Below are 120,481 nucleotides of genomic sequence, written 5' to 3' on the forward strand. Positions count from 1 at the left end.
CAGTCTGGCCTCAGTGTCAGCGTGGCCCAGGTCTGTCCCTGAGCAGCAGTTCTGTCCCTGTGTCTCTAACCAGAGGCCCTGGGCAGCCTCGCTCAGGCCCAGGGAGATGCCGCTCCAATTGCTGGGACCTGGACCCTGACCCTCCCTCCTGGGTTCTGGTTCTATCACTGCCGCCCACCCCCAAGCCCAGGCCAGACCCCTAGTTGGTCTCTGCAGCTGCCCCCACAAGCCCCAGGAGCTGGGGTGCCCAGCTGAGGCTGCAGCAAGGGGGGCCAGGGGCTGTCCCACAGGAGGACCACACACCCCTTCTTCCCACCCGACTGACCAACGCGAGCCAGCCCTGGCATTGAGCTTCCTGCAGGGGACTCGTGCGGGGAACAGGGATGAAGCCAGTGTTCAGGCTGGAGCCCACCACAGGGACAACTCCTGCCCGCCTGGAAGGAGGTGAGCAGAGAGGAGCTGATGGCAGCCCACGTGGTCGCCAGCAAGGCCCATGGGGCTGCCCCCGGGACCAGGAGCCTCTGCCCACAACTGTGGTCTCCGGGCAGCTCTGGGAAGGCTGGGCTAGGGAAGGAGGTGTGAGCCGTCGGGTGCCCAGGGCACCGGGCAGGTTTAGACAGGGAAGCCCCAGGGCACGGGCGGAGGAGGTGAGGAGGGTTTGTGAGCCCCCCAGGGGGGAGGACCTGCAGCCAGTGGGACCTCAGTCCCTGAAGGAAGCGCAAGTTCTGGTGAGGGGAGAAGGGGTACTGTGATGGGAGCCCGAGGTGTCTGGAGGCCTCTGGGGGGCCAAGCGAGAGCTGGGAGGGTCTGCTCCCCTGGCCCCCGGGCCAGCCTCCAGGTGGCAGGCTGGGCCAGCAGGACAGGGCCGGCCACCTGGTGGACTCTCCCAGGTCGGCTCCGCCCGGCCCTCTGCCCACCGCCCGCAGGCCCGTCCTCTCGCCCCGCCCAGCCCCTGCAGACAGTTTGTGGTGCAAGTGGACTTCCTACTCAAAGGTTAGGTCTGTTAGCCCTGTTTTGAAATAATGAGGATCTTTTATAAACTTGGAAGAAAAGGACCGGAGCAGATGAGGTTGGCACCTGGGGGACACAACTGAGGTCCTGCAGGCCTGGAGGGGCCCAGGGTGCCCGAGCCGATGGGGGCTGTCACGTGACCCGGGGCCCGGGTCCCTCCCCCCACCCGCCCCCGCCCCTGCGGGCCTCACAGTACAGCGTCCCTGCCCCCCACAGATGTGCCCCCAGGACACCTGCCCACTATTTCCTCAAGATCCCAGTTTTGGTAAAGGGGAAATTTGAAAATGTTTTTCATATTCACAAACTGTTATCCGTTTTCAAAATTGAAGGGTTTTATACTTTTGTTTCTCTTTGTCATAATGCTTGCTCTTTCCTCATTTCTTGATTTTTTTCCACCTGTACCTGATTTTCGTTATTTTGCTCGGCCCGCTTTGTCATGTAAGCAAACCAAACGACTAAAGAGTTAAAAAAAACTTCAAAGTCACTGCTAGTAATAGTTCATATTTTTATTGTTTAAACTGATTTTATTGGGGTTTTTTTTTACCAAAAGAAAAAAAGCCATGCATGGTCAAGAAAGCAATACCTGGAAGAGGGATGCAGAAGAGTAAGCTGACCAATGGCCTCCATCCTGCCAAGCTGCGGGCACCTACAGCACCCCCTGGGCCCCCAGATGGCTCCAGCACACACGCACAGGTGCACACTCGCGCACACACATCCGGTCACGTGTCTGTGAGCAGCAGCTTCGCAAGCATCTGCAGGGCTCGTCTCCAGGCCTGCTGACCAGCCAGCAGGCGTCAGTTACTCCAGCCCAGCCCATCAGATGCTCAGACTCTTCCAGACCTCCGCTACTCCAGCAGCTCAAAGCAAGGTTAACTGGTTGGAAGTGACTAGATATCAAAGTGTGAAGAGTTCTTTTGGGGATATTTTGAAAGGAGGAGACCTGTTTCAAGACACAAGGCACTGGAATCTGTCCTGCCAGGCACCAAAGAGGAAAACCGGAGGCTGGGGAAGATTAACTCTCAAATAAATCATTATTTTAGCAAAATTGGCACCTTTGACGACATCTAATCTGATAAAATTGCTTTGGCCCCAATGGCAAGAGCAGGGACTGGGCAGGAAGCAGAGGGCACCCAGGGAGGAGAGTGGAGGCCAGGGAGACTGGTCGGAGCCGGGCGCGTGGGATGGGAGGGTCAGAGGGGACAGGGGCTCCAGCAGGGAGGAGGGCACATCCCAGGGCGGGTGAGGGCGGCAGGCCAGGCCAGGCCGGCACCCAGGACGGCTCAGCTGCCGCCCTGCCACACCCCCGTCCCAGTCCACAGCCCCAAGATCAGGGGCTGCAGGGGGACGGCAGGGACAGGACCTCCCGGAAGGGGTTTTCCCCGAGACCCTTCTGCGCTGCAGGGACCTCACAGGCAAACTCAGCCCTGCAGAGACCCCCAGGCGCCCCAGACACTGGCCCCAGCAGGAGGCCGAAGGTCCCCGTGAAATTGTAAGTGTGGTTGGTGACCGAGGTCTGGAAACTGGACGAGGCCTCAAGTGTGAAGCTGTCTGACTGCCCGCAGCTCCTGTATCTGTCCTGACCCCGGGTCTGAGATCGGTGTGGGCGGCCCCAACGCCCTCCGGAGGAGGGGTGAGCAGAGGAGCCTGGACCCAGCTTCTTCCTGAGAACACTGCCTCTGCCCTGCTCCTCACGCCTGCAGAGCCGGCTCGGGGCTGGGCTCAGCCGTGCCCCCGGCAGACCCTTGGCTGCCCCACCCGTGGTCAGCCCGGCTGGCCTCCACGGAAGGGGAGCCAGGATGCCGCCTCGCCCGAACGTGTGCTGGTGTCTGCTCCCCACCAGGCGCTGCAGGGGAGCCCCCGGGCCTGTTGAACCCCAACCCTGCGTAGAGGGACCAGGTGCCTCCGGGGCCTTTGTGCGTGTCCAGCCTGCCCCTGTGGGTGTGCAGCCTGGGCCTCCTGGCAGTGGACGCAGGCTGGCTTACAGCTCGGGGTCGTGGGTCTGGAACTGTGTCTGGAGGGCAGAGAGCAGGTGTGTTCTTGCCTCCAGACTGTCTCTAGCAAATCTGTTTTCACAATTTGCGAGGGAAGCTCAAACAGGCTGGGGTGCAGCTGCAGGTCCCCGCTGCCTCTGGGGTGCACCGCAGGGCGTGGACCTTCCAGAGGGGCCTTCCCACGTGGCCATGCTCAAGGAGTGCTCCCACACCCCTCACATGTTGCCGAGAGCCTGGTCACCACGGCTGTCCGGTTGATGGGCTAACCCAAGACCTCAGGAAGAAGGCTGTGTCCTGGAAGAGGGGGCTGTGCGCTCAGGAGGAAGTGGGGAGTGGGGAGGCAGACTGAGATGGGGAGGCTGACCCCAGGGGCCCCAGTGCAGTTGCAGCTCATCAAGGATCGCTGTGCAGCTAAGGGCAAGCCCGCCCTGCCCGCTGCTTCCCCGACACCAGCCAGGAACCCCCGGCGGCAAAACCAGTGGGGGATCCTCAGGCTCTGGCTGTCCCCCTCGTCCCCAGCAGCCTCTGAACTGTTCTTCCTCCAAGAACATCCTCCAGGCAAACGGCGCCTTGGGAGCCCCCAGCACGGCGGGGGCTGAGCTCACCCCCCACCCCACATCCCACGGCGGCTCCAGGACTCGCTCCTGGAGTGAGAGTCTGGGTTCCGGGAGGGTCTGAAGCTGTGAAGGAGGAAAGCAGATGTGATTTGAGAGAAGGGAGGAAATGAAAAATGGGGTGAGTTGGGGATTGCCAGAAAGGAAAAGAGAAACCGGCTGTGTTTGTGACACTGAAGCGCTGTCTGCTCCGAGTATCCACCACTCACCCTTCCTCTTCCTTCAAGCATCTTCTCAGGGACCCTTCTGATGGGCCTGAAGGATGCAGGCAGGTGAGGGGGACTGAGAGCCCCGGGGGTGGGGAGGACTGGCCCCGCTGCCAGCATGGGGCACTCAGAGAGGCGGGCAGCGTCCTGGACTCTGCCAGGCAGCAGCCCCACATCCAGGCTGACCGCAGCCTGTGGGACCCGAGGTCATGGGGATCCTGTACCCCTGTACACGCTGAAGCCCTGTACGGGAACCCTGTACCCCAGGATGCACTGAAGCCCTGTAGGGGTGTGCGTGCGTGGACACGGACCCCACAAGGCTCTCAGCGTGAAACCCCCAAGGCTACCCAGGGGTCACTGGTGGCCAGCAGGAGGTTGCCCCGGGCGTGGCCTGGCTCTCCGGGGGCTCTGAGAGCCTTCGGGAGAGGAAGAGCAGCCACAGGAACATGGTGCGTTTGCTTTTATTCTCAGACTCAGCTTGACCTCAGGGCAGAGTGAGTTTGTTGACGTAAATCTTTGTTAGAAATGTTCTGCACAAATTCAAACTGACGCTGTTGGGGGAGATTGTTGGTTGCCATGGCAACCGGAGAGTGGGTTTTTGCTCAGCTCAGTGGATTTGAGCACACGGTCGGCCGTGCATCTGGCCTCGGGGGCCAGCCCAGAAGCGCCACCAACGCCACCCCCATCCCGCGCTTGGCCCCAACGCCGTGTCCAGGAAGCCGGCAGCCTGAGGCTCCCTGCAGCGCTCACCCTGGAGGCCGGTCCGGCCTGAAACTCCATGTCCCTAGGCCCAACTCAGGCCCAGGGAGGTGGGGTGGGGCATGGTCTCAATCTGACCCCTACCCCCGCTGACCTGTGAACCCATCCACCCTGTGGCTGTCTGGAGCAGCAGCAGCAGCAGGCTGTCTCCTGGCTTCACACAAGCAGGTACCTGACGTCCTCTGGCCATGGGGCCAGGGCCCCAGCCCTCCCGCCCACCTGCCCTCCACCCCGTGCCAGCACCCCCATGGAGAGCTGTGGTCACCCCTTCATTGGAAGTGACTTTCTCTCCAGGGGGGCTGGATAAAGGGCTGAGGGGCTGCCGGAAGGGTGTCGGGGCTGCCCACCCTGTTGGCAACTGGAAGATCTTCCTGCTGGGGAGTCCTGAGCTCACAGAATGTGCCAGACATGCGCCTTCGTGAAGGGAGGCAAAGGCGCAGTGCTGTGAGTCGGCCCGGAGCCCACTGCACTGGAGACTCTTGCTTTCCTGCGAAGAAACCATGCAGGTTTCAGGAGTGAGTGCTCGGTGCCAGCGGGAGGCCTGAGCAGGTGCATGTCTGCTCGGAAGACAGCCTTGGTGCATCAGAAACTGGAAGGGCCCAAGAGTCCGCCAAGCCTGGCTCACGGTCAGATGCAAACTCCAGGAAGCATCGGCTCCACTCACGGACCGCAGAGACACTCAGGGCACGGAGGGGACCTGAGGTGGACCCAGCCCAGCTGCCTGAGGCCCCGTCATAAAGCTCGCCCTCATGACCCATCCTCAGGGGGCCCTCTGGGTCCTCTGAGCGGAGGCCACCATGTCAGGGAGAGGGCATGAGGCTGCCGTGGCTGCTGCGGGCACGGCGCTGGCTCTGTGCTCTGAGCTGGGCCAGCATGGAGCCCGGCCGCTGGGCTGGGGGGGTCACTGGGCTCGTGACCCTCTGTGGGCAGCCTGGGGGCCAGAGCACCGGTAGCCCAAGCCTGAGGAGGGATGGCAGGGAGCTCAGCTCCCCGACCCTCACTAAGCCTAAAGCCTGCAGACGCTGCTCCCAGGGTGGCCTCATCCGGAGGGGCCCCCTGCCCTCACCCAAGCTGACGCTGGGGTTCAGAGCTGGCTGCACTGCGTCCAGGCCCCAAGTGCAGGGTCAGGATGTTAGCAACCAGCCAGGCCCATCTGCCCAAAGAGCCCCCAGAGCACTCCGTGCATCCCCCTGCACCCCTGGGGAGCCTGAGCTCGACCAGCCTTTGCCTTGAAGCCCACGGGCCCTGGCTGGGGCTGAGGCCTGGGCTCAGAGGGGTTCCTCCAGGCTGCCCCCCGCCCTCTGCATCCCTCCAGCACCATCCAGAAGCGACCTCTGCTTCTGCACCCCCTGCTCCGAGGGCGGGGCGGGTCTCCACACTGCGCCCAGGGCGCAAGGACAGAGGGTCATCCCCGGGGCCTCCTCCTAGTGCCCCGCCGGCCTCCTGGACGCCTGGCCCGTGACCTTTCAGTCATCTCGGGGCTGGGGACCCAGCGGCAGTAGCAAGCTGACCTGGGTCCACCTGTTTCCCTTCCCGGCACAGCCTGTGGGTGGAGTTGCAGGTAGACACATGCCCCATGGGGTCCACCTCAACTTGGGGGGATCTGCTCAGAACATCCCTCCAATCCAGGGTGGTCTTCCCACCACCCCCCGTCCCCTTTGTCCAAGACCACCAACCGGGCCTGGGGACCTCCGCTGTGCCCTCCAGCGCCTGCGGGAGCCGCCCCAGGACGCTAGGTGGGCCGGGCATGGGCAGGAGGGTCTCCAGTCAGCGCTGACAGCACCCATTGGGCGGCCGGATGACCCCTCACCCTTCGGGGGTCTCTGTCCCTCAGCTGAAGCTCAGGACCCGTGACGGAGGGGCAGCGGGAACAGCAGGCACCCTGGGGACAGAAGCGCTGGGGATGCACTCAGAGATCCCTGTGACCCTGCCCCCACCTGCTCAGCTTTCTTCTGGGAGCCCTGTCACCAGCTCTAGCTCCGGGCAGGGTCTGGGACCCTGGACTGGGCAGGGGTCTGGGGTCGGGGTCGGGGGCTCTTTCTGCACAGCTGAGGCCCGTCGACAGGGCAGGACCACCTGCTGACTCACGCTGGGATGCACTGTGGGCTCACCCCGCTGTGGCCATCTTTGGATTTGAGAATATTTTAATAGGAGAACTGTGAAAACTCCTCCGAAATCAATTTCCTTGTTCCTATTTGTGTTCCCAGAGCCCTAGAGGGACAGGGGCGTCCTGCCAGAATAACACAGAGCTCCCACCACTACCCCGCCTCCCCCAGGGGGGTGTTTTGATGGGAGCTGTCCTTCTGTTGGCAGCGGCGGCGAAACCGCCGGGTGTCTCTTTAAATCGGCTCTGCGGAGCCTGGGCCGGCGGGCTGGCTGGGAAGAACCATCGCCGCTGCCGCAGGGAGCCGCCGCGCGCGTCAGCGCCTCCCCCGTCCCCATGGTTACGGCTCAGCCTCCGACCGGCCCGTCCCCGGCCGTCGCCCGCCCGCGGGGGCAGGCGCAGCGGCCGCCGGCGATCATCGCGCGGAGTTCGGGAAGCCGCCTGCCGAGAAGGGCGGCCAGCGTGCGCTCCTGGCTCCGGCTCACCCCCGGCAGGCCGGGCCGGCCGGGCTGCGGTCTTGCAATCTGTTGATAACTCCACTCTCCAGCCGGCGCGCTGCCCCTGGGATGGACCGCGGCTCCCCAGACCCGGGAACGCGCCCCGCCTCTCCGCCAGCGGGAAGCACAGGACTGCGGCCACTCCGGTTCTTTTCGGCAAAATAGGTGAGAAGTTGGGCTGCGTTTCTCCAGGGTCCGCGCCGCAGGTGCCCCCGCCACAAGGAGGCAGGGGGACACGGCTGTGGGGGGGCCAGGTCGGAGCCTTCGGCCGCAGCGTCCACTCCCCAGGCCGTCCCCGGGGCATCAGCACCTGCCAGGGGCAGGCTGTGCCTGCTCTTGCAAATGCAGATTCTGAACAACTTTGGGTTCCGCTGACGGAACCCAGCCACCAGGGAAACCGGGCTGTTTGGGGAGATGCCGGCCGCATCCAGGCAGCAGAGGCTTCGCCGGCCGGGGTCTGGCTGCTCGAGGGGGATGGTTGGAGCCTCTTGGCTGAGCTGATAGACATGCTGTACGTGACTCCTGCAGCCTGAGAGTGGACTGACAGTCCTGTGCTGGATGGCGAGCAGAGGCCAATTCTTAAATATGGAGAAGGAAGCGCTCCCGGGGGCACCATCCCTCCAAGGCCCCTGAGGCCCTGGGTCGTCCTCGAGCCTCTGCCTGACCCAGACGCCCAGATCCGGACACTCCAACAGGCTGGCTGGGGCGAGAGAAACCAGAGCGGGGCAGACTCCGGGGGGCGCTGCTGCTGCTGCGCGGAGCGGGGGGCTGCCCAGGGGAGCGGGCATGCGGGATGCGGGGAGGACTCCCGCCACCCGGCCTTCCCTGTCTCCACAGAAGGGGGCGGCCGCTGCCCCCGCACCCACCCTATCGCCGCGGTCGCCCGGGGCTCGACCCCGCGGCCCCTGCGGGGGAGCTTGACCTTCCGGACGGCCATGGAGGCTGGCGGGGAGCAGGGAGCGACATAGGCGGCCGGGCCATTCCACCCCTGCTCACACTTCAGTAACTTCGCTGCGCCCATGGTGAGTACAGGCGGCGGGGCTCAGCACCGCCCCCTCCCCCGGGAAGCGAGCTGCTGCGAGCTCCGCTGGGCGGGGGGCGCCGGCGGGGCCCGGGGGCGGGGCCGGGCGGGCCGCGGGCTGCTGCTCCGCGGCGGCTCACGGAGATCATACTAATTAGCGGCCTGCTGCAATGTTGAATCACTGAGTCAGGCGAGGCGGCGGCCTGCCCCGGCCTTGCCCGCCACCTGTGAAAACCTCTCTGACCCCAAGCTTGGGGGCCCCCGGGGATCGCTGGGGTCCTGCCCTCTCCTGGCCCCAGGCCCTGCGCTCCGCCCTCCCTCCCACCGCAGCCCTTCCCATCGGAAAGTTGGCAAACGCAAGGCAGGGGACGTGGGTGGGCTTCAGCGGCAAGGAGGCCCCTCTCCAGCACAGGGGGCGCGGCTGTCGTGCGGGGGCGCAGCCAGCGTGCGGGGGCTCGGCCTGCAGGCCCAGGGCACTTCCCTGCGGTGGCAGCCGGTTTGGATTCCAGTAAAGGACACACTGTGCCCGCTTGAGATGGGCAGCGGCCGCACGTGCAGAGAATGCCAATGGCCAAGGATGGCACCCCCACGGCCAGGGCTCGGACCCCAAGTCAGGGCTGAGGATGCAGACCAGAGCCTCCACAAGCGGGGGCTGTCCTTGTTCCCTCCCTTCCTGTTTGATCTGAAATGTCCAAACAAGAGCGATGCCTTTTGTTGAAGGTCAGCTTCATCTCGAGGGCTCAGAAGCAGGGAGCGGGCAGCACCTGCCTCTCAAGCGTCTGGCGGCGTGCGCCCCGGGGCCCCCAGCCGGGCCCCCAGCTCTAAGCCAGGCACCTGTTGCCCTGTGGGTGCGCCCCGACATGGCCGTGTTTGAAGCCCCGCCTCCTCCAGTTCAGACCCTCATTCACAGTCTGGGTCCCGTCCTCGGCAGACACAGGCTGGACTGAGCTGCCTGGGGGTGGGGTAGCTCTGCCCCTGGGGCCCCACAGCTGCCGGTCCAGGGGCCCCAGCATCAGGCCCATCTTCACCTTCGTCTCTGACCCTCTCTGACCCGTCAAACTCCTTCTTCGCCGTGAGTCCATCCACACCCTGCCCCCAGCTCCCACCCATGCCACGTGGGCCAGTCTGCGATGGGAGGAGAGCTGGGGCGCCCTTGTCCAGAGAGCTCGGACCTAGTGGCTCGCTGGTTCCAGTCCTAAGAAGTCACATTCACACTGGGGAGCGTTTCTGAAAGGAGCGGCTGCACCCAAGCCTAAGCCTGCGGGTCTGGCGCAAGCATGTTCCCACACGTGTTTGGGAGCCCGTGGGGCAGCTGCTCGAGGGCCCTGGGGGCCGTGGGGAGGAAAGCCGGCTGGCTGGTGGCTCTGGCCCCATGCCCAGGCTGCCCCCTCCAGCCACCTGCTCAGCCCTGGCCCCGGCGGTTGGCTGCCCCGACTCCAGGCCCTGAGTGAGGCTGTGGCCGCGTCTGAACCTCGCTGAGCCCTGAGCGTCTGTAGGCAGGCCTGCTGGAGCCTGTGCCACCTTCTGAGCAAGCTTCCTGTGTGCCCTCGGGGCTGACGGGACGGCAGACACCCCTGGGGGCGGGGGGCCTGCACCCTGCAGCCCGGCCTCCTCGGCCAAGCTGGGCCCCGTTGCCCGCCCTCAGGGCCCTGACCCTCGTCCCGGGGCTAACAGCATCCACCTGCACTGCTGCTCCTGCGATGGCCCCGTCCACACTCCCCTTCGAGCAGCCCCGTGATCCTCACAGTCACCTCTGAGGACAAGGTCTACCAGGGAACAAAGTGACGTGTCTGGAAGGGGAGTGAAGACCGTCCCGGCTGGGTGCTCTGTCCTCCCTGCGTGCGGCGTCTGGCAGTCCCACAGGCATGGCTCTCCGGCCACACCTGTCGCCAGGGACTGGCTAGGTGGCAGGGCTAGCGCATGTGCTTCCCACAGCCCCATGGCTTCACGCGTGGTCGGAGGGTGAGCTCACTGACCCTGGGGCCCGAGCACCTCGGGGACCTGCTCAGCGGCGGCGCCTGGGCTGGCCCAAGGAAAGCCCAGCGCAGCCCCGCTGGCTCTGAGCAGGGTTGACCTTCGCTGGGTCCCACGGGGCCAGGACAGGGTGAGAGGACCCCCAAGGCCAGATACCACTCTGGGGCCCCAATCCACACAGGAGCACCCACATGCCCCCAAGAAGGACAGAAGTAAAACCCCAGAGAGACCAGCAGGGCAGGGGCCAGGAAGCCAGAGCCGAGGAGCAATGGGAGGTAGGGGGCCCCCAGGGTGTCCAGGGGCTCCATCTGGGCCAGGGGGACCCAGCCAGACCTGAGGGGCTCGGGCCCTGGCTCAGCTGACCCGCCTGCCACACCTGCAGCTCCCCAGAGCGCCAGTGGGTCCGTCCTGCCTGCCGTGTCCCCTTAGGGCCAATATATCACCTTCCAACAGCTTAGGCACCTGCCTGCGTCTCAGTGTGTCGCCCCCCGCTGCTTCCCCGTGGTGGGGACCGTTTCACACACGTGACCTCAGTCCGGAAGGAAGCCCGTGGTAGTTCTCAGTGTGTTTTCTTCAGAGTTCCTCGTCGTGCAGCCAGCCCGCACACCCTCAAAAGCTGACGCCACACACCCCTGAGCGTCTCCCCGTCAGGATGGCGTGTGCCCCGAACGAGCAGATGCCTGCCCTTGTGCAGCTGCCCTCCCGGACTCCCTTGGGGAGGAGGGACAGGTCGGCAGAGGAGGGGCCCCAGGGCCCACAGGATTGTCTGGGCTGGGACAACGCCAGGTTCCAGCTGCCCACGGGCCCAGCCTGGACGTCTGAGTGCACAGGATGGACGCCCAGAGACAGTCTGACCCGCAGCCCGGAGAGGCCACTTCACCTCGTGTGATCAGACGGGCGACGCCTGAGCTGGCGGCTTCCTCCTGTCTTCTTATCTTTCTCCACATCCTGGTGTGTGACTGCGGAACGTACCAGAGAGGACACAGCGAAGAAAATCACAGGAAGAGGGAAATGAAAGGGAAATGCGAGCCAGACCACAGGGACAGCTGCCCCAGGACCACCGCTCAGAGCCTGCGGGTGCCACGGGGCAGCGGAGCCCAGGGCCTCAGGACAAGACACAGCCCACCGTGGCCTTGGCACACCCCACTGACACACCCTGCCGTGGCCTCGACTGGCCGTCCTGTGGGCAAAGATGTGAGTGGGATGGTGAGCCCTGGCCCCGCAGCTGGGGCAGGCCCTGCCTCGTCCGTGCGAAGGCCGGGGTTGCTTCGCCTCCCTTCCTCCCTGGGTTCTCTGGATATCTCTTGGCCCGGAGGCCCACGCTCCATCCTTGGTCACTGGTCCCAGCACACGGCTGCCCCACAGCCTCCGCGGGCCTTTCCCATCGGGTGCCATCTGACCAGGTGCTGGACCATCATAAGGGTTTTGCTGGTGGAATGCCTGCAGAGTGGATTCTTCCGAGAGGCACTTGTACATGAGTGAACTTTAAAATATAAAATGTATCGCCATTTGCATTACCTAGTTTGAATTTTAAATGTCACCTCTAAAAATGTAGAAAGCACTGTTGACAAGTCTGATTTGGAGAAGGAAACGGAAACAGGAGGCCAAGTGGAATCGAATCTCTGTCTCTCCCGAAGCATATTCTGTGGGTGCCACTGCTGGCGGCTGAAGACCTCCCACCACCACACAAGGCCTCAACCTGGGCCTGCGGATGGAAAGGAGGTGTTGCGAAGGCAGGGTGACCCCGGGGCTGCTCCACGGCCGCATGGGCGTCGTGCCCAGGAAACGCCTTTTTGTCCAGAACCGATGCTCCCAGATGGTTTCCTGCTGCAGGAGAAGCACTCCCGGCTCTTCCTAGGCACAGCAGAAAGGGGTCTCCCCGTGTGGACAGAACCTGGCAGCTCGCATGCGCTGGAGGGCAGCTCTCCACCACGGGTTCAGGCCCTGCACAGGCTCCCCCTTCGCAGCCCAGCTGGGCCAGCGTTCCACAGACGCAGTCGTCAGGCCACCTCATGGACACTGCACCCAGAAGCACACGCTTGCTTTGCTCAACCGCCCCCGCCCCCGTGTCCCTGACCCCCCAGACAAGAGTCGGAGGTCTGACCTCCGTCTTGAGGGGTAATGACGGTGCCCGGAGAAGGTGGGGAAGCAACTTGTGAGCCCCGGGGAGGCTGGCCCCACCTGGGCCCTTCAGCTCCGGGCAAGGCCTTGAGGGCGTGAGTCCCGACTGGGTCCCTGGGAGAGCCGGCCAAGCCGGACCTGCAGCGGCTCTCGCGTGTGGATGTGGAACCAGAAATAGAGAGAGCCGGCCAAGCCGGACCTGCGGCGGCTCTCGCGTGTGGATGTGGAACCAGAAACAGAGGCCCCGGTGTGCCTCCGTGATGAGTCAGGTGGCCTCAGCCCGTGAGGACGTCACCGGAGGGGCAAACCCTCATCTCCTGTGATGCACAGGCCCGGGGACACCTCTAGAGCCCCGTCAGACCTGAATCCACACCGTCACAGCCGAGGACTCTAGGAAGAAAAGAACTTTTGGTATCAGGACTTGACCGAGAAGACCTGTCTTTCCTCGACGTTTGTGGTGAGCGGTGTCTGGCAGGAGGCCAGCGCCCATGGAGCCTGGCAGGTGCAGAAACACCGCGGGACTCCTGGGCACCAGACCCCTTCCCACCCTCGCCTGCCGGAGACGCTCAGAGTTCCAGATGCGCGGGGCCCCAGGGGCGGGCTGCCAGCGGGAGCCCAATGCCCCGAAAGTGAGACCCCAGCGCTGGCATCCGCCCCGCCGCCCCCTCGTGAGGCATCTGCTCTCCACCGGGAGCCTGTCCTGCCTTGTCGGGAGGCCCTGTCCCCGGGGTGCAGACTCCTGGCCACAGGACAGGCCCAACGGCCTCCATGCCTTCGGAAGCGGCTCCTTGGGGTGTGGCCCAAGTCCTGCCAGGGTCTAACCGCAGCCCCTCAGGGCACCACCTTCCCGGTACTGGAACGGGGTCCCCAGGACACACAGCCAGCTCCCCTGTCATCCTGAGGCCCGTGTCCCCCTCCTGCCTCTCCCCCGAGCCCGGCCCGCGTCCTGCTGAGACCATGTGTGTCAGACAGGGGCCCTCGGGGCCTGTGGACGGTCAGGACTGGGGCTGGCGGACAGCGCGTGTCCGGCCTGGGGTCTGCAAGCAGCACGGCGCCTTCCCGGCTGCCCACTCACTCTGGGACGGGCACTGTTCCTGCATCACTCGTCCGCTGGGCCCCCGGGCAGCCAGACGCCGAGGTCACCTTGGCATCCAGGTCATGGAGTGCCTGTTCCCAGGGACCGGATTCCCTCCGCCGTTGTCCTCACCCAAGTCTGCATCAGAGCAAAGTCAGGGAGCAGGGGCCAGGCTGGGCCCGGAGTGGCGTCTCTGAGCTCGCCCCGGGCCGGCCAGGCCGCGTGTCCTCTGGGCTAAGAAACGTCCATTGGGAGACAAGCAGCCAGTTTCCTGCCTCCTGCTGTGGACAGGCCCAGGTGTTCTCGGGGTGCCCCTCCGTCCCCCGCCGCTGCCGCCTGGAGGCGCCATCAGCCGCCTCTGCTGCCCACTCGGCCAGGGGCAGGTGCCTCAGCATGGACACTGTGGTCTGGGGAGCAGAGCAGAGCCCAACCCTGAGCACCAGCCCTGCATGCACAGCCAGGGCAGCTCAGGCGGTCTCACAAGGTCACTGGACCACACGCTGCAGGCCCAGCCTGGCCCGCAGTGTGCCCTCCAGAGCCAGCATGTCCCCTGGGGCTGCGCCAGCAGAGCAACGGGTTCGGGGCATGGAGCACGGACCCCGCCCTTGACCTGGGCAGTGGGGACCAGAGTGCCCACTCCACGGGCAGAGGCTTTCCCCAGGGGGCCGTGGCAAAGCCCCAGGAGCAGGAGGCTCAAACCACAGCCCAGGAGGCTGGTGTCCCGGGGCCACTCCTCGCCTTGTAGACGCCCCCACTCCCCAATGCCACTGCGGCCTCTCCTGCTGTTCCCCTTCTCACAAAGGCTCTGGCCCCTTCGGGTCAGGGCTGCCCTGGGACTGTGTCTGACCTGAGCCGGTCCCTGAAACCCAGCACCCCTGGACTGTGGGGACGCCGCCCACAGCAGGGCTCTCGTGTGACTCGCAGTGGAGGCGGGACACCGCAGGGGTCTGGGGCGGCTCCACACCGGGCAGGACCACCGAGCCTCGGCACAGACTCTCCTGGGAGACCTTCCCGGCAGCATGTCAACGGGTGTGTGGCCCACTGAGGGACCTGGGGGCAACCCGACAGGAGCCTCCCGGGGCGGTGCCATCAGACAGGCACATCTGACGGCAGCGGGCTCCAGGCAACCCGCGCCCCCGGGACGGAGGGAGGCTGGCGGGCCGACCCCCAGCCCAGCAGGGCGCTGCCCCTGGGGAGGCGGCCATCGGAGCCCACGGGGACACCTGCAGCTGAGCAGAGTGCTGGGCACCTCTGCCCTGAGCGCTCCCCTGGTTGGGGGCCCTGCCCCTGCCCCAGACGTTCCCAGCAAGTCTCCTCCTGGTGCAGGAACCGCCTCCGGGACCTTGCAGGGCGGACGCAGGTCCTGGGAGAGCCCGGCCATGCTGGTCACGTGTGTACTCCATGTCCTTTCCAGGATCTGAGGACTGTCCTCTCCCTGCCCCCGTCCCCAGGGGAGTTCCTGCACCCTGTGGTGTACGCCTGCACGGCTGTCATGCTGCTCTGTCTGCTGGCCTCCGCCGCCACCTACGTCGTCCACCAGAGGTGAGGCCCCCACCCCGTCCTCGTGTAGAAAGGAGTCCCCGGAAGGTGCCTCACAGGCCCGGGTGGCCCTGGTGGCCGCGGGTGGCTGAGTGCTGGGGTCGGACGTCCCAGGCCTCACGTTCTCATCCCGTCGGGTGACACGTATTCTTCCTCCAAGGGCCCCGACAGCCTGCACCCCAAGGAGGTCAGAGTAGCCGCACAACCCTCGGAGCAACCCTGCCCTGGGCTGGCCATCCATAGGGGAGTCCAGTGGGTTCTCTATATCCCTCAAAGATGACCTGGGAAATGTGAGGAGGAGTCCCGGCCACCATCAGGGTCCAGACCATGGGCAGAGCCATGGGCAGAGCCCAGACCACAGTCATAAATGTGGTCGGGGAGAAGCTTGGGCACATCGCGGGCCAGGGCCAGAGGTAGAGGCCTGAGTGTGACCGAGGCCGCAGAGAAGCTGTGGTCGCAGTCCCAGCTGCAGGCACAGGCTGAGAAGCCTAGCGTGGGCACTTCCGGGCTGGCCCTGGGCGTGGACTCCACCCCAAGCAGCGTCCTCTGCGGCAGTCACGGCTGTGGGGTCGTCAGTCAGCCACAGCCTTCTCCCAAGGTGCAGACTCCCATCAGACACGAAGAACCCCGCCCGGGGAATGAGGAAGCCAGACCGGCTCCCACACACACAGCTTCCCCCGTGACCTCGGACAAGTCTTGAGGTCCCAGGACCTCTAGATCCTCGTTTGTCTGACGACCGGAGACGTCCAGGCCCAGCATCCCAGGGTGACTTTACGCCAAGCACCCGAGGCCACAAGCTAGAGTGGACGGCAAGTCCGTCCATCTGCCCCCGGCCTGGTCTCCCTGGCGTGCTGTTCCCAGCCCGTCCCCATCAGCCCGTGGCTTCCAGCCTGGTCCTGTGGGACAGAGCGCGGCCTGTGCAGCCGCGGCCGCCCCTCGCCCCGCCCCGGGAGCCGGCTGCTAACCGCGCTCTCGCCCCGCAGCGCCATCCGGATCAGCCGCCCGGGCCGGCACACCCTCCTGAACGTCTGTCTCCACACGGCCCTGACCTGCTCCGCCTTCGCGGGCGGCATCAACCGTACCAGGTTCCCGACCCTGTGCCAGGCGGTGAGTCTGTCTTCACCTGCTGCCAGGTCTGAAGTGTTTACCGACTCTCCGGCCAAGGGGGAGATTTGTGATGATCGTCTCGAGTGTGAAATAACACGCGAGCATTTATTTGTCCAGGGGCTTCTCTCGATGGGGACTCTTCAGCACCCAGCGCGTCTGTATCAGAGTTTCTCCCCCGTGTGAGTCTGACCAATCTGCTCAGCGCCTGATCACGTTATTTAGTTTATTTTCCAATTGGACCAGTTTTCTCCAAGCCCCTGGTGACATGTTAACGAGACAGTCAATTTCCAACAAACTGGCTGGTCACAGAAGTAGGGACTCGACCTGCTTCTTCTGCAAATGGGTGGGCAGGAGTTCAGGGGCCGGGCCTGTTCCCTCAGCCCAGGTAAGAGTCCCGGCCCCGAGGTCTCAGCTCCTCACCAGGGAGACAGCGCCCTCACTGCTGGGTCGCCAGGCGTTGGGGGCGCCCACCCCTACGTGGCACACAGTGGTCTCACACTGACTGAGAGGTCTGGCCCTCTTGGGTGAGCAAGGGCCTTTGGGAGAAGAAGTCTTGGGGGGTCTTCTTCCACCCCATGGCCCCGCCTGGCATTTCTTAGAAGGAGGGGAAAGGGGCTTCCTTGGTGGTTCAGTGGGTGAGACTCCCCAAAGCTTCCACTGCAGAGGTTGTGGGTTTGATCCCTGGCTGGGAAATGATCCCACAAACCTCGCAGTGAAGCCAAAATAGAAAGGGAGGCATTGAGGCACCCCCTGGCCCTGACAGAGCCGGAGAGGTCCCTCCATCAGCCGCGAGTCAAGGACAAACGCCCAGGGTCTACTCAGCTGGACATCAAGGCCCCTCTGCTCTCTGCCCCCAGCCCCTCACCAGCCCACCTACACCTGGCCTCGGCTCAGCCTGGCGGACAGTCCCCTCCAGGCCGGCAGACACCTCTCGCACTTATCAGGGGCAGGTGGGGGCTTCCCCATGGACCACAGGGCATCTCACCAAGGACTCACTTGGTGGGTGTCCATCTGCCAGGACCACATGGAGAAAGTGTCCCGGCCAGCACTCACCACGACCTCACAGACTCCCCTTGTGGCCTTAATTCTGTGAATTCAACAAAAGTATGTTGACAGCCATGGGGGCTGCTTCAGCCCAATTCCCTGGCTCCTGTGTGTGCCCACTGACCTCAGCTCCTCCATCCACATGAACTGACCTATCCTGCGCCAACGGCAGCTGCTGGCAACTCCTGGGCATCAGAGGGCAAGAGTCTGCTCCCACTGGGCAGGGGTGCCTTGGGGGGAAATGGCTGTGAGCTCCTGCCCCCACACGCTCCCCCTTGCAAACAAGGTGCCGGGCCCATGCGGCAGGATGTAGGGGCCTGGTTTCCAGCTCCCCCAGGCTCCTGAGCACAGAAGAGAGGTCAGCTTTCCACAAATGCATGTGGATGCCAACCATCCCACCAGGAATCCAACTCTGCACCTGTTCCTGGTTCCTGGCAGAAAAGTCACCAGCACATCCCTGACCCACACGTGGGGCAGACACGCTCCTGGAGGTCTCTCAATAGTGCAGAAACACCCCTGGGGGAGCCCCGGGAAATCCAGTTTGCCATCCGCCTCTGACTACCTGCTGAGATGTGGAGCCGTCTGGAAGCAGTAAAATGGACTGTTACCTTTATGTCCACATTTGCACCGTCGCCGCATGTGCGGGGACCCTGTGGGGGGAGCCCTGGGACCTGGGGCCGCTGCCCCCAGCACCTCCGGTCATCACGACCCCTACAGCCCTGGGAGCCCGGCCGGGAGCCCCAACCTGGAAACTGTCCCCAAGCCTCCTGCCCAGAGGCTTGGGGGCCAGGCGTCCCTGTGGCAGCCAAAGCCAGGCCAGCAGGCTGGACCCCTGAGTGTGTCATGGGCGGGGGGCAGACGGGCCTGGAAGGCCTCAGAAGTCCTGCTGGTCACCTCGTGGTGACAACCTCCCCTCAGCTCTGAGTCCACGCTTCCAGAAGGAACTGCGGCTTCACTCGCTCACTTGAAGACGAGCATCTGCCCAGGCGTGGGGCAGAGAGGACAAGATTCCAGCGGAAGGCCCGCCGCACACAGGCCAGGCTCACCGGGAGGAATGGTCAGGGAGGGAACAGGTGCGGGTCCAGGAGGCCGTGACTGTGGACCCCACACTTGCCGGAGGAGAGGGCCCCCGGGGCACAGCTCAGAGCAGGGTGGATTGGAAGGTGTGACGCTCACTGTCCAGTGTCAAGCTGACCGGCCCTGGTGCCCATTCGGTCAAACGTCCTTCTGGGGTGCCTGTGAGGATGCTTCTGCGTGAAATGAATGTTCAAGCGGCGGCCCAAGGAGAGCGGACTGTCCTCCCAACATCAGCTTTGTCCGTCCCTGAGAGCCAGCACTGGACAGACATCTGAGCAGAAGAGCCCCGAGTCTCCTTGGCGGGGACTTCCCGCCTGCGGACCTGCTCAGACTGAACCTGCACAGCTGGCCGTCCTGCCGGCTGCAGACTCTGGGCGCCCAGCCGCCCCCGTCACAGGGGACGATTCATCAGGGCCAGTGCGGTTTTGCCCTGGCCCACCGTGCCCAACCCTAGCTCACCACCACCTGGGCTCAACAGCGGCGCCCACAGCCAGCAGCGCCCCCACCCCGGCGGGCGTCAAAGGGAAACGCGCCCCAGGGCCATGACGGGCGCTCGGGCCCAGAGCTGGGGGCTGGAGAGGAGAGGTGGTCGGTGTGGGACCAGAGCCGCGCGCGCGGAGTCTGCGACGCCACGCACACCGGCGGCTCCGCGGCCCCGCGGAAGCCGGGCACGGCCGGGGCGGCTCAAGGGCCGTGTGGACGCCAGCATGACAGCCCTGCGGCGACCGCTGCACGGGCCCACCCGAGGCTGGCGTCTGGGAGGTCCCGCTGCTTCGGCTTCCCGTCGCCCACAGGCCGGCCCGGGGAAGGCCCCACCCCGAGGGCGCGCCTCACCTCCGGCTCCTCTTGGCCGGGCCACGGGGGTCGCGGGCTGCGGCTCCCAGGCACGCGGCCCAGGCCGGGCAGGGAGAAGGCCTGGACGCTCCCCCGCGCGAGCCGCGACTGAAAAACAGCCCCACCCGTCCTTCCCGGGCTTTCTCACAGGCTGAAGCTGAACTCTGCATGTGATTAATTGTTACAACGGTGCGATGTTACCTTTGTTTAGAGAGTCTCTGTGCTCCTTAAACACTGACGTCCCTACAATCACAACCGTATTTTACCTGTCATCACAAAACGTCAGGTCATTACTTCAAAGGTAGCCTCATTCTATAGAACTGGATGGCGATGATGGGGTGTGGAATGAACGCCCAATTAGCTAAAGCAGAGCCACCATGGCCATCTGGGCTGTTTCCACAGTAACGAGCGACTCCAACAGGCAAGGAGTGAACTTCAGCCTCTGATCCCCGAGGCATAGCATCCCGAAGACCCCCGCGCCTCCACCCCTCCCCTCTGGTGGACTCTGCGGGAGCTGAGCCCCGCTGACCACACGGCCACATGGCCCCCGTGCAGAGGAGTCTCCCCGCTAGGACCGGGGAGCGGGGGATAGGGAAGGGGAGGGGGAGTGAAGGGGCAGGGGGAGGGAGGGGAGGGGACGGGGAGGGGCGGGGCTTGCCCACAGCTCCCTGTGGGGGCCGAGCTGGCTCAGGGTCCCAGTCACCCACGCATCTTCCCTGAGCTGAGTCCCTGTGAAGCGCACTGTCTGCTCCGAGGACCCCAGGGCCCCTGCCCGGCCCACTTCCTGTTCCTGTTGAGCTGTTTCCTGAGGATGTGGGAGGGGGCAGCAGGAAGGGGTGCGGGCTCAGATTTGAGGAAGGGGCGCCGGGGGAGAGGGTGAAGGTCAGGGCTCAGACTCGGGGCAGGGGCGCTGGCAGGCGGGCTCTCACTGGCTCTCCCCCCAGGTGGGCGTCGTGCTGCACTACTCCACGCTCTCCACCCTGCTGTGGATCGGGGTGACCGCCAGGAACATTTACAAGCAGGTGACCAAGAAGGCCCCGCTGTGCCCAGGGGCAGGCCAGCCGCCGTACCCCAAGCAGCCCCTGCTCAGGTACCGAGCGCGTCTGACCCCCAGCCCTGGGCCTCCTGGGGGTTCTCGGCAAGCTGGCCACAGGGAAGCCTGGGCCCAAGGGTGATCGAAGGCCCAGGTGGCCGGGGCAGGGGGGGACCTGGGCAAGGGGGGCGGGGGCAGGGTCGGCACCCAGGTGTGGGGTTCGTGCCCTCTGGTGCCGCCGAGTCAGTGCGGGGAGGCCAGGGTGGGCAGGCGTGGACACGGCTCTGTGCTGGGCCAGGCCCCTGGTCTTGGCTTTGGTTTATTCACGGGTCTCGGTGAGCAGAGAGGGAACCTGACCTCAAGGTGACCGCGCAGCCTGGCTGCGGATTTGAATGGGGCCCCTGCTATAGCTGGTCATCCCCGTTTCCTCCTCAGACAGGGAGGGTTCGGGTGGACGTGGTAGGACCAGGCCTGGGACCAGTGGGACCCCCAGACCTCCTCCCAGAACGCTGCCTGGGATGCCCTGGGAGCATCCTATCTAGGGCATCAGGAGTGCCTCTCAGGAGACGCCATGGCGCGATCTCAGCTCCTTAGGACAAGGGCAGGCCTGCCCCCCACGCAGCCGTCCACGGCAATCCACGCTTCGCCTCTGCCCTCCGATTTCCTGAACCAACACTGAATCCCAATCGGCCGTCGGCAGGAGCCGGACCCAGATCAGGCCTGCGTGGCCAGAGCCTGGGAGCCTGCTGCCCAGTGCCGTCACCTGGCCCACCTCCAGGCCATCACCCGAGCTCAGAGAGCCTCGGATGCCCTGGTAACCGCCACGAGGTGCTCAGCCCGCTAGGGGCTGCCTGAGCTCCTGAGCTGGACGGTGCTGGGTGTTTGGGGCCCTGGCCTGGGATCCCGGGCACGGCCGCACCCAGGTGGTCCCGTGAGGGGCAGCGGTTCCTGGGGTCATGGCCCGTGCGGGGCGGGGGTGGGGGATGCGTGGGGCCCAGCCTCCCCAGAGCGGGCTCCGCGCTTGAGAGGCCACTGGCCTGTCCTCGTGAACACCCGCCCGGCAGAGGCGTCCAGTGAAGCAGATAAAAACGCTGCTATTTAAGTGAGATTTGTGACCCCAGCCCCCACCCCCGTTCCCGACACTCTCTGGTTTTCACGTGAAGCAGACACGTTGCCATGTGGCAACCAGGGCTGGTGGCTTCTGCTGCAGCTTGGGCCAGGGAAGCGAGATTCTTCATCTTGTCTCCTGCCAGGGAGGCCCCCGGGTTTAAAAATCACTCTCGAAATGTGTTTCCGTTTCCGGAGCTGAAACTGATTGCAGAGCTGCCTGGTGGTTTGAAGGATGGGGTGGAGCAAGCTGTGGTTTTATGCAGTGGCTTCCAAATGCACGTGATCCTGCAGGCCCTCTGGGCTCTGTGTCCTGGGGGCAGGGGCCCAGCCCAGCTGCACGGTCACACCCGCAGCTCACTCCCCGCAGTGCCTCCTGGGGACCGCTGCTGCCCACCCGCCCGCGTCTGCTGCCCTTGGGACAAGAAGCCTGGTGCTGAAGGCCGCCCACCCAGTGCAGTGGCCCCGAGGGTCCCCTGGTCACCGGCACACACCCCCACGGGTGTGGATGTCAGAGTGGGGCAATCTGCTTCAGACTTGCCTGCCACCCTGCCCAGCCGCTCTCTCTGGCCCAGCCTGGCCCGGGGCTGGCAGCAGGTGCCACGGGCCTGGACCTTCTCCAGAGAACAGAGGCTGACGGTGGAGACCTCGGAGACCAGGAGGAACTGTCGGGGGCTGGGGACACTCCCTCCAGGGCCGCTGGGGCTTGAACTCTGCCCTGGAGCCTCTGCCCTCCTCGCTTCCACCCAGAAGCATCCTTGTCAGGGGGCTTTCCCACCACACCGCCAGGGGCATCGCTTCACTGCATCCTGATCCCCCAGGACAGGAAAGTCACCTGTGCTTCACCAACAGCAGCAAAGATTTAGCTCCTGGGACCTCCCGGGAGGAGTGTGCTGCAGGGCCCCTTGCAGACAGAACACGCTGCATCCTGCTGGGCCTCGGGGAAGGCCCCGCAGCTGGGCAGAGCCCCGAGTCCTCCCAACTCAGCTTCGCAGCTTTCTGATGAGAACTAAAAACATTTGTGAAATCCCACACTAACATTACACTTCCCTGGTGGCTCAGATGGTAAAGTGTCTGCCTGCAGTGCGGGAGACCTGCGTTTGATTCCTGGGTCAGGAAGATCCCCTGGAGAAGGAAATGGCTACCCACTCCAGTATTCTGGCCTGGAAAATTTCACGGACAGAGGAGCCTGGGGGTCTACAGTCCATGGGATCGCAAAGAGTCGGACACGACTGAGCAACTTCACTGGTTCACACTAACATTAAAATAGTTTTCTCCATTTCCGCACAAACGGCCATTGGACTCTGGGGAGAGATTGCACTGAATCTGGAGAGCACGCGAAGAAGTGTTAGCACTGTAACATTACTCGGTTGCGTTCAGTCGCCCAGTCGTGTCCGCCTCTCCGCGACCCCATGGACTGCAGCACGCCAGGCCTCCCTGTCCCTCACCAGCTCCCGGAGTTCATTCAAACTCACGTCCATCGAGTCGGTGATGCCATCCAGCCATCTCATTCTCTGTCGTCCCCTTCTCCTCCCGCCCCCAGTCCCTCCCAGCATCAGAGTCTTTTCCAGTGAGTCAACTCGTCGCATGAGGTGGCCAAAGTATTGCAGTTTCAGCTTTAGCGTCAGTCCTTCCAATGAACATCCAGGATTGATCTCCTTTAGAATGGACTGGTTGGATCTCCTTGCAGTCCAAGGGACTCTCAAGAGTCTTCTCCAACACCACAGTTCAAAAGCATCGATTCTTCGGCGATCAGCTTTCTTCACAGTCCAACTCTCACATCCATACATGACCACGGGAAAAACCATAGCCTTGACTAGACAGACCTTTGTTGGCAAAGTAATGTCTCTGCTTTTTATTAGACTATCTAGGTTGGTCATAACTTTCCTTCCAAGGAGTAAGCGTCTTAATTTCATGGCTTCAATCAGCATCCGCAGTGATTTTAGAGCCCCCAAAGTCTGTGTAGGTTAGTCATTAGCTTTTCTTCCAAGGAGCAAGCATCTTTGAATTTCATGGCTGCAGTCACCATCTGCAGTGATTTTGGAGCCCCCAAAATAAAGTCTGTCACTGTTTCCATTGTTTCCCCATCTATTTGCCATGAAATGATGGGACCAGATGCCTTGATCTTAGTTTTTTGAATGCTGAGTTTTAAGTCAGATTTTCTCACTCTCCTCTTTCACTTTCATCAAGAGGCTCTTTAGTTCTTCTTCACTTTCTGTCCTTAGGGTGGTATCATCTGCGTATCTGAGGTTATTGATATTTCTCCTGGCAATCTTAATTCCAGATTGTGCTTCATCCAACCTAACATTCCTCATGATTTACTCTGCATATAAGTTAAATAAGCAGGTGACAATATATAGCCTTGACGTACTCCTTTCCCTATTTGGAACCAGTCCGTTGTTCCATGTCCAGTTCTAACTGTTGCTCCTTGACCTGCGTACAGATTTCTCAGGAGGCAGGTCAGGTGGTCTGGTATTCCCATCTCTTGAAGAATTTCCACAGTTTGTTGTGATCTACACAGTCAAAGGCTTTGGCGTAATCAATAAAGCAGAAGTAGATGTTTTTCTGGAACTCTCTAGCTTTTTCTGTGATCCAACAGATGTTAACATTACTGACAGTCTCCAACCCGTAAAATACAGGGCGTCTCTCCATTCAAGGAGGTCTTTCATTCCTCCTGGGAATGTTGACAGTTTGCAGTGGACACATCTTGTGCTTCATGGTTAAATTATTTCCTTGGTATTTTTATGCTGTTATAAATGGGATTGTTTCTTTAATTTTGTATTCAGGCTGTTCATTGCTTATATGTGTGTGTTAGTCACTCAGTCGTGTCTGACTCTTTGCAACCCCATGGACTGTACCCTGCTAGATTCCTCTGTCCATGGGATTCTCCAGGCAAGAATACTGGAGTGGGTTGCCATGCCCTCCTCCAGGGGATCTTCCTGACCAGGAACTGAACCTGGATCTCCTTCACTGCAGACAGATTGTTTTACCATCTGAGCCACCAGGGAAGCCCCCTTGTGCACAGAAATACCACTGACTGTTTGCTGGTCTGTGTCCTGCGATGCGGCTGATACTGCTTGCCAGCGCCGGCAACTTGCAGTCGGTCCTTTGGGGTCACGCATACACACGGTTTCCTCTCCACGTCGGGAGTTTTACTGCTTCGTGTTCAGCCTGGACGTTCTTCTTTCTCTTCTTGCCTCATTGCCCTGGCGAGGACGTGCAGGACGGCATTGGCTCTTTCTCTTTTTCTCTTAGTCTGGCCAACAGTTGGCCAATTCTGTTAAACTTTTTAAAGGACTAACTTTGACTTCATTGACTTTCTCTGTTTTTGTTTTTTTTTTCTTTTTTGAAATCGGGGACTTTGTTGAGCACATACTCATCAGGCTCTCTGCCAGGGGGCTGGTGAGGGCTTTACAGTTATTTGGCAGTTTGTTTAGAACAGAAACTGTGTCTGACATAAAATAAGTTTGATAAGATCTCACAGTTTACAAAGTGCTTTCACACACTTCAGAGGGAAGATGACTTTCTATTTTACAAAATAAGGACCTGGGGGCACAAGGAGATTTCAGGGCTGAACCAGTGCGTACATGCATCAGCAGCGAACTAATGATCGCCTCGTTGCGCTTATCTCTGCTCTACTCTCTCTTAGTCCTTTCCTTCTGAAGATTCGAATTCAGTTCGCTCTTTTTTTTCCTGGTTCTTTGCCGTATCAAGTCAGATTCCCAATTTGAGATCTGTCTGTTCTGACTGTCGAACCTATGGCGTGACTTTCCCCTGGGCACTGCTGTTGCTGACCCAGAGGTCTGTGTGCTGTGGGCTTACTTCATTCACCGCGAGTCTTTTCTTCCACCTGCTGATTATTTATGAGTGTGCTGTTTCCCCCAGATCATCAGGCTTTCAGCAGGAGGTGGTAGAGGGAGGGGGTGTCTGCTCTAGAGCCGAGCTGAGAACCTTAGAGACAGCCGAGCCGGGAAGCTCTGCCTGAGTGGAGGGCCGTGTGGCTGAGGGTGAGACCCTGATACCAGGGGTGGGAATGAGCCACTTCATCCCTCCCGTGTTTAGAAAGCTCCGAGGGCAAGGCCGGGGCTCACTGAGGGTTGGGGCCAGGGCAGGCGGCCCTGTAGGCTCTGCTGTGGGCGTGGGGCCGAGTCAGCATCTGCTTTCTCTGTGGTGGACGGGGCAGCAGGGTGAGTGGGCATGGCCCCGGGGGGCCTCCAGGAAGCATCTCAGTTCGGGCCCCGGGCCTCCCAGGGGTCACCAGGCAGAGTCGAGGCCCTCGTGGGTCCCTGACGGCTGTGACCTGAGTCTGAGTTGGGTTCCTGGCCTGTCAGTCCCAGCCCAGGGCTTTCTTCTGGGGCATCACTACCTGGGATGAAGAGGTGCCGCCCTCAGCCTTGGGGGTCGGGCCTTGCCTCTGCTCCTGCGCGGGGGGCTCTCTGCTCTCCTGCCCGGGGGCACGTCAGCAGCCTCCGCAGCTCATCCAAGGGAGGCCTCGCTGTGTCCCCCGCAGGACCTGGGGGCTGCCCTGCCCCTGTGTCCTCAGACCTGGGCTCGCGACTCCTTCTCATTAAACGTGGAAACCACGACCCAGAGATGGCGGCAAGTCAGTAAATACTGTTTAGTTGGGCCTGGAGGGCGCGATGTCCACGCTGACCTGAGCTGCTGGCGGCAGAAAGCAGGCTGACTGACTGTGTTCTGACGTGAGGCCCAGAGGCGGCGCCGTCGTCTCGGGACCCCCAGGCCCCCCCATCCCAGGACTCAGCACACAGGTGGTGGCTGTGTGGCTGTGGACCCGAGGCTCAGCTGTTGTCCCAGGACACCCGGGTTCCCCCGATCCCAGTGCTCAGCATAGAGGTGACGGCTGGCTCCGCAAGAGGACCTCCAGGGGCCGCAGGTGGAGGAGACCCTCAGGCTGAATCTGGGACAGTCTGTGCGGGCTCGCAAGGAGGGGCGGGGGTCCCAGGAGTGCAGACGCCGGGTGCAGGGTCGGCACAGCCCGGGAGGGAACGCAGACGTGCTCACGAGGGGGCCGTGCGGGCACACGGGACACGGTCCCGGGCTCGGCCCGCACGCGGGGGCCTGGTGGGACAGGGACGCACTCGAGGGCATCGCGCAGGGAACTTGTGAAACTTGATCTGAGACTAACCGAGCGGCAGGAACCAGCGGCAGACGGAGCCGGGACCAGCATCCTGGGCCACGAGGCCCATCTCCTGCAGTGTCCTCACACAGCGCCAGGGGCGAGGAGGCTCTCCGCGGTCTCTGGAAAAGTGCTTCCCGAGGGCTCCACCCTACAACCAAGACCCCTTCCCGAGACTGCCATCTCGAGGGGAGAGTTCAACAGGGGAACCCGGGCCCAGGGACTCCACGGAAACCTCAGCATCAAACAGCTTCTGGCAGTGACTGCTCTGACGTTCTGGGCTAATTCAGCTCCAGGCAATTATATCCTGATTTTGCAATCTGTTCTGCCCTTTCTGATAAAGTGCCCCTAAGTAGTTTCCTATCACTTAAGGTCAGCGGGTGGCTTTCTTATCTGAAAAGTCTACTTGGTGGTGCCCACAGCCTGGGTGGTGGGCGCGCACACAGCTGAGAGCACTGGTTTGTCCACTGGTCCACGGGCAGTCGGCCCCGACTCTGGACGGCCCTGCCCAGGGGAAGGAGGGGCTCCCTTTGCCCGGGACCCCTTCTCAGGGCAGAGGCTGAAGCCAGCTTGGGGCTTGGGATGTGCTCGACCCAGCGCCGGGCTCGGTGGAGCCACATGGGAGCAGAGGGCTCGGGGCTCAGGGCTGAGCAGGACCCTGTGGGGCCACAGCTGCGACCCTGGCCCGGCTCACAGGCCTGGCCCAGAAACACGGGGGCTTTTGTCAGCTGAACGCGAGCGGACGGCCTCGCGTGCTGGGACCCCAAGAATCAGGACACATCGTGCTGCTGGGTTTCTATGCCTCCTGGTCTCCACAGGAGACCACTCTGGTGTTCACACTCCCGTGTTCTTACCTGGGAAGTCCCACAGACAGAGGAGCCTGGCGGGCTACGTTCCCAAGAGTCAGTTGGACACAACGGAGCGACTAAATCAGCACCACGTTCTGAACAGAAGCCTGTCCTGGGGCACCTTCATGGCGTGGTCGGGGCTCGGGCAGGTGTCCTCCACTCCCCACACAGCCCCGGGCCTTCATCCACCAGCTCTTCTCCAGGCATCAAGTTCCTGAGGGTTTCACCTTCCTCTGTCCACCACCGGTCAGTGCAAGCTGGACGTGAGGGTCTGCGTCTCAGGCACGTTGGTGGCTCTCAAAGCTGCACACTCAGGCGATGGACGTGGATGGCTCTTTCACCCAAGCTGAAATCACTGACCCGATCTCAGGTTTCGAAGTCCTGACCAACACCAGGAGTGCTAACTGGACCCAGAGGGGGGCTGCCCCTCCGACAGACCCCGGGGCTGAAGGCCTGCGCCCGGGGAAGGTTCATAGGTCATTCTCATCTGGCCTCCAGCTGCTGGCCGGCTGCCCTGGGCTGCTCCAGGTCTCCAGCCCACCCCTCCCCCAGGTGCAGTCCCCCTTCCTCGAGGATACGGGGGGCCCAGGAGCAGTGACCCCTCCGTTCATGTCAGCGGATCTCATCCACAGAGACCCAGGCTCCACAAGGGCATGGACCAGCCGGTGTCTGTCAGGTGATGGCAGCTCCTCAGGCCATCAGGGGCGGGCCTGCCTGGCCTGGACAGTGGACAGAGCGTCCAGCAGGGCCTGGGGACCTTCCTCACAACCTGACGTGGCTTCTCCTCCCGGGTCCTTGCTGCGGGCATCTTCCCCTGCTGGTCCCTTCCGGTCGCTGAGCCGTGGTGGGAGAATCTGGCCTCTGCAGTCCTCTGTCCTCTCCGGCCCCTCGGACACTCAGGGAAGCGTGGGCCCCGTGACCTGGAAAGAGGGCCTGCCCAGCTCAGCTGACATGAGACAGGCACCTGGGTGGTTTCTGGGATTGCAAAGTCAGGTTTCCCAGGGGCCCTAAACTCAGAACGCGGGGTCGGTAAACAGATGCCCCACTTGAACACTGAAGCTGGAGCAGACAGAGCCCGTGGATCAGAGTCCGAAAACCCTGAGGTCACTGTGTGCCGAACAGTTGCTGGAGCCCCTCTGCGAGGCCTCCAGGACAGCTGGGACTCGTGGAGCCGGCCGGACACCCACAGGGACTCCCTGGTGGCCACCACGCAGGGCCCAGGGGCCTCAGCAGGGACAATACCCTCCACCTGGGCCTTGCGCCCACCAGGGCTCCCTGTCCTGGGAGCTGGTGTACTCTGACTGCACGTGGGCTCCAGTCAGCAACCAGGGGAGCATGCAGAGCAGGTCCCAGACCCTGAAGACAGGACAGAGGATGGGCAGGTGCCTGGGCGGGTGGGCAGGCAGCAGGGTCAGCCGGGGTCAGAGCTGCCAGAACCTTCACCCTCCAGCTCGGAGGCACCCCAGGCTCAGGGGGAAGGCTGGCCCTTCCTCTTTTTTTTCAAACCTTTTTTTTTTTTGAGAAATAGAACATCTATACCCCCCAAAAGCCTAAAACATCAATGCAGGTTTATGAAACAGTCCTGTGCCTTTCAAAGGAAGAAACAGGAGCCTCCTCTGCAGGAAACTCGGCCATGCCCCAGCCCCATCCTGACTCATGACTTTTATCGCCTTTTTTTATAGTTTTACCACCCAAATTTGTCTGCACTGATTTTGAGCCATATACACATGGACTCACTCATTTTATATTTTTATCAGGTTTATTTCACTGCCCAGCGTGCTTTCCAGACCCGTGTCTGAAACTGTGTCACCATCTGGCCGCGTGATGTGGATGAGTGGCCAGCCACTGTAGTCACGCTGCTCCTGGTGTGGGGGAGGGGGAGTCTGTGACCCCACCATCCCCCCAGCTCTTGCTCATCTTTCCTGGGAGCGGGGGCTCTTGGGCCCCATCTGCGCTCCCCGCTGAGCACCCAGCTTCCTCCCGGCCCCCGCTGGGCTGTCTGTCCATCTGTCCGTCCTTCTGCTGCTATAGGACCAGGTAGGCGCGTCCCCCGCATCACCTGCGCGGGTGTCTTTCCTCCTCCCCCAGCCGGAAGCAGGAGCCTGGGCACCAACGCTGCTCCCCTTACAGACCCACCCTTCTCAATGACACGCCTCGAAGGTTCAGCTCTGTGATTCCACTTACAATTCCGTGCTTTCTGCTGGGACGTGGCTTTCTGGGTAGTGTGAGCTTGGGGACCAGGTTAGTTTCCTGCTCCTACTGGAACAAATTAAAACGACATGAATTTATCGTCGGGGGCTCCCAGGGGCACTGGTGGTTAAGAACCCTCCTACCAACACAGGAGAAGTAAGAGACCCGGGTTTGACCCCTGGTCAGGAAGATGCCCTGGAGGAGGGCACGGCAACCCACCCCAGTATTCTTGCCTGGAGAATCCCATGGACAGAGGAGCCTGGCGGGCTGCAGTCCGTGAGGTCTCAGATTCTGACACGATGGAGCGACTTAGCAGCAGGCAAATTTATCATACACAGGCCTGGCGCTGTAATCCGAAACCAGCCCACAAGCTAACCCAGGCCCTTGCGGAGCCCCCAGGGTTGACCAGGGCTTCCAAGCTCCCGCTTCTTGCAGCGGCCGCCCAGGCACTGGGGTCACGACCTCACTGGAGCGGCCGTATGGGGTCCGCTGGGGGTGGGAGCTGACGCTGAGCAGGAGGGTCCACGGGGGCGCCGGGGGCCGGGCAGGGCTCCGGACGGGCTCGCACCGGCCCGGGCGCCCAGCGGCCGCCGCGCGGACAACGCCCCGGGCCGCCAGCGCCCTCTGCCGGCCGCGGCCCCGCAGGTGCTGGACGCGGAGCCGAACGGCAGGAGAAGCGCGAGGCTCCCTGCACGGGGAGAGGCGCTGGGCTGCAGGGGCCCGACCAGGGGCGGCGGAGAGGCCGTGAGAGCCCACCTGCAGGGCTCCAGGGTGAGGGCACAGTCTGGCCCAGGCGGCAGCCCCTCCCAGGGGGCTGCGGAGACTGTCTGCCTTGGGGGAAAGGGGCCGGAGCCCGCCCAGCACTCCGGACCCCCACTGGGCTGGGTCTCCTCCTGGGCCGGCTGGGGGACCCATCTGGACCCATGGTCAGTGCCAGGGAAGGGAGAGGAGGGCTCACCGACCTGCCCAAGGTGAGGCCGGCAGTGGGGTCTCCTGGTGAGCTGTCCCTGGGTGGCTGGGGGCCTCTGAGGGGCTCTGGGCCCTGGGCCCGCTGCGGGTTGCAGACTTGAGCAGAGGCCCCTTGCACGCTTGCCACATCCCCTCACCACGTGCTGAAGGAGCCCAGGGCCTCTCTCCGTGGACGTGTCAGCGTGGTGGGCCCAGAGGGGCATGGGGGGATGGGGGGCGGGGGGTAGCAGGGGTCTAGTAGGCAGGTCCCCTTGCTGTGCACCGGAGACTGACTCCCCTGAGGTTTCCCCACACCCTGAGGCCTCACAGCCATTGTCTCTGGAGCTCTATCTGGCCTGGCGTGGCCCCTGTGGGAGCTGAGCTGGAGCCCCAGAGGCTGTTGGCTGCACCCGAGAGGTCTGCAGAGGCCCCTCCTTTGCGCAGCCCCGCCCGGCGGGGTCAACCCCGGCGTCCGGCCCCCAGGTGGCCCCTCGCTCACCCGGGCCCCACTGGCCTGCAGCAGATCCTGTGAATCCGGCCTGTTCAGGGCCCGTCGCTGCCCTTTTCCTTCCCTCCAGGCTGGTCTCACGGCCCGTGCTCACGCCCAGGGCCCCAGAGAAGGCCCTCGGAGCTCATGGCCAGAGGAGCCTGGGCCAGAGTGGGCCCTGCCCCACCACGGCGCCTTCAGCTGCAGACGGCGGCTGCCCTGTAGGAGCGCAGACGGTGCGCAGACAGTCATGCCAGATGGGCAGTGGTTTGGGGGGCACTGAGCTACAGCGAGAAGGGGTGAGGCTGTATCTGGAGCTGAGGTCCACGGTTCAGTGGGAGGGCCCATGCCCGGGAGAGGGACAGGGGACATCCAGGTGGGAGCAGGCCCGGAGGGGCTACAGACAATGGGGGGAGCCCTGCCCAGGCCGGGGCTGGGGGCTCATCTCCCGTCACTGCTTGTCACCAGGCCGAAAGTGCCGCCTACACAGGCCCCTGCCAGGCGGTCTCTCTTCTTGTGAGGAGCCCCAGCCTCACCCCAGGAAGGGAGGCCCCTGGCGGAGGGGGCGCTCAGCTGCCGTCTCCACGGGAGACCCCTCGCCAGCCTGACGGGGCGGAGCTGAGCAACCCTGCCAGCTGTCAGCCTTCCCTCCCGTCCGGATGCTGGGCCTCACGGCCGTCCCTGCAGTCAGGGGGTGACCCACTGCCTGTTTTTCAGATAGCCCGGGCCCTTCATGTTTCCATATAAGTTTTACTTTATTAATTTATTTTTTATCTTATTGTATTTTTGGCTCCAGAGGGTCTTCGCCACTGTGCACGCGGCCTTTCCCTCGCTGTGGCGGGCGGGGCTGCTCCCTAGGTGCGGTGCGGTAGCCTCTTGTTGCGGGGCGTGAGCTCCAGGCGGGCGGGCTCAGCCGCGTGTGAGGGCTTCTTTGCTCCGCAGCACACGGGATCGTCCCAGACCAGGGACTGAACCTGTGTCCCCTGCATTGACAGGCAGACTCTTACCCACTAGACCACCGGGGAAGCCCCCATATAAATTTTCAATGTAGAAAAAAGGGCCTCCAGGGTTTCAACCTGATGTCACTGCAAACAGCACTTTTGTCTCCCTGTGCTTTCCCCATGCAGTGTACCAAGCGTGACTGATCCCTGTGATAAGCTGGTGACTGATCTCTGAGCGACAAGCTGGCGGCCGTCTAGACTCGCTCCTTATTCCCAGCAGTTGTGTTTTTCAGGGAACCAGTCAGGGCACCTGCAAACGGAAGGGCATTGACTGCGTTCTCACTGGTACCTTTGCTTCTCTGCTGCCTCGTCACGGCGCCGGCATCCAGGAGATGCTCAGAGGGACCAGAGGCACCGTCACCCTGCCCCTGCCTGAACCTGGGGGACCTTCACCACCTCACCCTCCAGGGACACACTGGCTTCTTGTTGTTCAGTCACTAAGTCACGTCCAACTCTGTGACCCCATGGACTGTAGCCCGCCAGGCTCCTCTCTGTCCATGGGATTCTCCAGGCAAGAATACAGGAGTGGGTAGCCATGCCCTTCTCCAGGGGATCTTCCTGACCCAGGGATCGAACCTGGGTCTCCCTCATTGCAGATTCTTTACCATCTGAGCCACCAGGAAAGCCCGGAGTTTGCTCAAACTTATGTCCATTGTCTGAGCAAACTCCAGGAAATAGTGAAGGACAGGTAAGCCTGGAATGCAGCAGTCCAAGAGGCTGCAGAGTCAGACAGGACTCAGTGACTGAACAGCAGCGTGTCCCTCGAGTCGGTGATGCCATCCAACCCTCTCATCCTCTGCCACCCTCTTCTCCGCCTGCCCTCAACCTTTCCCAGCATCAGGGTCTTTTCCAGTGAGTCAGTTCTTCGCATCAGGGGCCAGAGTACTGGAGCTTCAGCTTCAGCACCAGTCCATAAGAGTCGGACACAACCGAGCGACCTCACTGTCACTTCCAATGAGTATCCAGGGTTGATTTCCTCTGGGATCGACTGTTTGATCTCCCCGCAGTCCAAGGGACTCTCAAGAGTATTCTCCAACACCACAGTTGGGACCAGATGCCATGATCTTAGTTTTTTGCATTGAGTTTTAAGCCAACTTTTTCACCCTCTTCTTTCATCCTCATCAAGAGGCTGTTTCGTGCCTCTTCGCTTTCTGCCATTAGAGTGGTATTATCTGCATATCTTAGGTTGTGGATATTTTCCCTGCAATCTTGACTCTAGCTTGTGCTTCTTCCAGCCCTGCATTTTGCATGACATGTGCTGCATGTAAGTTAAATTAGCAGGGTGACAATGTATAGCTTTGACATACTGTTTTCCAAATTTTGAACCAGTGTTTTGTTCCCTGTCCAGTTCTAACTGTTGAAGCCTAGCTTGAAGGATTTTGAGCGTAATCTTGCTAACATATGGAATGAGTGCAATTGTACAGTACTTTGAACATCCTTTTGGAGAAGGAAATGGCAACTCACTCCAGGACTCTTGCCTAGAAAATTTCATGGATGGAGGGGCCTCATAGGCTACAGTCCATGGGGTCACAAAGAGTTGGACACGACTGAGTGACTTCACTTTCACTTTGAACATCCTTTCGCATTGCCTTTGTTTGGGAATGGGATGCAAATACCTTTTTCAGTCCTGTGTCCACTGCTGAGTTTTCCAAATTTGCTGGCATAGTGAGTGCAGCACTTTCACAGCAGCATCTTTCAGGATTTGAAATAGCTCAGTTGGAATTCCATCACCTCCATTGGCTTTGTTTGTAGTGATGCTTCCTAGGACCCACTTGATGTCACACTCCAAGATGCCTGGCTCTAGATGAGTGATCACACCATCGCGGTTATCCGGGTCATTAAGACCTTTCTTGTACAGTTCTTTGGTGTATTCTTGCCACCTCTTCTTAGTATCTTCTGCTTCTGTTAGGTCCTTGCTTTTTCTGTCCTTTATTGAGCCCGTCTTTGCATGAAATGTTCCCTTGGTGTCTCTAATTTTCTTGAAGAGATCTCTAGACTTTCCCATTCTGCTGTTTTCCTCTATTTCTTTGCACTGATCACTTACGAAGGCTTTCTTGTCTCTCCTTGCTGTTCTCTGGAACTCTGCGTTCAGCTGGATGCATCTTTCCCTTCCTCCCTTGCCTTTCACTTCTCTTCTTTTCTCAGCTGTTTGTAAAGCCTCCTCAGACAACCACTTTACCTTCTTGAGTTTCTTTTTCTTTGGGGTGATTTTGGTCACCGCCTTTTGTTCAATGTCACGAACCTCCGTCCAGAGTTCATCAGGCACTCTATCTATCAGATCTAGTCCCTTAAATCTATTTCTCACTTCCACTGTATAGTCATAAGGGATTTGATTTAGGTCATACCCGAATGCTCTAGGGGTTTTCCCTACTTTCTTCAATTTAAGTCTGACTTTGGCAATAAGGAGTTCATGATCTGAGCCACAGTCAGCTCCCAGTCTTGTTTCTACTGACTGTATAGAGCTTTTCTATCTTCAGCTGCAAAGAATATAATCTGATTTTGGTGTTGACCATCTGGTGATGTCCATGTGTAGAATCTTCTCTTGTGTTGTTGGAAGAGGGTGTTTGCTATGACCAGTGCGTTCTCTTGACAAAACTCTATTAGCCTTTGCCCTGCTTCATTCCATGCTCCAAGGCCAAATTTGCCTGTTACTCCAGGTGTTTCTTGACTTCCTACTTTTGCATTCCAGTCCCCTATAATGAAAAGGACATCTTTTTTTGGGTGTTAGTTCTAAAAGGTCTTGTAGGTCTTCATAGAACCGTTCAACTTCGGCTTCTTCAGCGTTACTGGTTGGGGCATAGGCCTGGATTACTGTAATGTTGAATGGTTTGCCTTGGAAACGAACAGAGATCATTCTGTTGTTTTTGAGATTGCATCCAAGTCCTGCATTTCGGACTCTTTTGTTGACCATGATGGCTACTCCATTTCTTCTGAGGGATTCCTGCCCACAGTGCCTGCTAACTCACTTCAGTGTGTCCGGCTCTTTGTGACCCTATGGACTGTAGCCCACCAGGCTCCTCTGGCCATGGGATTCTCCAGGCAAGGATAGTGGAGTGGGTCGCCATCTCCTCCTCCAGGGGATCTTCCCCGCCCAGGGGTCAAACCCACATCTCTTGTATCTCCTGCACTGACAGGCGGGTTCCTTACCACTAGTGCCACCTGGGAGCCCCACAAGAGTGGTCGTCTGGACTAAACTCACCCGTTCTCGCCCATTTTAGCTCACTGATTCCTAAGATGTCGATGTTCACTCGTGCCATCTCCTGCTTGACCACATCCAGCTGACCCTGATTTTTGACACCGGCTGCACACACACATATCCATTCTCCCCCAGACTCCTCTCCCACCCAGGCTGCCACGTCACAGTGAGCAGAGTCCCCTGTGCTATACAGTAGTTTCTTGTTGCACCTTTTTTTTTGTTTTCTTTTTCATTTATTTTTGCCCCTGTTTTTGTCATCTCCTTCCTCCTGGTTACTCTGAGTTCACTTTGCTCTTTTATTTTTCTGCCCTGTTGAGATAGAATCTTTGGCCATTGAACTTTAAGCCTTTCTTTTTTTCTCATGGAAGTATTCACAGCTACAAGTGTCCCTCTAAGCCTAGCTTTACATGCATCCCAGAAATATTATACTGAATTTTCTTTCTCACTTTGGTTAAAATATTTTCCAGATTTCCTTATAATTTCCTCTTTCATCCATGAATTATTTAGAAGTATATCATTTCATTTTTCAGATAAGCGTGGTTTTCCTAGTTATCTTATTGCTATTAATTTCTAATTTAGTCTCATTTTGATCTCAGAGAATATACTTTGTATGATTTAAATGCTTTTAAACTTATCAACACTTGTTTTATGAAGCATCGTATCATCTGCGATGATTAATAGATCGTGTGCACTTGAAAAGAATTCGTACTGTGCAATTATTGGGTGTGATTTTCTAGAAAGAATATTAGGGAAACATGATTAATGTTATTGTTCAGATCTTCTATTTATTAACTTTTTGCCTGCTTGTTCCATCATTTGCTAAGAGAGGGAAGTTCAAAACACCAGCTATGATTTTGGAATTATTTCTCCCTTTGATTATTTCTGTCCCTTTTTGCTTCGCATATTTTGAATCTTCCCTCTGGCCCCCCATCTACAGTTTAAACGTCTTCCTACGAACTAACACGGATATCATTATGAAATGCCTCTCTTTCTTTCTTTTCTGGAAGTTTATTTTGTCCTGTTTTAACGCAGCCACTCTGGCCTCTTAGATTCAGTTTGTGTGGATAGCTTTATCCATCCATTAATTTTCAACGACTCTGTATCGTTTTATTTAAAATGTTTTCTCCTATTGTAGGTAGCATATAACAGGGTCTTGCTTTTTTGCTGTTATTGACGTATTCTGATGATCTCTGCCTTTGAACTGAAATGCTAATCCATTAAAATTTAGTGGCATTTTTATTTTGGCTCCATTTTTCTCTTTGTTTTCTGTTTTTACTTTTTTCTCTCTTTTTTCTTCTATTCCTTTTTCATTTTCTTCTTTTGAGTTATTTTAATATTTCATTTTAATTTATCTATTAATTTTTTGCTTATTTACTTTTCATGGCTGCTTTAGGGATTAAAATCCTCAACCTTTTCACATCGGTTTAGTTTGAAAGCCACACTATTCCATGTGAAAACCATTAGAATTAGAAACTTTGCGACCCTGTGCCCCCGACTCTCTCTCTGCTACAGAAGTCATCAGTGTTGCCCCATATATACTGTAAACTCCACAAGTGAAAATGAAAGAGAAGTTGCTCAGTCGTGCCCAACTCTTTGCCATCCCATGGGCTGTAGCCTGCCAGGCTCCTCTGTGCATGGGGTTTTCCAGGCAAGAATACTGGAGTGGGTTGCCATTTCCTCCTCCAAGGGATCTTCCCCACCCAGGGACTGAACCCGGGTCTCCAGCATTGCAGCAGACGCTTTACCATCTGAGCCACCAGGGAAGTCCTGCAAACTGCACAGGGCAGTGTTAAAGTCTTTCTTTAAATGGCAGTATATATTTCAAAGAAACTAAGAGGAAACAATGTTTCAGTGCTTCTTATGGCCTTCATTCCCCCAAGTTTCTGTTTGTGCAGTATGCCTTCAGCCTGGAAGCTTCCATCTGGCATTTCTTGAAGTGCAGGTCAGCTGACAAGGACCCTTCTGGGCTTCGTCTTTGTTGGGGATGTGTTTTCCTTTGCCCTTCCTTCTGAAGTAAACTTCTGGGGGCGCAGAGGCCCCGGCAGTCACCGGGGTAACCACGTGCAGGTCTCCCAGCTCTCGCCTGTGGACTCGGAATCGTTCGGGTCACTGGGGGCCTGTTGCCATCGCAGTGACGTAGGTGCTTGTGGCATCCTGAGAATGACATCCTCTTGTGGGGGTCGTCCCGCGCTGGCCCCCCAGGCTCCCCCAAGGCTGCCCCCTGTGCGTGTGTGACAGCCACGTGCTTGTGGCCAGGCGCCCCGCTCACGCCCCCTGGATCCCACGTTGGGCAGCACCCTAGGGTGGAGCTGTTGGCCGAGGCCCCGCGGACGGGAGAGTCAGCTCCGTCTGGGGGTCGAGCGGACCCCAACTCGGATGAGTCCCTGCCCCTTCTGGAGAGTCAGACGCCAGAACCTGCGCCAGGCCGCGGAAGACTCAGCTGCCAGGCTCAAGGAACTGCGGCTCCCAGCGCTTTCCCCCAGGCGTCCGGCCGGTCACTGACACCGCCAGCAGGTGTGGCCTGGGCCCCCGGCGGAGGGCGACTCGGCGGGCCCCTGCTGAGAGCGTCCAGCGCCGCCCGGCCACACCTGCGCCCGAGGGGGGCGGCTGAGCAGGCGCCCGCCACAGCGCCCGGCCGTCCCCTGGGGTGCGCGGCCCGCCCCGTCCACCACGGCCACCCCGCCCAGGGCCTTCACGACGTTCTGTTCTTGCTGAACCAGGGCGCCGCCCGCCCGCCCCCAGACACACGCGGGCCCGGCCGGGGTCATCTCTGTGCGGGCAGAGGCGAGGGGAGGACACGTGGACGGGGAGTGTGGGAGCAGCGGGGGGCGGGGGGCGGGGGGGAGGGGAGCGGGGAATGGGGGCGTGGGGGAGGGGTGGGGTGGGGGAGGGGGAGGGGCGTGGGTGGGGAGGCCACACGGGGGCGTGGGGGAGGGGCGTGGGAGGGGAGGTGACACGGGGGCGTGGGGGAGGGGCGTGGGGAGGGCCGTGGGTGGGGGAGGGCCGTGGGGGTCGGGGGGAGGGGCGCGGGGAGGCCAGTCCGGCCGGACACCGGCAGCAGCTCTTGGTCAGGCCGGGCTGCTGCCGCACGGGCAGCAGACAGCAGGGCCTCCCCCTGCCTTGCCCGCGGGCGGCGCAGGGAGCGGGGCTACCCGGGGCTCGGAGGCCCCGAGGGCAGTGAACACCGCCCCCCGCAGGTTCTACCTCGTGGGCGGCGGGGCCCCTCTGGTCATCTGCGGCGTCACGGCCGCCACGAACATCAGGAACTACGGGATGGAGGCCGAGGACGCGGCCTAGTGAGTACCGGGGCCCCGCCCCCGCTCGGGCCAGTTTGGCCGCACAGGGCGGGCCTGGTGGGGCGCCAAGGACCCCGAGCACCGCACAGCACCGCAGAGCACCGCAGAGCCGCCCCTCCCCGCCCCCGCCCGCCCCCCCAGCGCCCCCGGCCCGGCTGAGGCCCCTCTGGCTGGGGGGCAGGGTGGGGCCCTTCGCCTCCATGGCCCTGCAGCGTGGGGCCGCCTGCCAGCTCCACCCAGAGGTGACCTCTGTGGGTCGAAGGCTGTGGGGCTGGTCCCCTGGGCTGCCCCAGCAGTCCCTCCGCCTTCCTCGGCAGAGCTTCCTGGGGGGCCAGCACGCCTGGACCCCCACGCTCCTCCCACAGCTGCCCTGAGGGGCAAAGCCCCACGTCCTGCTCTCGGGGGCCCAGCACCTCCTGGGCCCTTCCTGGGGCCCCACTCTGCCCTACCTGCTCCCTGAGCCCCAGCCCAGCCACACTGTCTCAGGTTAGGTGTGTCCTTATCACGTGACCACAGGAAGGCAGTGAGCCCTACTCTGACCCAGCAGGCTGCCGGAGCGACCCCTTGCTGACCGCCCTCTCCCCTGCAGCTGCTGGATGGCCTGGGAGCCCAGCCTGGGCGCCTTCTACGGGCCAGTGGCCTTCATCACCCTGGTCACCTGCGTGTACTTCCTTGGCACCTATGTCCAGCTGCGGCGCCACCCGGAGCGCAGGTACGAGCTCAGGGAGCGGACGGAGGAGCAGCAGCGGCTGGCAGGCCCCGAGGGCGGCCCAGGGACCCCGGGGGGCACACCACCCGCCCCCAATGGCCTGGCTGCCTCGCTGCTGCAGAACGAGCACTCTTTCAAGGCCCAGCTGCGGGCTGCCGCCTTCACGCTCTTCCTGTTTGTGGCCACGTGGACCTTTGGGGCACTGGCCGTGTCACAGGGCCACTTCCTGGACATGGTTTTCAGCTGCCTGTACGGCGCCTTCTGCGTGACCCTGGGGCTCTTTGTGCTCATCCACCACTGCGCCAAGCGTGACGACGTGTGGCACTGCTGGTGGTCCTGCTGCCCCGCCCGCCAGGACCCTCACCCTGTGAAGCTCAGCACCCGCCCTGCCCTCGATGCCAACGGGGATGCGCTGGGCCACGTGGGCTGCCTTCAGGACTCGCCGTGTCCTGGCAAGGCACTGGGCTTCGGCCACCCATCCGCCAGCCACTGCAAGATGACCAACCTGCAGGCCACCCAAGGCCACGTCAGCTGCTTGTCGCCAGCCACGCCCTGCTGTGCCCAGATGCACTGCCAGCACCTCATGGAGGACGCAGCCCACGTGCACGAGGGGGACGCCTTTGAGCACGACCCTCACCCGCACACGTGCGTCCAGGGCAGAACTAAGCCACACTACTTCAGCCGGCACCGGGCAGCCACAGCCGAGCAGGAGTATGCCTACCACATCCCGTCCAGCCTGGACGGCAGCCCGCACAGCTCGCGCTCAGAAAGCCTGCCCAGCTCCCTCGAGGGCCCCGTGGGCCCGCACGCGCTGGCCTGCTGTGCCCAGGGCGACCCCTTCCCCTTGATCAGCCAGCCCGAAGGCGGCGCCCCCAGCCCCGTGCTCTACAGCTGTCCGCCGCGGCCTGGCAGGGAGGCGGCCCGCGGCCCAGCACGCCTGGAGATGCTCCGCCGGACACAGTCGCTGCCCTTCGGTAGCCCCAGCCAGAACGGGCTGCTCAAGGGCGACACGCGAGATGCCGCCCCCTTCGGCTCGGACAGCACAGGCAACATCCGCACGGGGCCCTGGAGGAATGAGACGTCAGTGTAGCAGGCGGGGCTCCGTCCCCGTCACCCCTGCGGCCGGGTCTGCCCCAGAGCAGAGCTCTCTGTCCCTGCAGTGGGCAGGGGTCGCCGCTCAATCCAGCCTTGGCAGACCCCCCACCCACCCCTGCCTGGGAAGGACGTGAGAGGGAAGGTGCTCTGGGCCATGGCTGCTCCCACGGAGCCCACGGAGCCCGTGCTCAGGCGCTCCACCTTTCAGAGTCACCTGCTTCCAGCCCACAGTGCCCCGTCCCCAGCAGCCAGGTGGAGGACACGCCCTGCGAGCCCGCGTGCACCCGTCGCCCCCCTGCTGCCTCGATGGCCCTGGACGCGGCAGGAGGCACCACCGACGTCTCCCAGTGTCTCACGTGTCCGTTCTGTTAAGGTTTGTTCTTAGAGGCAGGCAGCCTGCCTGTCGGTCCACAGCATCAGAGGACTCAGCCCGCTCCTTGGCCCAGGCCGGCTCTGTGTTCACCCCGGGCCCCTGGGCAGCTGCCTCATTCTGGGGACCCTCAGCCTTCCCCGGGGCCAGCAGGGCCTCTGAGGGGTCTGTGCCCTGGAAATGCCCACCACACGTCCTCTAACATCCACTCAACTTCTGAAGCCGGGCGCCGTTGGGACTGGGGCCTGCCCACCATGGCGTTTGGGAACAATAAAGTCCCTGCCACAGAGAGAGAGGGTCTGGCATTTCCATGAACATCTGGGCGCAAAGCCCCGACTCAGAGGACACGCGAAGTCCTGCAACAGCAGCCACATGTCCCACGGGAGGGGCCTGGGTCCCTGCAGAGGCAGAAGCCCAGACAGCCCGAGGGGGAGCGTGTGCGCCTGTGCAGCCTGGGCTCCCTCCCCCGGGTCTGTGCCTGTGCACACCCACACCCGCACCCACGTGTGTGCACTGCCACATACACGCACACACCACACGCGTGCACAGTACACCGTGGGCACACACATGCAGCATGTGTGTCACAGGCGCTGCACACAGCATACATCACACACCGCCTGTGTGCACACGTTGCTGCACAGCCAGGCACACACGTGTTTTCCAGGCCCCCCGAGCGCCAGGCTTTCCTTGCCCTATGCAGCCTCATCACCAGGCCTTGTCAGCATCTGCGTGGAGGGTACAGGGGGCTCCAGGAGGACCAGATCCTTCCCCACACCCGCAGGGGAGGCTACAGGGGGATTTGGGGGTGCGGGGGGCTACAGGGGGATTCGGGGGTGCAGGGGGCTCCAGGAGGACCAGATCCTTCCCCACACCCGCAGGGGAGGCTACAGGGGGATTTGGGGGTGCGGGGGGCTACAGAGGGATTCGGGGGTGCAGGGGGCTCCAGGAGGACCAGATCCTTCCCCACACCCACAGGGGAGGCTACAGGGGGATTTGGGGGTGTGGGGGGGCTACAGGGGGATTTGGGGGTGCGGGGGGCTCCAGGAGGACCAGATCCTTCCCCACACCCGCAGCGGTTAGCTAGCCTATGGTCCCGGGCGCGTTAGCTAGTATGTCAGCACAGGAGCCTCGATTCCCGGGATTCTTGTAACCCTAACAGTGACCTTGTAACAGACCGTGGTGTCCAGTACCTGCATCCTCACAAGACAGCCAGACAAGCTACCCATGACTGCCGCGGGGTGGCTTTCGTCTCCACCCCCCAGCCTGCTCGCCTGCCCCTGGCCCAAGTGACCAGCGCCCCAGGTCAGCACCAAGCACTCACCACAGATGCAGAGCCATAGACAAAGCTCTGTGCGTCCTTGTTGGTGCTTTGTGAGGCTGGTTCATAAATCTGCAAGCCTCTCTATCCCTCAAGGGGCAGGCCCCTCGGTGCCTGGCTCAGAGCAGGCCAGGGAGCCACGAGGCTGCCCGCAGTCCCTCCAGAAGGCATCCCCCGCCCTCCTGCCCCGCCGCCCCTGGCAGAGCAGAGAGCGGCTCATCCCTAAGGCCAAAGAGACTGGATGGGAGCCAGTAAACCCAGTGGGTGGGCGTGCGCGCGGGTGTACGTATGTGCGTGCCCGTCACAGAGGATGTGTGCAGCGCCCTTGCCCTGGCTTGGCCGCTGTCTAACTGCCCCTCAGGGGGCTCTGACAATGTCAGCCGCCCTCTCCCCAGCGTCGCAGTCCACCCCCAGCATCAACGTCCACCCCAGTGTGAAGGTCCGTCCCGAGTGTCTGCTATTGGGGAGCCAGCTGCCGGGGGCCCAGGAAGCCTTCGCCCGCAGACATGGCCAGCCCTGCCGACTGCAGGGAGCACTGGTGCTCAGTAAGAGATCCCTGCTGACCCCCCAACTTTTCCAGAAACCCCTGAGCCACCTCTGAACATTCCAGGCCCAGGAGCTCCTCGGGATCTGCTGGCGTCGGCACAGCCAGGCCTGCGGGAGGGGCGGGGCCAGGATCTGGGCTGACGGGCTCTATGAGAGAGACCATCGAGGGGAGTCTCAGACCCCAGGACCCCCAACCTGGGACAGAGTCAGCTCAGAGGACAGAGCGCCAGCTGTTGGGTCGGGGGGAGCCCAGGAGTGGCCTCGGGGGTCGGGTCATGGGGCCTGGGTTGAGGCTGCAACGGCAGCCATCAGGCTGGGCCATCGTGCTGGGCTCCAGTGGGGCAGCAGGGGCAGTTGCAGGGACCGCAGCTTCGGGAGGCCTGTCCTCTGCCAGGCCAGGTGCCCCCAGGCCCCAGGGCCCTGGGCAGGGGTACAGCCAGCGGCGGGAAGGGGGCCACAGCACCCTGGAGAGAACCCAGAGCCCCACAGCCCCACCACCAGCCCCAGGGACACTGGCAGGCCTCAGGGCTCAGGGACGCCAGCAGCCAGACACGGGCCAACTGGCCAAGACCTGCTTGAGTCCCGCCAGGCGGTGTGCATGCCCCTCCCAGGCCTCCTGGCCACACCCAGCCTGCACACCCGGTTCTTCTCTGGGCCAAGCTTTCAGCAGCAGCTTTCCCCACCAGCGATCATCAGGTATCTGGGGCCATAAAGTTGCCTGTCGGATCCACCTGCTAAGAGTGTTCTAGGGTCTACAGGCCAGGGAGGGGCGCCTGCCGGAGGCCTGGTCTGTGGCCCCAGAAGCTGGGACAGGACGCAGTGAGAGGACACAGGCGCAATGCCATGCGCTCATGCCAGCGCGGGGTGGACGGCACAGCCCGGGGGCACTGGGGAGGCCAGGGGTGCAGAAAGGCCCCATGTGGGAGGTCATGTTGCTGAGAGACAGCTTCACCACACAGCTGCTACACCGACAGCCTGGGCCAAGGTCAGCAAACGCGGCGTGGAGACCCTGCTCACACCCCCAGGAGGCCACGGTCTGCACACGTGGGCGTGGAGACCCTGCTCACACTCCCAGGAGGGCAAGGTCTGTACACGCGGGCGTGGAGACCCTGCTCACACCCCCAGAGGCCACGGTCTGCACACGCGGGCGTGGAGACCCTGCTCACACCACCAGAGGCCAAGGTCAGCACACGCGGGCGTGGAGACCCTGCTCACACCCCCAGAGGCCACGGTCTGCACACGCGGGCGTGGAGACCCTGCTCACACCACCAGAGGCCACGGTCTGCACACGTGGGCGTGGAGACCCTGCTCACACCCCCAGCGGCCACGGTCTGCACACGCGGGCGTGGAGACCCTGCTCACACCCCCAGAGGCCACAGTCTGCACACGCAGGCGTGGAGACCCTGCTCACACCGCCAGAGGCCAAGGTCAGCACACGCAGCGTGGAGACCCTGCTCACACCCCCAGAGGCCAAGGTCAGCACACATGGGCGTGGAGACCCTGCTCACACCCCCAGGAGGCCACGGTCTGCACACGCGGGTGTGGAGACCCTGCTCACACCCCCAGAGGCCACGGTCTGCACACACAGGCGTGGAGACCCTGCTCACACCCCCGGGAGGCCCGGCGCGGCCGGGACTCGGCTAGAGAGCAGTGGGCTCCGTGTGGCCTGTCTACACAGTCACCACTGGATCCTGGATGAGCACTGGGAGCCTGCAAAGGCGGGAGGGCCCTCTCGGCTGATCAGACGCTGACCTCCTCTGGGGAGCAGGCAGGAATATCAGCAGGGTTGGGGAGGCCTGGGGACCAAAGCAGCGGGCACAGGGCTTGAGGGGCCAGTGGCGCCGGGAGCCCAGAGCCCAAGGAGGGGTGGTGAGAAGGTGGGGCCAGGAGCCCAGGGCCCAGGGGGCAAGATGGGGGGGACCGAGAGGGTGGGGCCAGTGAGGAGCACAAGCCAGAAGCAGCCAGCTCCTGGGGGTCCAGGTGAGCAGATGCTCACTCAGCGCAAGATTTCAGTCAGTCAGTTCAGTCGCTCAGTCGTGTCGGACTCTCCGCGACCCCATGAATCACAGCACGCCAGGCCTCCCTGTCCATAACCACTCAGCGCAAGATTTCAGAGGCCCGCAAACTCAAGTCATCAAGACGAGTAAGGTTGTGATACAATGTTTCAAAAAAAAAAATGATGCAAAAATTCACGATAACCAGCATCAAAATCTTAAATGGAGTCAGAATCGGTGTTGCTGGTGGGCCCCAGTGTGGGCGTCGGGGAAGCCTTGCTGACACACGGCTCAGAGGACAGTCCACGCCAGCATCCACCAGGTCCTCCCCAGACAGTGACCGACGCTGCCACAGGAAGAGGGACAGAACCGCCCGGAACCGAAAGAGAGACGGCCCGAGTCAGGCGCAGCGGACGGAGCGCGGACGGACACGCAGAATCAACCTGCTTACGCAGCAAGGCCGCCGCACCCCGCGAGCTGGAGACACTCGAGCTAGAAAACAGGAAACACCGGGGGGCGAGGGGCCAGAAGTGTGCACTGCACTCCGCGGCTTACAAAGGGCAGGGGGGCGCCCTGGGGGAGCAGGGGCCACGCGGGTGTGCGGCCCCTTCCAGCCCCTCAGCTTGCGGGCCCAGCACCCGCCGCGCAGCAGACACGGGGCTCACAAACGACGGGGCCCTCCGGACGCCCCGCCCCTCCGGACGCCCCGCCCCTCCGGACGCCCCGCCCCTCATGACGCCCCGCCCCTCCGGACGGGTCAGGGGCTCCCTTTCCTCCCTGAGTCCTCCTCCACCTCCACTCAGGACCCACCGGAGGAAGCGCCCCCAGGCTTCACTCGGGACGCTTCCCACCTCCACCAGGGCCCACCCCCGTCTCCACCCGCAGACTCCACGCCCCGCCAAACCCGACACGTGGGCCAGGAGCCCTTCACGCGCCACCTGTCAAACGCCCGCATCAAGCCCAGGCAGCAGGCTCAGAGAAGTCAAGCGACTTCCAGCATCACACAGCATCTGCCACCCGCTCCCCCAGAGGCTCCAGGGCGTCAGCTCAGACAGCACGCTCGCCCGGCCCCACCTGCGGGGCCAGGGTGGTCGATCCGCCGGGGACCCTCTTGTGTTCACGCGGCAAGCCCGCGGCAGGCTCAGCCCACTGCCCACTGCCCGCTGCCCAGTGCCCACATCTGTTTCCTGCTTGGTCCGTGTCCTCAGAGCTCCAGAGCGGGTGGGGGGCTCTGGGACCCCAGTGATCTCCAGGTGGACTGAGACCCCGGAGGGGCAGGAGAGGGGCCTGGGGGCCACGTTCGCAGGAGGATGTCACGGGCGCCTCCTGGACCAGGGAAGTGGCACTGATGGATGGGTGGGGATTTCCAAGTGCGGACTTCTTCAAGGCCTCAGACAGAACTCCTGGGATGAAGCCGACAGGCAGGAAGCAGTCCTCTCGTTTCTTACAAAGGCTCCAGAAACTGAGGCAGTGAGTACAAATGCCTGGAAGGTGCACCTTCTGGAATGTTCACAAACATGTGGAGTTCTCTCCATGAGCTGCAAAACATCCTGCACAGAAAGTGTTGGCCTTGGGTTCCAGGGGAGGGTGACCCCCCCAGAGATGCATCACGAGAGGAGGGTCACGGCCAGCAGGCCGAGCGAGCCCCACCCGGGGAGGACCCAACCAGGGTTTGAGTGAACATGATGGAACTGAACCACTGGGAAAAAGGAAAAGCCAGTCCATGAGCCGGATGGTGGGAAGCACTGACCAGTGGCGGGGACCCCTGAGATGGCCCAGGAGCCCGGCCCAAGTCCCCGGCTGCGTGGGAACCTCCACAGCCACGCCCTGGGGAGACCCTGAGGAGGGAAGCTGAGAGCAGACAGGGCAGCCTCGAAAGGCAGGAACTTGGGTGGAGTTTGGAGCAAAGGGGAGACAGACCCCGGGCGATTCCTGTGCCCTGCCTCCCACCATGGCCCTGACAGCCGTTGAGTTCAGTATGTGCAGAAATAGACAAAGAGTGAAAAACATAACTGTGTATCTGAGTCTCAACATTTTTTTTTTTTTGAGAAATGTACCACATTGAAGTGAATGAAATGGAGCCTCTGCCATTTCTCAGGAAATGTGAGACATCAACACCCATCCAGGAAAGACGGCGGTGTTGACGGCGGTATTCCAGCGTCTTGCTCACGGAGACCCACAGCATAAAGTCAATTCTGCGGCTCACGTGGGGAAAATAGCCAATGAGCTCCATGTCTTGGCAACATCTTGTTTAAACTGGGTTTAACTGAGTTTATTCTATAATTTTGTTTTTAATGATCAACATTTGCTTATGATGGATCAGTGTTAGTCTAGGGGCGAAGAAAGTCTCAGCTGGGCCTGCCCGTGGAGCCTGTGGGATGAAGGGACCCCTTCCTGTTATTAACACAAAGGGGTTAGGCTTAGGCAAAGAAACAGAGAGCCTGCAGAGAATCCAGAGCATTGCGGGGTGGGGTGGAAAGATGCCCCACCCACGGGTGGCAAGCTGACTCCGCACTTGAAGGGTCCCAGTTCAGCAGCAAGAGGCCCCAGGCCACTGGCCACTGGCCAGCAGGGAAGCAGCAGAACCTGACCCTGAGGGCCAAGCCCCTGCTGTCCTCGGCAGGAGCCACTCACAGACAGCCTGCAGGTCCCGGTCATTCAACCCTCAGCCAGGGCAGCAGCCACCCAGCGCGGGGAGGGCTTGCAGGAAGGCAGGCTGGAGGCCCCCAACACCCGGGCCTGTCCCATGAACCAGCGGGAAGATCTACCTGGCCAGCCGGTGGGAACACCATCTCTGTCTAGCAGTGGCACAGTCAGGACCCTCACCAGCCCCCAGCCTGGGGGCACAGATGTCCCTGGGGCCGGGCCCTGCAGCAGGTGGTCACACAGGGGGAAGGCTGCTTTCTGCAGCAGTGCCAGCAGAAACACAGACGCGCGGCCCGCTCAGCGGTCAAGAAAGGCCTTGTCATTAGATAAAAGTCCTCCCAAAAAGCTTGACTATGTGTGGTGATCATTTTGCAACATTCAAATATAAAATAACCATGCTACACACCCGAAAGTCACATGATGTTATAGGTAATTACCTCAATTAAAAACATTTAAACCTTGTCTTGCTAAAACGTTGTTGAGAGAAAAGTTATAGCTTTAAATAAATTACAGAAGAGGAAAAAGCTGGACTTCTGGTGGCCCAGTGGTGAAGAATCCTCCTACCCGTGCAGGGAGACACAGGTTTGCTCCCTGGTCTGGGAAGCTTGCACACGCCCCAGGGAAGCTAAGCCCGGGCACCACAGCTACTGAGCCTGTGCTCTAGAGCCTGGAGCCTCAACGCCTGAAGCCCGTGCGCCCTAGAGCCGGTGCTCTGAAGGAAGAGAAGCCCCCACAGGGGGAACGCCCGGCACAACCAGAGAGCAGCCCCACTGACCGCAGTAGAGGAAGCCCAGGCGGCAACAAAGACCCAAACAGCCAAAATAACAGCAAATAAAACTTTCCCCCAAGTGAGTTAAATGCAGTAATGAAGGTAAGAGATGTTGATTAAATATATATAGACTTAGTATGATCAGCACTGCCTGGCAAATCTGATCAAGACAAAATAAAGCAACAAATGCCAGGAATTGAGGGAGGCGTTGTGACAGACCCCAGAGATGCTAAAAAGATAAAGAGGAGGTGACATCGGCAACATAACGCCAGGAAGTCTGAAGCGCCCGATGGAAGGACGACTCCCCAGGAAAGCACCACCTAACAAGACTGACCTGTGAAAACAGAAACAGCTTTAAGACTTGTACAACCATTATCAAAGAAATGCAAAAAAGCAAAATGGCTGTCTGAGGAGGCCTTACAAACAGCTGTGAAAAGAAGAGAAGCGAAAAGCAAAGGAGAAAAGGAAAGATATAAGCATCTGAATGCAGAGTTCCAAAGAATAGCAAGGAGAGATCAGAAAGACTTCCTCAGTGATCAGTGCAAAGAAATAGAGGAAAACAACAGAATGGGAAAGACTAGAGATCTCTTCAAGAAAATCAGAGATTCCAAGGGAACATTTCATGCAAAGATGGGCTCGATAAAGGACAGAAATGGTATGGACCTAACAGAAGCAGAAGATATTAAGAAGAGGTGGCAAAAATACACAGAAGAACTGTACAAAAAAGATCTTCATGACGAAGATAATCACGATGGTGTGATCACTCACCTAGAGCCAGACATCCTAGAAGGCGAAGTCAAGTGGGCCTTAGGAAGCATCACTACTAACAAAGCTAGTGGAGGTGAAGGAATTCCAGTTGAGCTATTTCAAATCCTGAAAGATGATGCTGTGAAAGTGCTGCACTCAACATGCCAGCAAACTTGGGAAACTCAGCAGTGGCCACAGGACTGGAAAAGGTCAGTCTTCATTCCAATCCCAAAGAAAGGCAATGCCAAAGAATGCTCAAACTACCGCACAGTTGCACTCATCTCACACGCTAGTAAAGTCGTGCTCAAAATTCTCCAAGCCAGGCTTCAGCAATACGTGAACCGTGAACTTTCAGATGTACAAGCAGGTTTTAGAAAAGGCAGAGGCACCAGAGACCAAATTGCCAATATCCGCTGGATCATCGAAAAAGCAAGAGAGTTCCAGAAAAACATCTATTTCTGCTTTATTGACTATGCCAAAGCATTTGACTGTGTGGCTCACAATAAACTGTGGAAAATTCTGAAAGAGATGGGAATACCAGAACACCTGACCTGCCTCTTGAGAAATCTGTATGCAGGTCAGGAAGCAACAGTTAGAACTGGACATGGAACAACAGACTGGTTCCAAATAGAAAAAGGAGTACGTCAAGGCTGTATATTGTCACCCTGCTTATTTAACTTATATGCAGAGTACATCATGAGAAACGCTGGGTTGGATGAAGCACAATCTGGAATCAAGATTGCCAGGAGAAATATCAAGAACCTCAGATATGCAGACACCACCCTTTTAGCAGAAAGAGAAGAAGAACTAAAGATCTTCTTGATGAAAGTGAAAGAGGAAAATGAAAAAGTTGGCTTAAAACTCAACATTCAGAAAACTAAGATCGTAACATCTGATCCCATCAATTCATGGCAAATAGATGGGGAAACAGTGGCTGACTTTATTTTTTGGGAAGCTCCAAAATCACTGCAGAAGTGACTGTGGCCATGAAATTAAAAGACGCTTACTCCTTGGAAGAAAATTATGACCAATCTTGATAGTATATTCAAAAGCAGAGACACTTTGCCAACAAAGGTCCATCTAGTCGGGGCTATGGTTTTTCCTAGTAGTCATGTATGGATGTGAGAGTTGGACTATAAAGAAAGTTGAGTGCCGAAGAATTGATGCTTTTGAACTGTGGTTTTGGAGAAGACCCTTGAGAGTCCCATGAACTGCAAGGAGATCCAACCAGTCCATCCTAAAGGAGATCAGTCCTAAGTGTTCATTAGAAGGACTGATGTTGAAGCTGAAACTCCAATACTTTGGCCACCTGATGTGAAGAACTAACTCATTAGAAAAGACCCTGATGCTGGGAAAGGTTGAGGGCAGGAGGAGAAGGGGACAACAGAGGATGAGATGGTTGGATGGCATCACCGATTCACAGTGGACACGAGTTTGAGTGAACTCCAGGAGTTGGTGATGGACAGGGATCTGGCGTGCTGCAGTCCATGGGGTTGCAAAGAGTCGGACACGACTGAGAGACTGAACTGAACTGAACCATTGAAGAACTGAATCTATCATTTAAAACTTTCCCGTTAAAGAAAAGTCTCAGGTCCAGATAGTCGGATGGCTTCACAGAGAATTCCACTAAACATTTAAGGAAGAAATCGTGTGAATTTTACAGAAACCTTCCAGAAAATAGAAAAAGGAGAAGCACATCCCAATTGTTTTGTGAGGTGAGCATAACCTTGATGTGAGGGCATCATGGGAAAAACAGATCAATGGCGAGTGAGAATAAATGCAAAAATCCCCACAAAAATATCGGCCACGGGGATGAAGGACGTCTGCAAGAGGACGTCTGCAAGACAGGATGTGTCAGGGTGGGGGGCTGCTCCCGGGGCACAGAACTAGCCTGACTGAGACACGAACACTTAACGGGATGAAGGAGGCCAAACCGTCACCTTCACAGACGCAGAAAACACAGTCGGTAAGACTCAACATCCGTTTTCGATTTTAAGAGGTTTGGCAGGGACTTGCCTGGTGGTCTAGTGGTTAGGGATCCAGCTCTAATGCAGGGGACGTGGGTTCAGTCCCTGGTGAGGGAACTAAGATCCCACCTGCTGCCGGGCAACTAAGCCCCCATGCTGCAACAAGAAGCCCACCCACTGCAGTGAAGATTCAACCCAGCCGAAAAATGTTTTTCTTTAAAAAATAATAATAAGTGTGCCTGTTGAGTCGCTTCAGTCATGTCTGACTCTTTGCGACCCCATGGACTGTAGCCCACCAGGCTCCTCTGTCTGTGGGATGCTCAAGGCAAGAACACTGGGGTGGGTCGCCACGCCCTCCTCCAGGGTCTCCCAGCCCAGGAATCAGACCCGCATCTCTCACATCTTCTGCATTGGCAGGAGGGTTCTTTATCACCAGGGCCACCTCAGAAGCCCCCTTTAAACAAACAAACAAAACAGAGCCTTTGCCAAATTAGCCATAAAAGTGAACTTCATTAACCTGTAAAAATCTACAGCAAAACTATGCTTGACCGTGATGAAGTGAAGCCCAACTGCTCACCTTGGGAACTCAGCCCAGAAGACCGTCTTGCCAAGCCTGCTCAGTGCTCAGTGGTCCTGCGGTCCCAGGGTGGAAGGCATGGTGATGATAGAAACCGAGAAGCTGAGCTGACTCCCAGGGGCGTGATCGCCACAGGAAGCCCAGGTCGGTCCCGACCAGAACGACTCAGTAGGGCTGGCACACTGCTGGACACAAGGTCACGGGCAAGAGCCAACCTGACCCCGGTGGGCCAGCGCTTCACAGGAAACAACAGTTTTACAAAGACAGCAATTTACAACGGTACCAGAATACATCCAACAGTCATGAGAAATCCAGTAGAGAAAACGCAAGTCCTCCCAATGAAAACTACGAAATAGAAATGAGAGACGGGAAGGGGGCCTGATTCCACAGGGAGGTGCCCATGGTGGGCGCTGGGACACCTGCTGCCCCTCCGTCCTGGGGACGTGCAGACTGCAGCCAGACCCCAACAGGACGGCTCTGCTGGGAGCCACTCTCACGGGCCAGACATTGAGACGCTCAGGAGGAAAAGGAGGGGTGGGGGCAGAGTCAGAGCAGGGGGACTTCCCACGGGCGCTTCTGCCAGGCTGACCACAGACCGCTGGACACACTCACACTCGCACACGCTCAGAGTCTTTCCCGCAGACGGAGGCTGGGCACATGCGTGGACTCAAGCGCCAGCGTCATCGCTGACCCGGCCAAAACGGGTGCACATTGGTTGCACAGTTCGAGCAGCATGTGTCCCAGCCGACACCCCAGACCTAGGACGGCCCAGACGTCCGCCAGCGGTGGTTTCGTGTATTTAACACAACTCGGTAACGAGATTCCTGCTCCCAGAATAACTCTGAGGGAGAGAATCCAGACAAAAAAAGAAAATGCGCACAGTGTGATTCCACTTATACAGATTACCAAAAAAGAAAAAAATGAGCAAAACTAAATTATGTGTTTAACAACATACGCTTAGTGGTGAAATTCTATGGAAAAAAGAGCAGGAAGCTCCTCTGCAAGGCGGGACGGCGGCTGCCATGGGCTCTCAGGGGTGGACGGGGGTGAGGGCGTCGCTGCTGTTCCTCCTGATACCTCGGGGGGGACCTCAGTCCGTGGACAGTTGACCGTAGTTTTCCTGCAGCCCCTTCTCTAGCGCCCCCAGGACCTGCCCTCCGCGGGCAGTGGCTCCCTCTCACACGGAACCTGCTCCCCCACAGCATGCTGGCGGCTTCATCTGTGTCCCAGCAGAAGGCAGCTCACTGCCAACACCTGGTGCAGAGCAGGTGTCCACGCCGGAACCAAGGGGCTCCGAGGCGGCCCAAAACACTCCAGCCCAGCTGTGAGCTCTGGGGCCAAGACTTCCCCTGGGTGTTCATGGGGGCAGCAAAGACCCACAGCGGGAGGGGAAGGGGACATCTACGGTCAGAGTTAAAGGGACAGCTGATTTAGCGTCAGAATCGTACAGCTTTGGGGAGGAAAGAGTGTGTCAGAGACACAGTTTTCTGACCAGGGTTCCCCATCACTCTGCCCACCTCCAGCAGGCACCCTGCTGGCTCCATCCATAAAGGGACCCCAGGCTCCCGCAAGCTCCCCAGCTGTGAGAAATTGCATCTGGGGTCTTCGAATGCTCCCAATCAGGAATGTTGCAGCTCGGCTCAGCTAGACGGGGGACCATTGTGGACAGAGACCTCACCCTGTCCCCCAGCACCGGCCTGTGGCCTCTGGGAAGGGCAAGGCGCTCGGCTGCAGGCGTGGGCAGCATGTGCCCTGAGATGCGAGCCCTCGAGCCTGGCCGCGCCATCTCCTGGGAAGCGTAACTCAGATGCATGTCTGTGTGACTGCAAGGGCATTCACCATCCGTGAGTGAAAGGAAGTGGTTTGGGTCTCTGCGGGGTCCGCCACACTGGTCACATCAACAGAGTCCACGTGCGGGGAACCAGAGCTGGAAGGAGCCGGGCACAGGTCCCCACAGACAGAACCTGCAGGACGGGCTTCCCCCCAGGGGGCAGGGGTGCGCAGACCTCTGAGGAGAGTGCCATGGGGCTGGGGTCCTGGGGGAGCTGGAATCAGGACCAGCCCTGCCCCAGGGAAGAGCAGTGGAGGGGGCCTCCTCCTGCTCGCCAGGTCCTCACCCGCCAAACGGAGGCCAGCGGCGCAGGGACAAAGTGACAGGCATGCAGTGATGGCCACCGAGTGACAGCCCAGCCCCGGCGCCCGGGCAGGAGCCGGTCGGCCGCCGAGGTCCTCGTGTGCGTGTCTCCATCTCGGGAATAACACCATAAAATGAGTCTTATGGTCACTGAAAACAAAAATGTTTAAAATTTTTATCTAATAAGTATTCAATTTATCAAAACTTACATGCATTTTGTTGAGAAGTATTATGGAAAACCTACGGAAATTTTCAAGCATAAAAATACACCACAGTAGGATAAAATTCTGGCCAGAGTTAGACGACTGTAATGAGTTTGAGCAAAGTGTTATGACGGGAATGCCTGACTATTGAAGAAAAACGTGTTTATGAGGTTTTTTACATTTTTTTTTTCTAACTGATTGATAGTGGGTATCAAAACCATTTTGGTTTTTAGCTCCTTGGGTACATTTACATGAATGACTAACAGCTTTATTGCAAAATGTCAATATTTATACAACAGAAATTACATTCTTTGCAATGATTTACATTTATTTTTTGAAAGCCACGGATGTCAATTTCAAATGTACAAGCGGTGTGACAGCTCTTCAAGATTCTTTCTGGGAAAACAGGAGCCAAGGCTTTGAAAACCCACCCTCAGTGCCCCCTTCTACCCCTACCCTGCACTCAGAGGAACCGCGCACGGAAGCCAGGAGAGACAGGCTCTGAAGAACAGGCGGGGTCCACACGTGACGAAGGCCAAGCCTCGCGCGGAGCTTAGCCCCCCGGTCACTGAGCTGGAGGGAGCCGGGGGAGGCCCGAGGCTGGGCACCCGGGGAGGGCGCTCAGTCCAGGGCCTGCTTGGAGGCCAACGGAGGGTCTTGGAGGAGATGAGGGTGCAGCAGAGCGAGTCGGGGGGTCAGAGGGATGAGGAGGTAGGGCCCTCCAGGTCGTGGCCTTGGCCATGGAGCTAGGAAGCCTCTGCAGGATTCTGGTGACACCAAGGGCCCCCAGGAAGTGGGCTGCTCACCAAGCGAGTGCTGGAGACGCCTCAGTCAGGGTGAGGGGTCCCTTCCTGCAGTCTGCTCGAGAGGGCTCGGGCCTGTCTGGGGCTGACCTTAACTCTGCGTGGGCCCAGCTCTGCCTGGAGATCCATGTCCCACCTGTGCCGTCCCATCGGCTCTGGGGAGGCCGAGAGGCCCAATCTGGAAGCCCTCTCTCTCAAGAGCAACGTCGCGGTCACGTAACCACACTGACAAGCACCCACCACACCAGGACACAGGGGCCACACCCTTCCTGGGAGCAAAGCCTGCCGTAAGCATGGGCAAGTGTGCAAACGCACAGTGAGACTCACAGAACACCCAGCATAAGTGTCTGGTCACTCCATTGAACAACGAAGACCAGTGACCACAACTCTCCAGGAGAAGAAGAAAGGCCAGTGCGGCCCCTGCCAGGAGCGTCTGGCCCAGATCCCCAGTCCCCGGTCCCCTCCCCACTGGGCCAGGGCCTGGTCCCTGCCTGACCAAGGAGATGGGTGATGCCCGCTGAGCACCTGTCGGCTGCAACAGCCAGAGCCGACTCAGCCAGCATCTACAGCCTGCGTGCTCTGTATTTTAACCAGATTGGGTGCCCCTCTTCCCAAAGCAGACAACGCCATTAGACCCAGAAGCACCCACAGTGAGACGGCTCCTTCAGTTAGGGGGTGGTCTTTGCCCCCAGACCCTGGGCCTGGCAGCCCGGAGACCCGAGAACCAGGTGACAGAGTCGGCACACAGCCCAAGGCTCCCAGAGGGCACGGAGGCCAGCTGGCGGGCCAGGGTGTCAAGGCCACACGCCGGCTTCAGCAGCCCTTCGACACCAGCCCTGGACAGGGAGGCGGCAGCCCCCAACCACGCAGTACAGCTCTGCAGACACAGGGTCCACGCCAGGCCGCAGCTGGAGCCCTGGAGCAGGGCTCCTCCTTCTGAGACGCCGGGCAGTGCCCGCCCACAGCCCAGACATGCCGGCAGCTGCTCTCAGCGCCCAGACAGCCGGAGCCCTTTCTGCTTCAGGTGCCTGGGGTGCGCTGCATAAGGTGAGGCTGCCCGGAGCCCCGGCCACCAGCCTGAGGCCTCACTGTCCCCGGCTTCTCCCCTGACCTGAGTGCCCCGCTGGGATCACATCGCAGGCCCCGAGGCCCCGAGCCCTGAGCCAGGATGGAATCCGTCCCCCGCATCCTGGGACTCTGCAGGGCTCACCACAAGTCTGCTTCTTCACACAGCAGTGTTTACAGAGCGACCGCTGTGCGCCCCGCCAGGCTGTGAGGGTGTGGCTGGCCTGGCCACAGTGCCCACTCTCCTGTGGGAGCTCTGGCCCACTGCTCCACCTGGGGGGGGAACCAGCCATGCCCATACAGGTTGGTGAGACCACCATGCCCCCTCCTGTGGAAAAGGGGGGTGCTGTGCTGTCTGGATCTCTGCTGGGGGGGTCGGTGGTGGGGGCCTGGATCTTCACACCCCAGGGAGAGAAGCGCCCTGGATTTTTGCAGGGCTGGGGTCAGAATGTCCTGCTCTTTGCCCAGCCACAGATCCCAGCTTGGGGCAAGGCTGGCCCTGGTGCGGAGGAAACTGGCCCACAGAACCTAAGGGGGCGGTGAAGGGTCAGCCCGGAAGCCGCCAAATTGAGGGAGGGGTTGTCTGTTCCGTTTTCCTTTCCACAGCCGGCTGGCAACGTTGGGATGGGGCTCCAAGTGTTTGTTCTGAGTGTCACCCATCGGGCTAACTGAAGAAGCCCGCCGGCCAGAGCGCAGCTGCTCACGCGGGTGCCCTCCCGGTCTCCTCCCGACCCGCGCTCCTGCCGTCCCCCCGGCGCCCCTCTCCCCGGGCTCCCCCCACCCACCCCGGGAGCCTCTGCAGCCGCCAACCCCCGCCCCCCGGGGACTGCGGCAGCCCCGCCCTCGGCCGGTGGGGGCGGGAGCGGGGTACCCGCGGAAGGTGGGGTACCCGCTTGCCAGCCTCCTCGGGGTGGACCACGGCCCCCGCTCCGTGTGCCCAGGTGGGCGCAGACCCCGCGGCAGCCTGCGACGCACCGCTCAGGAACACCCGCCCCGCCGCCGCACGGCGCCCGCCGCGCACAGACCTCCAGCGCCCCCAGCACAGCCCCCGGAAACGGCTAACATCCCGAGGGACAAAATCCCCCGAAGGCCCCAGAGGCGGCCCTCCGAGTGCCCTGGTCCGGCGCCCAGGCGTCCCCACCCCCGCCCTGCTCGGGAGTCACTGCGGCAGCGCGCGGGCGGGGCGCGGGGGCGGCGGGGCGGGGGCGCGGGCGCGTTGCCATGGCGGCCCGGCGCGCGTAGCCGGCCGGGAGCGCGGAGCCGGCCCGGAGCGCAGGGCCAGCCCCGGAGCGCAGAACCGGCCCGGCGCGCGGAGCCAGGCCCGGAGCGCGGAACCGGCCCGGAGCGCGGAACCGGCCAAGAGCGCGGAGCCAGGCCCGGAGCGCGGAGCCGGCCCGGAGCGCGGAACCGGCCCGGCGCGCGGAACCGGCCCGGCGCCCGGAGCCAGGCCCGGAGCGCGGAGCCGGCCCGGAGCGCGGAGCCGGCCAGGAGCGCGGAGCCAGGCCCGGAGCTCGGAGCCGGCCCGGAGCGCGGAGCCGGCCCGGAGCGCGGAACCGGCCAGGCGCGCGGAGCCAGCCCCGGAGCGCAGAACCAGCCCGGCGCGCGGAGCCAGCCGGCGGCCGGGGAGCCGGGGCCGCGGGCGGCGAGGCCAGGGTAGGAGGGGCGCCGGCCGTGCGGACCTCGGGCGGCGAGGACGCGGCGGCTCCGGGGGCGGCGCGCCCAAGGATGCAGACCATGGACCGGGCCGCGGCGGCTTTTTATGAGGAGGACAGCAAGGACCTGGACTTCTACGACTTCGAACCGCTCCCCACTCTGCCAGAAGACGAGGTGAGTCCCCGCCCCACGGCGGGACTCCCACCACCCCCACCGAGGGGTTCGCGGAGAGACCCCCAAGCCCCCGGCCCCCGCGGCCAGGTCCCGGCCGCAGGGGACCCCGCAGCTGTTCTCACCGCCCCCTCCCCACCGGACAGCAGCTGTGGGCCGTTGGTGGGGACGTCGGCGCCCTGCAGGGGTGGGCCCGGGGTTACAGATGTTGGGGGGCTGAGCGCGGGTGCTTTGGCCCCAGGCCCAGCCCGGTGCTCGCCCTCGCCGCGGTCCTAGGAGGTGAGCGGGGACTCCGGGCAGAGAGTCCAGTCAGGCCTGTTTGGGAGTTGGTGGTGTGGGGGTGGGGGCCCTGTGACTGACGACCGACTCCGGGCCTTCAGTCAGGAGCCCAAGTCCTGAGCCCCCAACCGGGCTCCCCGGGGCCGGAGGCTCTGTCCTGTGGGGCTTCTGGCCACTGACCCAGCCCAAGTGCCTCTAGAGCCAGTTTGCCTGCAACCCCGTCGGAGAAGCTGCCCCTGGGCCTGGGTCCGTCAGGTAGCTCTGTAGGTCAGGGTCGGATGGAGACCCTGTGCGTGGCCCTTGAACAGGCCAGTCCTGGCCACGGGAGAGGTGGCCGCTGGATAGCTCAGCTGCTCCCCAGGCTTTGGGGTCTTTGCAGAGCCCCGGTCCCAGCACATGCCCATCTGTGGGGTCTGCAGACAGACCCACCCGCCCTCCTGAACTAGAGGGTCACAGAAACCATCACTGTAGTCCCTGGGGCCCTTGCCCCCAGCTGGTCCCTGCCCACGTCCTTAGCCAAGCTGGTTCTGAGGACAGAGGGGCTCATGCCCTAGAAACAGTCCTTCAGAGTCTGCGGAGGGGGTAGTGCCCGGGGTGGGGGAGGGTGCTGCCTCCCCACCCTACCCCCACGCGCCGTGGCCTGGATTTGGTGAGAGAGAGGGCTGCGGAGGGAACCGCAGGGAATAAATAACTGTGGGTATCTCCATGGCTTTATGGAGGAGTGAAGGGCGCTCCCGACACACAGCCTGCAGATGCTCCTGGAGGGCAGGTTCCTAAAGTGTCTGCTGGAAACCTCACGTCCCCAGAATCACCCTCTGAGGCAGACGCGGGACGTGGTTCTCCACACGGCCTCTCTGCACCGACCGCCCCACGCCTCTAGGGCCTCCTCTGAGCCTGACACACCGAGCTGTGACGGGTGCCCAGTAAACAGGGCAGGCAGAGCAGGGTTTGGACCCAAAGCCTCCACCCTGAGCCCACCGTCTGTCCCACTGAGGAGCCCTGATGCCCTCTGATAGCCGTAGCAGCGCCTTGGGGATGGAGCAGCCCCCGCTGAGCCCGGTGCATGGGGCCGGGGCCCCCGCCCCCGCCATCCGTGGCCGTGACCTCCAGGTGTCGTGGGAGGCTGCGGTGGTAGTCTGTCCAGCAAGGAAGTCAGGACAACTGGCCCCTCTCGCCGCAGCCTCTCCTGATGCGAGGCACTGCCCTGGGCGTGTTCTGAACCCAGAGGTCTGTCCCTGGGGCTCCAGCTGAGGTCCTGTCCCTGCTCCAGATTCCGGTGCCTGCACACAGTGGGTGTGGTCAGTGTTAAAGGCTTTAAGTCCCGTCAGGGACGTGGGACTGCCCGCGACAGCACTTTGCCATCAGGTTGATTCCCCAAGGCCATCCTGTGTGAGATGGAGGGCCAGGCTGCAGGAGCCCCAGAGGGAACCGTGGGCGGGACACGGGCAGCTTCTGACGGGGACTGTACATGGCGCAGGAGACGCGGGTGTTCACTGCTTACATAGCTCACTGTATAAGCTGAGTCCCATGAGCCGGAGCCCCCAGCAGGAGCCTCTGGATGGTCCCTCCCCAGCTGTGCCCACGGACAGAATTCACATTGCTGGTGAACATGTGTGGAAACGTTTGACCTCATTACACTCGGGACATGAGATGTACTGCCGTGACTGCCTCCCCCAGCACCAGGCTGGCGAGAGCCAGACCGCCCTCCCTGCGGGGTGGGCGGCGTGGAGCAGACCGACCTCTTTGGAAAACAGTTAGGGGTCTGGTAGTGGGGTGTGGGTGCCCCCCGCCATCCCAGCAACTTCACTCTGGGACCTGATCTGGGGATGCATGGGCGACATGTGGGCATGAGAACTCAGGGCCGGCACCGCCCAGCAAGGTCCTGGCCCCCCGGGCCCTGGCCACCAGCAGGCAGCACCCCCACACTGGCACCCGTAAAGGCCAGAGCAGAGCAGGCAGAGCTGTCCGGGAGGGGCAGATGTCAGCCACAGGCGGCAGGCAGCCCTGGTCTTCAGGGGCCTTCGGGGGGCAGGGTCTCCCAGTCCCAAGGCTCCCCTGAGGGAGTGTTCTTACTGCCCCCCCAAGTCCAGCAAGACATCTGTCTCCCTGGCGCCTGTGGGCTGGGAGCTGGGCTGGGCCGGGGGGTCTGCAGGCAGAGGGGCAGTGTTTGAAACATGCAGAATGGCCCGTGGAGGGGTCCCATGGCCCAGGCAGCCTGGCCCATGTCCCGCCCCAGAGAGACAGACGCTTCCGCTGGCCAGCACCTCGCTTAACCGGCTGGCGGCAGGAGACCCCCGTCTGGGACCCAGCGTGACAACGGGGCTGCCCGGGAAGGCTGCATCCCCCACCTCCCCTGCTCTCCTCCCAGCCGGGACAGACACTGAGCCTCTGCCCACACGGCTGCCAGAGTCTGCCCATGTCTACCCATGCTCTAACTGCCCTGGGAGGCCCACCCACAGACCTAGCCCGTGGCCCACCAGGCAGCATCCTGCTGGGCAGTGCTGAGGGGTGGGGTGCGAGCCCCGGCTGGGTTCTGGAGAACCTTCTGGACCTGCCCAGAAGGTTGGGTCTATACCCAGAACTTGGAGCCAGTGACCACTGGCCGCGGTGTCTGGATCTGGCCATGTGGGCAGTGGCAGGATGGAAGTGACCCCGCCTGCCACAGCCCTGGTGGGTCCCGGGCGCCCGGAGGCAGGGGGAACTCAGCTGTCCGCCGGAGCCTCACCGGCTTGTCTATTCCTAACATGTCGCTGTCCCCTGCCCCCACCGCCCACAAACATCTGCCTCAGCTGTGAAGCCCCTGCCAGCCTCCAAGTCCTGTCGCCTCGGGTGTGAACGGGGGCCTGCTTGGCACAAGGCTCAGGGTCCACAGGGTCCCGAGCTGCCCCTCAGGGAAGAGCCTCGGCTCCCGTCTAGCAGGTGGGAGTTCAAGCGGGGCTGGTAGCCTGAAGGCCCTGCACAGGCAACGTGGCCTGGCCCCTCGGGCCTTGTCTGGGCCCACTGGTCAAGTCAGCTTGGCACCCGCCTGGCCTCCCTGAGCCCCAGATCCAGGCAAGGAAGGGTCCCTTCTCCTGCCTGGGCCTGAGTAGGGTGGACCAGAGGGGCAGGTCTCAGAGGAAGGCATGGGCCCAGGGTCCGGGGTCCGTTGTCATGTGGCAGGACCTTCCCTGGGTGTGCCGGAACCTGCTTCAGCTGAATCCTGCCTCCCGCTGCAGTAGTGGGGTTTCGGGGGGTCTGAGACCATCTTGCCTGGTGGGGCGGACTCCGCTGAATGGAAGCACTGACTAGCGGCTCTTGGGCATCACCCCACAGAGCCACACAGAAACCCTGCAGGGGCTCCCCCATCCGTGGGTGCAGGGCTCCGGCTTTCCTGAGGGTCTCTCTCAACCAGAGAATTGTCCACTGGGTAGGGCAGCAGAGGCCTGGCCCTGGGTCAGGAGCCATGGGCCTACCCTGGGCGCCTTCTCCTGGCAGCAGGTCTGTCTGTGTAAGCAGGCAGGCCTGATGCCCGCGTGGCCACGGCCAGTGAGAGTCAGCGAGGCCGCTGCAGTGGCACCGACTCAGATGCGTCCTCCTTACAGCCAAGCCCATGGGGCCCTCGGGCTGCGGACTGTGTGTGTCTGTGTGCATGTACATGGGCCTCTTGGTATGCGGGCGTGCGACTCTGTGCACACAGTGCCCAGTACCTCTTTAACCAGGCCCCGCGGCACCCCCAGGCGCCTCGGGCTCTGAGTCCTCAGGGTCCTGGGGGACAGGCCCTGCGCGAGATGAACGTGGATGACCTCTTACGGGAGAACCGGATGCAGCCGGCAGGTTCAGAAGCCAAGGTTTTGGATTCACTGTCTGCTGCCCCGGTCTGACCGCGTGCTCCACTCTTTGCTCAGGATTCTCCTTTTAAGACGTCCGTCCACCCTCCCGCAGGGTCAACACACTTCCGGAGCTTGGCCCGGGCCCCTCCATCCCGGCTCTGGGAGCTGTGAGCCCTGGGGCTGCCTTATCTTCACCCATCTTAACGCCACACCCAACAGAAAGAGCAGGGCAGGCCCAAGAAGATGGCACCGAGCCCCTTCCTGAGCTGAGAAGGACGTGGACGGTGGGAGAAACCAAGTCACCTGACCGGACCCGCCCCATCCACCTCCGTCCCCCAGCGCTGCACGCACACACTGCCACCCAGCCTACTGTTCCTCCCTTTAAACTCTTCATCTCTTTGGTTATGGCTCGGGACCCCATGCAGGGAAGGGGAGAAGTTTACAGGCAGGAGGCAGAGGCTCCTTTCAGGACCTGAGCTCAGCTACACCTGAGAACACTCTGCGCACTAGGGCAGGGGCAGTGGAGGCTGGACGCAGAAGCTTGATAAGGACAGGAAGCTGGGGACCTCTCTTCTGTACCACCCCCCTCACCCCTACTCTCCAACCCCGCTCACCCTACTCACCCCTACTCTCCAACCCTGCTCACCCCCCTCACCCCTGCTCTTCAACCCCGCTCACCCCACTCACCCCTGCTCCCCACCCCTCTCACCCCTACTTTCCAACCCCACTCACCCCAACTCCCCACCCCCACTCACCCCTTCTCCCCACCCTTACTCTCCACCCCACTCACTCCACTCACCCCTACTCCCCACCCCCACTCACCCCTACTCTTCACCCTCAATCACCCCTACTCCCCACCCTTACTCTTCATTCCACTTACTCCACTCACCCCTACTCCCCACCCCCACTCACCCCTACTCTCTACCCCCAATCACCCCTACTCCCCACCCCACTCACCCCTCCTTCTCACCCCCACTCACTCCATTCTCCACTTCCACTCTGAGGCTGGGTGTCCAGGCCCTTTCCTGACCACTGCCCGCATGCTTCCCCGTCAGCTCCCAGTCTGGCTCCCTCTGTGCCCCGTCCCCTCTTTAGGTGGGTGATGTGTGAACATACAGACACACAGGGCTGATCAGGGCCTGGAAACAATGGCCTGGAAAAGGGCGGTGAGGTACAGGTTGTCCGAAATGTGTGCACCTGTGTACTGTGAGCGCCTGCTGATGAATATGCTCGTGCAGATGTGACTTGCGTGGCCATGTGGGCACAAGTGTGTGGATGTGCAGGTTTTGCATGCCTGTGCCTCTGATGACTAAGTAAACGTGTGAGAGTTGTGTGCGTGTATGGGGACAGCAGGTGGGTGTGCGTGCACATACGCACGGCAGTGTGTTAGTGTGCTGTGTGCACACAAGTGCATGTGTGGGTGGCAGGGCCACAGCTGAGTCAGATCCAGACGTGGGGGCGGCCGTGGGGTCTCGTCCCCAGGCCTCCGCCCCTCCGCAGGCGCCCAGGGCTCAGCCCAGGCTGTCTCGGCAGGAGAACGTGTCCCTGGCCGACATCCTCTCTCTGCGGGACAGCGGCCTGAGCGAGCAGGAGGCCTGGGCCGTGTGCCTGGAGTGCAGCCTGGCGATGCGGAGCGTTGCCCACTCGGCCATCTTCCAGACCCTGTGCATCACGCCCGACACGCTGGCCTTCAACACCAGCGGGAACGTGTGTTTCATGGAGCAGCTCAGCGGTGAGGCCCGCACGGCGAATGCGGCCGTAATGAGGCCCGCGGGGATGCGGCCCCCGCCCGGGGCGCCATGATCTGGAGCTGGGTTTCCACAGCAACCTATCTGGCCCTGGGTGAGGGGAGGCCGAGGACTGGGCCCCACTGGAGGGTGGTCCTGGCTGGGCCCCAGGTGCATGCAGCTCCCCCATCCAGGAAGAGCCTAGCGGCCCGTCTCACCTGACATGTGTTGGGGGGTCACCGTGTGAGTGGCACCTTCTCTTCCCTCCCCAGATGACCCTGAGGGAGCTTTTGTGCCCCCAGAGTTCGATGTGACGGGGAACACCTTTGAGGTAAGTGGCAGCAAGGAGGCCGGCACATGGGCCCCTCCACGAGTGCCGGGAGTCCCCTCCGAGGGGCTGCGTGGGGCACTCACCCTGCCGCTAGGCTCCAGCGGCAGCATGCTTCTGGCTGTCGGCTCCTCACTGCGCGCCTGGCATGTTGTCTGAGTGTGAACTGACTATATTTAAGATGTTAAAAGCACCTAAAATTACCAGTGGTGGCTGGCAGGAGTCACAGCTCCCCTGAAGGACTGGCGGGGCCACTCGTGGGAAGCTTGTGGCCTGGAGAACCCCCCAAGAGTGTGAGCCGCAGCCACACCAGGAACACTCGGGTCAAGGTCACCGAGGCCACCAGGCCTTGCCCAGCAAGGTGAACCCCTGGGTGCCCCCAGTGCAGTGAGGCAGGCAGAGACCTAGAGGAGGGAGGGCCCACCTGTGCCATTCAGCTTCCTGAAAAGAGCCTCCTGCTGCATCTCAGCCCCTGGAACTTCCTTTTCTGCACTGGCATCACGTCCTTCGCTGGGGCGGGGGGAGGCAGGCCTGCTGGGGTCGGTGCTGCTCTGCGTGGCCTCAGAGCGTCCAGCACGACCTCCCAGCCCGGTCACTGCAGAGCTGGGAGGGCCCGGGGGCATGCTCCCCCTGCTCGGAGAGACCAGCACCTACAGGCCCGCCTCCCCGGGTGACCCCAGATGATGGTCCTGTAGGGGGGGTGGGGCCTGGCAGGCCCATCTGTCTCCAGTTGTTCTGCTTTTCTCCCCGTATTTTCCTCTGTTTTGTCAGGATTGCAGATGTCGTGTTCACTGTGGAACGTGACATCTCACTTCCTTGAGGCAGCAGTTCTCAGACTCTTTGGTTCTTGGAACCCTTACCCTAGAAATCAAGTCTCCAGAGAGCTTTGTGTGAGTCACACCTGCCAGTGCTCACTGTGTCACGGATAAAATGGAGAAATGCAGGAAAAGCCCAGCTACTAACTCATTTAACAGTAACGATCATAAGCCCATTCCACGTTCACACGTGTAACGCACTTTCATGAAAAGTAGCAGTATTTTCCCCACAAAAGTGGCGAGGACAGTGGCATCGTTCACCTGTTTGTAACCCTCCTGAAGGCCTGGCTCTCAACACGGCGTCTGCAGCCAGTCTGCCGTGCCCGCGCCCGGCCCACGGCCCTGGGAGCCCCTGCAGCCTTCCACTGTGAAGCTGTGTGGTCTCTGGAACCATGCTTTGAGAAAAACTGCCTGAAGGCATCCTCTGATGAAAAGAACAGAAAGTCTATCGGTCCTTCTTTTTTTAGAAACTTTTTCCTGGCTTTATTTATTTATTGCACTGAGTCTTCGTTGCTTTGTGCGGGCTTTCTCACCGCAGTGGCTTCTCTCATTGCTGCGCACAGGCTCTGGGCGCGCGGGCTCGTCACCGCGGCTTGCAGGTCCAGGCGAGTGCGGGCTTGGTCACTGCCGGGCCCTGCGACATGCAGGCTCAGTCACCACGGCTTGCAGGCCCGGCAAGTGCGGGCTCGGTCACTGCCGGGCCCTGCGACGTGCAGGCTCAGTCACCGCGGCTTGCAGGCCCGGCAAGTGCGGGCTCGGTCGCTGCCAGGCCCTGCGACGTGCAGGCTCAGTCACCGCGGCTTGCAGGTCCAGGGGAGTGCGGGCTCGGTCGCTGCCAGGCCCTGCGACGTGCAGGCTCAGTCACCACGGCTTGCAGGTCCAGGGGAGTGCGGGCTCGGTCGCTGCCAGGCCCTGCGACGTGCAGGCTTGGTCGCTGTGGCTCCGGCCGCAGAGCTCGAGCTCAGCAGTGGCAGTGCAGCAGCATAGTCTATCTTCGGCAAGTGGAGTCTTCCCAGCGCAGGGGTCAGACCCATGTCCCCTGCATTGGCAGGTGGATTCTTAGCCACTCTACCACCAAGGGAGCCCTGTCATTTATAATATAGTCAAATTATTGGTGGTGTTGAGTTAAAAAAATGCACAATGTGAGACTTGCGAGTTACGTTTCCTTTGGGGCAAGATGAGACGACAGTCCTGCTGCTGCTGCTGCTGCTGAGTCACCTCAGTCGTGTCCGACTCTGCGTGACCCCATAGATGGCAGCCCACCAGGCTCCCCCGTCCCCAGGATTCTCCAGGCAAGAACACTGGAGTGGGTTGCCATTTCCTTCTCCAATGTGTCAAAGTGAAAAGTGAAAGTGAAGTCGCTCAGTCGTGTCCGACTAGTAGCGACTCCATGGACTGTAGCCCACCAGGCTCCTCTGTCCATGCGATTTTCCAGGCAAGAGTACTGGAGTGGCTTGCCATTGCCTTCTCCGTCCAGCAGACAGCATTTCAGACATGTCTGAGAAAGTGCTCCAGAGGGGCGGGGGGAGGTCAGTGTGTATGTGATTTGGTGAAGGGGAAGTGGCGTGGGTGCGTGCTCAACCATTCAGTCGTGTCCGACTCTGTGACCCCGTGGACCGGGTCCCCAGGCTCCTCTGTCCGTGGGATTGTCCAGGCAGGAATACCGGAGCGGGTAGTCATTTCCTCCTCCAGGGGATCTTCCTGACTCAGGGATGGAACCTGTGTCTCGTGCGTTTCCTGCGTTGACAGGTAGATTCTTTAGCACTGCACCACCTGTGTGCAGTCAAGCTCCTATTTTTTCTTTCATCTTTTAGATGTTATTATTTGTTTACGTCTTCATCGGCTGTGCAGGCTTTCCACGAGTTGTGACCAGCAGGAGCTACTCTCACTGCAGCCTGCGGGCCCCTCACTGCAGTGTCTTCTCCTGCTGTGGAGCTCGGGCTCCAGGCCCGCGGGCTCAGCGGTCGTCGCCCGCAGGCCCCAGTGCTCAGGCCCCGTAGTCGCGGCTCACGGGCTTTGTTGCTCCACCGGCTGTGCGCTCTTCTTGAACCGGGGATCGAATTCGTGTCTCCTGCATCAGCAGGCAGGTTCTTCACCACTGAGCCACCAGGGAAGCCCAAACACATATCCTTGCAGAAGGTTTCTGCCGGTCACAGGGAGCAGACGTCACCATGCGGGATCTCAGTGCTCTTCTGGAAACGAGGAGATGCAGAAACGGGGCGCATACAGTTGGGTCCTGACGGCATCTGTCTGCCTGAAGAGCTGTCCCGCCCCCTTCCCCAGAGCGGAGGGCCTCAGTCCTGCTCTCCACCGCGAGCTCCTTTCAGGAGTGTTGAGGGTCGGCAGCTGCAGCAGCGCCTGGCCTGGCCCTCGCAGAGGCGGACGGCAGGTGCCAGTCTGTGGGCGACAGTGCTTTCTCTCACTGTTTGTGGTCTGTTTCGTTTTTTGCCTCAAGAAACCTTTCCCACCTCAAGGTCCCGCAGATACTTGCTGGCATTTTCTACCAAGAGTTTTAAAGGTTTTGTTGGTCACATTTAATCTACCCGAGGTGGATTTTTTTATGTAATGTGAGCCAAGGATCCAAGTTCATCCTTTTCTGTGTAGAAAAGGGTCTTTCCAGCTGTTTTTTGGCTCGCCTTGGGCACCCTCCAGCTAAGCCACACACACCCCAGTCCAGACAAAAGTAGGTCTACTTCCCAGACCTCTGCTCTAGTCCAGGGGGGTCTGTACCCTGCATTTATCAGCAATCCCGGCTCCACGAGGAGCCCAGTGTCTCACGGGGGAAGGGCTCACTCCCTGTTCCTTTCAGAAGCGTCCTGGCTGCTCTGAAGTCTGCCTTCTTCCACGGAAGGCTTGGATTTGGTGTCAGCTTCCGTGAGCAGCTCTGCTGGCGTGTGACTAGACTGGCTCAGTCTGCGCCTCAGTTTGGGGAGAACTCACACCCGTGCAGTTTGTGGTCTCCTCTGGAAACACGTTATTCCTCCTTATTTACTGTCTCAGTAACAGTTTAAAGCCTCTCCTGTGTTTTACTTGAATGTCCTTTACTAGATTATTCTCAGGCACGAGATGTTTCTGATTCTATGTAAACGGACGGTCATCTTTGTAATCACATTGTCATGCTTTTCTTGTCAAGTCTACAGAAATGCAGTTCATGTTAACATCTTAATCTTGTATCAGCCCTTGTGGTAAATTATTTGATTACTTCTGATAACTTTCTATTTAACTGATCAAAGTGTTAGTCGCTCAGTCATGTCTGACTCTTTGCGACCCCATGGACTGCAGCACACCAGGTTCCTCTCTCCATGGGATTCTCCAGGCAAGAATACTGGAGTGGGTAGCCATTCTCTTCTCCAGGGGATCTTCCTGATCCAGGTATCAAACCTGTGTCTCCTGCATTGCAGGTAGATTCTTTACAGTGAGCCCTCAGGGAAGCTTCCCAGGTGACTCAGTGGTAAAAAACCTGCCTGCAGCTGATCAAGTCACCAGCAGAAGGTGGCAGGCTGTGTTGCTGTCCAAAGCTTTGGTGCTACGTCCGCCGCCCCACGTGTCCCGGGTGGGCTGGGGCGGGGGTGAGCAGGTCAGTGATTGTCCGCCATCCTGAGAGCACCTCCCACCTTCCCAGCAGGAAGGCTTCTGCCTGAGGCCCCTGCTGTGCAGAGGCATCGTGTTCTATTGTGCAATGCTTCTGCAGCTTTTGAAATGATTATTAAGATGTCAGTATCTCCCAATTTATTTTCTAACATTAAGTCAACCTTTCTTACTTAGAAATAGCTAAACGGGCAGCATCCTGTGTTTGCTTCATCCGTTGCGTTTGATCGCCCGACGCCTCTTTGCATCTCTGCGTGTTTTCGTGAGTGGCTGGTGGCTTTCCCTCCTGTTGCTGTTTCTGACTGTGTTGCCATCAGGAGTATCTGTGTCGTGTGCAAACGCCCCCGCTTCCTTTGCCGTGTTACAGCTTACGTAAGAATGGAGTGGTCTGGTCCTTGAAAGTCTGGTCAGACTTACTTGGGAAGCCATCTGTTTCCTTGGAGCAAAGAGTTTTAATTGCAGCTCAATTTTTAATAATTATAGGACTTACCTGTTTTGAATTTCTTAATGACTCAGCTTTTGATAAACCACGTATTTCTAAAAATTTACCCATTTTTACCTGTGTTTTTAAAGTTGCAGGGGAGATCCTTTCTTAATCAATGCCTACTGTAGGTGCCCCTTCCACTCCTTGGATGATTTATTTGTGCCTTCTCTTGCTAGTCTTGCGGGAAGGAGTACATCCCTTCTATAGCCTTTATTCTGTTAGTTTTGTCAACAGAAATAATAACAATCCATAACAGAAATGCAGAGACTGCTCTTTCAGCCAAACAGAGGACTGCAGCCTGGAAGACACAAGAGTCAAGAATTACTTGCATTGTGTCCTCAGGATACAAAATGTGGAAGCTTTTAAAGGCAAAACCCACAAAATTACTTAAGTTGTCTGTCAAGAATTAGGGGTTGGAGCTGCAGGAAGGAAGGGTGCTGGTTAAGCAGGATTTGTTGGGGTCTGAAATGGCTGCATAGTCACAGGGGGAAGTTCGAGACCTCAGGTCACAGGTCGCAGCTGCTGGCAGATACTGTTTGGAGGATGGCTGGGGGTGTCCCTGAGTCTGATAGCACCCCGAAACTCAAGTTCTCAGGGATGCAGGAGCGTGTCTGAACCCTCAGCCCCCTGGATCCACCCCGGATGTCTGAACCACAGCGACTCCATTCTGATTTTTAAAGGCATCCTCTTCTCTAATGGTTAAAACATCATACGATGTGTGGTCAGCAGGCCATAAATCAAGGTGCTGTAGATGAATGGATAATGAAGATGCAAGGATGTCCCTGCGGTCCAGTGGTTAAGACTCAGCACTTGCACTGCTGTGGCCTGGGTTCATCCCTGGTTTGGGAACAGAGACCCTGCAAGCCTCATGGCGTGGCCAAAAAAGAGAAGAAAGTGATGTGGTGTGTATGTACAACAGAATACTACCCAGTCATGAAAAAGAATGAAATACCGTCCTTTGCAGGAACATGGATGGACCCAGAGATGATCATACGAGGTGAAGTCAGACAGAGAAAGACAAAGATCGTATGGTAGCACTTACATCTGGGATATAAAATGTGACACAAATGAACCTATCTATAAAACAGAAACGGGCTCATAGCCACAGAGATCAGACTTGTGGTTACCAAAAGGAAGGGAAAGATTGGCAGCTGGGGTTAGTGGATGCAAACTGTTACATATAAGATGGTAAACAACACGGCCCCACTGCACAGCACAGGGAACCGCAGTCAATACCCTGTGATAAACCACAATGGAAAGAAGTGTTTGAAGTATATATATATATATATGAGTCACTGTGCTGTACAGCAGAAGTTAACACATTATTAATCAATTGTACTTCAATAAAATAAACTGTTTCAGAACACAGGCTTCTCTGGTCAGCACGAAGTTCAAGCCAAATCATGTCTGAGCCAGAGCGACTTCCGCTGCAGGGAAGCTTCTCCCATCGGCGCTCCAGCGAGCCCCGCTTGTGCCCTGTGGCGTGTCCCGTCCTGTCTGCTCCCCTAGCAGCTCTGCGCTTCTGTCTCAGTCTCCTTCTTCTTGTGCTTGTTTCAAGTTAATGAGTCTTCCTAACTTGAGTCGGCGCTCAGCTCGTTAGTCTGAGCTTTTCTTCTTTCCTAACATTAGGGTCAATGCCTAAAGCTAAGACTTTCCATCCAAACATGAGTTTTGCCTCATAGCATTTTCAGTATCATTCACTTCTAAGTGTTATGGCCAGGGATCAAACCCACGTCCCTTACATCACAAGGCAGATTCTTTAACCACTGCACCATCAGGGAAGCTCCTGATTGTCTTATTTCTTTTTTAGATATTTCATTGTTAAAGTATAAAAATGGAACGGATTTATGTATGCTGATTTTGTATCCTGAAACGTTACTGCATTTGTTGATTAGTTCTAGAAGTTTTTTGATGGAATCTAAGATTTTCCATCGGGAGTTGGTGATGGACAGGGAGGCCTGGCGTGCTGTGATGGGGTCGCGGAGAGTCGGACACGACTGAGCGACTGAACTGAACGGAACTGAAGATTTTCCGCATGTAAGATCACAACACGCACAGAAACAATTTTATCTCTTCCCTTCTCGTTCGGATGCCTTTTATTTCGTTTTCCTGCCTAATCGCCCTGGCTATCAACAGCTTCCAGTGTGTTGAGAAGGAATTGTGAGATGGGCGTCCTTGTCTTGTTCTGAACTTAGGGGTCGGCATCTCACCACTGGGTGTGATGTTAGCCGTGAGCTGGTCGTGCGTGGCCTTGCACATTCCTTCCATACCCAACTTACTGCTCTTATCATGAGAAGATGCTGGATTTTCCCAAATGTTTTTTCTGCTTCTGTTGAGATGATCATATTATTTTAACTTTTATTCTATTAATATGGTGAATTACATTTATTGATTTGCCTATGTTGAACCATCTTTGCATCCCAGGGACAAATTCCAGTTGACCATGGCATATGATCTTTTAATGTACTTTTGAATTTAGTTTGCTAATATTTTGTTAAGGATTTTTACATTTGTATTCATCAGGGATGTTGGTCTGTAGTTTTCTTGTATTGCCTTATCTAACTTTGATGCCAGGGTAACGCTGGCCTCATAAAATGAGTCTGGGAGTGTTCCCTCTCATTTGATTTTTTGGAAGAATTTGAGAAGGATAGGCATTAATTCTTCTCTAAATAAATGTTTGGTAAAAAGTCACCAGTGAAGTCATGTAGTCCTGGGCTTTTCTTTGTTGTGAGGTTCTGACTTCCGGTTCGAGCTCCTTGTTAGTAACAGTTCGGTTTATTTCTTCATGATTCAGTCTTAGTCCAGTGTATGTTTCTCGGAATGTATCCATTTTTTCTTCCTAGGTTATCCACTTTGGTGTATACATAGTGGTCTCTTAAGATCCTTTGTTTCTATGGCATCAGTTGTAAAATCTCCTCTCTCTTTTCTGATTTTACTTGAGTCCTCTCTTGTTTCCCTAGTCAGTCTAACTAAGGGGTCCACCACCAAGCCAGAGGCATGTCTGCCTCTCACCTGATGAACAGGTGGGCACAACCCCTGCCAGGTCCCCTGGCAAATGTTGCCGGATCCCACAGCTCCCACAGGGGAACTTTTGTCCACAGATGGATCAAAGTGCTGCTGACGATACAGTCTAGAGACAGCCATCCTGCCCATACCCAAGTGTTTTACCTTGTATGACGCTGGTTCTCCCAAATGCTGCAGCAGCAGTGCTGTTACACGAAAACCCCAACCATTCTGGCTTTTTTTTTTTTTCATGGGAATGGTGGAACTTTATATATAAACTTGACAAATGTGAAAATAATCTACCCGGGGGCGGGGGGAGGTGGAGAGCAGTTTGTCCTCCAGGTGCGAAGGTGCACTCTGAAGCTACCTCATTAAAAGCGCAGAGTCTGGACAGAGGGAGACAGCACGAGGAGGGGAGGCCAGAGCGCAGGCGCTGGGGAGCGAGGGCCGCGCCTCTTCCGCTGCGCGGGAGGTGGCTCTCCACCCGGAGACAAACCCCCTCCCTGCAGTGCCCAGCAAAAAGACATGTCCCAGATGGGTCAGAGCTCGATGCTTCACAGTTACAAAAGTATTGGAAAAACGCAGAAGTAAGCAGTATTTATCGTCCTGGGCTGGGGAACGTCCTCCAAGGAAGCCAATAAAAAGGAATGATCTCCCTCATGAGCGAAGCTCCGTAGCAGCTGGCCATGACCCGGAACGGCAGCCCCACTTGTAGGGCCTGAGCCTTCGTGAACGTGGCGTGGTTGCATGAAGGCGTCCACGTGAGGGCGGTCACAGCAGATTTCACCAGTGAAACAGTAGAATTTTTGAATGTCAAAGACACATGAACAAAGTTAAAAGATAAGTGACAGAGAGAACACACACGTGACACAGAGACCAAGATCAGCCCCTTCATGTGAAAAGGGAAAGTGTTCCTCAGTCGTGTCTGACTCTTTGCGACCCAGTGGACCGTAGCCCGCCAGGCTCCTCTGTGCATGGGATTCTCCAGGCAAGAATACTGGAGTGGGTTGCCATGCCCTTCGCCAGGGGATCTTCCCGACCCAGGGATCAAACACGCGTCTTTTGTGTCTCCTGCATTGGGAGGCAGATTCTTTACCATCTGAGCCACCAGGAATGCACCCAAAACAGGCAACAGCTCAGCAGAGAATTAGCAAAGTCCATGAGTGGGCATAAAGAGGAAAAGTTAGGGCAGGAATAGAGATGTCTTGGGGGTGGGGGGTGAGGCGGGGAGCTGCCCTGGAAAGATCAGGGGTGCTCCTGACCCAGAAGGGCAACACCACGTGTCCCGGTGCTGTGCGCCGACCTGCGAGACCGCGACCACGTGGCCCCGCCCCCACGGCCCCGCACACGCCCCGCCCACAGCCTCACGGCCACGGGCCCGCCCCCATGGCTCCGCCCACGGGCTCCATGCCCCGCCCATGGCCCACATGGCCCCGCCCACAGCCTCACGGCCACGGCCCCGCCCCACGGCCCCACCCACGCCCCGCCCATAGCCTCACGGCCACGGGCCCGCCCCCATGGCTCCGCCCACGGGCTCCATGCCCCGCCCATGGCCCACATGGCCCCGCCCACAGCCTCACGGCCGCAGCCCCGCCCATAGCCTCACGGCCACGGGCCTGCCCCACCACGCTCCCGCCCCAGGTCCGGCCCACACGGCCCCACCCCCGGCCCCAGCGGGTCTTTGGTGCTGCAGGCTCACATCTACTCTCTGGGGGCCACGCTGAAGGCGGCCCTTGACTACGTGCCTGAGCCCGAGCCCCAGCCCAGGCTGAGCCAGGAGCTGGAGGCGCTGCTGGGCCAGATGCAGGCGGAGGACCCCGGGGACCGGCCCGACCTCCAGGTAAGCTCGCAGGCCTGCTCCGCTTCACCCCAGGAGAAACCCTGAGCCCTGCGCGCCCCCGGCCCGCGTGCCCCCGCTCGCACACCCAGCAAGCACGCGGGGCCGTCACCACCCGGTCATCCGGGCTCCTGACTTTTCACTCTGCACTTGGGCGATGAAGGGTGCGCCCTGTAAGGGTCACGGGCGGGACATAATCCGCGGGTTTCCTTGAGCGCCCCCAGCCCGGGCGCATGACCCCAGAGCCTGGGAGGCTTAGCGGGCGGGGGCGGGGGTGGGCGTCGCGCCGGGGCGGGGGTGCGGGCTGAGCGCCGGCCCGCCGCAGAGCGTCATCGCGCTGTGCGAGGAGAAGATGCAGCTCACGCCGTCCTGCCGCGTGTGCCGGAGCCTGTCGGCCGCCGGGAGGAAGGTGCTCTCCATCGAGTCCTTCGGGGCATTCCAAGGTAAGCACACCCGCCAGCGGGCCAGCACGCGTGCCCAGGCACTACCGCACATGCAGCCATGTACATGTGGGTGTGCACGTCAGCACCAGCGTACTCACCGTGGAAGCACCCACACTCATGCACACGTATCCAAACAGATCACATGTGCCCCCCCCCCGTACACACAGAAACACATTTATGTGGGAACTCGGACACACCTACTTAGACCACTCAGACAGCAGGCACACACGCCGTGCACGCCCACAAACTCACACGCGCACACATACACATACCCAATCAGAGATGAGAGGCAGGTCATCTGGGAAGTGGGTGCCCAGGACCCCTCACCCGTGTCCTGCTCTGTGGGCCTTGGAGCCAGCGCCGTCCTCTGTCGGCCACCCAGTTCCTGCCACACTGTTGCTGAGGCATCTGGGATTTTCACAGCTGTGGGGTGTAATCTCGAGTGGCACTTTGAACTAGTGCCAGCGTCTGCTCTGAGCTGTGCGCGAAGGACGGAACCTGGGAGGGCCCTGGGGGAGGCAGAGCCTCTGGGGTGGCAGGGCCCCTCTCCCAGCCAAGCAGCAGCTTTTCCCACCAAGTCTGCGTTCGCAGCGCTGCAGTGGCACCGGGCCCGCTGGCGGTTCTAACAGGGGGGAGGCTCCGGGGCGGGGGCTGCAGGCCCCCAGGAGTAGGAGGGCAAGCATCTCTAGAGCGCTTCACACAGACACGTGTGCGCAGAAGGTTTTCCGTCAAGACGAGGCGGGACTGCAGCCAGGTTTAATTTATTCCTTTGGGGAGGATCGCTTGTGTAACTGTAATAGCAAAACGATGTGCTTTTTGGATGAAGTGATTAGACAGGCCTTAGGAAACGTTTCCCCCGCGGGAAGCTCATCTCCGGTGGGGTGGGGGCGGGGGCACCGGAGCCTTGGAGACTCATTAATTAGCCAGGATGGTGTAATTAAGGAGGCAGGCCAGAGCGTCTCTGGGCCAATGGGGGTGGGGGGCGGAGCGGGGCGGGGCAGAGCAAGGGTCCCACAGCAGTGCGTTCACTGGTGGCCGTGGGCAGGGGAGGCAGGGAGAGGACCACCCAGGCTGCCGCGCTCCGCAGTGACCATGCCTTGCCCTTCGCCAGATGTCAGCGACGTCACCTGGAGGGGGCGACTGGCTCCCAGAGGTGCGGGGCCCAAAAGACAACTTGGGGACCGTTCTGCTGACCCTGAGGCCCTGCCTGCCCCAGAGGGCTGGCCCCCGAGCCCCACCAGAGAAGGACCGGAGCAACCCGGAACCCCGCCCTCCAAGGCTCTGCTGTCTTCCCCTGTGAAGAATGGAGAGAGCCCGGGTCAGGAGGGGCTGGCCCCCGAGAGGCTGGCCTGCCTCCTTCTGGACGCCCAGCGGCCCCCGGCTGACCAGGACAGAGGCTTCCTGGACAGAAGCCGCCTGAGAAAGGTGCGGACGCTCCCCTGGCTCCCGCCCGACGGCCCCGAGTCCGGCGCCCTCTGCCTGTCGCTGACCAGCATGAAAACCCCGCTGCCAACATCGGAATTCTTCCCTCCAGACCCCAAGAAGGCCTTTCAGGAGGGGAAACATGACCTTTCCAGCTTCCAGGCACAGCCTGGATCCAGACTGTGGCCGGAGCGAGAGCTCGAGCTCCGTTGCCAAGGGGACAAGAGGGTGGGTGGCGGCAGCCCCGCGTGGGAAAGCCCCCCACCTGGTTCCGAGGGCCCTCAAGATGTGGGTGGAGACCCAGGGACTCCGGAGCCTGACGAGGGGACTGCGGACGGAGCCGGGAAGCAGGACAGGGCGGCCAACGCGCAGGTGGGTGACGGGGTCCTGCGCGCCGGGCGTGGCCTGCGAGTGCTGGGCATTTACCCCAAGGAAGGAGGGCAGCTGCAGCTTCACTTCTGCTCAATTTCCGAGCTTTAAGACGGGGAACCAGGCACAGCTTTGCTGGGTTAGGTTTTCTCTCGAAGACGCTCAGGGAGCAGCCTTTCCAGGAGGAGGCCCAAGGGCTGTCTGGGCCCCGCTTCTCCAGCCCTGGAGCTCAGGGGCGGCTGTGAGTTAGACATTGGGATGTGGGTTGAGGCTGCTCACCTGTCCAGCTTGGTTGGAGAGGCGATAGTCGCTCCGTCGTGTCCGACTCTGTGCGACCCCGTGGACTGCAGTCCACCAGGCTCCTCTGTCCATCGGATTCTCCAGGCAAGAATCCTGCAGTGGGTGGCCATTTCCTCCTTCAGGGAATCTTCCTGACCCAGGGATCAAACCCTGGTCTCCTGCGCTGCAGGGAGATTTTCTACCGTCGGAGCCTGAGCAGCGTGCCGTGTTCTCCTAGTACTGGGTTCTGAGCTGCTGCCGTGACCCGGAGGCAGGGCCTCCCGGGGGTGGGGTCTCCCCGGAGGAGGGTGGGGTCTCCCCAAGGAGGTGGGGTCTTCCGCGTGGAGGGCGGGGCCTCCCTGGGGCGGCGATCTTCCAGACCTGGCGTGCGTTCCTTCAGCGCGTCCGAGTCATTGCGACCCTACGAACGTAGCCCACCAGGCTCCTCTGTCCTGGCACTGTCTCTTTGTAAGCTGGGAAGGACAGAGGACCCCTTTAGAGCCAGTGTCCAGGAGGTCTGTGTGTTTTTAGTGTGACCGCGGGTGATCAGAGTGGCCTGCAGCAGCCCTCAGCCCTCTTGTGGGCGGAAGTCTTGGCCCCAGCAAGTCACTCCCGCAAGGTGGGTCCCTGTGAGCATCTCGGGACAAAGCCACCTGGGGGTCTGTGGCCCAAATACATGTGTCTGTGGGGCAGAGCTGTTCCCCAGCCTCATTCCACCACCTCTGCTGACCCAGGGCTCCCCTGGTGGCTCACACGGTAAGAGTCTGCCTGCAGTGTGGAGACCCGGGTTCGATCCCTGGGTTGGGAAGATCCCCTGGAGAAGGAAATGGCAACCCACTCCAGTATTCTGGCCTGGAAAATCCCTGGCAGGCTACAGTCCATGGGGTCCCAAAGAGTCGGACACGGCTGAGCAACTTCACTGCTGAACCAGAGGTTCAAGGGGAGGGCTGACTGAGTTACATTTTTATTCATATCCTGACAAGTACCTGAGGGTAATTTACATGAAAAATATGGTTACTTTAAAATGCAAATTCCTCCTGGAGACCCCAGCACGCACTGACATGTGCTCAAGGCCCACACACTGTCCACTCCACCCACACTGCCCCACCGCCTGGCCCACCATGTCCGCCCGTACAGCCGCACTTGTGCACACAGAGCCAGGCTTCGGGGTGAAGACCTCAGGCCTGAGCCAGGGGCCCCACTCACCTTCAGATGCCCAACAGCCTCATGACAGCCCATGTCCCAGGTGGGTAAACTGAGGCTTGGGACCACCGTGCAGAGGGTGGGTGATGTCTGGGGGCAGAGCTGATGGGGAGCCCAGCCATTGTCTCAGCCACCAGCTTTCCCACCACAAAGGCCTCCGGTGACTAGACCCCCCACACAGGCCACAGCTCATCAGGTGTCAGGGACCCAGATCTCTGGAGGGCACGTCCCGTTTGCAAAGCTGTCTGCTCCAGCCCCACGTGGAGCGGGAGACTTGGGGAGCCCTGAGTTCCTGAACCCAGGCCAGGGGCCAGGCACAGCCTGGGCGAGGCAGGCGCGGAAGCCACAGGACGGGGCGGCTGCACCCCGGTGTAGAGTGGAATCCAGGAGCAGTGAAGCCAACACCTCTGGAACCTTCCTCTAGACACGCATGTCTGTGTCCGAGGGTGGCGGCTCGGCCTAGCTCCTCCTGTGGCCCCAAAGCAGAGAACTCACTCCCAGCTGAACTCAGTCTCTGATTCTGGGACTTTTATGGGGTCGGGGTCGCAAGGAAAGGGGACACATAACATGAAATCACAGTCTTAACCCTTTCGAGTGTGCAGGTCGGTGGCATTAGGTATTCATGCTGCTGTGCGAACGTCACCACCACCACCCCTAGAACCTTCTCATCTTCCCAAACTGAAACTGCCCGCTTTGAGCATGGAGCCCCTCCTCCCCTCCCCCAGCCCTGATACCCCCCATCTGCTTCCTGCCTCTGGCTGTGACCCCTCGGCCTGTGATGCGTGAGGAATCAGTGTCCCTCTGTGGCTGGCGTGTCACTGACCAGGCTTCACCTGCGTTGTCGCTGTGTCAGAACTCCCTTCCTCGTTAGGGCTCAGTGATGGCTCTCGAGTGGATGGACCAATCATGCTTGTCCATCCATCGCCCAAAGGCGCTTGGGCGCTTCCACTTCTCCGCTGCTGTGAATCACGCTGCTTTGAACATGGGTGTGCACCTACATCTTCAAGACCCCGCTTTTAAGTGGGATTGCTGGAGCAGATGGTAATTCCGCGTCTGCTTCTCTGAGGGGCCTCCGTGCGATTTCCACACTGTTGCGCGTCTTACGTCTCTGCTGGCCGTGCACAGGGACCTGGACTGTCCACTCACACCCCCAGTACCTGTTCTGCAGATTCAGGGATGCCCCCAGCCTGTCGTGCGGGGGCAGGGGGCACACACACCGCATTGGAGGCGGTCCTAGCCCAGTAAGCCCCTCCCAGGTGCCTGCACCCTGAATGCGACTCCCCCACCCCCAGGGCGTCTCCCTGCAGGACCTCCTGACCAAGCTGGGCCGGCCCTTCAAGGAGTACGAGCTCTGGGCTCTGTCCCATGCGTGCCTCAGCACCCTGCGAACGCTCAGCCAGCACCCAGGTGACCCCCCCGCGAGTCCTCCCCCAGCCCGCCCACCCCAGCACGTCTGGCCTCCCTCGCCCGTGTGCTGTGTGCACAGCCTGGGGCCAGGCGGTGGTGTCCACCCCGTGAGCCGGGGGCAGCCTGGGGCGTCGGCTCTGGTCTCAGTACTGAGGGGATCAGAGTGCAGCTTAAAGTGTGGGTCTTAGAGCGGAGACCCTGCAGCGAAGCCAAAGCCGCGTGGGGGGCTCAGCCCATGCCCTCTCAGCAGGGGTGACGCTGTCCCCAGTGGCTGGTAGGGGTGGTCTTGGACGTTGTGATGCTGTGTGGCCCCCGAAGTTCTGCCCTGCCAGGCAGAGAGACAGTCTCTGGCCCCACCGTGGTTCTGGCACATGATGGACAGGGCAGGCACTGTGGTCCAGCCGCCCCCAGGCCCCGTGAGCCTCGGCTGCGGGTATAGAGGGCCGGCCTTCCCCGAGGGCCCTCCCTGGGCAGCACTCAGCAGGCGGGCCGCTTTCCTCTGCCCCCTCCTCCCGCAGCGCCTGCACCCCGGCAGCCGCCCCGTTCCCGGGCCCCGGAAGGGGAGCCAGCACGTGGCCTGGCTGCATCCAGAGGGGAGGGCTGCCCACCCTGACCACGGCTCTGCCGGCCCTCGGGGGCCCTGACCTGCGCCTCCCTTCACAGCTTACCTGTGTCTGGACTCCGTGCTGGTGGCCGAGGACGGAGCCGTGCTTTTCGGGCCACCTCCTGCCAACGGTGCGTGAGTGGGCTTGCCTGGGGGCCTGCGCCAGCACCCACGGCCAGGCTGAAGGAGGCTCAGTGGGGTTTGGGGTCTTCTCTCTCAGGCGCTTACAATGCGTTCTTCCTGGCGCCCGAGGTCGCAGAGCAGAAGCTGACGACTGAAAAGGTACCAGGGCTCTTCTACCCTCCTCACCTCTTCCCACCCCTCCCCAGGGTGCCCACACCCCTCCCCTGACCCCCCTGCACCCCTTCCCCTCCCCGTGGTGCCCACACCTTGTCCAGAGAGCCTGGTGGGGAAAGGGCAGAGGACGGGCCCAGTGTGAGGACCACGGGGTGCTGAGGCAGCCCCCCTAGCGCAGCCCCTGGGTCGGGAGGCACTGTGGGGCCCGGAAGGTGATGGGGTCACCCAGCTTGCACTTCTCCGTGGATGGCTCCAGGCCATGTGTGTGGACCCCAGGACCCCATGGGTTTGCAAGGCACTTGTCAAACATACCCATTATTAAAAATTAATTTGTACAAACTTATAATCAAGTAAATTACGTTCAAAACCAAGGTAGGACTTCTGCTTCTGGGAGCATGGGGGAGGGCTTAGTTCCTGCCTCCCCAAAGCACACGGTTCCTAAAGCGGAAGTAGATGGCAGGCAGGTAGGGAGCAGAGACTGCCCGGGTGGGGGGGGGGGGGCTTGGCTAGGAGCGGTGGTCCCACGAGCCCAGGGGCGCCTGCCTCACACGTGGAGGATGAAGGGCGTCTGGGAAACCCCAGCGGGCACAGCTCAAGCCCAGGGGAAGCCCATACTCTGAAGTTACAGAGGCAGGACAAGGAGAAGGCAGCCCGCCCCGTCCGGGTGCTGGCGGAGAAGGCTGGGCAGCCAGCCTGTGATCCCCGCCCTCCCAGCAGCGAGAAATGCCCCGCCCCAGCAGGGGCAGTGCCCAAGGAGGCCTCAGGAAGAGTTGGGATTTTGCCATTGTCCATGCCCCTCCAGTAATCACTAAAAGATGAAATAGTTGTAAGTCTAACTAAGCATGTACAGGACTTATATGCTGAAAACTCGAAGTGAAGTCTCAACTCAGTAATCTAAGCTCCGTACCTCAAGAACCAAGGAAATGAAGAGTGAAACAGACCTAAAGCAGAAACGAGGGAACAGGGAAGTTGGGAGCAGAAGTCGATGAAGTGAAAACGGAAAAACAGGAAAGGAAACCAATGAGAAGCAGGCTGGTTCTTGGAAAAGACCAATAAGACTGATAAACTTACTGACGGAGCAAGAGTGAAGGGAGGCACAAACTACCACCGTCAGGACTGACTCGGGAGACGTTCCCGCAGACTGCGGGCATCAGAAGGGTCATGGATCACCGCAGACGACTCCGCTCACATACGCGCAGCGACTCAGATGCAGCGGCCAGTGCGTCAAAAGACGTCAGCTACCTCAGCTCACCCACGACGAGACAGACCTTGAACAGCCCTGTAACTGCTGAGGTGATTGTATTTTCAATTTTTAAACTCTCAAAAATAAATCTCCAGGTCCAGATGGTTTTACCTGGGTGCTCTACTGTTTAAAGAATTAATGCCAGTTCTACACAGTCTTTTCCAGAAAACAGAAGTGAACACTTCCCAAACCACTTTATGAAGCTATTATTACCCTGATGCCAAAACCAAAGATAGTGCAACAAATATGCCTATAGGTCAGTATTCCTCATGAGTATAAAGGCAAAAGCCCGTAACAAAACATATTCAAATAGAAGTCACTGATGCATAAAAACAATTATACACCATAACCAAGTAGTTATTCCAGGGATGTAAGTTCAGGGATATACGGTTCAGTATTTGAAAACCAATCAGTGTAGTCCAACATATTAACCAGCTAAAGAAGAAAAATCCCATGATCACATTAATTGATGCATAAAAAGCATTTGGCAAAATTTAACATCAATTTATTAAAAAAAAAAAAAAGAAACCAAAAAGTGGGAATAGAAGAAACTTCCTCAAAGAGCGTCTGCCAAGAACCGCACAGCTAGTGCCACACCTGACGGAGCGGCTGCGGTCCAGAGCCAAGTGAGGGCGCCCACCGACTGCACCCCATTCCACGTTGCACTGGAAGTCCCAGCCGCTACAGCGATGCAAGAAAAGCAGGTAAGAAGACAAACCCAGGAGGGAGACAGAGTGGCCTGCAGATGACGTGACTGTGCACGTAGAAAATTCAAGGGCATTCCACAGAATCTACAAAGAAGAAAAAAAATAGCCTCCCAGAACTCAGAAGTGAGTTCTGAAAGGTCACAGCATATAGAATAAACATTCAAAAATTACTTGTACTATTTCTGTGTACTAGCAATGAGCATGTAGACACTAAAATTAAAAACATCATACATTTATAATCACTCAAAAAAGTGCAAATCAAACAGTGCAAATCAAATAGATGCAAATAGATGCAAATCAAACAGAATGTACGGACTTTGTATGCTGAAGGCCACAAAATGCTGATTAAAAAAAAAAAAATCAAAGTTTTTGGGATGGAGGGTTAGGCAGAGTTGTTAGACTTGACTCCAAAAGCAATATCCATAAATTTTTCCATAGAAGGAAAAATGGGTAAATTGAACTTTTCATCAAAATTTAAAATTGGTGAAATGAGATTTATTCCATGTGTGGAAGGCTGACTCAACAACTGAAAATCAATGTAATACATCACATGAACTAAAGAAAAAAAACCATATCTTTATATCAATAGATACTAAGCTTTTGACAAAATTCAACATTCATTCATAATAAACATTCCCAGCAAACTAGGAAGAGAAGGAAATTTCCTCAACTTGATAAAGAATATCTACAAAAATAGCCAACAGATAATTAACAGTGAGAAGCTAGATAATTTACCCCAAGACTGGGAAAAAGGCAAGAATGTCCCTTCTCCTCATTCCTATTCGATATGGTACATCGATTTTAGCCTTTCTCCTGAGTGTGTGGCGGTAACTCATTGTTCTAACTTGCATTCCCCAAATGCCATATGAAGTAGAGCATCGTTCACACGTGTACGGATGTGTCCATCTACACGTGTACAGATTTGTGTTAGCTCAGGTAATGCAGCCACAAGACAAGAAAAGGAAATGAAATTACGTCGATTGAGAAGGAAGAAGACTCTGTTTACAGCTGAGATGACTGGAGTCACGTCAGAAAGTCCCGAAGAGCTGACAGGTCAGGGGCAGAGAGCAACAGGAAGGGTGCGGGTACAGGGGGAGTGACGCAGATGTCGCCTCCCTCCTGTTTGCCAGCAGCGGGCAACTGGGGTCTGAAATTCAAGAAACAATGCCATTGAGGCTGGCACCAAAAAATCACTTACGTATAAATAACAAGATGTGTGTGAGAAGGGCTGCCCACGGGGCGCTGGTAGTAAAGACCTTGCCTGCCGATGCGGAGATGCAGAAGACACGGGTTCAGTCGCTGCGTGGGGCAGGGCCACCCTCTCCAGTACTCTTCCCGGAGAGTCGCATGGACGGGGGAGCCTGGCGGGCGCAGCCGTGGGGTCGCAGAGGCAGACACGCCTGAGGGACTTGGTGTGCACGCACGTGTGCAAGACAGAGATGAGGAAGACGATCCAGACTAGCGCGGAAGAGACCGCACAGCGGACAGCGCAGAGCAGGCCGCGCCAGACTGAGAGCCGCAAGGCCGGCACCAGGCCAGTGCTTCCCGGGCGGCTCCAGTGACAGTGCCAGCACGCTGCTGCGCGGCTGCCGATGAATTGACTCTCAGGTTTACATGAAGAGGCAGGCGACCCAGAATAGCAGACACAGTACTGAAGAACAAAGTCAGAGGCCCGACACTACCCAGTTCTAAAACGGATTGTCAGCGACAGCAACCAAGTGTGGTTTTGGCAAAGGGAAAGACACATAATAATGGAACAAATAAAGGAACAAGACTGCCCAGAAACACCCACACAAACACAGTCAGCGGGCCTTCGGCAAGCAGCACAGGCAATCCTGGGAGAAACGACGGTCTTCTCAACAGGCAGTGCTAGAACAAGACATCCACATGCAAAAGAATCTACACAGACCTGGCACTGTTCATAAAAATTAACTCAAAATAGATCATAGACCTCAAAGCTATAAAACTTCTAGAATATAATGTAGGAGAAAATCTAGACAAACTCTAGGCAAAAATTTAGATACAAAACCAAAAGCATGATCTATGAAAGAAACAATCGATGCTACACGCCATTAAACTTAGATGCTTCTGCTCCATAAGATACAGTTAAGAGAATGAGAAGTCAGGCCACAGATGGAAGCAAAACCCATACCTGACAAAAGGTGCGTATCCCAAATATGCCAAGAACTCTTAAAAGTCAACAACAGAGTGCCTGAAGAACTATGGATGGAGGTTCGTAAAATTGTACGTAAGGCAGGGATCAAAACCGTCCCCAAGGAAAAGAAACGGAAAAAGGCAAAATGGCTGTCTGAGGAGGCCTTACAAACAGCTGAGAAAAGGAGAAGCTAACGGCAAAGGAGAAAAGGAAAGATATACCCATCTGAGTGCAGAGTTCCAAAGAACAGCAAGGAGCGATAAGAAAGCCTTCCTCAGTGATCAAGGCAAAGAAATAGAGGGAAACAAGAGAATGGGAAAGACTAGAGCTCCCTTCAAGAAAAGTAGAGATTCCAAGGGAACTTCTTATGCAAAGATGGGCTCAATAAAGGACAGAAACGGTATGGACCTGACAGAAGCAGAAGATATTAAGAGGTGGCAAGAATGCACAGAGCTGTACAAAAATGGTTTTAATGACCCAGATAATCACAATGGTATGATCGCTCATGTAGATTCAGACATCCTGGAGTGCAACATCAAGTGGGCCCTAGGAAACATCACTACAAACAAAGCTAGTGGAGCTATTTCAAATCCTAAAAGATGATGCTGTTCAAGTGCTGCACTCAATATGCCAGCAAATTTAAAAACTCAGCAGTGGCCACAGGTCTGGAAAAGATCAGTTTTTATTCCAGTCCCAAAGAATGCTCAAAGTACCACACAATTGCACTCATTTCTCATTTCTAGCAAGGGCATGCTCAAAATCTCCAAGCTAGGCTTCAACAATATGTGAACCAAGAACTTCCAGATGTACAAGCTGGATTTAGAAAAGGCAGAGGAACCAAAGATCAAATTGCCAACAACCATTGGTTCATAGAAAAAGCAAGACAATTCCAGAAAAACATCTGCTTCACTGACCACACTAATGGCTTTGATTATGTGACTGTATGGATCACAACAAACCATGGACAAGTCTTAAAAGAGATGGGGATACCAGACCACCTCACCTGCTTCTTGGAAAACCCGTATAGGGGTCAAGAGCAACAGTTGGAACTTGACATGGAACAACAGACTGGTGCAAAATTGGGAAAGGAGTACCTCAAGGCTGTACATTGTCGGAATAATTTTGGACACCTCACCAAAGAAGATACTGTATGGCAAGTAAGCGCGTGAAATACGTCGCACTCCGTCTGGCACTCGGGAATGCAAAGTAGAGCGGTGAGTTCCCACCGCACACTCAGCAGACAGGCTGAAATCAAACACTGACAACGCAAAGGCCGACAGGGTGAGGAGCAGTGGGGACTCTCATCCACTGCTACGGAGACCCAGACAGCCCGGACATTTTGCTTAGAGAAGTGAAACGTGTTCACACAAAGTCCTGCACACAGTTGTTCTCTGCAGCTTTGTTGGCCACAGCCACCGCCTGGAGGGCTTTGGGCTCAGTGTCTTCAGCGGGCGCAGGGCAGCCCACAGAGGAGCGGCTGTGGAGAGAGCAGCCGAGCAGCAGCGATGGAGCCGAGGGGAAACGTCTGCCCTGGAGGCCACACAGCGTGAGGCCCCACTTGTGTGAAATGACGAGATTGAGAGATGGAGAACAGATGAGTCGTTGCGAGCAAGTAAGGCTGGAGGGGACGGGTCGGATCCTGGTGACAGCAAAGCCCCCATCTCGCGGGGTCCACACCAGGGGCCTGGCTGTGACACTGCACCCAGCCTGCAGGGTGTCCCCGCTCGGGCTGGGAGAGGGCGCCTGGGCCTCTCTGGGTCATCTCCTACAGCTGTGTGAATTGACAGTTACCTCAAAATTAGAAGAAAGTTGATAAATACTCAAAACTAACAACTTCCTAGTGATCTGAAGTAAATTACGAACTAAAGAGCCTCTTGAGGAGGGTGAAAGAGGAGAATGGAAAAGCTAGCTTAGAACTCAACATTCAGAACACTAGGATCAAGGTATCCCGTTATGGCAAACAGATGGGGAAAAGTAGACGAAGTGACAGATTTTATTTTTCTGGGCTCCAAAGTCACTGCAGACAGTGACTGCAGCCATGAATTTAAAAGATGCTTTCTCCTTGGAAGAAAAGCTACGACCAACCTAGAGAGCATATTGAAAAGCAAAGACATTACTTTGCCAACAAAGGTCCATCTAGTCAAAGCTATGGTTTTTCCAGTGGTCATGTATGGATGTAAGAGTTGGACTATAAAGAAGGCTGAGTGCCAAGAATTGATGCTTTTGAACTGTGGTGTTAGAGAAGACTCTTGAGAGTCCCTTGGACTGCAAGGAGATCCAGCCAGTCCATCCTGCTGCTGCTGCTGCTGCTAAGTCACTTCAGTCGTGTCCGATTCTGTGTGACCCCATAGATGGAAGCCCACCAGGCTCCCCCTTCCCTGGGATTCTCCAGGCAAGAACACTGGGGTGGGTTGCCATTTCCTTCTCCAATGTGTGAAAGTGAAAAGTGAAAGTGAAGTCGCTCAGTCGTGTCCAACCCTTAGCGACCCCACAGACTGCAGCCTACCAGGCTCCAGTCCATCCTAAAGGAAGTCAACTCTGAATATTCATTGGAAGGACTGACGTTGAAGCTGAAACACCAATACTTTGGCCACCTGATGCAAAGAGCTGACTCATTTGAAAAGACTGATGCTGGGAGGGATTGGGGGCAGGAGGAGACGGGGACGGCAGAGGATGAAGTGGCTGGATGGCATCACCGATTCGATGGACCTGAGTTTGAGTGAACTCCGGGAGACAGTGAAGGACAGGCAGGCCTGGCGTGCTGCAGTCTGTGGGGCTGCAGAGTCGGACATGATTTAGGGACTGGACAGTGACTTGATACAGTTGGCTGTGTCTCTGCTTCTGGGCGGGAGCCCCATAGGAAGGGCCCCCCGTGGCCCCCAGCCCCACTGCACCACCTTGACGGCTGAGAGCCGGCCACGCGCGAGTCTTCACAGCATGGAAGTCCACCAGCGCTGAACTCAGGGCTTGGTTGCTCGTCTTGTCAGCCGACTAGACTTAATGACAGATGTGGTGGAGGCGTATGACAAGGTTGAACTGGAGAGTGCGCCGGGCCCGGGAACGACCCTGCGGGTTCGGCCACAGTCCGCTGACTCGGCACAGACGTGCGCTGGGGCTCTGCTTTCGCTTTCCCTCTTCGAGAGAAACAAAGGTATCGGCCCTGTGCAGGTCGGAAGCTCGTGTTGGCCACAGGTCGGCTGCAGATACGAGAGTCGGATAAAAATCGGGGGGAGCCCTCGGGGAGAAGAGGCCAACTCCACGAGCTTACAGAAAGGAGCGTTGGCCCTTCTGTGACACACTCAAGTGCGTGTGACACACCCCTCGAATCAGCACATTCTAGAACAGACCTCTGTGGGGGCGAGGAGGACGTGTTTCTGTTCAGGGAGCCGTTGTCAGCATTCAGCAGCAGGGTAGGGCTTAGGGGGACTCTGGGCCTCGAGCCCCGCGGGGCCACCTTCCCCTCGTGGGGAGCAAGCTGGGAGCTGTGGCCGGGGCCCAGGCCCTCCTGCTCATGCTGAGGCTCTGACGCCTGTGGGTACTGGTCAGCCGTGCAGAGCCTGGCGTGCAGCTCGGGGTCTGTGGTGGGGCCTCCAGGCTCTGAGGACGCCCCCACTCGCGGGCAGTTCTGAGCCCATGGCCTGCCCCTCTCCCCACCCAGGCCTCCGTATACTGTGTGGCCGCGGTCCTGTGGACAGCTGCCAAGTTCAGTGTCCCCCAAGACCGCAAGCTGGCCCTGCCACGCAGGCTCAAGACGCTCCTCCTGCACATGGCCAGACGCAGCGCCCAGGAGCGGCCTTCTGCCGCAGAGGCCATCGAGGTACCTGCGCGGCGGGGGGCTGGGCAGGCTCTTGTCTCTGGGGCAGGTCGGGGTCAGACGGGGAGGGCGTGGGTTGGTGGCCTCTGCTGCTCCTCTCATGACCTTCCCCCAGCCTGCCCCGGTCTCCAGTGCGTCCACCAGCCGGGTGGAAGTGGGTAGCCTGGGCCCAAGCACGGACCCCTGACCGCCTACGGACCCCCACATGCCTGCCTTCCCATACTCCTCCACGGATCCGCCAGGCTGGGTGTAGCCCTTCGATCCGGGGTGTCCCAGCTGATCACGGCCAGGATAGCCAGCGACTCGGAATCGCAGCCCAGCCCCCCGGCTTTCCCCATGAACGCGTGCTGTGGGGTCCTCCTGCCGAGAAGCCCCCAGGCCTCCGGCTGCCACTGCACACTCCGACAGGCTTCACCCTGGGAGTACACAGCATGCCCGTGTATCTGGACACTGGGCTGTGCTTGCTTTCAGACCTGCAGTGGTTACCTCCTGCAGCGGGGCATGGACAGCCGTAAGATCCTGGCCCACCTGAGGGCACTGACCTGCCGGGTAAGCCGGGCTAGGGGGAGGCTCCTGCTCCTCCTGCGCAGGGAGGAGGGGGCCCCGGGCCAGGGCAGCAGGCCACTCCCCATCCTCTGGCCCGACTGTGCCATTGTTGGGGGGCCAGGCCCCCGCCCTGGGTCTCTGCTGAACCCCTGGCACGTCCTGGGGGTCTCAGAGTGACCCTCAGCTTCCGGGCGTGCTGACTGGGCGGGGCCATGTCAGGTGGCAACACCGTCCCTCGGATGCAACGCCCATTCGCTACCTTCATCCATGTGAGGCCTGGCCGCCCCGGGCCTGACCGGCCCCCACCCCAGGAACCAGCAGAACCCACTGCTCCCGGAAGCCCATGTGCCCTGGGGGCTCCCGCTCCAGAGAGACAGAAGCCAGGCCCATCAGCGCTGGGGGGGCTCGGGCTGCGGAGTCCATGCCCCGGGGCCTCACGTTCAGCAGAGCTGGCCGTGTCCTTCTGCCCCAGGTTTACCAGGAAGAGGAGACCATCGGCCTGCAGCACGCTTTCTCAGTGGTTGAGCTGGACCCCAGCCTGGCAGCCGAACCCAGGCCTAACTCAGGTGGGACTTGGGACCAGCCCTCCCCACCTCCCCTGCCCCGGGCCCCTGCCTCCAGGAGTCCAGCCCCGCGTGGATGCTGGATGTGCCTGAGGACCCCAGACGCCGTGTCCAGAGCTGGCCCCCAGCCACCCTGCCTCACTCCCCCCGGCTCCTCTGACCCTGCATTCAGGCCTCCCTGTGTCCAGTGGCCAGAGCGGGAGACTCGCCTCTGCCTCGTGGCCCGTGTCTCCCAGTGCCCCGCCCCCACCCAGGACCCTCAGAGCCTCCCGTCTGTGGCCGGGTCACTGGCCTGTTCCAGCCTTCCAACCACTCAGCCAAGAACCGCACCCTCCCTGCCAGCTCCGGGCAACCCCAGATGTGCCTCCCTCAGGCTCCCTCCTTGGACTCTCCCTCGCAGCAGCCCTGGGCTTGCTGGCCTGTCCAGGCTGCGCCCACGAAGGCCCACACTCGCTATGGCCAGCCCCTACAAAGGCCCTAACCCACAAAGGCAGCACCCACTAAGGCCTGTACTCCTGATGGCCTGCACTCGCTATGGCCAGCACTCCCGAGAGCCAGCCCCCACGAAGGCCCTCGCCCACCCGGTCACCCTGTTTTTCCCCAGACCTCGTGCAGATCGCTGGAGACAGCAGGCTTGTGGCCGTGCAGGGGTCAGTGCCCGGTCAGCCCTCTGGCCTCCGAGGGGCCGCGCTGCCGCCAGAGGCGCTCAGCTCTCCAGACGCTCACCGCAGGCCCACCGTCCTTACTGCGGAGGCAGGTGTCTCCAGGTGAGTGCCGCTCCCGGGGGCTGGCGGGGTCCCAGGCGCCCCCTGAATGTTGTCTGCTCTGCTCACAGGGACAGGCCCACCCTGACCTCAGGGCCAGCAGAGAGCCCAGAGGCCACAGGAGGCCAGCTGGACCCTCAGGGTGATGGGAAGCAGGCCCTCACGGCCCCCAGCCTGGAGACAGCTGTGCAGCCAGCGCCCAGCACCCCAGGGACCCTCAGGGAGTCAGCGCCAAGAGGCTCAGCCCAGGGGTGCCCCTGGACCCCCAGCCCCGCCAGCCCACCAGAGGGGCCATCGACGACAGCGCCACAATCTCCGGCCCTGACCCTGGCCCTGGAGACACAGGAGTCCTCCCAGGATCGAGGGTCAGAGGAGCCCATCCCAATTCGAGCATCTTCTGCTGGGCTTGGGCCCCAGCCCCCCAGGCCCCCCACAGCACCCCGCAGCCCTCGCCACCCAGCTGAGCCACCTAGAAGCAAGACCACCCAGGAGGCAGGCCAGGAGCCTGAGAGCCCCCCATTAGCCACACACGGCCCCTCCCCTGCCACAGGGAATCCAGACAGCCCTGGGGCCGCCCCAGGAGATCAGCCCGAATTGCCGCAGCCAGCAGACCACAAGCTCTGTCCATCCAGCGTGGACGCCCCACCCCTCCAGGAGGGGGCGGCCTGCCCGTCACTGCAGGAGGCCACGCGCCTCATCCAGGAGGAGTTTGCCTTCGACGGCTACCTGGACCGCGGGCTGGAGGCTCTGATCATGGGTACCAGGGGTCACAGGGCCCAGGAGCAGGGGCGGGCACGCGGGGACGGGGGAGGTCACCACGGAGCCCACCGCCATGATGCGGCCCAGCATGGGCGGAGCAGGAGGAGGGTCCCAGACCCGCCTGCCCCTCCCCTGGCTGTGCACCCTCCTCGCCAGCCCCCAGGACCCGGAAAATCGCTCACTGCATCCTGACTCGTCCCTCCGCCAATGCAGGGGAGTACATTTATGCCCTGAAAGACCTCACCTACGCCACGTTCTGCGGGGCCATATCAGAAAAGTTCTGCGACCTTTTCTGGGGCGAGAAGCTGCTGCAGAACCTATTCAAGGTGGTGAACGGTCGGATGCCGCCCTCGGGGAAGTAAGACCACCCCCTGGCGCGGACCCCCGACTCCTCCGCCTGGACCCCCATCCCCGCCTGCCCCAGGGGCCCGCCTCCCACTCCAGTCCTGCTGGGCACCCTCCCCAAAGCAGCCACCACACGCCCCATTTCTGGAGGAAGTGCTCCTGCAGAACCGCTCCTCTGGCGGGAAGGGGGCACCTCCCATCCCTGGACCAGCCCCTGGGGCGTGGGCGGGTGCCCCTGCAGGGACATATCCCCCCCCTCAGCTGCCCCGCTCCCTCCTGGGTCGGAGGCGAGGCGGCGGCTGCAGGAGTCAGGGCCGCAGGCCTCCCTCCGGCCCCTCCCCATCGCTCTTGGCCCCCACCCTTCACAGGACAGGCCTGGTGCCTGTGGCCCAACCCCTCCGGGAGGCTGCACAGGATGATGTGGACAGGGGACCCGGCAGGCCTGTACCTGGAAAGGCCGGGTGCACTGACTCCCAGGCCAGCCCGAGCCCCGGCTCAGCCCCAGTCCTCCCGGCCCCCAGCACCCCACACCGAGGGCTACGCACACCTGCCTTCCACCCCAGCCAAGCCCTGTTGTCACAGCACTGCAGGAGGGCCCTCGAGGGGAGACGGGCCCGGAAGGCCCTCTGTCAAAGGGCCCGTGTCCACCATGCCTGCGGCCAGGCCTCCAGCCCGAGGCTCCCACCTTCCTCCTGGGGGCACCTCTGGTCAGCCGGGGGAGGGGTCCCAGGGGCGCCTGCAGGATCCTCCGTTCTGACGACAGTGCTCCCGAAGAGACCGGGCCACAACCCGAGGGCAGCGGGACCCACGCTCCGAGCAGCTGCTCACCGTCCAGCAGAAGGGCCTCGCGTCTCGGGTCAGGCGAGACAGGGCTCTGGGGTAAGACCCTTCTCCAGGGGGTCTGTTCTGTGGGGGGAGGGTGGGAGGAGTGCTCCCCAGGCCCACAGTGGGTGGCAAGGGCGAGGGCTGGGTCAGCAGTGTGGTGATGGGGTGACAATGGCATCCTTCCTGGACACAAGCCATTTAAAACCCCCGAGGTCCTTCCTGCAGCTGGAGCCCCGGGCTCCTGATAACTGAAGTTTCGGTCACGTCCCCAAACCCCATCTGACGGGTCACAGTCCTAAGGGCCAGGCAGTGTTGGCCGTGCTCATGTGCAGGATGGCCCTCATACTGCACGCACACTTGGGCACCGTGCGCTGGGTGGAGGTGACCGAGAACAGCTCGCTGGGACCCCAGGTTCCCAGGTCCCTCTGCCTCGTCCCAGGTTCCCTGAGATCTCCACACTGACTCCGCCCTGCATGGCAGCCCACTCGGAAGGACCCTCCCAGCCCCTCCTCAGGACCTGACGCTTCTCCCAACAGTCAGGGCTGGACTGTCTCCTGGAACCCACGTCGCCATGTGACCCTCTCTCCTCTGTCCAGGGAAGGAGAAGCCAGGTGTGGACTCAGATGAGCTCTCTCGGGGCAACTTCGAAGTGGGATTCCGGCCTCAGCAGTCCGTCAAAGCCGGGAGGGAGCGGCAGCCGGAGGCCCAGCCGCAGGGTGGGGGCCTGGCTGGGGGTGCCAAGGCCGAGTCCCGGCCCTCCCGGCCCCCCAAGCGCGGCCCAGCCATGAGCCCTGCCCTGGCGGGCACGCCGAGCTGCAGCCCTGGCTGGTGTAGTGCCTTCTATGAGGCTGACTGCTTCGGCGCCGATGTGCACAGCTACGTGCAGGAGCTGGCCAGACAGAAGGCCCCCAGGGACCCTGCGGCCGACACCCAGAGCCCGGTGAGCCCTGCGCCTGTCTCGGCTGGGGAAGGGTGCTCGGCCCCGCGCTTGCCCTCGGCTTGGGGAGGGGTCCAGTGCCAGGCCCCAGCGCACCGTGGGCCATGAGGCCATGTTCGAGCCAGGGCTCCCAGGTCCCACCTGCTCCCGCGGCCACCATGCCGGGCGCGGCCCCCACTGTGTGTCTTCCAAGGGGGTTGTGTTCATGTGCGTGCACCCCCCACCTCGGGGGCAGGAAGTGGCTTCTCTCTCTTTGGGCTCTTGGCCACCAGGGGCCGACTGGCAGGTCACCTTGCCCTGGGGACCACAGCTGGCTTTGGGCAGCAGAGTCAGCATGATGAGGTGAGAACCACCTGGCCTGTGGCGGCCAGCTCAGGTCAGCTCGGCCAGGCCCCAGGGTGGCTTCTCTGGTGGGCAGCACACCCCTTGTGCTCCTCCAGGTCAGGGGCAGCCCCGGCTCCTGCCAGGTCAGCAGGGTGATGGCAGGCCCTGGATGGGAGTGTCCAGGCCTGGCCAGCCCACGTGCAGGGCAGCCCCACGGAGCTCCGAACTCCCAGTCCCTGCCTGGCCACTGGGGGCCTGCCCCTTCGCAACCAGAAGCCCTGACCTGGACTGCAGCCCCCCTCCTGAGTGACCAGGACTCCCACCTGGGCCACAGATGCGCAGGGCAGGGCCCCAGCGGCAGACAGGAGGGAGCGGTCAGCGGCCGGGCGCCCCACTCCCGCCCCCCCACCCCCTGCGGCCCCGCACCGTGAGCCTCAGCACCGTCCATCCATGCCTTCCTGGGTGTCCTCACCTGGCTGCTCAGTCCCAGGAGAAAAGCCCGGCAGGCCTGTCCTGGAGCCAGCAGCCGCCTGTGCTCTTGGCAGCCACGCATCGTGTGTGTGCTCTGCGACCCCAGGGACTGTGGCCCACCAGGCCCCTATGTCCACGGGACTCTCCAGGCAAGAACACTGGAGTGGGCTGCCATGCCCTCCCCCAGAGACCTTCCCACCCAGGGACTGGACCCATGTGTCCAGTCTCATGCACCGGCAGGCTGGTTCTTTGCTGCTGTGCCACTTGGGAAACCCCATATGCAGTGTAACTGGATCTAATAGAGAAGACTGGGGTGGGGGGTCCCTGAACCCTGGTGGGCTTCCTTGGCACCCCCTCAACTCCGAGCCCGGGTACCCACAGTGTCCCATCAAGGCACTGCTGTCACACTGACCTCAGCTGGACCAAGAGATGGGACCCCAGACGAGGGCCACTGGGAGAGGGGCCAGGAGGACGTGGCCACGTCAGAGGCAGCTCCGCGCGGACCTGCCAGCAGCCCCTGCTCAACGGTGCTGGGCAGGGCGGCGGGCTGGCCTGAGTGTCCTCTGATGGCACGGGTCACATGCTGCAGTGTCACAGGTCACGTCCTCAGATGTCACAGGTCATGACCTCTGTATCACAGATCACATCCTCATATATTATGTATCATGACCTCTGACACCACAGGTCACGACCTCGGATGTCACAGGTCATGATTGCTGGTGGCATTCTATCAGTGTGGGCCCCTGAGGACAGACAGCCCGTTTCCAGCCGCACCATGCTCAGGCTGGGGAGGGTGCTGCCTGTGGCCTCCTGGGCAGGTGCCTGGTGGGGTCCGCGGGGCCCTTGACCTCGATCCCGGGCTCTCCTGGCGTGGCAGCTCCTGGAGGGAGACTGGACCATGGATGAGCCCAGCTGCCCCCTGCGCCCCATGAGGGTGGTCCTTAAAGGTGGACAGGAGACCAGCTTGGGTCCCAGATGCGCTGGGCTGCTGTCTGTGGCTTGCTTGCGACCCCAAGGCCGGGAGGAGGTTCCCACGCCAGGTCCCACAGCGGCTCTGCAGGCGGTGCACACGAGGGACGGTCCCCAGGGGCGCGGTGGGCTGGGAAATGCCGGGCGGGCGACCGGTGACCGTGTATCTCCCTTCTTCCTGCCCCCGGAAGGCGTGTCCCCTGGAACCTGAGTGCAGGCAGGTGAGTGCCCACACGCCTCTGCTCTTGACCCGGGTGACCCTGACCCCAGCTCCACACTCAGAGACCCACCGTGTCTGTTACAAACAGGGGCCTTGGGAAAACACAAAAGGCATAAAACACCTGTGGGCACATTTCACATCTGCTCCCAGAAGGCAAGCGTGCGTGAGGCCTGGGTAGGCAGAGCCGCCAGAGGGCGCGGTCACCTCCCGCCGCCGGCCACGCGGGGGCGCCATCCTCCCGGCTGCATGCGGTCTCGCCTGTCTGCTCAGCTTGCTGTCCTAACAAGGCTCTGCTCCGAGCGTTTAAGTGGGAGGCACTGATTGACGTTCACCTGTTTTCTCTTTGTCCACACTTTCTGGGTTTTCCCACTTGTGAGTCCTGTTTTATTTATTGTCTACCTCAGGTCCATATAAATTCAGTGGCCCTAAACTGTGACTCAGGTCATCCCCGTTTATCGGTTTAATGAACGGATGCTCCTTTAATTCTATGAGAACCCTTGGTTGGGTTAGGGCAGGAGGAAATAACCTGAGTGTTTCATGTGGACCCACCGCCCGAACCCGCCTGGGGCCGAGCCCGCCGGTGTGCCTGCCAGGCTGTGCCTGTGGGACTGACGCCACTCACACCGACCACCCTGCGAATCTTCGTTCACGCACTTATCCTTAAGGTCTTGGCCTGGCTGACGCCCCCGCTGTCCTTGGGGCTCTACACAGAAGCACAGTGCTGGGCTCCAGGGGGCTGCATGTGGCTCCAGGGCAGGACTGCCTTGGTGGGCTTGCTGGGGTCTGCCCTGCTGGCTGTGTCCAAGCTTCGTGCCCAAAGCAAGGCGGCTGAGCACATGGCGGGGGATCGGCCCCCAGCCCACATCGCACAGGAATCCTGAGGGGCAGTACATGTGGGGTGGGGGCCTCAGTGGATGGATCTGAGGCCACAGAGGTGCCTCATGGGACCACAGGTGCCCATGGACCCACACTCATGGCTGATCCCTGAGACCGAGGAAACCACGAGAGGCGTGTGGACGTGGCGCCTGGATTTCTCTCTGGAAGGCAACCCCTTTGACCAGAGGGCACTGGATGCACCCACCCTGCTCTGCCCGCCTTTCCTCCTGGGCAGCTGTGGGGAGGCCGGGCGGCCTGGTGGGGAGGGCTGGTGGTCACCAACACCACACACGTTTGGCTGCCTTGTTTTGGGCAAGTCCATCGAATCTGGTTCTTTCCACTCTACTGAGACGTCTCCCAGTTCCACTGAGCATACACGGACATCCTGAAGGCCCACCTCAGCCCTTTGGGCGAGGCTGCTTTCCCTGAACCCCCGAGGGCAGGCGCTGGGGGCTCACGGCTGTTTCCTCTCCAGGAGCTGGAGCAGCAGCTCATGATCGAGAAGAGGAACTTCAGAAAGACCCTAAAGTTCTACCAGAAGCTCCTACAGAAGGAGAAGCGGAACAAAGGTAGCCTTGCTGGACCAGGGCCGGGCTGGGGTTCAGGCGTCCCTAGAGGGTCGGGCGCTTCGTGCTGACTGCATCCACCCCCAGGCTCTGAGGTGAAGACCATGTTGTCCAAACTGAAAGGGCAGTTGGAGGAGATGCGGTCCAAGGTGCAGTTCCTCGGGCTGGCCAAGAAGTACCTCCAGGCAAGGCCCCAACCTATCCCTCCAGAGGCTCCTCCCGCTAAACCCTCGGAAACACACCCGCCTCTGAGCAGCCACCCCGGGCTCAGGGATGGGGTGAGCGGGTGGCTGGGCAGACAGACAGCGCTGACTCGTGCCCCAGGTCGTGTACGCGGAGCAGTGGGGCCTGGAGCCCTGCGCACTGCCCGTGATCGTGAACATCGCGGCCGCCCACTGTGACACGCTGGACTTCAGCCCCCTGGACGAGTCCTCGTCCCTCATCTTCTACAACGTCAGCAAGCACTCGCGTGGCAGCCGGCAGCCCAAGGCGCGCGTCCTGCAGGCCGGCACCCCGCTCGGGCTCATGGCCTATCTGTACTCCAGGTGCGGTCCAGGGGGGACGCTGGGACCCCTGTGCCCCGCAGGCTGCCGGAGACCAGGGGGAACAGGCCCAGGGTGGGGTGGAGGAGGTGGAGCGTATCCCTGCACTCCTGAGACGGCTCTGCACGTTCCTAGGTAGAGTTTCCATCAGAAATCTGTTTGTCTCTGTCGGTGCCCTCTGGCCACCTTGGCCAGGCTCCTGGCTGAGGGGCCCAGACCCACACGCATGGATCTGGGCGTCTGGGTCAGGTGTGCAGGGGGCACTTTGAAGGAGACCCCCGGGAACCCGGCCGCCATGACTGAGCCTGGCGGGCTCCTGGCTCCACACAGCCGGGCCCCCCCAAGGCACCGTGACCGCCCAGCTTTTTAGGTCGGACGCCCCTTATCTAACACTGGGCTCCGGGGCTGCAGGCAGCTTGCAGCCAGCCGGCTCTCCACAGCGCTGCTGGGCGTGAGCAGGGTTATTCACGTGAACGCGTGCCAAGTCACCTGAGTCACGACTCGACACGACCCCAGGGACTGTAGCCCACTGGGCTCCTCTGTCCATGGGACTCCCCAGGCAAGAAGACTGGAGTGGGTTGCCATGCCCTCCTCCAGGGGATCCTCCTGACCCAGGGATCGAACCCAGATCTCCTGTGGTTCCTGCACTGCACGCAGGTTCTTTACTGCTGAGCCCGCGGGGAAGCCCCTTAGGTTCATGGGACCCCCCCAACTAATAACACAGGCGCAAGGGCTTGCCTGTAGCAGGGAGGGGCCAGGCCGCTCGCTCCCAGGGGCCCCCAGGCACTGCTGACCGCCCCTATCCCTCCATGCACCCACGAGCCCCACGTAGGACTCAGGCTCTGGGCAGCCTCCTTGAGGGCCCATCCCTCCTGCTCCAACTGGGTTGGACACAGACCTCCTCCGATGGTGGGAGCACCACCCCAGGCTTCTGAGGACTCAGCCGCTCCGGAGCCCCTGGGGTCTTCTCTGGGCTGGAGTCTGTTGACAGCCAGTGGGGGACAGGGCCCTCTGGGGGCAGCTGCCTCTGCCTCCGCAAGTCGCCCTCCCCAGGTGGGCTGCCAGGGGCCTCCGACCAGGGGACGCTCTGGGCTGCCCCTCAGACTCAGGCCTCCTCCTCCACCTCTCCTGCGGGATGGGGTGTCACTCAGCACCACAGCCTTCTGAACTGTTCCAGGGGATGTCGTGTGTGTGTCACGGGGCGTGCATGTTACGCGTGAGCACAGAACCCTTGAGAAGGTGTCCCCTCTGCGGGAAGCCAGACCCCGGCTGCCCAGTCCTGCCTGCGGCTGGCTGGGTCTGGCAGGGGACCAGCGGGCCCCGGGGCCTCTCTCCTGGACCCCCACCTCCTTCTCGCTCTCCTGGCGCTGGGGGGGCCCTGCCTGAGGCCGAGGACCCCCAACCCCCCCCCATCTCTTTCCTGACAGTGATTTGCAGCTGGGGAAGGGCCCCTGCCCGCGCTCAGCTTTCTAAATTAGTGGTTTCTACGAGGAGACACAGGGAGAGCCTCAAAAACTGAGATTAAGGAAGTCTTCAGGGACCTCCCTGGCGTCCAGTGGTGGAGAGCCCGAGCTTCCAATGCAGGAGGCGCAGGGCTCGCTCCCGGCTCAGGGAACTAGGTTCTGCATGCCGCATAGCACAGCCGGAAAAAACCTTTAAAAAATATTTTAAAGTCTTCAGACTGAAAACGTTGAGGAATTTCTAACGTGGTCAGTACCCCACACCCCCGGCTCTTTGGTTCTGAGTGGTGGTCCAGCTGGTGCCTCCAGCACAGGGCCCTTGTGCTCACATGTAAGCACTCAGACACAGCCGCACACTCACATTAACACCCGCCCACACACACAGCCACACACCTACCTGCGCACACCCGCACTCACGGTGCACACGCCTGCTCATTCACCTCTGCACAGCCGCACACTCACTCCCCCACACACATCTGCACTCACGTACACACTCACACCTGCGCACACACACAAGTGCACACAGCTGCACTCACCCCTGCATGCTCACAGCTGCACACACACCCACACACACACCCACAACTGTGCACTCATCTGCACACCCCCCACACCCCTGCACACTCACATCTGCACACACACCCATACACACCTGCACACACACACCAGTGCACACAGCTGCAGTCGCCCGCACACACACCTGTACACTCATCTGTGGACACAGCCGCACACTCACACCCATACACACACCCACACACACCCACACACCCTGCTGCACACACTCACATCCACACATTCACAGGCTCACACCCATACCCGCACCTACCCCTGCATACGGTCACCACTCACACCCGCACGCACACCAGGAGTGGACGCTGGCCGGCCTGCACTGACACCCTGCCCCCCCGCAGCGGCGCCTTCCTGGAGGGCTACGTGCAGCAGTTCCTGTACACCTTCCGCTACTTCTGCAGCCCCCACGACTTCCTGCACTTCCTGCTGGACCGCATCAGCAGCACCCTGTCCAGGTACCCCAGGGTCTGGCACCAAGGGCCGGGGCGAGGACAGCGGCGGAGAGGGGTACAGACGGGCCAGGAGCGGCCGCTGACGCCCACGGTGGGGAGAAGCAGGGTGGGGGCAAGGACGGTGCTGGGGGGTGTACAGGGGACCCCAAGGACCTCAGCCAGCAGCAGGGTCAGCACAGGAGGGGTGGTGGGCAGTGCTGGATGTGCTCGCGCCGTCTCTGAGCTGGCCTGTCCGTGCCCCCAGACGCCTGCACAAGATCAGGCTGGGCGCCCCAGGAGAGGAGTCACAGAGGCCCTGACCCCATCCCCTGCACCCGCACAGCCCACCCCACCACACCAGTTGCCTTCCCAGCCTCAGGGCAGGCTGGAGGGGGGGGTGGCTGCAGCGGCCCCTCTCCTGCCCAGGCGAGCGGGCGGGGTGGGGCGAGGCTTTGGTGCCCCCTGAAGACAGAGCCGCGCTCCCCTACCCCGTCCCGTCTGGGGATGGCGCAGGGGGCCCTGCCTGGCTCAGGCCTCCTCTGCCTCCAGGGCCCATCAGGAGCCTACCTCCACCTTCACCAAGATCTACAGGCGGAGCTTCTGCCTCCTGCAGGCCTGGCTGGAGGACTGCTACGCCGTGGACTTCGTGAGAAACGCCGGGCTCCTGGGCAGGCTCCAGGACTACCTTTCCTCCCAGGTGAGGGCGGTGGGCGGGGGGACGCAACCCCGGGAGGCAGCAGGTGACCCCACATGCTTCTGCCCAGATCCTGCCCCTGGACAGCTCCGTGGAGCAGCTCTTGGGCCTGCTGGAGGCGAGCGCCGAGCGGCGGGCCGAGGGCGCACTGCGCAGCACAGACCTGGAGGACCCCGAGGAGGCGGAGGAGGCCGTCAGGCCCCTCAGCGCCCTGTGTAAGCGGCTCTCAGAGGACGCCGTCTCCCGGAAGGTGCGGCCTCTCCCGGGAAGATGGGCACCAGCCCCACGCCCGGTGCGGGGACACTTAACACACAGGCACACGCGTGCATGCCTTTATCCACAGCACAGACAGGCAGAGGCGTGTGCACACACTCTGTCTTGCAGCTCCGGGGCAGCAGCCCTGTGAGGCTGGCACTTCCTGTCACAGCCCCGGACAAGGACAGCAGAGGACTGGCCAGGGGCTCAGACCGCCCCACCACCCTGACCCTTGGGCCAAGGGCAGGGTTGGGATGTGGCCGGGAACAGGGGCAGGGTCTCGGGGGACCTCACCATGACGCATGCAGGCAGCACCAAACCGCACAGCTCCGTCCGTGGGGGAGCCGCTGAAATCTTGGGGTCAGTGCGGCCGCAGGCAGGAGGCAGGGCTCTGCCCTGTGGCTTTAGTTGAGCCAGGCTGGGGGCTCCCAGCCACTGGCTGCCCGGGCCCACCCTGACCGGAGGGACCTGCCCTGCAGAGCTTCCCCTGGCGGCTCTCCCGGGGCAACGGTCTGGTGCTGCCCCACCACAAGGAGCGCCAGTATAGCATCGCATCGGCCCTGCCCAAGCCCTGCTTCCTTGAGGACTTCTACGGGCCCTACACAAAGGCCGGCGAGAAGGGGCCCTACTTCCTGACCGAGTACAGCACCCAGCAGCTCTTCAGCCAGCTGACGCTGCTCCAGCAGGTGGGGCGCCAGGTCCACTGGGCATGCGGGGGGCGTGCTGCCCTGCATGGGCACAGGGCCCTCCCTGCTAGAACTGGCGGGTGGTCAGCCCCCAGGTGCCCCTTCCCAGCCCCTGCCGACCCGGGCCCCGGCAGGCGATGGCAGGGACAGTGACCCAGCGACTGCCCCCCGCCCCCTGCCGCTGTCTGGGTGGACGTGGAGAGTCCCCCATCCAGAGACCCGGCCCTGAGACAGGCGCTGCCCACCCTCTGTGTCCTTGTCCCTGGCAGGAGCTGTTTCAGAAGTGCCACCCCGTCCACTTCTTAAACTCGCGGGCCCTGGGCATCACGGACAAAAGTGCAGCAGTCCCCAAGTGAGTGTCTGTGGAGCCTGAGACGCTGGGGTGGCCGAGGGTCTTGAGGGCTCTACCCGGTTATTTCCGCTGGGTTGAAATGCCTTTCCAGACACTCTGGCTGATGGGCAATGCCTTGTGGTTCCGGGCTGGACACCACCCCCTCCTCGGGATCCCGGGCACTGCCGCGTGCTGGCTGGGACATGCTGGACCCGTGCCTGCATCTCTTGTAGGGCCAGCTCTTCTGAGTCTCTGTCAGCCAAAACCTGCAGCTTATTTCTGCCCAACTACGTCCAGGACAAATACCTGTTACAGCTTTTAAGAAGTGAGGACGACGTCAGCACCTGGGTGGCCGCCGAGATCGTGACCAGCCACACCTCCAAGGTCGGTGCCCGAGGCTCTGGCCCCAGCACTGGGTCGGGGGTGCCAGCGGTGAGGGCACCTCCCTGGGCAAGCCCCTCTGCTGGGGGTGCAGGGAGGCATCCCAAGCTGAAGCCCCTGGAGCAGGGAAGCACAAGGGGCACTCAAGGCAGGGGACCCCACGGCTCCCCGGCCTCCACCCCCCATTGATGACTAACACATGCAGAGCCTCTGTAGCATCTCCCTCCCCGAGCCCTGAGTTCTCTGAACCCGCAGGGAGCCCCAAGGCCCATGAACACACGCAGAGTTCCCCAGTCTTTCCCCTTTCAGGGAGAATCTTCCAACTTCAGAGGTTTATTAGGTGACAGACTGACCCCTCCTCACTTGTGCCGGGATGTGGGCACTGGGATCCCGCCCTCGCCCCCGTCTGCTCCAATCCTCGATGTCCTCCTGAGCGACACCAACCTGCAACTTTCTGCTCACCCTGTCAGGGGCGTCACATAGGCCTCCAAGCAATTTGGGGGGATGCAGGGACGGGCATCTGTGCCCCGGCCACAGGCCAGAGCCGTCTCCAGCCCCACCTGGGGTGGCGGCCAAGGGATGGTGCCAGTGTCCCTGTGAGCGGAGGATGCAGGGGGGGCTGTGCGCGGGGCACTGCGGTCTCTGCGGGGACGAGGGAGAGCGCCCTGGGCAGACGCGCTGATCGAGCCCAAAACACACACGGTCCCGTGCTGTGCGTCACTCTGCCGTCAGAACAACCCAGAAACAGACTTCAACGTGTGAACTCTGCTCGCAGAAAACGGCCAAAACTCAACAGTTGAGCCAGAGGATGTAATGGGAAGACTCCACACACGGACCTCACCAGATGGACAACACTGAAGTCAGATTATATTCTTTGCAGCCAAAGATGGAGAAGCTCAATATACACTCAGCAAAAACAAGACCGGGAGCTGACTGTGGCTCAGATCGTGAACTCCTTATCGCCAAATTCAGACTGAAATTGAAGAAAGTAGGGAAAACCACTAGACCATTCAGATATGACCTAAATCAAATCCCTTACGATTATACAGTGGGGCTTCCCTGGTGGCTCAGAGGTTAAAGCGTCTGCCTCCAATGCGGGAGACCCGCGTTTGATCCCTGGGTCGGGAAGATCCCCTGGAGAAGGAAATGGTAACCCACTCCAGTATTCTTGCCTGGAGAATCCCATGGATGGAGAAGCCTGGTAGGCTACAGTCCACGGGGTCGCAAAGTCGGACACGACTGAGCGATGGAACGGAACAAACGGAATGATTATACAGTGGAAGTGAGAAATAGATTTAAGGGACTAGATCTGATAGAGTGCCTGATGAACTCTGGACGGAGGTTCATGACATTGTACAGGAGACAGGGACCAAGACCATCCCCACGGAAAAGAAATGCAAAAAGCAAAATGGCTGTCTGAGGAGGCCTTACAAATAGCTGTGAAAAGAAGGGAAGCAAAAAGCAAAGGAGAAAAGGAAAGATATAAGCATCTGAATGCAGAGTTCCAAAGAATAGCAAGGAGAGATCAGAAAGCCTTCCTCAGTGATCAGTGCAAAGAAATAGAGGAAAACAACAGAACAGGAAAGACTAGAGATCTCTTCAAGAAAATTAGAGATTCCAAGGGAACATTTTATGCAAAGATAGGCTCGATAAAGGAGAGAAATTGTATGGACCTAACAGAAGCAGAAGATATTAAGAAGAGGTGGCAAGAATACACAGAAGAACTGTACAAAAAAAAGATCTTCATGACCCAGATAATCACGATGGTGTGATCACTCACCTGGAGCCAGACATCTTGGAATGTGAAGTCAAGTGGGCCTTAGAAAGCATCACTACTAACAAAGCTAGTGGAGGTGATGGAATTCCAGTTGAGCTATTTCAAATCCTAAAAGATGATGCTGTGAAAGGGCTGCACTCAACATGCCAGCAGATTTGGAAAACTCAGCAGTGGCCACAGGACTGGAAAAGGTCAGTCTTCATTCCAATCTCAAAAGCAATGCCAAAGAATGCTCAAACTACCGCACAGATGCACTCATCACACACTAGCAAAGGGGTGCTCAAAATTCTCCAAGCCAGTCTTCAACAGTACATGAACTGTGAACTTCCAGATGTTCAATCTGGATTTAGTAAAGGCAGAGGAACCAGAGATCAAATTTCCAATATCCAATGAATCATCGAAAACATGAGAGTTCCAGAAAAATGTCTATTTCTTTGACTATTCCAAAGCCTTTGACTGTGGATCACAAGAAACTGTGGAAAATTCTGAGAGATGGGAATACTACCACCTGACCTGCCTCTTGAGAAATCTGCATGCAGGTCAGGAAACAACAGTTGGAACTGGACATAGAACAAGTCTGGTTCCAAATAGGGAAAGGAGTACATCAAGGCTGTATATTGTCACCCTGCTTATTTAACTTATATGCAGAGTACATCACGAGAAACACTGGGCTGGAGGAAGCACAAGCTGGAATCAAGATTGCCAGGAGAAATATCAATAACCTCACATATGCAGACGACACCACCCTTATGGCAGAAAGCAAAGAACTAAAAAGCCTCTTGATGAAACTCAAAGAGGAGAGTGAAAAAATTGGCTTAAAGCTCAACATACAGAAAACCAAGATCATGGCATCTGGTCCCATCACTTCACGGCAAATAGGTGGGGAAACTGGGAACAGTGGCTGACTTTTTTTTTCTGGGCTCCAAAATCACTGTGGATGCTGATTGCAGCCATGAAATTAAAAGACGCTTACTCCTTGGAAGGAAAGTTATGACCAATCTAGACAGCATATTAAAAGCAGAGACATTACTTTGTCAACCAAGGTCCGTCTAGTCAAGGCTATGGTTTTTCCAGTGGTCACGTATGGATGTGAGAGTTGGACTGTGAAGAAAGCTGATCGCTGAAGAATTGATGCTTTTGAACTGTGGTGTTGGAGAAGACTCTTGAGAGTCCCTTGGACTGCAAGGAGATCCAACCAGTCCATCCTAAAGGAGATCAATCCTGGGTGTTCATTGGAAGGACTGATGTTGAAGCTGAAATGCCAATGCTTTGGCCACCTGATGCAAAGAGCTGACTCATTTGAAAAGCCCCTGATGCTGGGAAAGATTGAAGGCGGGAGGAGAAGGGGATGACAGAGGATGAGATGGCTGGATGGCATCACCGACTTGATGGACAAGAGTTTGCAGAAACTCCGGGAGTTGGTGACGGACAGGGGGCCTGGCTTGCTGTGATCCATGGGGTCGCAAAGAGTCGGACACGACTGAGCGACTGAAGTGAACCGAACAAAAGCCCTCAGATGTAACAGCGCCCCCCCTTGCCTGCGGGCGGCGCAGGGAGCGGGGCTGCCCGGGGCTCGGAGGCCCCGAGGGCAGTGAACGCCGCCCCCTGCAGGTTCTACCTCGTCAGCGCATCCCGTTCAGACCACACCCCCGGGACCGTGGGAACACAAGGTCACAAGGAAAAGGAAACAGTGTGACGCGTCTGAGAGGGAAAGCCCCAGGGACTACACAGTCCGTGGGATTCTCCAGGCCAGAATACTGGAGTGGGTAGCCTTTCCATTCTCCAGGGGACCTTCCCAACCCAGGAACTGAGCCCAGGTCTCCTGCACTGCAGGCAGATTCTTCACCAGCAGAGCCACCGGGAAGCCCTTGTTGTAGACAACTAAAGGAGAACAAAGGGAAATGAGGGCTCTGGCCTCAGCCACGGGTGCAGCTTCACAGGACACAACAGCCAGCACGAGGAAGCCACCCCGTGTCCACCGACGGCAAAGGGACCAGCCATGCAGCCCACCGCCCATCCCGGGGAGTGTCACTCAGTCCCGCGTGGGGACAGCAGAGGACACAGGCCACGGTGCTGAGCCCGAGGGCGGGAGAGAGGCTGGTTACTCAAGACCGCCCCGAGACTCCAGCGTACGAGGCCTGGCCCCCGAGTGGGGACGGCTCTGCCTGCGCTGGCTGGGGAGCTCCTGCTTTGCATCTGTCCAGACCTGTGAAGAAAAGAGACGCCAACGGGAGAAGCAGGCCTGGTACTGTTCTCACCCCAGGCAGGGGAGGGGCCACGAGCTGAGTGTCGCCTGGGCCGTCCCGGGGCCCCAGCGCCGCCAAGCGCAGCCGCAGGCCGTGTGTGGGGTCGCAGGTGGCGTCCGCCCCGGAAGGACGGCGCTGGCCGTGGCGACGGTCCGCTGAGTGCAGCACCTCCCTCCGAGGGGTCAGCTGAACCCTCCAGAATCTTCCAAAAGTTACCGGAATCGTGTGAAATCCAAGCAGTGACAGGGGCCACGCACTGGGCCATGGGCAGAGACTCCCTTGGGGCTGGGGGGCGGTGCTGGGGGCTCCTAGCCGACCCAGTGCTCTGCCCTGCAGACCAGCAACCCTGTGGAAGCAGGCACCACAACCCCGTCCCGCCTGCCAGGCAGAGGAGAAGCTGCCGTGGCTCCCTGTGGGACCCCTCCCAGAGGGGCGTGCCCCGCTGCCCCCTCTGTCCTGAGCCGAGGGTTGTCCAGGGGACAGTGCGCACATGGCCTGCCTGTGCCTGTCCCTCAGGGCCGCCTGCTCTGCCCACCCCGATGCCGACCCTGCCCCTCCACCCCTGGAGCTCAGGATGTGAGCGTCTCCTTCTCCGGTTTCAGCTGCAGGTGAACCTGCTCTCCAAGTTTCTGCTGATCGCAAAGTCTTGCTACGAGCAGAGGAACTTCGCCACAGCCATGCAGATCCTGGGCGGTCTGGAGCACGCGGCCGTGCGACAGTCCCCGGTGCGTCCCCCTGCATGGCCGGGCAGGGAGCCCCCATGTGGCCAGGGGGTTTCACCTGTGCTTTTACTTTAGGCCTGGAGAATTCTGCCCACAAAGATAGCAGAGGTCATGGAGGAGCTGAAAGCTGTGGAGGTACCGGTGTGCATGAGCTCCATGGTGCTCGTGTCCCCCCAGGGGTGGCAGGACGGGTTGCCAGGCTGTCTGCCTCACGGTGCCCACCTCACAGCACCCCAGGACTGTGCATGGCCTCCCCGTCTCCCCCAGGCCTCCCCGTCCCCCGGGCAGAGGCAGCAGGGGCGCTCCAGGAGCCCTGCCTGCCGACTGCCTCATGGGTCTGACTCCCTCCGGAGGTTTGGGGTGCCCGAAGCCCACCCGCCTCCTGGCTGCCCCTCAAAAGACGCTCAGCAAGGACACAGCCTTTGGCTGACGGGGCCAAGGCCCCAGGAGCAGCCTGCATCCAGCCTGGTCCAGCTCCCTGCCAGCGGGAGGGCGCCCGTGTGTCCTCAGCTGACAGCAGACCTAGGGCCCTGCTGCTGGCCAGAACTGTGTCTGACGTGGGTGGGGGTCCCCCGGGGCCCTGCCGCTGGCCGACGCTCAGTCTGACTTGGGTGGGGGTCCCTGCTTCTGGAACCAGCACTTCAGCAGCAGGAAGCACGTGGCTTTCTGGGGGGGTCAGTGTTCCTCCTGTGCCCACGCACTGCAGAACCTGGACCCCCAGTCTGGGAGCCGAGGGGCATTTTGAATTGGATGGCAAATCGGGGTATGGTGCCCCGCACACCGACTGGCACTGGCCAGCCCTGCTGGGTGCCTGGGATGCCCCCCACCCCTGCTCACCCACGCCCATCTGGGTCCCAGGTCTTTCTGAAGAGCGACAGCCTGTGTCTGATGGAAGGACGGCGCCTCAGGGCCCAGCCCACCCTGCCCTCAGCTCGTCTGCTGGCCATGCACATGCAGCAGCTGGAGACGGGGGGCTTCACCATGACCAACGGGGCCCACAGGTGGAGCAAGCTCAGGTGAGCGGCCCACAGGTGAGCAAGCAGGTGGGGGCCCACAGGTGAGCCAGCAGGTGGGGGCCCACAGGTGAGCCAGCCAGGTGAGCGGCCCACAGCTGAGCCAGCAGGTGAGGGGCCCACAGGTGAGCCAGCAGGTGGGGGCCCACAGGTGAGCCAGCAGGTGAGGGGCCCACAGGTGAGCAAGCAGGTGAGGGGCCCACAGGTGAGCAAGCAGGTGAGGGGCCCACAGGTGGAGCAAGCTCAGGTGAGGGGCCTACAGGTGAGCCAGCCAGGTGAGCGGCCCACAGGTGGAGCAAGCTCAGGTGAGCGGCCCACAGGTGAGCAAGCAGGTGGGGGCCCACAGGTGAGCCAGCCAGGTGGGGGCCCACAGGTGAGCCAGCCAGGTGAGCGGCCCACAGGTGAGCCAGCAGGTGAGGGGCCCACAGGTGAGCAAGCAGGTGGGGGCCCACAGGTGAGCCAGCAGGTGAGGGGCCCACAGGTGAGCAAGCAGGTGATGGGCCCACAGGTGAGCAAGCAGGTGATGGGCCCACAGGTGGAGCAAGCTCAGGTGAGGGGCCCACAGGTGAGCCAGCCAGGTGAGCGGCCCACAGGTGGAGCAAGCTCAGGTGAGCGGCCCACAGGTGAGCAAGCAGGTCGGGGCCCACAGGTGAGCCAGCCAGGTGGGGGCGCACAGGTGAGCCAGCCAGGTGAGCGGCCCACAGGTGAGCAAGCAGGTGGGGGCCCACAGGTGAGCAAGCAGGTGGGGGCCCACAGGTGAGCCAGCAGGTGAGGGGCCCACAGGTGAGCAAGCAGGTGAGGGGCCCACAGGTGAGCAAGCAGGTGAAGGGCCCACAGGTGGAGCAAGCTCAGGTGAGGGGCCCACAGGTGAGCAAGCTCAGGTGAGCGGCCCACAGGTGAGCAAGCAGGTCGGGGCCCACAGGTGAGCCAGCCAGGTGAGCGGCCCACAGGTGAGCCAGCAGGTGAGGGGCCCACAGGTGAGCAAGCAGGTGGGGGCCCACAGGTGAGCCAGCAGGTGAGGGGCCCACAGGTGAGCAAGCAGGTGAGGGGCCCACAGGTGGAGCAAGCTCAGGTGAGGGGCCCACAGGTGAGCCAGCCAGGTGAGCGGCCCACAGGTGGAGCAAGCTCAGATGAGCGGCCCACAGGTGAGCAAGCAGGTCGGGGCCCACAGGTGAGCCAGCCAGGTGAGCGGCCCACAGGTGAGCAAGCAGGTGAGGGGCCCACAGGTGGAGCAAGCTCAGGTGAGGGGCCCACAGGTGAGCCAGCCAGGTGAGTGGCCCACAGGTGAGCAAGCAGGTGAGGGGCCCACAGGTGGAGCAAGCTCAGGTGAGGGGCCCACAGGTGAGCCAGCCAGGTGAGCGGCCCACAGGTGAGCCAGCAGGTGAGGGGCCCACAGGTGAGCAAGTAGGTCGGGGCCCACAGGTGAGCAAGCAGGTGAGGGGCCCACAGGTGAGCAAGCTCAGGTGAGGGGCCCACAGGTGGAGCAAGCTCAGGTGAGGGGCCCACAGGTGGAGCAAGCTCAGGTGAGGGGCCCACAGGTGAGCCAGCCAGGTGAGTGGCCCACAGGTGAGCAAGCAGGTGGGGGCCCACAGGTGAGCCAGCCAGGTGAGCGGCCCACAGGTGAGCAAGCAGGTGAGCGGCCCACAGGTGGAGCAAGCTCAGGTGAGGGGCCCACAGGTGAGCCAGCCAGGTGAGCGGCCCACAGGTGAGCAAGTAGGTCGGGGCCCACAGGTGAGCCAGCCAGGTGAGCGGCCCACAGGTGAGCAAGCAGGTGGGGGCCCACAGGTGAGCAAGCAGGTGGGGGCCCACAGGTGAGCAAGCAGGTGAGCGGCCCACAGGTGGAGCAAGCTCAGGTGAGGGGCCCACAGGTGAGCAAGCAGGTGGGGGCCCACAGGTGAGCCAGCCAGGTGAGCGGCCCACAGGTGAGCAAGCTCAGGTGAGGGGCCCACAGGTGAGCAAGCAGGTGAGCGGCCCACAGGTGGAGCAAGCTCAGGTGAGCGGCCCACAGGTGAGCCAGCCAGGTGAGCGGCCCACAGGTGAGCCAGCCAGGTGAGCGGCCCACAGGTGAGCAAGCAGGTGGGGGCCCACAGGTGGAGCAAGCTCAGGTGAGGGGCCCACAGGTGAGCCAGCCAGGTGAGTGGCCCACAGGTGAGCAAGCAGGTGGGGGCCCACAGGTGGAGCAAGCTCAGGTGAGGGGCCCACAGGTGGAGCAAGCTCAGGTGAGCGGCCCACAGGTGAGCCAGCCAGGTGAGCGGCCCACAGGTGGAGCAAGCTCAGGTGAGCGGCCCACAGGTGGAGCAAGCTCAGGTGAGCGGCCCACAGGTGAGCCAGCCAGGTGAGCGGCCCACAGGTGGAGCAAGCTCAGGTGAGCGGCCCACAGGTGAGCCAGCCAGGTGAGGGGCCCACAGGTGAGCCAGCCAGGTGAGCGGCCCACAGGTGAGCCAGCCAGGTGAGCGGCCCACAGGTGAGCCAGCAGGTGGGGGCCCACAGGTGAGCCAGCCAGGTGAGCGGCCCACAGGTGAGCAAGCAGGTGGGGGCCCACAGGTGAGCCAGCCAGGTGAGGGGCCCACAGGTAAACAAGCAGGTAGGGGCCCACAGGTGAACCAGCCAGGTGAGGGGTCTCCCCATCCTTCCTATTTCTCTGAGGCCTGGACCAGATGCCCCAACCCAGCCCTCACCCCGGCCCAGGCTGCCACACACCCCCCAGGGGACCCCCAGCTGCCTCCTCCTCCACAAACGCGGGGTAAACATTTCCCACACTGCTGGCATCCACGGCCCCAAATACCGCCCCAAGGTCGAAAGTCATTGCGACCTCCCTTCCTGTTGGGAGAGCAGGCACACCCTGAACCCCACCGCTGTGCAGCTGCCCACCGGCCCCCCGAAGCCGCCTCTCCATCCGCCTCTGCTCTCCTGTTGGACACCCGCCCCGGGGCTGACCGAGGAGGACCCCTGGTCAGGCCCCCACCCCTTCAGCTGCGGGCACCCCTGGGGACCCACCAGGAGGAGCAGACTGTGCGCTGTTTGTGACCACCTTCACCGTGACCCCACCAGGGACTCAGGCACCCGCAAAGAGGGTCACTGCCCACTTCAGCCTGTAAGGCACCGGTGCCCTCAGCATTCAGGCCCAGGCCAGCCTCTCCAGGGGCTCCCGGCCACATCCGCCCCTCCGCAGTGCCCCAGGTCCACACTGCCCCCATCTCAGGGCCAGCCCGTCTGCAAGGAGTCTTCCCACTCCATCCTCCCTGCCCTGCCTGCACCATTCACACCGCGGTCAGGTGGAGGCTGGTCCGGCCTCCCCAGGGTCAAGGGCAGCAGCCTCGCTTTGTGAGCAGGGCCCCTGAGCCCACCATTCTCAGCTGTTCCTGCGAGACCCCTTCAGTCACCCCTTTGAAGACAATAGTTTAGAAATAACACTGTTATCCACAAGGCACACTCACTGCGAGAAGCCCGTGGCATCAAAAGGGAAGTGAGCATGAAGGGAAGGCCACAGTCCAGAAAGGGCCTGGCCAGGCTCCGCGTGTGTCTGCTCTTCCTGACCCGGTTCACGGGTGCGTGTGTTTGCACACCTGTCTCCTCATTAACAATGGAGGCATTCACATGGGACACACTACATCTTCACCTAAAACCAGGGTGGGCACATTTGTCTGGGGAGTCCACAGCCTCCCCAGGCAGAACCAAGGCCTGCAGCTCAGAGGCCCCATTTTCCAGATGACACCCCGCGGAGTGCCGGCCGCCACCTGACGCCCAGCTCTGGGAGGCAAAGGCTGGCTCCCCGTGTGGCGGGTTCCCTGGGCACCACGTCAGTGAATGGGGCTGGAGCAAAGTACAGAGCACCCAACCCGCCCGGGTGGAATAATCCGCGTGCACCCGTCTGCCGCCCCGGGCTGCCTTATCATGGATGGGGATTTCAGCACTGACCGGGCCTCACACAGCACATCTCCAGTCAGCGTTTGTGGAATGAAAGGGGGACGGATGGACAGAGGGAGGAAGGGATGGACAGATGCAGGGCAGGTGGATGAACACACCTGGGCCCTGAAACGAGGTCCGGCCTGTGATTAAACAGCAGACTGGCCCCTCGTGGCTTGGCTGGGACTGGCCAGCGCCCACCAGCTGCAACACCGTCCCTGAGACATGTGCAAACTCACGTCCCGTTTCTCCCCAACACAGAAACATTGCCAAGGTGGTGAGCCAGGTCCACGCGTTCCAGGAGAACCCCTACACGTTTGCCCCCGACCCCAAGCTGCAGTCCCAGCTCAAGCAGAGAATCGCCCGCTTCAGCGGGGCCGACATCGCTGTGCTGGCGGCAGACAGCGGGGCGGGCCCCCGGCAGGCGGCCAGCGAGAAGCACTCCCGGAAGATCCAGGACAAGCTGCGGAGGATGAGAGCCACGTTCCAGTAGCGGAGGGGGTGGGCCGGGGTGCGGGGTGCACCCAGGACAGGCCAGGGGTGGACGGGGACCCCCTGCAGCCCAGGAGGGGCGTCGGACGGGAGCGCAGGCTCAGACACGGATGCAGAGATGGCACCGGGAGGCTGACTGTAAAATTTAAAGATGTAAGACTCAAACCAGACCGGGGTGAGCAGGCTCCCTGGAGCCGAACCCCCGAACGCTCTTTATGTTTCTCAGCGACAAACAGCTTCCGCCCAGCCTGCCAGCTGCCCAGCCTGCCCCCAGAGCCCTGCACCCCTCAGACTGTAACCCGGGTGCCCCCGAGCAGTGTTTGCGTGAGTCTGCCTGTGTCTGCCACGACGGAGGGCCAAGATGGACCACTGGTCCCCTGCTAACGACAGACTCCAAGGGTTCTGGAACCTTCCGCCCCTGAGGCTTCCGGGGGCCGCAGCCCAGCCTTGGGCTCACAGTTCTCCCCCGCCAGACATCCGGCCCTCTGCCCCGGCACTGGCTGCTCGCCCTGCCCTGGGGGTGGGGGTGGGGGTGCCCGAGCCTCGCAGCTCCCACCAGCCGCTCCCCGTACCCCACGGCCCCAGTGCCCGCCACCCGCCACTGACAGCACTGCCCCGCGGGGCGGGTTCCCCTGTGCCGAGGCCCCGTGTCCATGGGCGCAGGACTCAGACGGCAGCTCCAAAGCCAAGATAGCCTCAGCAGCCCCCTGCGACCCCGCTGGGTGGGGGGCACCTGGGGGTGGTCCCGGACACCTTCAGCACCCGTGCATGCGACACACACCCCCGCACCCGCCTCCCATGACTGGCTGCCACTGTGCTTTCGGAGAGGAGAGGCGTCTGCCGCCTCGGGGGCACTGAGTGCTCCCCAGGGCTGTTTCCACCGGCCCGCTGGTGTCAGCTTTCCCAGTGAGGGCAGGAGGCGCCCGGCCGGTGGCTTGGGGACCAGGGCGGGGCCTCACACCCCCGCAGCAGGGAGGCCAGAGCCCTGGACCGTCCCAGGCACCAGCGTCCTTACGTGCAAATCGCCGCGAGGCCCAAGATTCTTCTCTGAGTTTTAGGATTAGTGATTCTTTGGCACAACCCGCTACTAGTATTTCAAGGAAAACCATTACCTGATAAAACGCTGAATTTCCAATGTCAGGGTGTTTTCCCACATATGTTCATTCCCAACACCTAGCTCCTGCATACGTGAAATACGAGAAGCGTGCAGCACGCCTGGCCCTAACGTGGCTTTCGTGTGAGAATTCCGTTCTGCAGATGAACTCCTAGGTTTTCAGCACTGAACTCAGCAAGACTGGAGGCCGCGTGAACACACACTCCAGCCCGAACAGCTCTGCCCCGGGAGCAGCCGGCCTCGGCTCCCGTGCGCCCGTCTGCATGTCGCTCTCGTGCACTCTGATTTCTAATAAAGCCGTTTCTACCAAGGCGGCTGCCCACAGCTCCCGCGCTTTGTCCGCCCCGCAGGTCACGGGGGGCTCCCCACAGCCACGACGACGTCTCCAGGGCTGCCCATGAGGGTGGGCGGCAATGACCTTGGGTGAGAAGCCGGGGGCAAGGCGGCCCCAAGACTGAGTCCCACACCCCGGGGCCTGGGAGCTGCCTCCGGAGGAGACGGCCAACCTCCCATAGTCGCCACCTGCGGAGGCCTCTGGGAACCACAGCCCCAGCCTGCCTGCCACAAACCCTGCCATCCCAGGGCTCGGCCACCCAGACCTCTCCCACAGCCCACAGGTGAGATGGCCAGCTCGTCCTCTGACCTGTGGCCGGGTGCCCCGGCCTGTCACCACCAGGAAGGGTCCTGCTGCTGTGGCTCAGGACTGGCGGGCACCGTGGGGCAGGGTCTCTCTGCTGTGGGACCGCCTGGGGGTCTTCTTGGCATCTCTGGGCTCTGCCCGCAGATGCCAGCAGCATCACCCACACCCCGCAGCTGTGACAACCCACAACTCTCCAGATATCACCAAACATCCCCTGGGGAGCAGAGATGCCCCCCAAATCACAGCCCCTAAAGCACTGACACCCCAAATCTTGGTTTCCAGATACCATTCGGGTCTCCAGAATAAAAAAGGAAACAGCTGAATGGCTGATTCCAGGGCTGGGGTGGGGAAAGTATAGCAGAGGAGTCAGGAGCTAACGCGGGAAGGGGATAGAAGCAGATCACGTCAAAAGGACACCGGACAGGAGGGAAAGAGCTGACTGAGTCCACGCCTGCATCACCAGACAGCTGAATGAGAACTGGAAGAACCGGGGACCCGAATGGTCCACAGGGCTGCCGGGAGGTGCAGCTGCCACCCTTTTGAGTGTTGGGGGCACCTGGCGACTGGCCTCCTGCCGGAGGAGAAGGCCTCACAGCGGGGAGACACAGGCTTCACTCTAACTGCAGAGGAGGGTCACGCTAAGCAGATGGCACACCACTTCTGGGGCCTCATCCCAGGCCCTCGAGCCCCCGTCTAATCATGAGAAGACACTGGACACACCCAAATTGAGGGGCAAGCCTCAAAATACCCACGGGTCTCCTCAAAGTGTCAAGTACGTGGGGGAAAAAGAGCTAGAGAGGACCACGGGGGCAGACTGGGGGCACAGATGACCAAACGCAGCTGGAGCACGAGGGGTGTGAGCAGAGCCTACTGCACTGCAGCTTAGTCAGCAGGACTGTGCAACCACCGACTTCTCAGCTTTGCAAAGTTCCATGGCCGAGAAAGATACCAGGCGCTTTCTGCCATCTGTGTAACGGGTGCAGACTTAGAATTATCCCACACCAAGGAGTCTAAGAATAAAAATGGACGCGAAAGGGAGAATTTAATTCAGATGACCATTATATTTACTGTGAGAAGAATCCCTTAGAAGAACTGGAGTAGCCCTCAGAGTCAATTAACAGTCCAAAATGCAGTGCTCGGATGCAATCTCAAAAATGACAGAATGATCTCGGTTTGTTTCCAAGGCAAACCATTCAATATACAGTAACCCAAGTCTATGCCCCGACCACTAACGCAGAAAAAGTGGAAGTCAAACGGTTCCATGAAGACCTACAAGATCTTCTAGAACTAACACCAAACAAAAATGTCCTTTCCACCATAGGGGATTACAATGCAAAAGCAGTAAGTCAAGAAGTGTCTGCAATCACAGGCAAGTTTGGCCTTGGAGTACAAAATGAAGCAGAGCAACACTTTTGCCAGGAATACATGGTCACAGCAAACACCCTCTTTCAACAACACAAGAGACAACGCTATACATGGACATCTCCAGATGGTCAGCACTGAAATCAGATTGATTATATTCTTTGCAGCTGAAGATGGAGAAGCTCAGCAAAAACAAGATTTGGAGCTGACTGTGGCTCAGATCCGGAGAAGGCACTGGCACCCCACTCCAGTACTCTTGCCTGGAAAATCCCATGGACAGAGGAGCCTGGAAGGCTGCAGTCCATGGGGTCGCTGAAGGTCGGACACGACTGAGCGACTTCACTTTCACTTTTCACTTTCACGCACTGGAGAAGGACGTGGCAACCCACTCCAGTGTTCTTGCCTGAAGAATCCCAGGGACGGAGGAGCCTGGTGGGCTGCCGTCTATAGGGTCGCAGAGTCGGACACGACTGAAGTGACTTAGCAGCAGTGGCTCAGATCAGGAGCTGTTTATTGCAAAACTCAGGTTTAAATTGAAGAAAGTAGGGAAAACCACTAGACCATTCAGGTATGCCCTAAATCAAATCCTTTATGATTATACATGCTTATACAGTGAAGGTGACAAATAGGTTCAAGGGATTAGATCTGGTGGAGACAAAGTGCCTGAAGAACTATGGACAGAGGTTTGTAAGATTGTACAAATGGTGGTGACCAAAATCACCCCAAAGAAAAAGAAACGCAAGAAGGTAAAGTGGTCGTCTGAGGAGGCTTTACAAACAGCTGAGAAAAGAATAGAAGTGAAAGGCAAGGGAGGAAGGGAGAGATGCATCCAGCTGAACGCAAAGTTCCAGAGAACAGCACGGAGAGACAAGAAAGCCTTCCTCAGTGATCAGTGCAAAGAAATAGAGGAAAACAGCAGAATGGGAAAGTCTAGAGATCTCTTCAAGAAAATTAGAGACACCAAGGGAACATTTCATGCAAAGACGGGCTCAATAAAGGACAGAAACAGCAAGGACCTAACAGAAGCAGAAGATACTAAGAAGAGGTGGCAAGAATACACCAAAGAACTGTACAAGAAAGGTCTTAATGACCTGGATAACCGCGATGGTGTGATCACTCATCTAGAGCCAGGCATCTTGGAGTGTGACGTCAAGTGGACCTTAGAGAGCATCACTATGAACAAAGCTAGTGGAGGTGATGGAATTCCAATTGAGCTATTTCAAATCCTAAAAGATGATGCTGTTAAAGTGCTGCACTCACTATGCCAGCAAATTTGGAAAACTCAGCAGTCGCCACAGGACTGGAAAAGGTCACTTTTCATTCCAATCCCAAAGAAGGGCAATGCCAAAGAACGTTCAAACTACTGTACAACTGCAGTCATTTCACATGCCAGCAAGGCAATGCTCAAAATCCTTCAAGGTAGGCTTCAACAGAACATGAACTAGGAACTTCCAGATGTACAAGCTGGATTTAGAAAAGGCAGAGAAACCAGAGATCAAAAAGCCAACATCCACCAGATCAAAGAAAAAGCAAGAGAATTTCTGAAAAATATCTACTTCTGCCTCATTGACTACCCAAAAGCCTTTGACTGTCTGGATCACAACAAACTGTGGAAATTTTATTTTTAGGATTGGGCTAAGCAGCTTTATTAGAGAAAGTCAAGACTACAGAGGACGAAGGGTTGGCACTGGGCCCTTCTTGCCCAAGGTGGGCACAGCACTGGCAAAGCGGTGGTTGTGCGGCATGTGCCTCGTGATCCGGCCGGTCTTCTTTTCTCCTGTTTGGCCACCTTGGGAGTCTGACTTCTGGCTTTCCTAGCACAGGCCCAGGAACCATGGGCTTTACCTCCAAGCATGCAGCCAACTACTTCCAGAGTGCCCAAAGCCTCCACCCCACACTGGCCCGGGGTAGTCTCATCCTCTGGGGGTGTGCCTGCCAGGAGCAGAACTTGATTTTCTGGAGGGATGCACTCCAATGAGGCTGCCTGAGCCGTGACCTGGGCGACAGCCTCCTGGTCGGTCACCTCGAGTGTATGGCTCCTGGGCGCAGACTAGATCACGGACACCATTGCCTTACTGCAAAGACGGAGTCAAGAAAGAGCTGGAAAATTCTTCAAGAGATGGGAGTACCAGACCACTCTGCCCCCTGAGAAACCCGTATGCAGGTCAAGAAGCAACAGTCAGAACCAGACATAGGACAATGGACTGGTTCCAGATAGGGAAAGAAGTACGTCCAGGCTGTATACTTTTGTCACCCTGCTTATTGAACTTCTATGCAGAGTACATCATGGGAAATGCCAAGCTGGATGAATCACAAGCTGGAATCAAGATTGCTGGGAGAGAAATATCAGTGTTGGATATGCAGATGATACCAATCTAATGGCAGAAAGTGAAGAAGAACTAAAGAGCCTCTTGAGGGTGAAAGAGGAGAGTGAAAAAGCTGCTTTAAAACTCAACATTTAAAAAAACTAAGATCACGGCATCCGGTCCCATCACTTTACGGTTAATAGATGGGGAAAAAAGTGGAAACAGTTGCAGATTTTAATTTCTTGGGCTCCAAAATCACTGCAGATGGTGACTGCAGCCATGAAATTAAAAAATGCTTGTTCCTTGGGAGAAAAGCTTTGACAAACCTAGACAGCATATTAAAAAGCAGAGACATCACTTTGCCAACAAAGGTCTGTCTAATCAAAGCTATTGATTTTCCAGTAGTCAGGTATGGATGTGAGAGTTGGACCTTAAAGAAGGCTGAGCGTCTAACAACTGATGCTTTCAAACTGTGGTACTGGAGAAGCCTCGAGAGTCCTGTGGATGGCAAAAAGATCAAACCAGTCAATCAGAAAGGAAATCAATCCTAAATATCCATTGGAAGGACTAATGCTGAAGGTGAAGCTGCAATACTTTGGCCACCTGATGTGAAGAGCCGACTCACTGGAAAAGACCCTGATGCTGGGGAAGACTGAAGGCAGGAGAAGGGGAGGACGGAGGATGAGATGTTGGATGCATCATGGACTCAATGGACAGGAGTTTTCGCGAGCTCCGGGAGACAGTGAAGAACAGGGAGGCCTGGTGTATTGCAGTGCATGTGGTCTCAAAGAGTGGCACATGACTTAGCAACTGAACAACAACGGGTTTTATAAAACTGCTGTGGTTAGTTTACAGAAATACAATCGACTTTTGTTCATTTTTGTTCAATGACCTTGCAAAGCTCATTACTTCTGACTGTACCTGTCCACGTGTACCACCATATCATGTGCAAGGAGCACTCTTTCACTTCTTCCTTGGCTATCTCCATACTTCCCACACTTTTTTATTGGTTTATTCTCTGGCTAGGATTTCCAGAAGAAGACGACTTCTAGAAGCTGTAACTCTGGGCATCCTTCTCTTACCCTTAGCATCTCAGGGGTAAGACTTAACACTCTAGGAGAATCCCGTGGACGGAGAAGCCTGGTAGCCTACAGTCCACGGGGTCGCAAAGAGTCGGACACGACTGAGCAACGGAACAGAACACAGTGTTAGCGGTGGCCATTCTTTATCAGAAATAAGAAAGTCCCTTTATGTGTATGTAAATTACGACACTAAGTTTGACCAATGGCCTAGCTCTCCATCAGGTCCGGCAGATAGAGATGAACACTACCGCCTCCGCAAACTAAAACCGCAGGGGGATTGGGGGGGTCTGGTAGAACCGGAACACGATTGCATTTAGGAATATCTGCTGCTGGTGCTGCTGCTGCTAAGTCACTTCAGTCGTGTCCGACTCTGTGTGACCCCATAGACGGAAGCCCACCAGGCTCCCCCGTCCCTGGGATTCTCCAGGCAAGAACACTGGAGCGGGTTGCCATTTCGCTCTCCAGTGTGTAAAAGTGAAAAGTGAAAGTGAGGTCGCTCAGTCGTGTCCGACCCTTAGCGACCCCACGGACTGCAGCCTACCAGGCTCCTCCGTCCATGGGATTTTCTAGGCAAGAGTACTGGAGTGGCTCGCCCTTGCCTTCTCCTAGGAATATCTAGGGTGCACCAAAGGAAAAAGGAGCCTTTGCAACCAGAATGTTCCATGGCTTCCTCTACGCGGCGGTGAAAGGTCACGGCACATGCGTAAACACCGACGGAACCGTGCGCGCCCGACACACGTTGCCATGTTCGTCCGGCCTTGATCCAGCGGTTTAAGAAGTAGGGGTTGGGAGGGCGCTTCCGCGGTAGGCGGGCGGGGCAGAGCCTTACTCCACGAGCTCGAGACGCAGGAGCCCGCAGACTGGCCCGGAGACCAGGCGTTCCCGCGGTCGGGTTGAACTTGGCGCGCGGGGCGGGGCGGGGCGGGGCCGGGGGAGGGCCGCGTCGGCCCGGCGGGGCTTCCGCGCCGGCTTCGCGCAGGGCGGGCGCGCAGGGTCTTCGAGCGCGAACTGGCGGCTTCTCCCTGGCCTCGGCCTCGACCCCGACCCCGCCGGCCCCGGGATGCTGCTGCGGCCGCGGCGGCCGCCCCCGCCCGGGCCGCCATCGCCCGCCAGCCCGGACCCCGAGCCGCGGCTGGCGGGGGGCGCCCCGGAGACCCCGCCCCGGAGGCCGGCCTCTCCCGGCGCGCTGGCGGCGCCCGCGCCCCCCGGCTCGCCCACGTCCCCCGGATCGCCCGTGTCTCCGGGCTCGGCCCAGCGCACGCCCTGGAGTGCGCACGAGACGGAGCTGCTGCTGGGCACGCTGCTGCAGCCCGCCGTGTGGCGCGCGCTCCTGCTGGACCGCCGCCAGGCGCTGCCCACCTACCGCCGCGTGTCGGCCGCGCTGGCCCGCCAGCAGGTGCGGCGCACCCCGGCGCAGTGCCGCCGCCGCTACAAGTTCCTCAAGGACAAGGTCCGCGACGCGCACGGCCAGCCTCCCGGGCCCTTTGACGCGCAGATCCGCCAGCTTATGGGCCTCCTGGGCGACAACGGGCGCAGGCGCGGCCGCCGCCGCTCCCCCGGGCCCGGACGACTCCCGCGCGGCCGCCGGCCGGCCTCCGCCGCGCTTGCCGAGCCGGGTAAGTGGACTGGGGTCGGGGAGGGCGCGCCCCAGGCGGAGGAGCGGGGGTTGGGTGCGGTTGCGCCGCAGACGGAGAAGGGGGCCGGTGCGCCCCCGGCAACCGGCGGCTCCGCGTTCCAGGCGCCCCGCCGCTGCCCCCGTCCCGAGAGCTCGACTCGGATCCTGCGTGGACGCTCAGGTTCAGCCCGTCCCCACCCAAGTCTGCGGACGCGCCCCACGCCCCCGGCTCCCCGACGGCGCACTGCACCTTCACGCCCGCGCCTGGCCGCCCCGAAGAGCCCGAGTCCTTCCGCGCCCCCGGGTCGCCGCCACCGCCGTCCCCGGGTGCTGCCCGGGAAGACCTCGACTCGCCCCCCGGCCGCCCGGAGGAACAAGCGCCCCAGCAGCCCGCGCCGCCGTCGCTGAACGCCGCCCTCCTGCAGACCCTGGGGCATCTCGGCGACATCGTGTCCATCCTGGGCCCGCTGCGTGACCAGCTGCTGACCCTGAACCAGCACGTGGAGCAGCTGCGCGGCTCCTTCGACCAGACCGTGTCCCTGGCGGTAGGCTTCATCCTGGGCAGCGCCGCGGCCGAGCGAGGCGTCCTGGCTGACCCGCGCCCGTGAGGCCTGTCCCTCCGCGGTCCCCGCGCCGGAGGGCCGCCCTCTCAGCCCTGACCCTGCCTGCTGACACCCCCCGCCCCAAGCCTAGCTGTGTTCAATAAAAAGATCGCTTTTTCTGACTTAATCCTGTGTGCAGTTTGCGCACTGGGTAGGAACACAGGGCTGGAGATAACTGGGAGGTTAAAATGGCCTCGGGACCCTGGGGAGGGGCCCAGCTGGGATTCTGCCAGGCCCCACCAGGCCAAGGAGGCCCGTCTCCCGTCGGGGTAGGGCTGTGGGCACGTGGAAACTGAGCTCGGGGCCCGCATCGCATACCAGCGTTCTCCAGGTCTCCAGACCCTGCTTGCCAGGACTTCCCACCAGCGCAGACCGGCCGCGGTGGGCGAGCCCCTGCGAGCTGGGAGGAGGCCGGGCGCCACGGGGAGGGCCCGGGGAACCGGCGGGGGCCGGGTTCAGCCGGAACCGGTGGGGGAGGTGTGAGCGATCTCAGGCCGCCCCCCGCTGGCCGTCGGGCCGAGCAGCGTCCAGGAAGGAGGTTCCCAGGATAACGCGCTCCTGGGGAGGGGGTCGCTTTCTGTCCACGGAGGCGCATGGGCTGGGTGGGCTCGGGGCAGGAAGCGCGGGGGGCTCTGAGCTTTTCCACCTTGGCGGAGGCCAGGGTTCGTGCAGCTTCAAAACGACTTTATCGAAATCGCCCCAGGAGCATTTTCCAAGTCTTGACTGAGGGCCCCACCCTGCGCTAGGGGCTCAGACCCGGCGGGGACTGGGCGGGGCCGGACGTGCTCCCAGCCAGGTGGGAGGAGGAAGCAGCCAGAGGCGCGGGCCCGCATAACAATACGCCTTCGGGCTGAATGCCCGGCGGCTTTTCAGCGGCTAGGGGATCATTCAGAGACTTAAATGGTTGCTCTGGTCGACGAGGTAAACGGGAAGCCTGTCTTCAAGCGCCCTGCAGTCCTCGCCCTCCGGATGCTCCAGGCGGCCAAGCACTCAGCCCCTCCCCCACCCGTTTTCTGGAAATGTCTTCTAAGAGGCCCCGGTTGGGCCCCCAGCCGCAGGGACCCAGCAGAACAAGGGTGCATCCACCGTTCGGCAGGACTGGGGGCTGTGTATGAAAGATTCCGAATCCTCGAGGACACGCTGGCCTCTGCTGTGAGAGATGGTGCCTGCCTGCTTCCAGTCCACCCGAGGGCAGAAGCCTGCAGGGGGAACCTTGGCATTTGTAAATACCCGCGCATCCCACACGCTCCCAAAGGTAAGAGCCAAGGGTGGGGGGTCTGAGACAGTCTTGGGCC

The 120,481-nt window shown here is 60.2% G+C and overlaps 4 protein-coding genes across 6 annotated transcripts; all 4 read left to right on the forward strand.

Moving 5' to 3' along the window:
* The first annotated feature begins 6,757 nt into the window (after nucleotides 1-6,757).
* Nucleotides 6,758-8,199, forward strand: LOC148776054 (uncharacterized). Its single transcript, XM_088842452.1, has 2 exons — nucleotides 6,758-7,347; nucleotides 8,020-8,199. Exons 1-2 carry the CDS (start codon nucleotides 6,870-6,872, stop codon nucleotides 8,148-8,150), a joined length of 609 nt encoding a protein of 202 aa, XP_088698578.1. The 5' UTR covers nucleotides 6,758-6,869; the 3' UTR covers nucleotides 8,151-8,199.
* A 4,099-nt stretch (nucleotides 8,200-12,298) lies between these two features.
* Nucleotides 12,299-40,682, forward strand: ADGRA1 (adhesion G protein-coupled receptor A1). Its single transcript, XM_088842021.1, has 12 exons — nucleotides 12,299-12,317; nucleotides 12,420-12,513; nucleotides 12,774-12,927; nucleotides 13,034-13,526; nucleotides 13,665-13,756; nucleotides 13,942-14,085; nucleotides 14,226-14,402; nucleotides 14,788-14,915; nucleotides 15,896-16,019; nucleotides 19,919-20,064; nucleotides 38,119-38,217; nucleotides 38,807-40,682. Exons 1-12 carry the CDS (start codon nucleotides 12,299-12,301, stop codon nucleotides 40,014-40,016), a joined length of 2,880 nt encoding a protein of 959 aa, XP_088698147.1. The 3' UTR covers nucleotides 40,017-40,682.
* Nucleotides 40,683-56,834: 16,152 nt separating this feature from the next.
* Nucleotides 56,835-110,466, forward strand: KNDC1 (kinase non-catalytic C-lobe domain containing 1). 3 transcript variants are annotated; one of them, XM_088842444.1, is made up of 31 exons: nucleotides 56,835-56,987; nucleotides 62,606-62,804; nucleotides 63,072-63,130; nucleotides 72,711-72,857; nucleotides 73,180-73,297; nucleotides 74,409-75,091; nucleotides 77,863-77,977; nucleotides 78,641-78,712; nucleotides 78,802-78,863; nucleotides 86,642-86,800; nucleotides 87,269-87,346; nucleotides 87,816-87,909; nucleotides 88,511-88,673; nucleotides 88,742-89,427; nucleotides 89,643-89,787; nucleotides 90,538-90,635; nucleotides 91,196-91,539; nucleotides 93,492-93,521; nucleotides 94,872-94,965; nucleotides 95,050-95,147; nucleotides 95,287-95,507; nucleotides 97,873-97,986; nucleotides 98,512-98,659; nucleotides 98,727-98,906; nucleotides 99,391-99,597; nucleotides 99,867-99,949; nucleotides 100,162-100,312; nucleotides 104,935-105,057; nucleotides 105,130-105,189; nucleotides 105,913-106,070; nucleotides 110,235-110,466. In XM_088842444.1, the coding sequence occupies exons 1-31, from the start codon at nucleotides 56,886-56,888 to the stop codon at nucleotides 110,464-110,466; spliced, it is 5,223 nt and encodes a 1,740-aa protein (XP_088698570.1). In that variant the 5' UTR covers nucleotides 56,835-56,885. The 3 variants fall into 3 exon arrangements, with proteins under 3 accessions (XP_088698570.1, XP_088698572.1, XP_088698571.1); XM_088842446.1 differs by having other exon boundaries at nucleotides 90,538-90,623; XM_088842445.1 differs by lacking the exon at nucleotides 93,492-93,521.
* Nucleotides 110,467-117,896: 7,430 nt separating this feature from the next.
* UTF1 (undifferentiated embryonic cell transcription factor 1) lies at nucleotides 117,897-119,276 on the forward strand. Its single transcript, XM_055424346.2, has 2 exons — nucleotides 117,897-118,585; nucleotides 118,708-119,276. Exons 1-2 carry the CDS (start codon nucleotides 118,030-118,032, stop codon nucleotides 119,190-119,192), a joined length of 1,041 nt encoding a protein of 346 aa, XP_055280321.1. The 5' UTR covers nucleotides 117,897-118,029; the 3' UTR covers nucleotides 119,193-119,276.
* The last annotated feature ends 1,205 nt before the right edge of the window (nucleotides 119,277-120,481 follow it).

This window comes from Moschus berezovskii, chromosome 12, assembly GCF_049115385.1.
Source record: "Moschus berezovskii isolate FMDL1 chromosome 12, NW_MosBer_1.0, whole genome shotgun sequence".
In the NCBI taxonomy this organism is placed as follows: domain Eukaryota; kingdom Metazoa; phylum Chordata; class Mammalia; order Artiodactyla; family Moschidae; genus Moschus; species Moschus berezovskii.

Excerpts from the sequence above, each read along its gene's own strand:
- LOC148776054 (XM_088842452.1), top strand. The coding sequence starts at position 6,870 with ATGGGAGCTGTCCTTCTGTTGGCAGCGGCGGCGAAACCGCCGGGTGTC. Across the intron at positions 7,348-8,019 it reads GGTTCTTTTCGGCAAAATAG|AAGGGGGCGGCCGCTGCCCC; the intron begins GTGAGAAGTTGG and ends CTGTCTCCACAG.
- ADGRA1 (XM_088842021.1), top strand. Across the intron at positions 13,527-13,664 it reads CAAGTCTGCATCAGAGCAAA|GCCCAGGTGTTCTCGGGGTG; the intron begins GTCAGGGAGCAG and ends TGCTGTGGACAG. Across the intron at positions 14,086-14,225 it reads CTCAAACCACAGCCCAGGAG|CCGGTCCCTGAAACCCAGCA; the intron begins GCTGGTGTCCCG and ends GTCTGACCTGAG.
- KNDC1 (XM_088842444.1), top strand. The coding sequence starts at position 56,886 with ATGCAGACCATGGACCGGGCCGCGGCGGCTTTTTATGAGGAGGACAGC. Across the intron at positions 75,092-77,862 it reads ACAGGGCGGCCAACGCGCAG|GGCGTCTCCCTGCAGGACCT; the intron begins GTGGGTGACGGG and ends CCCCACCCCCAG. Across the intron at positions 89,788-90,537 it reads CGGATGCCGCCCTCGGGGAA|TGCTCCCGAAGAGACCGGGC; the intron begins GTAAGACCACCC and ends TTCTGACGACAG.
- UTF1 (XM_055424346.2), top strand. The coding sequence starts at position 118,030 with ATGCTGCTGCGGCCGCGGCGGCCGCCCCCGCCCGGGCCGCCATCGCCC. Across the intron at positions 118,586-118,707 it reads CGCCGCGCTTGCCGAGCCGG|GCGCCCCGCCGCTGCCCCCG; the intron begins GTAAGTGGACTG and ends TCCGCGTTCCAG.